Consider the following 144,179-nt stretch of genomic DNA (forward strand, 5'->3'; position numbering starts at 1 on the left):
AATATATAATAGAATGAGCATGAATTATCTTGCTTATCAAGAATTGTAGTAATAAATTGCAATTGGTAGCAGATTAGCCACAGTTTCTGATGGAAACATTTTCTTACAGCACAGCACATATCTAGCTTAGGGTTTTGTACTGCACAACTATTTGTTCTGATACTTGTGTGTTTCAAACTGCTTGAATATTTCAAGCTCTGTTTTGCTTTTTGGTTTTATAGCAAGGGCCTTGGAATGTTTGCATAAGATGCCTTATAAATTCTACCAAGAGACTTCAGATAGTACAGCTATTGCCTGCCATCAAACTTATTTCTTCTGGCACCACATAAGAAATTCTTGGTAGTGGGTGAGGACAGGTTGCTTTGCCTATTTGTTTGGGGACAAGAGCCTACATCACAACACAATATATACAGCATGCAAGATGTATCGTTCACATCAAATGGGTCTTGTCCCCCACATTTAGCTACTATCAGTTGAAAAACTGAATTTGTATGAATGGTTCATTAACCACTTTTAATTCATTAAAGCAATTGTTAGTTTTTAAATGCAAAACCTCCTTCCTACCACATCAAAAATTTATGGATCCAGTTTTTGCAATGAAGAAGTAATTGCTAGCTGGGCTGGTACTGTATAGGTAGTGTATCCATACAAAGTCAAATTGAAACTCAAAATCAACAATTCTCTTGCCATCTACAGCTATACACTTACTGAATGTATTCTTTTAAAAAATATAGCATTGCCATGCTGTCCATATTTGATGGAGAGATGGGTCTGAATCAAAATCCTTGTTTTAATATCTCCAAACTTTGGAGTAGTCTATTAATTTGGGAGAGAACTTTGGTTAGCCCCATCTCTATAATGAGAAAAGGAAACAATGTAAACATCCATGAACCTTCAGGTAGTTGGATCTGGAGCATAATTTTACTGTTTATGCCTTCTCTGTAGTTTAATGTAAAATATTAAATGTTTCCCTTTCTGATCAGGTTTCAGAAGTGAAGAAAATAGCCTCCAGTACCTAGGAAGTAGAGCTGTAGTTGGTATTTTACTCTCTGGGATCCAACCCTGCAATCCTTGTTCAGGCAAAGGTGCACTGGAAACAATGTCAAGACTATAAGATAAGGCTCCAAAATGAGTATTGCATCTGAGTCTTATTAATTCATGTTGTAGATCATTGTATTCCATAGGTCACGGAGTGCAGTACTACGCCTTCCAATTTGCACACGTGGATATAGTGTAAAGTTATCAAAAGAAATAAGCAGACTGGGAAGGACTTGAGGTTAGAAGAGGAGAAACGAACCTAGACAGGTGAGCAGAATACCAAAGAAGTCAAAACAGTCCTCATAACATTTGGAGTCTCTTGCAGTATGTATGTGTATGTGTGTGTACATACTACTGTTGGCATCTTTAAAACACGCATCCACCATATTTTTAAAATTCACTTTTCAATTCTTATTGTGTGAGTATATTCAAGTGCTGAGACTGAGGAGTATCATATGACTGCAGTAGTTTCAAGGTTTTGATAAAACATTGAGCAGTGAGGCCTGCCACAGCCTGTATATAATACATGTGCTGCATACATATTGGTCTAAATTCATCTCCAAGTGCAGGATAAAAGTTGCACCTCCCTGTGTCATCCTAAGAAGTGTGGAAATTGCCGTATTGGGAGTGCAGTCTATATTTCCTCTGTTGCCCTGGGAGCCTGTCACCTTTAATTTCCATCTAGAGCTCAGTAATGGCCCTGTTGATGGTGCCTGTAGTGAGGACAGGCTGAATCTGTGCAATCCCAGGTTACATTCCCTCACCGGCCACTATCCCCTCCCTACATGCTGTTTGGACTTGTTTGACTTTCTCCAATCCCCTGGCAGATGGGAGGTTGCCTGCACTGAGTGCCACTAAAAAACCTTCCTGATAGACTTGCCACACACCACTGAGGACCCTCCCTCAAGGTCAGCATTGGAGGAAGCCAGCACCCTACCCTGGAATGATTCTACCTCTGTACATGCTACAAATATAACAAGTGCAGGTGATGCTAATAGGTGAAAAGATTTCAATACTAAGCAAAAGCATTGCATCATCTTACACATAGTTGGGGTAGTGGGATGCCACAGGACCTGATCTTGCAAGTTGGGTGGCACTTCCTGAGAGTGCCCAGAATCCCTCAACTCCCACAGAGCTGAATGAGATTTAAGGCTACCCAGCACCTGTCATAAAGGTTCAGCATCTCAACCGATTGGGCCCAAAGGTATTAGATTGTAGTAACTAATTAGTAACTAAGAGAAGGAGCTGATTATAAAGAATGAAGTTTCTGTTTACTCAGAAATAGCTTGATAAGCAATTGTAGGAAAAAAGACATTCAGAAAATGAATGTAATAGGTCATCTCATATTTTAATAAGATTTTTGCCAAAACATGGAAGAGGGCTAAAATGTCTTTCATGTTTTCTTTTTTCATTTTAAAATACCTGATTTGTACATGCTGTGGTGCAAATGCCAAAAAAAAGAAAGGAAAACACACCCAGAAGGGAAAAACCGATATGAAACAAAGATATACAGGCACAAGATTCATAACTATATTACAGTGTAGGTTTGTAATTATGAAATACATATTGCCCTCATCCATTTCAGCTCCAAAAGTCATTCATGTGCCTCTATCTATATAGATGCTTTCAATCTATTATTTCTTGAAGCACAGTCCCTTTCAAAATGTAGATGACATGAGTACTGACTGTATCCAATGCCAGATATTTAGTTGGAAAGAATCCTTCCAGTACCACAGAATGATTTTTTTTTTTTTTTACAACAGCAGTGATCAAGAAGTCTGTGAGTCTGGACTAGGTCTGAAATACTTGTTGATCTCAACATTAATCAAGAGAAACTTGCAAACCTATAAAAACCTGTCTACTAAAGCTTTGGGGACCCGTAGCCCCAATTCCCTATGGCAACGTGGAGGTCCACCCTCTCCATGATCCCCTGTAGTGTTTCTCATCAGCCACAGCAGCATCACATGACCAGTATCTGTGCTGCCACTGGATGATGGTCCCTCACCAGATGCAGTGGGAGACAGTAGTAACTGCATGTTTTCCTACAAAGTGGCCTGCATTTGGGAGCATGCCACTTAGTACAGCTATTCTTTGCCTACTACTTCTACTTGTCACCCTCAATTATTTGGATATTTTGGAAAGGAGAAAATGGCTAAGTAAAGCAATAAAGTAAAGTAAAGCAGTCATCCTATTTAGCCACAAGATTATAAGGCATTCAGATATTCTAGTAATGGGGACGACATAAATCCCAGAGAGAGAAAGAAAGGGAAATACCTTGAGAATGTTTCAAAATAACAAACATAATACACATTTTTCCCTAGTCATTTCCAAATAGCAACCACACATATTAATAATCCATAAAACTTGGCTCTACAGAATCATTTTAAAAATAGCAAAGATAGTTTCCCATAAGTATTGTAACGCACCACTGCACCCAACTCCTAGATAGTCCATTTTCGTGCCTAAACTTAATTAAATGAAAACAAAATCATAACATTCTTGATTACTAATATTAAAAAGTCCTTCTATCCCAGCGGTTCTCAAGCTTTTGTATTGGTGACCCCTTACACATAGCAAGCCTCTGAGTGTGATCCCACCCTTATAAATTAAAAACACATATTTTATATTTAACACTATTATAAATGCTGGAGGTGAAGTGCGGTTTGGAGATGGAGGCTGACAGCTTGCGACACCCCACATAATACCCTTGGCAACCCGCTGAGGGGTCACAACCCCATTTGAGAACCCCTGTATCCCTTCTCCTGTTGTGCTCACATACTAAAGAGGAAACAATAAAACAACCTGGCATATTGTACTGATGGGGGAGAGCCCTGCAATATATATTCACTGACTGCCATATGCATTCATACATTTTTGATTTACTGTATTATTAGGCAATTTTATTGTCCTTTATGATGGAATATATATGAGAAAAATATTTTAAAATACATCTTTAATATACCTTGTGCTAGCACATACTAGAGAGATCCAACACACTTTAAATAAAACAAATTAAACCCAGGGACTTTTATGAGGCAGTAACTCATAGCAGTATGTCAAAACACACCACACACACACACACACACACACCCCTCTACCTTTATGGGGTATTAACCAACTTCAGGAACCTGTGAAATGAATGACTTACATGATATGAAATGAAGAGAATTACATGATTACTTGACCTCCTCTACACAGGTTAAAGACAAAAAACTATAAAAGTTAAGAACTAGAGATACAAAAGGAGACCTTTTGAGGTTATTAAGCTACACTGAAAAGATCAAGGAGGGCATGAATGTATTTTTATGGGGTAACTCAGAGAGGCATGAAATTTTTTTTAATAAGATTAAAAGGTCTTTCAGATGTTTCTAATGTACTCAAATAAAAAAAATCAAACAGTGTACAAGAATATTAATTGGCCTTTAAAAAGTGTTTGGGAGCAAAGTACATAGTTGTCTGACATATTAACTGAGTTTTAATTATAACAGTAAATTCATTTCCACCTCAAGTATTTTTGCATGGTTCTTGTTTTTAAAAGAAAACAACACAACAAAGAAAAACATGGAACTGGATCCCTCAGGGAATTCTTAATGGAATGGGTTAGAGCACATCAGAGATTAACAGGAATGTAGGGCTAGAAGGGACCTCAAGAGGTCATCAAGTTCAGCCCCCTGCATTGAGGGAGGACGAAGTAAACCTAGACCATCCCTAGCAGGTGTTCATCTAACCTGTTCTTAACAACCTCAAATGACAGCAGTTCCTAGCCAGTCATTCCCCATTTTGTAGTTGTGTATTTGACTTTTCCTTCCTAAATGTACTACTTTGTTCATCTGAATTGAATTTTATCTGGTTGATTTCAGACCAATTCTCAAATTTGTCAAGGTTGTTTTGAATTCTAATCCTTTCCTCCAAAATACTTGCAAACCCTCCCAGCTTGGTGTCATCTACAAATTTTAGAAGCATACTCTCTACTACGTTATGCAACTCATTAATGGAAATATTAAATAGTACCATAAACAGGAATGATTCCTGTGGGACCACACTAGATATCCCCTCTCAGTTTGACAGCAAACCATAACTAAGGCTCTGTGTTTGTCATGGAGGTCACGGAAGTCAAGAATCCATGACCTTCTGTGACCTCCATGACTTCTGCAGTGGCCCTGGAGGTTGGCCTGGGAGCTGCCTGAGCACCTCGGGCAGCCCCTGGGCCAGTCTCACCAGCTGCTTCTGGGGAAGTTTCAGCCCCCCCACCCCCTCCCCAGCACCAGGGTCGGGGGGAGCTCAGGGCTGGGGATTGGGGTGCAGGGCCGTGCTTACCTGGGGGTGCTCCCCAGAAGGGCGACAAGAATTCCCCTCCCTCAGCTCCTAGCTCCATGTGCTGTCTCTGCCCACAGGCACCGCCCCCACAGCTCCCATTGGCCATGGTTCCCAGCCAATGGGAGCTGCAGAACCACGGCTTGGGGCAGAATGGAGGCAACACATGGAGCTAGGAGCTGGAGGTCGCCACTTCCCAGGAGCCGGGTAGAGAACCTGCCTCAGTTCCGCCAACCCTCCCTCACCGTGCCACGCCCCCCCCGAAGCACCCCCAGTGCCCCCGGGCCTGCTCCTCAAGGGCCTCCCCCCAATTTTTACTCAGAGGTATATAGTAAAAATCAAGGACAGGTGACGGGCTGTGAATTTTTGTTTACTGCCTGTGACCAGTCTGAGTTTTAGTAAAACTACCCATGACTAAAACGTAGCCTTAACCATAACTAACCTCTGAGGATGGTCTTTCAACCAGTTGTGCACCCACCTTACAGTAATTTAATGAAGCCAATATTTCCCTAGTTTGCTTATGAGAATGTTTGGCACTAAAGTTGAATGGGATTCTGAAGGTAAAACCAAGAATAAGATGGTAATGACTAGAGCTGGTCAGAAAATATTTTCATCTTCCATTTTGTTGGTTTGAATTTGGCTCCAGTCCAAAATGTCATTATTAAGGCTGGTTGAAAATTTTCCATTGAAACCATTTTTCAACGGAAAAATGTTTTTTCAACTAAACAGTTTTTTTGTGAAATATATCTGCTTTGCATGGAAAAACAAAGGCCCAAGAACATAAATATTTTGATTCAGATATCCTGCCACAGTGCCTCTTAGGAGCTGGAGTTTGGTTGCCTCATTTCCCCATTTTCCTCTATTGGTCAGGCTACATCTTCCAGGATGCATCAAGGCAACAAACTCCCATGATGCACTGCTCTCCAAGAGCAGAGACCATGGTGCACCATGGGAGAAGCAGTCCTACTAGGGAACCAAGCCTATAGAGGAGAGTGGGATCATGAGGAACCAGAACTACAATTCCCATGAGCACTGCAGCAGCAGTGCCAAATAAAGAATTTTCCAACATTTTTCAGTATTCAATATTTCACTGAAAAAAAATCTAAATTTTCCATGGGAAAAAACAACAAAAACAAAACCTTCTGACCAGCTCTAGTCATTACCATGTTATGATGGCTTATGTGAAATAAGTTGATGGTCCTTCTACATCAGGGGTTCTCAAACTGGGGGTTGGGACCCCTCAGGGGGTCGTGAGCTGTCAGCATCCACCCCAAAACCTGTTTTGCCTCTAGTATTTATAATGGTGTTAAATATATTTAAAAGTGTTTTTAATTTTAAGGGGGGGAGGGTCCCACTCAGAGGCTTGGTATGTGAAAGGGGTCACCAGTACAAAAGTTTGAGAACGACTGTTCTACATAATCTAGCAGAAGACCTAATCAGAGTTCACAAAATCCCTCTCTCTTTGCCAGATGAATTCAGTTTATAAGACTATATCAGACCCAGAAAGGCGGAACCTGTCAAGGTGTGAGTCATGAGTCAGGATAGATCTGAAGCGTATGTAATCTATATAGTTGCAGAAAATCTTGTCTCGTCACATACTCACCCTACCTTGGTTTGTGCTATGCTTGGTTTTACCTTCACAATCCCATCCAACTTTAGTGCCAAGATAGGCAGAGAACAAGTTTCCTAAATCCTTTGCAGAAGGACCTGATCTCAGTGCTCTGGATATCTACATATGAAGCCACGACTTCACTACTCCACTACGTATTAAGTACAGAGAATACTGTGAGCACCACACTAACATTACTTAGGAAAATTTTATCACCATAGGCTTTCCTTCATAAAATGGCTTCTATTGCTAATTTTGAATAGTTGAAGGTGAAAAAAGTTCTTTCACCATTAACAGGGAGAAGTTAAATACAGGAGACACTAGAATGCTAGTTCCCCATGGGCTCATCCTCTTCTACCCTGGGCCTGGTGGTCACTTGTCTGGTTAGTTAAGGCTTACTAAATCCTATTAGATAACTAAGAAACTCCTAATAAAGAAATATCGCTTTAAAAGCATTCTGTAACACTCCATGAAGAGAGTTCATGAAACCATAATGCACAAAGTTATTGGAAATCTATGAGTTGCAGAAAAACTTTGGCTGTTTTATCAAATGCCCTCAATGCAATTAGATATCCATCAGCCTACTGATAGCAAACATTCAAAAAATATGTCTTACCGTAGCAGTATCATTCACACCTTTCCAGTAACATTTTGTCAGTACTTTCAATATGACCTTTTTCAGAGGTTTCCAAGCTGGACATTAAAGTCAGCCCAGGCCTGACTTGGCACATAATACTGTTGTGAATCCAGTAGTTATTTCCATAAGTCAAAGAAATAGCATATTTTGATTATCCAGGTGACTAGTACAGTAGCTAAAGGAAAGATACTGTCATGACCCACAGCTCTCAAATGCTCCAGCCCTCCACCTGGCAGCCTGCTGACAATTGCTTATCTGGGACCCACAAAGCCCATAACCTGGCCATGACAGGTACTGCTTTTTTATTGTTAATATCCGTAATGTTTAGTAATGGGTTTGACTTTCAGAGATGCAGAGCACCTGCAACACCCATCACCTTCAGCTAGAGATTTTGATGCTCAGCGCTGCTGAAAATCAGGCAGAGTACATCTAGCCATGTATTATGCAGATAAGCCAGAAAACGAAGTAACAGAAAAATGGCCGGTCTGTAAACACTCATTTCAAAAGGTCTACAAACCAGTTACTCAAACAGCTGTACTCAACTACCTGCGCTTTTTAGGTGAATATTGATAGTTACACTATTTTAAAATAATGCATAAAAATTGCTTAAAGATATATTAAACTCAGAGAGAATGGCATTAAAGTAAATATCTCCTCACCCATCATGAGCAGTAGTTTTAAATATAAATGAAAGCAAGGAAAATAAGTACCAGAACCCTACATTTTAATAAAAAGTAAGGCTGTGACAAACTACCACAAAGAAACTAGTGCAATTCACAAGTTCCTAGCTTATCTAAATTTGTGTAAGACACTTAGGGCAAAATTCTTCTCTCTGTTCAACACTACAGCTCACTATTGCATATTCTGCATGCAGAGCCTTCACTGATGTCAATGGAAACTCCACACACAAAACTAAAACAGAATACATAATAGCGATCCACACTACAGATAAGAAATCTGCAGTAAGAAAAAGGGGAGAATTTTGCTGTAAATATAAAATAGAATGTTAAGAGGTGGGAGATATTTGGTGGCCTTGGTATGCTCCACGAAAATATTCCATTGCTTTAGATCTAAATGAGTTTATAAACTGGAACTCAGAGCAAAGCTCACTGAAAACTGCCAGTTGTGTGTACTGAGGCAGAGGCCGGCATATAAAAACTGAACCCCAAAATTATGATTTTAGGAGGAAGAGACTCTCTTTACTCCGGCTGAGTTAAAGGCTAACCTCACACCCAGATTTTGTGTCAAATGTTGTTCAAAGGTGTAAAGGGGAAGTGTATAAGCATTTGTCTCCAGAACAGTAACCATCCCCTCTCTGGGCATACATGAGGAATGGTGTATTCCTAGAATTTCAGTTCTGACTTTTTGCTAGCTTCGCATTTCTTAAATTATTTTTGAGTTGTTTTTTTTAGGGTGGTTAAGATAATGCCTGTGGACTGACCCTTGACTTCAAATGTCTCAAAATACCTACAGACCTGCTGGTTGACTGGATATATTTTTGGATCTGTAGACTTTCCAAGCTCAATTTCTGGTAAGGTGACGTCGTCACATTCTGGGTATAATCCAGACCACTGAGGAGTTGTCATCAACTGCCCTGTAATGCTGGGTGCCTCAAATGCTCTACTGCTGTGGCCCACAGCCTGCACTCCAACAGCCAGCAGACAATCATGCAGTGTCCTGATGTCTGTGCACTATGTAGCCCTGGTTTGGCGTTCTGACCCCAGCAGCCTGCCTGTAACAGAACAGCCCCATCCTGGTTTCTACCAACTTTGGTTACTACTTGCAGAGGTGACCCGAACACACTCCCAGTCCTGAATTTCCCTAAAATTATCTGCCCTGAAGTGTCTAGCCTTCTCCTGGAATGCCCAGAAGCATTATGGTTCATTTGTTCATTTAAAGAGGCAAAAGCACATCACAGCTTATTAACTTAACTGAGTAAATACACCCTTCCCTTCAAGCACAGCACTGAGTTGGTTTATTGTAAAAATAAAAAGTTTATTAATAAGATTATGTAAGGTAAGTAATGCCAAGTGAAGGAATAAAGTTAGAAACTGTTACAAACAAAAGTAAAAATACACTTTTCTAGTAGGTAAGACTTAACTCAGCAAGCTACAGCCCTTTCTTAGAGGTAGATTTCTTACTAATCTTTTGTTCCAAGGACTTCAGCCACCTTGGTTGATGGACCCATCATTCTCAGCTTGCAAGACCTCCAGTCCCTTGTCTCTATCCAGTGATGGATGCCAAGATGGCTTCCCTTCTCCCCTTATAACTTCCCAAACTCACTGTTTTGTTCCCAGACTCAGGATGACCTTACGCTGCTCTTCCCTTCCTCCCTGCTGAGTCTCATGGAAAAGGAGTTCCCATTGTTTTTGGTCACACCTGGCTTAATTTCATTGAAGACAGGTAGATAATTTCTTTCCCTCGTGTCTGGGAGAAAACCTTTTTCTCCCTAAAAAAAACAGGAGTACTTGTGGCACCTGAGAGACTAACAAATGTATTTGAGCATAAGCTTATGTTCAAATACATTTGTTAGTCTCTAAGGTGCCACAAGTACTCCTGTTCTTTTTGCGGATACAGACTAACACGGCTGCTACTCTGAAACTTTTTCTCCCTGTGGTTGGTAACCAACTTTAAAGCATAAGATTATTAAATATGCATATTTTCCTCACAGCATTAATACATACATTTTACAATGATATCAATCACCAGTGTGTCATTAGCTTTCAGAAAAGACCTTAATTGTCACTTTTATAATACAGCAATATTGTACACAATCAGTTTTTTCAATTGCTTATCCTTTGATGTTCAGATCCCGTTTTTGTAGTTAAGAAGCTATCTCACCACTCGCCAGGCTGATGACTTTGTTTCCCTTTTATGTACATGTCTCTGCCTGATACATAGGCTGGTCAGAAAAACAAATTACACATTCCTTTGTCTCAGGCAAACTGGGGCTTATGCATTACTTGCCAAACACATTTTAAGAACATAATTCTAGCACATATCCATAACTCTTTGTATACACCCTTTACATACACCACACAAGAATATTAATGACCTGTGAGTTATTAGTTTTCCAATGATATCTTATCTGACACCTTTTAGGTACAGAATATAAAGGAACTCACTTTAAGTTGCCTGGGTTGACTCATCAGGCTGACCTGACTCATCCTCCATATCAGTAGCTCACCCTTTTAAAAATAAACAAAGTAAATATTAAGAGGTGAGTTTGAAAGGGTTAACCCTTATAACGGTCAGGGACTAATTTGTCCACATTAACTGCAAGCAACAATATGTTGCACTTGTGCAATATCTTCGATATGATGATCTTAATGCATTTTACAAACAAACAATTAAGCCTCAACACCCCCGTGAGGCAGAAAAACTGAGGCAGAGACAAGTTAGTTGCTTCATTTTCAAAGCTGCTGATACTTGCAACACCCATTGATTGCAATGGGAGCTGCAGGTGCTCCGTAACCTTGAAAAATCAGTCCAGAAGTAATTTGCTCAAGGGCCCACAATTGAATCAGATGCAGAGGGATTAGAACCATGAGGCATGACTTTCGGTTTTCTGTTCTAACCATTATACACAACACTGCCACTCATCATATACATGGACTTTTCCATGACAGGTGTTCAAAATTCTCCAGAACTTGGGATACCTTCAGATATTAGTGTTAGTTGGAAGAATCTCATTTCTTAACCTTTCCATGATAGATAATTAATTCCTCTTTTTTGCCTCCCTAATTTTCCATCAACACCCCCCCTTTAGTGATGGATAATTCTGTGTCTTTCTTCTTTTGACTGTATCAGTGCTGCCACTGTGTGCGAGGGAGAATGACTGAGTGAATAAGTGAGGTAGAAAAAGTGGGGGAGTGGAAGGGGAAGGTTGGAATGCAGGAGAAAGACGAAGAACAAACAAAGGTCAGAGCAACACAGAGTAACAAGAAAAGAGAAGCAAAGAAAAGTAAGAATAATGGGGAAAAAACAAGAGAAGCAGAGCAGAGGAATGGAGCAGGAAATCAGGTAGTATTTGGAGCAGCTAGAGATTAAAAAAATAATTAAATTATAAAGGAGCTGCTCATGCAGAAACTGCATAGAAAATAGTAAAGGGAATGGAGTTGGGAGAACATTGTAAAGGGGGACACACAGAGGGTTACTACCGTTAACTCTCAATGCCAGCACTCCATTGTAATATGTCCTGAATACCATGGTGGGGTGGAAGTGGAGAAGGATCAGATCTTTTAAATTATAAGCACTTTAGACTTATAGTCTACCTTTTATTACATGTTTGTACACAGCCTAGCACAATGGGCCACCATCCTAATTTGGGGCATTTAGGCACTACCAGAGTACAAATAAGTTTTAAAAAAATGTCCTCCCATAAGACAAGCGTCTCATGTTTTTGTTATGACAATCTAGCCACCCTAATGAGAACGTGAGTGCAATAGTGTCTCAAAGCTCTACAGTGCTGGCAGAGAAAAGGGGGGGAAGGCAGGGAGAGGGAAGGAAAGGTGAGCCCAACAAAGGATTATACAAAGGGACTTACATATAGATTGTTCATGGATCCTGACAATCATAGCAGCCATCTTGGACTCTACACTCTGAACTAGGCTAGAGGTGATGCTCCACAAAAGTGCCACTAGCATATTTTCTAACAAAACAAAGAACGTGATCAACGTAGACAAAAGAAGATACAATCCCAAGTCTGCTTCAGCATAAGGATCTGAAGTTCTCCTGCGTAAGCCACTGACTAGGCACTACCAGAGTACAAATAAGTAAAATAAAGAAGGGTTACCATTTACCAGAAGCTGAGATGGCTCACTTGATGATTACCTGTTCTGTTCATTCCCTCTGAAGCATCTGGCATTGGCCACTGTCGGAAGATTGGAACTGGGCTAGATGGACCAGTGTATGTTAGGTGTAGTGAGTACGTCAGGCCTGACAAGAGCTGCTGACACAGAGTAGTGAACCATCAATGGATCTCTGTGCGACAGAGGTTCTTCATTTACATGAAAGTGAGCTAACCAGACTCAACTGGGTGATGCCAGCAAGCTCAGAAAAGAAATGCCACAGTTTTATTTGCCAAGGGACTCCTGAGACAAAGTTTCAAGGAAAAGGAACGATCCAGGCCACTATCTTCAAAAACCAAAGAAAAGGAAGAAGCCTTCACTCATTGGAATTCTGGCTTCTTGGGCTTAACAAACCAGATGTAAGTTTGTTTTGCCTGCTTGCCTGCAATGGCTGCTGCTGTGGCTGTTAGCTTCTGGACTCTGGCCACATAATGCCACCATGCCTGACAAATAGGCATGTGCTTTTTCCATCTCCCTCTTCCCAAGCTGGTCACTGAGGTGTTGGAGTCCAGCAACATGCAAAATCTAAAATTCAGTATCTACAAGCAAGAAACTTTTAGTCTATCAGCAAGCCCATGGTTCCTCAAATATCTAAAACAGCCCACAGTTAAACAACTTAGCGGCCTAAAAGATCACAAATGTATATATATAACATGAGTTAGGAGTTGCATGCTTAATCATGAGAAATGTTATTTTCAGCTAAATGTCTCATTTGTAGTTCAAATTTAACAAGTTGGGCCATCTTGAATTGTATCGTGTAACCATATGCTGGAGGGAGGGGAAAAACAGATCGGTTATCATCTAACCACCACTGGGGTATGCTACCTTCATTAGCATCAGAGCTGTAGTCTCAACATTTGCTTCATTTGCTGGGAATGATTTGACCTTCCCTCTATCAGTCATCTGGCTGTAATCTAAAAATATCAGTTGGCATTGAGATTGATAATGCCCCATTGTTTTTTATGTTGATAGCTAACCAAGATGCTGCCTTCCCAAATTATGACATCGAGCTTATCATTTAATCATCCTGATAAGTAGATGAATTTGATATTAACTCACTTTATACTAATTTGATTTGTTTTTATGTATTTTGTGTCATGCTTTTTCTCAGTTATTTAATTTAATCAAATATATAAATTTGGGAACCTATGTCATTCAGATGTTTGTTTCCCAGATGTCAAGATTCCAAACCTGAGGAGCCCCCAGAGTAAATCTGATGCAATTCTGTGGCTGGCCTAGTGAGGGGCCATAGAAGTGCCCTATATGAACACTGGTGGGTTTTGAGGGAAAATTGACTTGTATATTGATCCCATTTCTTCCAATAAGCAATATGGGTTCCAGAACCTTTAAGGGCCTGGGGTAAAGGATACCAGTTGGTCAGCCTAAAGGCCAACCACATTCCATATAATACGCATATAATCCTTACACGGTCAAAACCATGAAAATGAATGTTTTGCAAGGTTCCAATATAAATAATCAATCTTGTCCTCCAGAAAGTTTTGAGTTACAGGGAACCTGTTGACAAATATGGATGAAGTCTAGCATTTGTGACAAACACATTGTGCCACTAAGGCACAACCCTGAGTAACTCATGGTGCTAAAACATACAACCAAGGAGGAATTCAGGAGGCACCATCACTCTCTGAGTTCCGAGGTGCACATCCAGCACTACTCTACAGGATGGTGCAGCATGCTTCTCTCTCAACGGTTAACTGGGGAGGGAGCCATGATCCCACCTGCTCCTTGTACCCCCCAAGACGTCAAAGTCTCTGCACTCCCTTGAAGACAGGCAGTGTGATTGTACTTGGCACCTGCGCAGCAGGTGCAAGAAAGTAGAAGGCCAGTTGTTCCCTCCCCTTCATACAAACCCATATGAATGCCAGGTGCATTCTGGCTCCCAAACCAAGAGACTTTCATGTGGCTTCAAAGTTTTGTTATCACTAACGTTTTCCACAGTTCTCAATTACTGCTATAGTGTTCATTATTTAAATCTTTGTTGTCTCACTGCACAACTTTACTTGCTTGAAAATTGATGTTATAAACAGTGTGAGTAAAGATCAGAATGCCACTAAGTAAAAACATTGGTACACTTGTTTATTGATGCGGTGAAACCATTATTCACGTTAGTGACTTCAGTACAAACCTGCTCATCTGACTCACATGAGTAGTCCCAATGATTCACTCCAAACTGTCACAGGAATAGAGCAAGAAGGGCAGAACTTATTTAATTTGAAGTCATTGCAAAACTGCCATTGACTTCACTGGAAGCAGGACTGAGTCCTTGACCCTAAATGGAATATAAGTTAAGACTCAGCTCTTATTTCTGCTCATACAAGTTTTCCTTACTCACACAAACATTATTTAAAAGTAAGCCTTTGCATATCAGTCTATATGTTGAAAGAATTAATCTTCAGGAAGAAAAATAGACTTATGGCCCCATTTTTGGAGAAATAAGGTTACATTAAAGGCCCAGCCAAATGTACCAGGACTCTGCATTCATGCATCTGTCCCAGTTCTGCAGCCTATTTTAAGTAACAACCTGTTCCAAAGAGTCCATGACTCATGTCAGGTTATTAAAGGAAGAAAGCTGGAGACAAAAGAAAATAGTAACATCCTAACTTCTGTTTTGCTTTTCAGTGACTTTTACTTTTGTTATATAAAGAGGAATAACCAAGAGTAATTATTTTTGAGTTTGTAAGGATTCTGAAAAGAGGATGATTCACACTTCAGTATTTATGCAAATTCAGGTAATTTAAATGTAGTATGATGATTAAGAAAGGATTTTCTATTTAATTCCCAAGTGTGTGCATGTCCTTTCTCTTTATGCAAATTACTGGGATAGTCTGTTCTGTTCTTTTCTTCATCATCAGTTTTTCTAAAATAAAACACTGTAAATATGCATAACCAAATCCAACTCTTTCCTACAGGTTCATATCATACTGGGTAAACATTTGGCAATAGTTGTATTTTATCGATGTTTTTGCAATGGCATATTCTTCATATAAAATGATGACGAAGAAAATAGAAATGTGAATACCTATGAAGTCATCCCGGTCAGTTTGTCAAGTCTGATAAATGTAGTGCTTGCATCCAAACTAAGCGCCTCACTGCTTTGTGCCCTTGCATCAATTAACATTTAATTTGACTTTTTACAACCTCACTTATCACCATTTTTCATTCCTGTGAAGCTAACAAATGTTAGTTTTTCAAAGCTGAGAGTTTATGATTACTTATAACCAACACAATTTCAGAAGAATGTAATAAGAGATTAATGTACCACAAGTATGATGCCACTACAGGATTTGCTAGAATAAAAAAACATCAAGATGAACTATGACTACACTGGCTGTCCCCTAACAAAACATGCATGTGGGGACAAACTAACCCTAAAGAACATACAGAAAAGGTGTTTTCTATATCAGTTTAATTCTGTAATCCATGAGATTGAAAAGGTTGAGTTTATTTAATTTATAGAGAAGACAAAGAACAGAGATAAGAGATGTGCAAAATAATTAGTTGTACAGAGAAAATAAATCAGGCTTTTTTACTTACACTCTCACAACCCAACATCAGAGGACAATCAAATTAAATTACGAGGCAACAAATTTAAAAGTGATATAAGGAAATGTTTACAAAATGTGTAATTGATCTGTGGATCATTTCCACCGATCACTCATTTCCACAATATACCACTGAGGCTAAGGCTTTAGTTGTACTAAAATAAAGGATTAAATATGGGATTATAAATTATGATGGGTGATCACTCATATGTGTATGATCATCTTCCATAGGAGTTATGGGTCTTCAGGTGGCTAATAAGGCCAATCCTTGAACCACACGTTCTATTGCAGATGAGGGCAGATGTTTTCAGACTCAGCAGGAGGCTGTTGACCATGACTGGAAGCCAGTCTCTCCTTCCTTCTGCACCTCTTGCCCTCTTCAGCTTGTCAGCGAGCAAGTTCAAAATGCAGGGGACCATCACATAGGACTTCACTCCATTTTAAGCGATCCTGGGCAAGTGTCCAGTATTAGACTTTTTAGGTAGTCCTTCAGTAAGTCCTTATAATGCTTCTGTTGTCCACCCCTGTTACAGTATCCTTCTTTCAGGTGAGAGAACAGGACCTGTTTTGGGAGGCGATGGTCTGGCAGCCGGACAACATGACCAGTCCAGCAGAATTGCTGACGGATGATCATTGCCTTGATACCGGTGGTCTTTGCCTCTTCCAGGACACTAATATTGGTGCTCCTGTCTTCCCATTTTATCTTCAGAATCTTACGAAGGCAGCATTGATTGTGCCTCTCAAGGACTTTCAAGTGGTGTCTATAGGTTATCCAAGTTTCGGACCGATACAAAACTGTTGGGAGAATAATGGCTTGATAAACAAGAAGCTTGATGTCTGTTCAAATGTCACGATCTTCAAAAACCCTGTGCCGTAAACGATAAAAAGCTACACTGGCACAGCTCAGGCGATGTTGAATTTCTGCATCATTATCTGTCTTGGATGAAAGATGACTTCCAAGGTAGAGGAAATGATCGAATTTATCCAGTGCCACTCCATTCATTTTGATAGATGGGGCATGTAGTACCTGATTTGGAAAGGGAAGAAAGAGCACTTTACTCTTCTTGATATTAACCGTAATTCTATGGTTGCAGATGAAGTCCTTGAGCAAATCCCTCAACAACCATTTAGGGATGAGCTCTGAGACCCTCCTAATTTGTAGGAGGTACACAATGCCACCAAGCAGATGAAGAACAACAAGGCAGCAGGTCTAGACAGGATCCCAACTGAAATCTTTAAAGATGGTGGACCAGAGCTAATTCCACAGCTTTACTTGCTTATCCTTAAAATCTGGATAAAGGAAGAGATACCCAGTGATGTGAGGGATGCCCTGATTGTCACCTGATTGTCAGGGTTTAGGGGGGGGGGCAGAAGGCTCTGCGTGCTGCTCTCACCCGCAGGAACCTCCCTTCCCCCAGCTCCCACTGGCCGCGGTTTCCAGTCAATGGGAGTGCAGAGCCAGTGCTTGGGGCGGGGACAGTGTGCTGAGCCCCGTGGCCCCCCCGCCAAGGAGCCGTACCTGCTGGCCGCTTCCAAGACACAGTGCAGTGCCAGGACAAGTAGGAACTACCCTGCCTTAGACCTGTAGCACCGCCGACCAGATTTTTAATGGCCTGGTTGGTGGTGCTGACCGGAGCCACCAGGGTCCCTTTTTGACTGGGCATTCCAGTCAAAAACTGGACACCTGGCAACCCTAGATGACTACATTTCACTGGGCTCAGCCTGCGGAGCTAAAAATTTCATTGGAGACATTCAAGCATGGGCTTGAGCCTGGCTTCCAAAACCCTGTGAGGTTTCCCAACTCCAGCTGAGGGAAGCTTTTTTTTTTTTTTTTGGAGACAAGTGACAAAAGTCTTCTTACTTAGAGGATTGGAGGTTCTTTCATATATGGTGTCTAAATGAAACACAAACAAACACTCACCCCTTCCAACTCTTTCACAGTCTTTTTGACTAACTTTCACCACAGTGGAAAGTCTGTCCATAGCCACATCTCTCTCCCCCCTCCAAAACCTTATCAGCTTCCACTTAATGTACGTAACTGTTCCATGCTCTCTTCTTGGATATTTGCCTTATGAGACACTCACTGTAGCATGAGGATACTGAAGTCTCTAACTACCTATTTTTGAGGAGCTGAAGTAAACTGATTTCAGTTCATAGCCAGTTATGAAATATAAAAATTATTTTTTTCCAGATATAGTACATAAGACCTCTCTTTTTCTCTCTCTCCTGGGGATCTACTGCATGTTAGTTCCCAGCTCCCTGAAAGACTATAATAAAGCAAAGAGAAGTGTCATAGAAGGCCAGTTCATCTGGGGTCCTTTCTAGTATAGCTGTAGTGTTCTAGGAAATTGACTGTCAATTAAAGCTTTATTTTGACCAGCTGGGGCCACACTCCTCCTCAAACATCTGCAAAGCAGTGTAGGGAAACCCCTCGCCTTCCTAGAGGGGACATGGCCCAAAAACTGCACAGGCCTGTATGCAAGCAAGCTGTTGTTTTCCATTGTTTCAGCTGTCAAGAAACAAGGGCATTTAATAGTTCCCTCATTTAACCTGAATGGAAGGCAGCTATCATACCCAACAGTTCCAGCAAGATAGTCAATTGCCTCACTCCCAGCATAATATCATCTTACTAGCAGTACCATGAACAGGTTTCTGTAACTAGCTAGATATGGGGAAATTTAGATAGGCAGCATTTGGGTTGGGTTTTTTCCCCTCATTTACTGCAGCTGTTATATAAAATACCATGTGTGTAAGAGTAATTTCTGTGTAGCCCTGGAAAAAAATGAAATGGGGGAAAAATATTATCCATGTTCAACAGTAAATCTCACTGAAAATGTTCCAAATGAATACAGGAAGTTCGAACAATGAAATCTAATGTGTTCAATGGCTTTTAATATAAAATAAAATTAATAATACATAGCAGAGAGTACCAGTAATTCAGGATAGCAGTTATGGTGTACATTCTGTGAGTAAAATCACTGGAAAGCCACATGATTTTTGGCCTTTACATATGGAAACTCAACTTGCATTAGGAACAAGCTATTGAAGAATTAGAACTGATCAAATGCCAAGTGGAGGACTTATGACTTTGCCAAAGGGCCTGATCTAACTCCACTGAGGTTACAGTCTTTTCATTTACTTAGCTGCTGTCCTGAAGAGGGATGCTTTCCTAAATTGGGGCTTATGGGTCTGATACATCATTAACGTAAGCACATGCTCACCTTTAACCGTGTGCCATAGTGCCATCCTCAATCAGTTTTGGCCATAATGATTAATGATACTAGTGAGTCACTGCTTTCCTGTTGCAAAGCATACGAATTAGTGTTAAGAAAAAGACATGTATTTGTGTAACTCAGTATAAAACATGTTCCTGTCTCATAATTAAGTGGAAACTAAGGTAATTCTAGAAATAAGTAACATTATGTTAAATTTCTTGGATTTTCCAGGAGAAAGATTAAATAAGTATTATAAAGCAATATCCCATTATGCTAGCAACAGAGCTCTCTCTTGTGCTGATGCTATTTTGAATGCTGCACAATTCAAGTACGCCTGCTCAGTAAAGGAGGAGTTTTTTCTTCTTTAAGTGAAACAGAAACAGATCCAGGCTCCATAGTCTATCACCCAGACCGTTTTGTTTTTATTTATTCATTTTAAAGTAAGCCATCTCATCAGACATGTTATTCTAAACCTGTCCAACTCAAGAATATTCAGATCCCTTCAGTAAAGAGACATTTTCATTTGTAGCTTTTCAGTAATATTACACTGAATACAGACATTTTACAAGTTAAAAATCAACACGTATATAACAAAAAACAGTGGATATGATCCATTCTCTCTGCACAAGGTACATTTCCCCATTCTCCTTCCATTGTTTATTAGTACTTCTTAACACACATCCTTGGTTGTTTAGAACCAAAGTTCTGTAGGGCAGAATCAGGTCTTCTTTAACAGTAAAGCCCAGTGCCCATCTAAAGCACTATAGAAATAAGCAACATATTAAGGCCAGTTTTCCAGGAAAACAAGGTATTTTTATTCATATAACCAGACAGTAATGGAAACCATTTACGAATATTCTTCAAAATGTAAAGCTGTAAGGAGGCTACTCTACTTTTCCAGGCTGCAAAACTCATAAAAATAATGCAAAAAAAGCAGTAAAGCTATGAAACCCATAAGAACAGCCATACTGGGACATACCATTGTAAGAAACCTTCCCACAGTTCTAATGAGTTAGTCCAATAGAATGGACTATCCCAAGCCTTATTGTAAGGTAAATCCATTACTTGAGGCCTCATCCAAAAATCCATTGCAGTAAATGGAAAGACTTCAATGGGCAAAAGATTAGCCTTATTTGTTTAGTGTCCTGAGTTCCATATGACGTAAATAAAGGGTGAACTTTGTCCCATATTTCTGTGAGAATCATGAAAAAATTCATACACTATACAAAAGCATGCATGTATCCTTATGAATAGAATATTGCTTCCCTTAATAAAGATTTGTCATTTACTTTATACACATTTGTCCATTATTTCCTTAAAATCCAAGTAATTGCTCAATAACCCAACACACAAGTGTGGAGTTTAGATAATAATGACCACATTGTCTCACTGCATTCTCCCAAGATAGGAGTCCCTTTCAGTTGTGTTAAAACACAGGTGCAGTTCCAGATCTATTAACTCCAAGTCCAGGTTGACTGCGTGATATGCACCACTTGGGTTGGCAGCTGAGAGGACTCTGAATGCAAGTTAGCAGATCTTGAAAAAGCACTCATACCACAGTGATAGGTGATTTTATAGGAACCTACTAGATATTTAGATTCTGACCTCACTTAACCAATGTTGCTATTCAGCTGAATCATCTGACTCATCACATCTGTATCAGTTCAATTCATTTTTCTTCCAATAAGAAAATAATCCACTATTTTGGCCATATTCTCAGCCCTGGTCTGCCACCTTTGTGCCATGGAAGAGTTGCCATAACAGGGCATCTGAAGATTTCCTTTGCATCGTTGGGTGTCTCAGGCAAGTGACCACAGCACCTGAACTATGGCAATCCTAGGCCAGTGAAATGTTCCCTAGGGAGCCATTAATGCTGTGTAAGTTATGACAGCCCTGCTATTGTTCTAATTTACATGCAGAGCCAAACAAGCCCCCAGAATCAAGGAAGCACAAAGAGGATTTTAAGCTTCTATTGCCCCTTCAACCCAGCCAAGCACAGATTGGCTGGACTTGAGAATCTTTCCCAGTTACAAACTTTCCTGAATGTAGGAAAAATATGTACTGTATATTCTGAGGATGCTGTATAACAACCAATACCAAGGTACCACTTTATCTTAACTAGAAAGGATCCTTTAAATTACCCTGTGAAAAAAAAGAATCTAACACCCTGTGTTGATTCTGTGTTGCCTTTGAGGGCACCAGTGCACTGTAGCATTCAGTCATGCTTCACATACCACAGTGGACATGCTTCGATGGATATTCATATCCAGAATAGAGAGGGAATAGATTTATTTACTTTATGTAGACAAGGTGCAGCTTGGCTCACAGCTGTCAGAAATGGTATTGCTTTACATGAAACTTATTAGCTCAGGGTCCCAAATGGCAATTTTATTGTTCAGAAATAGTATGGCACGGAAAGATAGACAGACACTTGGTGGAGGCTTATTAGAAGATTCTTATTTACATACGAACATTGTTATGTTTCAGCGTTCTTTAAAGCATAAGGGCCAATCCACCAGTTATATTTTTTCCTTTTATTTTTAATTAAAATGAATTAGTGCTTATAAAAGGTGCCAGAGAGGCAGTGGCATTGCAATGTTCTCCAAAATGCTTGCCAATGGCCTTTGGCCTGTGAACAATGCTGCTAATAAGAATGACATTTAGTGCCAGACTGCAATGAGCCAACACTTGTTGATTTTCTTGGAGGTTTGGGTGCTACAGAAGATGCACATCAGCCAAGGAATGGTGGTCCAGATCTCTGGGGCCAGTCCTAGACTGGAACAAACTCACACATGAACTAAAGACCATCACAAACCTCACTACCTTCTCCCATAAATGCAAGCTGCACATCTTTGACTTTGTCTCCTGTAACAAACACATAGCAGTGTGTACCAAGCCAACCCCCAAGCAAAACAAAACACTGCACACAGAGTTCTCCTCTTGGGCAGAGGATATGAGAAAGGATGAACCACATGTGACAGAGGATAGTCCATTGGTAATGTGCTACCAGAAGACACTATGGTGATGAGTGTAGTGTAAGACCCTGTGTAGAACAGGATGGATTGATACAAGATCAGTGTCCTTGGGCTGATGTTACTTTCTTCTTTCATGATACAACCCAGCTCATAAACAAAGGGTAGGGACATGGAATTGGGCCTGCCAGTTCTGCATGTGGAAGGAAAGCTCATAATGGCTATGTAAGCACAGTATGAAATGTTGTCCACTAACCACAATAAGAGACAATTGGACGTATGATAGCAGTTGAGCAGAGGTGTCAGCTTCTGCTAAACTCACTAACCTTTCACAAACGCAAACCAAATAAAGATTTTCAGGTGAAATAAATGCAGTGAATTTTGACTTGACGTTTTAAAAAGTGGTCAGTGGCCAGGGAGATGGGCATGGATCTTTGAGTGGTTATGCTGAAGAAGCTGCCAGCTTCATGAGATAGATGGGCAGAGAGAAACATTCTCCTGAGTTGGGGGAATCTTCTTTCATTGTCTATACGACAGGATGAGAAAGGGAGTAATGATGACATAGTGCTGCTTTTGAATAGAGGACAGAGAGATTATGAAAGGTGGTTGAATGGGATGCAGGCCGTGTGTTGGGAAATCTGGAGATAGGGCAGCTGAGGTGCCTAAGACAAGAACACATGCCTTTTCCCTTGGTGAAATTTACTGAGGACAAATATACTCAGTATTAGTCTTAAGGTTTAATTGTAGCAAGTCACATAAAAGCACTAACACAATTTTGTTGGTTTGATCAGCAAAAGTGGAAGAGGTTTTTTTCCCAAAACATTTTCACAAAAAAAATTAGTAGAGAAAAAATTAGCAAATTATTGGTTTCTTTTAACAAATAGCTTACATCATCTTCATACTCCATAAAATTCCCCTTAGCAAATATTTACTAAATATTCCTACATTAAAAAAAATTTTCCAAGCATACCAACTCTACAAAAAGCTATTAGACTTCTCTGACAAAATTATTCAACAAATTATCAGGTTAGTTTTTCAGACGAATTCCCATACCACTTGTATGTTATCAAAACAAAAAGTCAGAATATGAAGCTCTTAAATGTAACCCTTCCTGTGATTAAAATTCTCCTTAAGGAAATAATGCCCTAAACAAGAGGCTTAGTTTAAGATCCTTAAAAGTTCATGCATATGCTGTTGGAGCTATCAAAGGGCCCATAAAACAATTTTCAATAGGAACTCACCCGTACGCCTTATGCTGTTTTTCCAGGCAGTTAGTCTAATTAAGCCTCTTAGGCAGGTTACAGCTCCCCAGTGGGATCTGAACTCAGTTTACATTTAGAATAATTTCTCAAAATCTTTGAGCCTTTGACTGAGGTCCCAGTTATTTTGCGACCATTCAAGGGGATCTTTTGCTTGCCTTGATTTTAGCTAGATGATTAATTACTGAATGGGCCATACCAATTACACTTTGTCAGCAGTCAGGATTGTAAATGCTAACTATTTTGAAAAGCATTAGTGTTTGGGCTTATAACAGCCAAGTGGAAAAATAATAAGTTCCATGTTTCATAATGGAGGGCCAAATCCTGCTTTCCTAACTGACACAGGTCCCCCAGTGAGGAAAGCACTTAGTTACATGCTTAACTTTAAGCACGTGCTTATATCCCATTAAAGTTAAGCACATGCTTAAGATATGATTTCTTGAACTGAGATCACCTTAAGCACAAGTTGTCTGAATCAGAATCAGAGTCACAGCTAGAACCATTTATGTCATAGTGGTGCCACTCACATGAGTAAGGAAGACTGGATTTGGCCCATATGCTGCTTTCTGTTCCATATGAAAGTTCTGGCTCATGAATGACAATTGGCTGAGTATAGACATGATGAATCAACAGTTTCCATCATTCACATCTTCATCAAGGTTAACAATATTAATCAATTAGATTGAAAAATCTATTTTTCTCTTTATTAAACTATCGTTCCAAAGAAAGTTGAAAAGTTCAGAAAAAAAAGTTACATTTAAGAAATGTCTGGCCATAATGGAGCGACTTCACATTAAAACATCCAGAAATAGTGTAACAATACATATGCTTTTTTCCCTGCACATCATTTATATTTACAAGCTAAATACAACTTAGATTACGTCAGTAGTTACCTCTCAAGGAAATAAATCTCAATGCTCAACTCATCAGAAGCCAATGGGCCAAATTCACCACTGGTGTCATCTCTGAAGTCAATGTCCACTTGTGCCAACAGTAAGCTTGGTTCAATAGCTATTTATTGTTCACATATTTGATCAGATCTCTCTGTATGAAATATAAACATTTTAAAAAGCCTAGTTATTCATCTATATTTAATGCATTTCAATTAAATGGTTGCATTTATTTTAAGCATTATGCATATGGACAAAATAAATCACAAATACTTTAAACACAGCAGCAAGTATACAAATGTTTTCACACCTGGCTCTATGTTGAGTGTCAGTGATGACAAGTTATTCAGAGGAAACAAGACTCAGTTTTAGCAGGTAAGTGAAAGAATTATTTTTTAAACATTTAGGGTGGGACTTCCAAAAGCACTGAGCATCAACTAACTCTTCTCTCAAGTGAACCATTGCAGAGTTAAGCCAACACGGAGCACTTCTGAAAATCCCACATTATAATATTTTTATATGAGAATCATATCCTGCAAACTCTTAATGCTCAGCACAGTGCTAGCTATCATGCATAGTCCTATAGAGGCAACACTCAGAGGAACTATAGACAGTAACAGGCATTATGCTTGATTGAAAGGAAATGCAGGAACAGGCTCTAAGTCTACAAAAGTTGTTTACAGAGCTTTTTAAAATAGTTGGGCATCATAAACCAACGTTTGTTTGATTTCAAGGTCAAATAAATTGAAATTTACCTTTACTTGCATTTCATCATCTGGAACACATATAACATATGGAAACATTATTTTCCTGTAAGGGTTACTGAAAAACTACTGTTAAGAAGCAAAAAAAAAACTTCCTTTAGATTTAATTTTATAGCTTAAACTAACTTGAACACTAGTCCTGGAATTCAGAGTATTCCCAAGGTCAGTTCAACTTTTATTTCCCATATTTTATATCAAGAGATGCCGCCAAACTTTTCCCCTCAAAAAAGATGTTGAGTATAATTACATTGTCTAGATGTCAGGCTAGCAGTGCAATATGATATTCATAAAATTGGTGTCACCACCATGCTCTGAATACATTCATCTTTTTTTTGCAGATTGTGAAATACCATTAATGGGACTGAGGAAAAAAAAGGTTCTGCTGCTTAAAAGGAAAAAGTGAAAACATTTTCTACCTAACAGGGCCTGTAACAGGGAAATATATTGCTTCCATTAAGTTATTTGACAAAGTTAGAATATTGGCAAAAGGAAAGCAGACACTCCACATAGATTTCACAGGAGGTGCATCCGTATGTGTGCACATGTACACTTGAGCAACTTCATGTCCTCAGGTAAATATTTGACATTAAAATGACTCGTATTTATTATCTGTGTGACTTCTCTTTGGGTTTTTAAAGGTCTGGGTGATCTTTATTTTTATATGAAGAGTACACTGAACTGTTTCCCCTTGCCCTGACTGTCACCCTTCCCACCAGTGATCCAGTGAATTCTATGCACCTCACTGCACAGACTTTTCCCTCAGGGAAATGCTCATGTAAAGCTAGAAACTCATACCAAGAAGGCAAAGCATGAGTGCTATTATTAAAAATACAAGTTAAATTAGGGGGAAAGTATATAATTAAAACTAAGGCGGGGGAAAATAAAGCCAGGATCATATGGACACAAATCACATTTTCAAAGAATGACATGCAATTTAGCACAAGTATTCACACATGTGTTAATTGCCCATACAAATGGATGCACACACAAAATATGGCTCAATTTTGAGGCTCATTGTAGGTTGCCAGATATGTTCCCTGAAGCTCCATCAAAGAAGCTGACAAAAAAACAAAAATAGAGCACCAGATTCATCAGTACAATCCATTTACTTTGTGCCATTATTATGGTTCTCAGGCCAATGACACAACCTAGAACAGTCTCTCAGCTACTCTAACAAATGTCGGGGCAGGACTGGCACTGAATCAGGAAACCACAAGCAAGCAAATCATAGACACTGGGGAGAACGGCTAGCCTACAATTTGGAAGGACTAGAACATGGTATCCAACAGCCAGAATCAACTGCCATAAAAATGCTGTCATATCCACACCTGGGAATTTCAAAACTACTTTAAGGGCCAAATTCTACACTCCTTACTCAGACTAAAGCTCCCAGTGATAAAACCACTGGACATAGGCAACAAATGTAAACAGGTTGCAAATCAATATTATATACCACAGATATTATGCATCTGCTCCATGGAGCTGTGCTAGGAATTGGGGCTACAACAACAGCCCTGAGCCTATTTGGGAGGGCAGCATGTGGATACTGTGCAACATGAGCACCTGAGACAGGATAAATAGGTCAGGCACTGCAACATTGTAACTGGCATCAGTACTATTACATCAATATGCAGGTTGCAAAAGTGCACTTCTCGAAGGCAGCAAGTCTAATGTGAGCCAGCAGCCACACTGTATGTAATCTTTTACTAATCAAGCAACTAATGTTTACAATACAACACCTAAGTAACCTTATTTGTCTGCCACTCTGGAACGGCCTTTAAAAAAAACCTGTGTGCTGTCTGCAAAAGCATCACTTTTTGTGCATTATTTCCTCTTTTGTCAAATATAATTTGCAGCTGTGTGCACAAAAAAGGACAAAGCCACTTACCAATTGCTACAGCATGCTAGACATTTTTCATTTCCTTAACTAAAACCCATTCTGAGTAAAACTGCAGAAAGGAAATATGCAATTTTCTGTGTTATTCTAATAATTCTTCTTGTAAATGATGCATTATCTGAGAAACACAAAAGAGTGACCTTGGCATTTCTGATTAGCATGCCAACCACAGTGTTAGAGCTCTTGCTTTAAAAAAAAGTCGTCATTATTTAGCTTCATTGGTCAGTTAAACAATTGACCTAGTGAAGAAAAATAACTCATTAGCAAATCTACATCTCAGAAAAAAGTAGCAGCTGAAATTATAGAATTATAGAAAGCTAACAGGGATGCACAATAGATCATATTATGGGAGAAAAAATATTTTCCATTGTTAGCTGTCAAATAATGACCATATAATTATTTCTCATAGTTCTGTGTATTTTCTGAAATATTATCTTAGCTAGAAATGTAATCAGAATGACTCCCTGACACTTGGGCGCCATTAAATATTAATTCATGCTTTTACTAAAAAAAATCTGAAACATTAAAAAGTGTTAATATCAAAGAGCAGTAGAATGGTGATCTATAAAAACACAATCTATGAAGAAATATAGCAGAGAACACAGTTAAAGATAATTTAATTATTTCACATCAGTTGACCTATATTAATGATAGAGACTTAAAGTGATTGCTCCGGATACTGATATCCTTTATTTAACTTCCACCCTCCCTTTCCAGCTGTTCTGAAATATTGACTTTGTAACTACAACATCATCAAGTATTTCAAATTGAACTGATTGGACTTTAGGCCATATAAATAAAGCAACAGATATTAGAGCCACAGACCTTCCCAAGCAAATATCATCCATTTCCTTGAAAGAATGAACAGAAATGTGGTTATTATACCTAACTAGGGTGACCAGATGTCCCGTTTTTAAAGGGACAGTCCTGTTTTTTGGGACTTTTTCTTATATAGGTGCCTATTACCACCCACTCCCTGTCCCGTTTTTTCACAGTTGCTATCTGGTCACTCTATATCTAGCCAGAGATGGGCTCGAGCCAGAGCATTTCACATGTAACAAAACATGGCACAAAATTAAGATGCTTAGGTGCCAAATTTTATGTAACTTCTTGTGTGATTTTAACGCAAATTAAAGAGCTCATTTGTATATTTGCAAATAATTTTTATACAGCCATAAATTTAAGCTTACAGAAAACATACCCTGCCTGCCCCAATCAATTATATGAAACAGGGGATGTAGCAGCAAAAAAAACACAGTAGCTATGGCTGGGGTAGGCAAGTGGACACTAGAGGGTGTCTGTAGGTAACTGGGTGAGCTAGTGGCTGGGGAGTTGGAACCGGAGTTAGGGGGCTGCTGGGAGAACAGAAGTTGGGTGGGTGCCTCGGTTTGCTAGAAAGGTGCCTGGGAGGATAGGGAGGGGGCAGCAAGAAGCCTCGTGTAGCTCACTGAGGCCTGAGGCAAGCAGGGGCCAACCCTGGGCTCCTCATCTTCTGGTGTGGAGGGGGGTTGCTGCTGCCCATATCACTGCCGTCTCCTCCAGTTGCTGCCACTTCCATTGTCTGCTCCTGGCTGCTCCTTTCAGGCTGTGATCTAACAGGGCAAACAGTCAGAAGGGAAGCATCTGCTTGGCTTCGCAGTAGCCCCTTATGTCCAAAAGGCACAGCTGCAGTCAAATGCCTGCTGCCTTCCCACAGCTCAGTTGGATGCATGGCAATCTAACTGAGATACATACAGATGTGACAGCATCATGCCAGATGCAAGATACATGACAGCCACATTGAAAAAGTGTTACGCCAAGATTATCAAAATGCATGCCTAAAGCTAGATACTGAAATCCATATTGGGGCACCTAAATAATTTGATTTGCAAAGGTTCTGCGCACCCACTATTCCCCTTAACTTTAATGGCTCAGCACACACGATTTGTTGCATGGTAATTATGACATTTGTTGCTTTGATTTAAGCATCTAACTTTAGGCACCCAGGTTTGAAATTTTTGGTCTTTGCCTATAAAATGCCTGAGGAGGGAGGGAGAGAGAAAGTATTAGGAATAACTTGGTACTCCTCCTAAATCCAACTGAGCCCAACTCATGAAATCCAGAATGAGACCCTGGATTTATTATACAGACTAAAGAACTATAAGAAGTTTCCACATCACTATGACCTATGACAACAAGTGGCCAGCAACGAGGAAATAATAGCAGTACAGAAAAATATGGAGATTAATTTATCCTTGTTTGTTATCAGATGTCAAGGTGAAGGTGCGCGCACACACACGTACGTCAAAACAGCACTGAAACAATTATCCAAATTAATGGCATTGTGATGGGGTAGACTAAGCTTGGAGGCCCCCTGTTGGACACCTCAGTGTCCTGCCACACCCATCACAGGAAAGGAGCAACAGGGGAGTCCTCCAAACAGCCAATCAGAAAGGCAGCAGGGGAAGCTGCCAGTCAGGGTCCAGGAGGGCCATATAAAAGGATTTGCAGAGCCAGAGACAGTCAGTTCCTTGCTGGAGCAGTGGTTCTCAACCAGGGGTACATGTACCCCTGGGTGTACACAGAGGTACATCAACTCATCTAGATATTTGTCTAGTTTTACAACAGGCTACATAAAAACACTAGTTAAGTAAATACAAAGTAACATTTCATACAGACAACGATTTGTTTATACTCCTCTATGTACTTACATTTCAGTGTATAGTATAATATTAATATTCCAATTGATTTATTTTATAATTCTGTGGTAAAAATGAGAACGCAATTTTTCAGTAACAGTGTGCTGTGTTACTTTTGCATTTTGATGTCTGATTTTGTAAGCAAATAGTTTTTTAAGTGAGGTGTAACTTGGGGGTGCTCAGGACAAATCAGACTCCTGAAAGGGGTACAGTAGCCTGGAAAGGTTGGGAGCCACTGAGCTAGAGGATGCAGATGGTGTTCCTAACTGGCCAAAGGGAACTGCAGCATCACGGACAGCTCAGTGTGGGCAGGGATTGGGGAAGCGAGGAAGAGCTCCTGGCTGGCTCGCTGGCTGCTGGGTCTGAACTTAGGTGAGCCCTGCGGCAAGGGTGAAGGTTTGGCGAAGACTGGGGCCTGTGGGGAAGTGGCCCAGGGATTGAAAGCTGTGTAGTTAAAGGGACATGGTGGCACATGGTTGCTATTCTTAGAGTCCCTGGGCTGGGACCAGGAGTAGTGGGTGGACCCGGATCTCTCCCCCCCCATAGGCCACAGGCCTACACTCGGATAGCGATTAAACCTCCAGAAGGGGAACTGAACTACTTAGTGGCCCAGCAGAGTAGACCAAGAGGGCAAAACCATTGCCTTCAGGGAGGAAGCCCTGGGGGTATGGCCCAATACCAGGGCTAGGACTATTTAAAGACTTCAGACACACCAGAAGGGGTGCTTGCGAGAGATGGGTGCCATGCCATTACAGGCATCCTTAACATTTGAATGAGAAAGATTTACCATTTTGTGCTGCTAAAAGAAACTGTAGAGAGAGGTTCAAGTTGCAAAATTAGGACCTGAGTCAAGACCAGGATTTCAAATACACCATGGGTAGAAGTATTGTGTAGGCCTAAAACCTGATTAACCCCCTCCCCCCACACACATATTGGATTCAAGGATTTTAGTTCAGTCCAGTGTAACGTCTGCTAAAAGGGGCCATTAGATGTGTCTAATTTTGAACACCATCAAAGTTTTAAGATGCAGGTTTGGTCCCAACTCCACTCCTGTTCCTATTAAAGTAGTGCCCAGAGGCCCCACTAAGATTAAGCTTCCATTGTACTAGGAGCAGTACCAGCTTTTTGTAAGACACTCCTGGCCCCCTAGGAGCTTACTGGTCTAGGTTAAGAAAACTAAGTCAGTAGTTGTGTGTGTGGCTGTATGAACATACACTTTTTAGCAAAACTAGAGAGAAGTGGACGTTTCTAAAAAGCAAACAAATTACTTCCGCTGCAGCTGCAGAACGTTCAGGGTCAATACATCTCAGATCTTAGCTTGGCAGTGACCTGACAATTCAAAGGCTGAAATTTACAGTCTTCCTGAAAAAGTTCCATGAATTACTTTATGACTATAGCATTCTTCACATGAAACAAAAATGTCAAACACACACAAGGATTCAACAAGCTTTTTTGCACCAAATGCAAGTAAAACCCTCTCAGTTTTCACTTTCAGGGAGATCTACAACATAACTAGGAGCCAGAACCAGCAGAGGGAAAACATTCCTATTCAACAACACTTGTAAATTATGCTTATTTATTTTTTTAGGACAGCACAAAACAGGGAGGTTGCTTTTGCTGCAACATATTACAAGGGTATTTCAACATCGATTTGTTCTACTATTCAGCATATATATGCACACACACACGGAAACCTATATAGAAACAGACAAATATGTGACATATGATAATCTCCTGCCAAAAGCATCTTACCACAATATACTATGCTTACACTTTTAAAAAATACCAATATATTCCAGTCTGCCACAAAGACTTCTACATCGTTTTAAATGGAACAATGTGATACTGTAATCTGATATTTGAAGCCAGTCCTAGGGGAAGCCCAGTACAACACAGTGTAGGAGGCAGGTGGTGGCGGCAGGAGCTGGAGAACCGGGGAGACACCAGCAACTAAAGAGTAGGACTGCTGTGCTGCCAGAAGCAGGTACTAGAGAGTTGCAGGTGGAAAAGGACTCGAAGTCAGTAATGGCAAACATAGATGTGAGGGGAGATGGAAGTAGGCAACGGGATGGAGTAGCGAAGGAAATCCCAAGAAAGAGATGGGGAAAACAGAAGTCTAGAAATGAGTGAGGAGAGAAAGGGACTTGTCTACCAGACATTATCATGATAGTGCTGTGAACTGGCAGAGTATTTTGAACGTCGCCTCTGGGAGGCCAAAAGCAGATACCGATAATTCTGTGTGTAGAAAAAGGCAGTAGGCTATGATGTTACTGACCACACACACACACACACAAAACATAGGTAGCAGGAGGCTGGTAGTCTTCTTGGAGCCTTACCTGCTCTGATCCTATCTATCTTGCTGTTGGTACTTTAAGGAATTAAATACCTCCTATTAGGTACTTCTATGGCCCTCATCTCTTACTATCTGAGCATTTAGCATACAAGCCCTACTGGTCAAAACACTAAGCCAGCAAAGCTTTAACTGTTTGGAGACATGCTATCCCTTATTGTGCAATAAAAACCAAGCATTGGGCTAATCAAGTAGTGACGGTCTAACACCCACTCAGGCAAGTGGTCAGACTTCTCTTATACTGAGATACCAGTCCTTAGTGCTGGCAATAGGTTCTGTATGAATTCAATAGATGGATTAAATCAACACATTTAACTCCTAGGCCCCCAAAACCCAAACAATGATTTGGAGGCATGCCCTTCATTTCACTCCTAAGCCGCATCCATTATTTAGCAAGGAATATACAAAACAGGGAACAACGAGTGCCCTGCAGTAGAAAAAAATAACGCTTTCTTTAAACCTAGGACCAATTACATCCATAGCTGCCAAAGATCCAGTGCAGTCCCTGGCACAACTAGCTAGAGGTGGCTGATTGACCTACATGGACTGGTCAGTCTCTGCCCATTCCTTCACATGACCTTGTTGGCCAACCTGCCTGTGCCACTCAGTCTCAGACTGTGCAATCAGCTCCATGCCTGTAACCCCCCAAAGCAGCCAGTTCAAGTCCCATCCATGGGCAGAAAACCCTGGTGTTTAGTCTTTCTGAACAATTTGGTCTTTCCCTTGCTACTGTGAGAGTATACTGTGCAATAGTGATAGATATAATGAAGCCAAAAAAGTCATTCCTACTGTAAAATCCTCACTGGTTTGGCTCCCACCCACACCCCACAGTAAAACAACAAATACAGAACATCCCCTCTAGAGTTTTCTTTTATTCAGCAGAACTCCTAATTTGTCACTTTTTCTGAGAGGTAGCTGTGCTAACAATACATTAACAGGTCTTTTAAAAATGGCCATGAGTTTCCAAATATACTTGTAATTTCTCCCAGCCCACAGGGAGTGCCTGTATTTACTACCTTGTCTCACACGCACATTCTCTCAAGTCATTCTTTGTTTCTAGCAGCATCACTGTTGCTCCTGGGTACAAAATTGGTTACATGAATTGGTGCTCAAACAGTCTGAGTGTGATGTAAACACTTTTTTGTCTCTCAGTTCATTGGGCTATTGAATATGTCTCTTACTCTTGTCCCTCTACAAGAACGGTTTGCTTTGTTTATTTTTTTCATGGAGGAGTCTGACAAACCAAGCAGTAGCTACTGTTTCTATTACATCTAAAGCTAGTAGAAGTGTGAGGGATTGCACTGGAGGAACAGGGTAAAGCAATAAGCAGAGAGTTACATATAGGCAAGAAAGGTCTCATTATTGTGTCAACAAGATTTGTAAACAACTCTCCTTTCATTGCTGTGAGGATCTCTACTATTGTGTGGTTATTACAATAGCTGTGTAACAATGTGTTTTTTTCTGGGAAGGGCTTCTAGGACGCATTCTTGTCATTTCGTCTCTCATGTGAGACTACACATATAATAGGCTCAGCTGGAAAGACTGTAAATTCAATCTCATAGCCTCTAATGGGAGTGTCTACTGTTGATGCATATACTATCTAATTTCTTGGCTGAGTGACTGGAAGCATGAGTAAAGAATGGAAAGGAAAACATTTGACCCTACTTCCAGTTATACCTTCTGTCTAGTAGGGCTGGGCTAATAGATCCTGGATACCAGACTAGTGTCTGAATGCTTTTGTAGATTTTAAAATAATCTAAGGGCATTTCTAGCAAATTCTCCCATTGTAGACCATTAGCTTTCTGTGAAAGAAGCTGAAAAGTCAGCCCCCTAAATCCAGTAAACATACAAGACCTGTACAGATAGCTAATGATCCTCTGCAAGCCAGAGCCATCTCTGCAGAGACCCCGTTCTTCCATGCTACCTCATAGCCTGCAACTTTAGGTTGGCTCCCCCCGATAACCATTTCTCCTCAGCCTCACTTTAAAAAGTGTTGTTTATTGCAACCAGGGACCTTTGCTCAGAAGTTAATACATTTGAGCCTGCATTAACTTCTGATCAGATGCCCAACATACATGACTGGAAGTTGATGTATATCCCCTTCCTTGCCACACATCAATCCTGAATTTGTCATCCTTCTGCAGGATCCAGGGAATGAGGGAATCGCACTGTAGAAAGACAGCTGACACCTTACCTAGACACCCCACACACAGGCAGGGACAGATCTGTATGCAGATGGTGACTTCTACACACGTCCGGGGCTAGGGAGAGGAACGATTGAGACTCCTGTGAATATTTTCTGTTATACTTATAGGTCCCAAATTCTCAGCTACAACTGCAAGTAAGATGGAGGAGTATAAAGATACCTCTTAGCCTCCTTTGTGCTCACCTGAGCTTGGGCTGATCCAATACCTGGCCAGTCCTCTGGTATAGATTAGAATAGCCTGAGGGGTGATCTACATTGCACCAACTGACAACAGAAGCACCAGGAATGATCTCTATGCCAGTACCAATGGGGGGAGGGGTTTAGGCACCACTATGCGAACCCTACATCAGTGGTTTTCAAACCATGGGTCATGACTCAGAACTGGGTCACGGTGACTCTGGTCAGCACCACCAACCAGGCCGTTAAAAGTCCCATCAGCAGTGCTGCCCAGCTAAGGCAGGCTAGTCCCTACCTGTTCCAACATTGCACTGCACCCTGGAAGCAACCAGCAGCAGGTCTGGCTCCGAGGTAGGGGGGCCATGGGGCTCTGCACGCTCTCCCCACCCCGAGCACCGGCTCTGCACTTTTTTAACATGTCTCTAAGGTTGTATTTGGGTCATTTATCCTGCAGGATGCTTAACCCTTTCTGTCCATGCATCATATTTTGTATAAGATTTGTTGCAATTATATAACAGTGGTAGCAACAATGATTTGCATGGTCATATTCTAATCCGATACCATCACAGGAGGGGGTGATTTTTAAGAGCTTGCACTGTACAGATCTCTCTATACAGCATAAGACAATATAATTTTGAGTTTACACCTCAAAGGAGGGGTGCATGTGAGTGCTGGGTAAATCCCCAACTGAATCTTCCCACACAGAGCTGATTTCAGTCTGTGTCTGCAGCAGGGTGACCAGACAGCAAGTGTGAAAAATCAGGACAGGCGGTGCGGGGGTAATAGGAGCCTATATAAGAAAAAGACCCAAAAATCGGGACTGTCCCTATAAAATCAGGACATCTGGTCTGCAGCTGGGTGTGGCCTTACCTGTGTATGTGCTAGAGAAGGCTTGAGGGCCTGGCACAGCAAGGACAGGGTGAGGAAGCCCAGGCTGGTGGAACAGCCGGGCTCAGTGGGACCCCAGTACATCAGATGGCATCCCGGACTGAGGGGTCCAACCCATCACAATGGTATCAAATGAAATTAAATATCTGGAACCTTGCCATAAGTAATGGATGATGATCACTGTCGCTATTATCTCCATTTTACAAGTGGGGATACTGAGATAGAGACTGGCTTGCCCAAGAGCATGTGACAAGTAAACGGAAAAACTAGAAATAGAGCCAACAAAATGGAGCTTTCTGAAGCAATCGGAAAAAGAACAGAATGTGAAGGAGTTTAAATAACTTGAAACAAAGCAGAAAAAAATTTCTTGTAACTAACTGAATTTGCCATGGACCGTTCAACAGACTAAGCGGATTTATGTTTGAATCTCTTTGGACTATTTGGAACTGGCTGATCTGCAGAGACCATGGGTATGGCCTAGGAGGAAGCATGTTTATGTGCATGCATGCCCAGCTTAAATATCACCTTTGTATTCCCCTGGTCTTGTGGTGCTCCGTACCAGAGTGATGCCTCTGATGGCTGCTCTAGCTACCAACAGCTCAAGGGGGCCAAAAGTGCAGCCAGGGATCAGTGGTGTGTAGGTGTGTTTTGGCCACCCCTCCTTTTTCCTGCCACCAGCAAAGAGGAAGCGTGACATAAGAACCTCTACACTGGCTCTACATCACGGCAGGTTCACCTTTGCACCACACTAAAGAATCTGATCCCTTACATTGATAAAGTAGAGACACTAGGTTATATGGACAAAGCTTTACTTCATTCCTCAGAGATACAAGGGTTTGTGACTCATCTATGAGCTATAGACATAAATCGTAAATAAATTCTACAGCACTAAGTTTATCTGTAGTCTTAAAAATATAAAGTTTCTGAAAAGTGTTAGTTATGAATGTGCTCTCTACAAGCAGATTTCCTCCATGTGCCGTAACTACTTTATTGCTGTAGAGAACAATAGTTCCACCTAATCCAACCCACAGCTACAGCAGCTGTGCTCAGCAGATATATCCATTTGTATGAGATTTCCTTAAATGAATACCAAGTAGTAGTGTTCTGTTAGCAAGAGTGAAAACCCCGTTAGCAAATTTTAGAAGACATACTGGCTAACTGTTAAGCATGTATACAAGGCTCAGTGAAGCCATTAAGGGATAAGTATAGGAAGCTAAAGTCACTAATGCCAAGAATTTAGATTCACAATTCAAAAAGAGAGTGGATATTTATATCAATAGTTAATGTTATCAAAAGGGAATTGGAAGGGAGATAGGAAATGTTTCAAAGTTTGAACCAATCCTTAACTAGTAGGAATTAGGAAGAGACTTTCAAGGAGGGCAGATTACGCTTACTCTTTCTATTGTGGGGTTTCTTGCACTTTCCTCAGAAACATCTGGTCCTGGCCCCTGTCAGATAGGATACTGAACTGTAAGACCCATGGGTTGATTCAGTATGGTAATGGCCACGTTCCTATGAACGATGAGGTTGATAACTGCTTTGTCCCAGGACAGTGTCTATAAGAGTTACTTATTGATGACTTTCTAGTGAAGGGGAGGAAGCAAAATTACAGTGTTTTAAGAGCACAGCAGAGCAGGAACTATAAGTGAGAAATTTAGAGACTGGTCAAAAGTGAAGGCTAAGAAGAATTCACGTTTCCCAAATTATAGCCAGAAAGTGAGGAGATTGCTAGGGTAGACTTTTCATACTTGTTTCTGAATGTGAAAGAAGCATGGGGGCTTAACAGCAAATTATGTTTACATATTTAATTATAGATTGAGGAAGAATCCGAGTAACTGGAACCAACCTGGCAGGATGATCTTCTGCAAGCACCAGGAAGCCAATCCTCTCTCAGTCTCCCTCTCGCATCCCCCAAGATCCTCCTGTGGTGCAACCCACCCACCTTCTTCCTTCTCCCTGGACACTACAATCTAGCTGTATAGCTGCACAAGCAGCTTCTGCAATCACAGCATTTCTCAAACTCTACTTTTGTTTTGTTTTGTAACCTCATCCATCTCTACTACCCCATGGTTCTGACCGCACCTTTTTTCTCCATCACAGCGTCTATCCTGTTCCTCCTTCCCTCTCCTGGTGGCCATCACCCCTCTACAGTTCCCATCAGCTCTACCTCCTCTTCTTCATCCTGATCTCTCCCTTCCTCCCAGCAGCACAAATCCAGATCCCACAGCCACACCCTTCTCTGCCACTTCCTGCACCACCTCTGGTGACATATGCCTCAATCCTGGCTCTCCCTCCATCCTGGACCATCTCCAACACCCCTCCATCTCTCCCCTACCACCATTCCTAAACTCATGCCCATGCCCATGCCCATGCCCATCCCCTTCATGCTCCCTTACCCTTCCCTGCTGTCTCTGGAACACCCCTCCATCTCTAAAAAAAATCACAGCCACACACACACCCTCTTCATATCTGACTCCTCCAGCTCCTGGCTCTCACAGAGACTTGGATTCCTTTTTCAGACACCGCATCTGCAGTTGCCCTCTCTTATTCAGGCCTCTCCTCCTCTTCCAGCCCTGGATCAGACCACGAGGGTGGAGGGTGGTTAGGCTTCTCCTCTCCCATCCCTGCTGCTTCCTTCCCTTCCCCTTTCTCTCCTGTTTTAAATAACTCAGAACCCTAATCTTCGCTTGTCTCCATCTTCAAATTGCTGCCATTTACCAGCCACCCACTTACTCCCCATCAGCCTTCCTCTCTGATCTTGACTCCTGGCTCTCTCTTCTTCTTGTTACCAATTCAGGTTCAATCTTATTTCGTAATTAAAGAGACCTCAGGTACCCAAACTTGATTGGTATTTATGAATTAATTATTAGCACATAACAGGCATATATGTTATCAATGACAAGTATGACAGACTGATGACAGTGCTGTCTAGTTTGACTCATTGCCCACAACTGGACCTTATGACAGGTACCTTGTTTACAGATTCATTTTAGGTTGTTTCCTCTTCTCATATATAAACATATTTTTCCACACATTTCATAAACTTCCAACTGAAAGATCAGCATCTGGCATTTATTGTTTGTGCTATTTATATTTAGATGTACATTTCCAATAAATACATTAAATTTGTCAACTTAACATCCGTAAGTCTTGTGGTTAGTACATTCCTTGAAAAATCATGTACTAAGTGACACAGGGCAGTATGTTAAAGTTATTTTATATCTTTTTTCCCCTTCATACACTAGTCTAACAGCATTCTCAAAGCACCTTGGGATCTTGGTGTACTTAGTAGGTATTAGGCCTAAAAGAAGTTTGGCTCACCAGTCAATACTCTCCTCACATATCATCTGTGATCTCAGCTTCCATGTTGATGACCCATCCGAACCCTTCGCTGCATTTTTCCTCACCCACGTGTTTTATGATGACCTGCAGCCCTGGTTCAGCGCTCCCACTGTCCTTGGGCCCTCACCAAGCACTGCACTTTCTCTGATCTCTGTTGCCAAGTTCTTCCTCTCTGACCTTCACCAGGTATCTTTCACCACCACCCATGCACGCACGCACACATACACGCACTCTGTAACTCAGCCTGTGAATTTCAGTCCACCAACACAGATGGATTTGTCTGCTCTCAGCCCTCTCCTTCTTTCTTCCATTCACACAGATGTTGATTTTCTCCATGCTTCACTGTCCTACATCCTTGACACTTTTCCCCATCTTGCCCATTGTAAGGTCTGTTCTGCCAACCACCAGCCCTGGATCACTCCCTATATCCACTTCCTCCACTTTTGCCCTTACCCTGTGGAACATCTGCAGCAGAAATCCTGTGACCAGGCTGACTTCCTCCACTATAAATTTGCTCTCTCCTCTTTCACTTCTGCCATCTTCCTACCTGAAGTACTCTACTTCTGCAACTTAATTGAATCCCATACTCATAACATCAGCTGCCTTCTCACCAACTCCGAAGAGTGAGTCAAACCCTCCCCACCTCTTTTCTCCACTTCTCTCTCTGCACGGGACCTTGCCAAGAAAAAAAATGGCTAAGTACATTACCTTCCCTCTCCCCAAATTTTCTCCCCCGCCTTCTCCTCCTAAAATTCTTTCTTCCTTCTACTGTCACATAGACACAAGTTTCTCATCTGCTCTCCTCCTCTAACCCTTCCATATGCTCCAGTGATCCCATCCCATCTTCTCATCTCCCTCATGCCCATACTCATTCCCTTCCTTACTCTTCTCAACCTCTCATTCTCTTATGGCTCTTACAACTCACATTACAAGCATGCTTTAATCTTTCAATCTAAAACAAAAACCACCCTTCAGCCCACTTCACTCTCCAACTACTCCACCTTCCTACTCCCTTTCTCCTCTAAGCTCACTGAACACAGTCTACAATTGCTGTCTGAAGTTCCTCTCCTCCAGTTCCATCCTAGACCTTCTCTAATCTACCTTTTTCTCATTGCATGCTACTAAAACTACTTGGCCAAAGTCTCTAATGACCTCTTCACTAAAGCTTAATATAGCTCACAAAAGGTAATAAAGAGCCGGAGGTGCAGTCATTGGGTCTCATGGGAAAAGCTGCTGGGACGGATTAATGTTACTTTCAGAGGTAAAAAAATACAACAGAGTGATAAATGATAAAAATATTAATTGCAAATGGATTTAGCTGGATGCCTGGTCGCCCTGCACAACAGGATAAGGATACTGTCATGGCCGAAAGCAATCAATCTTAACTGCATCCTGACATGAACAGTGCTTTGCAAGAGAGTGAGAATTCAGGAAGTGAAAGAAGTAGTCACCTGTTTTTCAACAATGTCATCCTTTACATTTAAATACAGGAAGAGTCTGAGGGAAACAAAAAGAAAAAGAGGATGGAGTCTATTGCATGAAGGCACCACCGTTTATAGAAGCTTGAAATGTTGTCAGTGTTAGGAAGTAAAATAATCAGGAAGAGCATAACACAACTTTGTGGCAAGTTTCTTCTGTGAAACAATAAAAAGCCTGCACAATAGAAGGCAAAAGCCTTGGAAAGGAAGTTGAGAAATGTTTTGACATAAAGATAATACACAGATAAAAGGTAGGAATACTTGGGGAGAAGTAGCAATTGAAAGTAAAACAATTTATATGTAACAGAAGCTTCTGTTCACATTCAAAGCATGAAGTGGGCTAGGTAAACTCTTGTTGATACAGGAAGAGCAAAAATGCACTGAAATTTATCAACTTTAAGCATCAGGTCTGAATTATTCTTAAACTGTCCCAACTTTCATTTCAACTCTGTATGATTGTTCTTTTAAAAAGGGCTGTTTAATTTCTCTAAGAAAAAACACACTAAAAGCTAGAAATCACTCTATCATTAAAACTCCCCTACAATAATAGAAACTGCAGAAGAGCTCCCACAAAATGAAAGTAGTCCTGAAAATAATAATTTAAGCCCCTATCCTGCAAATAGGCAGAACTCAGTGTGATTACTCACACACTTATGTCAGTACTCCTATGAATAAAGGAACTCAAATGCATAAATGTTTGCAGGATTGGGGACCTTCACATACAAACAATACAGTCTAAATGAAGAGTGGAGTGTTGTTTGACAGAACATGAAATTCAGATTCATATAAAAATGATCAATTATGTCAAACTCAATTACTTAAAACATTAACAAAAATTAAATTAAGCCTCTTAAAAGCTTACTTGCAAATATATTTTAGTAGATTGCTAGGGGGTCTCTATATACAGGCCATTGCAAATGTGACTGAGAGCACAATCCTAGAATGGAGCTACTACATGAGTAAAATCTGCAGGAATGGGCCCAAATCCTCACCAGCTATTGCTTTGATCTAGCTCATTTATGTATCACCGTTGGATTTCCACTACTGGCTCAATCCAGTAGACGGTAGATATATCAGTACACAGCACTATTTTTTTGCATATCCCCTGAAATAAGCCACTTATGTACAAGTCAGATATCCAGTATAACAATGACTGCTGCTTCTCCCATTACACTGGGTTGCACAGAATTTGCTCTTACCTACTAAAACCCTGCACAGCCTGTGGCAGTTATAGTTTGGGTAGCAAGAAAAAGGGACATGTTAGGCCTTAAAGGGGCTGTCTCACGGCTCCATTATTTCACATCCTAGATTTTCAAAACAACTATGCAGAAGTTATGTGGGTATGTGGACTCATCTCTTGACTAAAACAAATGGAGTCCTGCCTCCCTATTTTGTGCAGAGGAACTAAGCCAGTGCTGCTGTGAAAAGGCCCTCAGCACCCTTAGGGGAATGGAGCTGGTTTTACCTCCAGCATCAAATTTAGCTCCCAGTTAGGTCGGACACAAAACCCGTTCAAATCAATGGAAAGACTTCCACATCCAACAGGCTTTGGATTAGGCCCTTACAATGATATAAATGTGGAGTAACTCCTATTAAATCATTTGAGCTACACCCAAGTAACTAGAGCCCTGCGCGGATACAAATTTTTATCCCCAGATGCAGATATCCGCAGACATAAATCGGTATCAGCGGAACCACAGGGCTCTCCCGGGAACCACAGTGGCGAAAGGAGGAGAACATGGGGCCTCAGCTCCCAGATTTATCACTGTGGATATCCACATCTGCAGATATAAATTTGTATCTGCACAGGGCTCTACAGGTAATAGAGCAGAATTTGAACATAAGAACGGCCATACTGGGTCAGACCTAAGGTCCATCTAGCCCAGTATCCTGTCTTCCAACAGTGGTTAATGCCAGGTGCTTCAGAGGGAATGAACAGAACAGGTAATCATTAAGTGATCCATCCCCTGTTGCCCATTTCCAGCTTCTGGCAAACAGGCTAGGGACACCATCCCTGCCCATCCTGACTAATAGCCATGGATGGACCTATCCTCCATGACTGTATCTAGTTCTTTTTTGAACCCTGTTACAGTCTTGGCCCTCACAACATCCTGTGGCAAGAAGTTCCACATGTTGACTGTGCATTGTTTGTTTTAAATCTGCTGCCTATTAATTTCATTTGGCTCTAAGTAACTCATTTCTAGGTACAGGACTGCAGTTTTTAGTTCTACTATGTTTTTCACCACATATTCCACAGAAGTTACAGAGATGCTTCTATACTTTCCTAACATAAAGAGAAAAGGTTTTATTTATTTTGAATAATAAAGACTTGCTTGGATAATGGTATCTGTAGCACTTGCAAATTTGAAACTATTGTAAATCTCCAAAGCTACCCTCCTTTAAATCTTTAAAAGCTCCAGGAGATTTTCAGTCACTTTAGATCTTGGGTAATGTGATTCGCCACAAATCCTAGTGCAGCTAGGAAGCATTAAACACATTTGGTGTGCTAAAAATTTCTCGTAAATGGACAGTGATCATGTTTTCCACTACAGAAACTCCACTCATATCTGTTGTCAACTTCATAGGAGGGGTTGGCCTTCATGATGTTATAAAGTGTTCTTGAAGCATGACAAAAGCAAAAATCATAATTTTCTGCAGGTAATTCTCTGCCCAACTAAGCTTTTAATGTTTTCAGTAATGCTGATTTATTGGGATTGCTTAGGGAGGCAGTGCTCAGAAGCATCTTTAGTCATAAAATCTCAGTGACAGAGAATAACTTTTACATCTTTCAAAAACTGTCCATTGTGAAAGATTTTTTTCATTACAATGACAGTGCTTAGAGATTTTCAGTGTAACATAGAATGATAACTCCCTCGAGACTCAGGCTGTGTCTGGTTAGGAACCAGTGAATTTGGCCATGTTCTTCAAGATTGATGAAATATTCTTGATCACATAGTACAGAAACTAAGTAACTTGCCTATTCGTCTGCTTGAATTTACACAGGGGTGGGCAAACTTTTTGGGCTGAGGGCCACATTTGGATACGGAAATTGTTTGGCGGGCCATGAATGCTCAGGAAATTGAGGGTAGGGGTGCAGTAGGGGGTGAGGGCTCTGGCTGAGGGTGTGGGCTCTGGGGTGGGGCTGGGATGAGGGGTTTGGGGTGCAGGAGGGTGCTCTGGGCTGGGTTCGGAGGGCAGGAGGGGAATTAGGGCTGAGGCAAGGGGTTGGGGCGTGAGAGGGAGTGAGGGCTCTGGCTGGGGGTGCAGGAGAGTACTCAAGGCTGGAATTTACGGGTTTGGAGGGTGGGAGGGGGATCAGGGATGGGGCAGGGGGTTGGGGCTCAGAGGTGCAGGCTCCAGGCAGCACTTTCCTCAAGCAGCTCCCCAAAGCAGCAGCATGTCCCCTGCTCCAGCTCGTACACAGAGGCACAGCCAGGCGGCTCTGCGCACTGCCCCGTCCAGACGTGCCGCCCCCGCAGCACCCATTGGATGCAGTTTCCAGCCAATGGGAGCTGCAGGGGCAGGGCTTGGGCAGCGTGCAGAGTCCCCTGGCTGCTCCTACACATAGGAGCCGGAGAGGGGACAAGCCAGCTGCTTCCCAGGAGCCGCGCAGGTTGGGGCAAGCCCCTGCCCTGACCCCACTCCCCGGAGGGAGCTCCAGGGCGAGATTAAAAGGTCTGACAGGCCAGATGCAGCCCATGGGCTGTAGTTTGCCCACTCCTGATTTAGAACCTATTGGTAGTGAAATCCTGGCCCCATTGCAGTCAAGGGCAAAACTGCTGTTAAAGTCAAAGAGTCCACTGTTTTATCCTAGAATTTTATCTGTACTGGGATATCTAAGAAAACTCTAGCTGCAACCACACCAGTAGTGAATGCTAGTAAGGATCATAAGTGTAATAAACAATTTTCAAACTAAAAGAATAGTATGGGCCGTATCATGCCATTACTTTATAGACAGATGTCCCAATGGATTTCATTGAGGACTTCTGCTTTAAAAAATTACACTTCAATATGGCTTTATATTTGGAAAAGGGGAGCACAATAGGGCAGTAGAATTTTAAGACATTTCCTCAACCAGTGTGACCTGCTGTCTAAGGGGTAAATTCATGATTTTCTACGGAAAGACTGCAGAGATAAGATAGCACCATTCCTTTCAGAATTCTTAGTCTTCACACTTAAGTACTATGTGGGACATCCTGTCTTCTGAGATGGTATAACCTTATGGAAAAAGCAGAGGTATAGAAGAATAAACCCATGCAAAGAGGGAAGGTCCTCTGGCTCCTGCCCTAGAGTATGTGCAAGTCAGATGACCATGAGCTTATTCAGGGTCCTTTCCCCTGTGCTCTGTATGGTTGCTAAATACGTTCATAGCACTCATTTCAGTATGTGTACATCCTAGAGCTTATGCCATTTGGAGCATAACACCTTGTTGAGCAATAAGAGGTGCCATTATCAAGGATGACCTCTGATATATCCATTACTACTGACAGAAAAGCAACAGTTAACATACCACAAAATGAGATTGTCTAATAGTCCCCTTTTAGTAGCCTGGCAGATCTCATGAACCACTTTAGACTTTGGATAGGACTTCTGATGCGACTATCAATTGCTTTCAAATCGGCTAATATAGGCATAAATGTACTCATCATGGTAACTCAAATCATCCTCCTGTTGACCTGTGAATCATGACCTAATCCTGGAGAGGATTTGAGACAAGCTTAATTCATATAGTGTGCATGAAATTGCTTTTAATAATTAAGAGCGATGCCAATATAGCAGAGCTGCAAATAGGAAAACATGCAGCCTAAACATTAACGTGAGGTAGGCTTGTCAATAAGCTATGGCTTAGTGAGACTTATAATAGCCTAACAGTTATAAGTTTTAGTATTAGTGATATAAGTTAGCATAAGCAGTTTGACCTACAGTTATAATATTTAGCATAAATGCTTTTTGTAATAAACAAGTTAATGATGAAAGAACAAAGCTAGTGGAAATTTTGGGGATCGTTAGTCTGTGTAACCCTGAGGTTAACCTCATTAAATATATTATATTAATTATATTTCTGTCTGGTGCATCTGTGCCCAGCCCTTGCCTGGTTTCTCATGCTCCATCCCATAAGGCAGCTATTGTTTTGCATGCTATGTTTTAGAATAGCCATGTCAAATTTCAACAATCAATATTTGAAAGGTCACTTCAAGCTCTCTCCTACCTCTGTTGTCCCAGACATATCCCCTCATTAGTGAATCTTTGCAGTTTTATTACACTTTTGTCAGTCAACCATGATGACTCCTTGAACTAACCATAGCTTTTTCAGAAAAAGTTTAAATTGTCAAGAACACTCCTACCAGGAAAAAAATTACTACTTGGTTTTTCTTCAAATGTTCTAGAGAAAAGCACTCGGGAAGATTATTAATTTCTGATGTTACAGATAACCAAATAAATGAATGTGCAGTGGTCACCATTGAAAAGTCAACATTTACTAGTGACTACCACCCCACAATACTTAAGATACCACAGTAATTCCCTTTTGAAGGAATAGGGAAATAACTGGCATCTCAGTTACTACAGCTTGGTAAATTAAATGTTGATTTGTTCAATGGCAACCACTGCACATACTTTGGGACTAGTCAGGAGCACTACTCTGAGCCTTTGCAGTGGAGTAGAGGGAGTAAAAAGCCCCCTTGCTTCACTGCACAGGCTACACACCACATAAGACCCTGCACAATAGGAGAGCAGATGCTGCTGTTCAGCTGTTCCACTTCCTTCTATGCAAGTGGATAAGGAGAGGGTGGAGCAAAGGCCTTGCTCCCCATTCGTCAGTCACTGCAACGGAGCTGCCATGGAGGGAGAAATAACCTGTGCCAGCAAAAGAACTGGAGCAGTTTGCTTCTTTCATTGGGCAAGGAGGACTGGATCATAAAGTTGCAAGCCAGCCCTTACAGCACTGGATCCAAAGTCCATTAAAGACCCTGGGAGAATCCATTCACTTCAAAAGGCTTTGGATCAAGTACTATAAGAATTAATGTACTGTCTGTCAGTAACACACATGGTTGAGAGGACACATCTAGTGGGGTTCCACGGGAGTCTGTCTTGCATCCAGTGCTATTCAATATTTTCATCAGCGACTTGGATAATGGAGTGAAGAGTATGCTTATAAAATTTGCAGATTATGCCAAATGGGGAAGCATTGCAAGCACGTTGAAGGACAGTATTACAATTCAAAATGACCTTGACAAACTGGAAAAGTGGTCTGAAATCAATAAGATGAAATTCAATAAAGATAAGAACACAGCACTACAATTAGGAAGGAAAACTCAAATGCACACAAAATACAAAAAAGGGGAATAACTGGGTGGGCAGCAGCACTTCACAAAAAGATCTGTGGGTTATAGTGGGTCACAAACTGAATATGAACTAAACAGTGTGATGTAGTTACAAAAAAAGGCTAATATAATTCTGAGGTGTATTAACAGAACTTCTTTATGTAAGTCAAGGGAGGTAATTGTCACACTCTATTTGGCACTGGTGAGGTCTCAGCCTACTGTGTGAAGTTCTGGTGCATGCTTTAAGAAAGATGTGGCTACATCAAAGAGTGAGAGCAGAGGAAAGCAACAAAAAAATGCTAAAAGGTTTAGAAAACCTGGGGTGACCAGACACCAAGTGGGAAAAACCGGGACAGGGGCTGGGAGGTAATAGGTGTCTATATCAGACAAAGCCCCAAATATCAGAACTGTTCCTATAAAATCAGAACATCTAGTCACCCTAAGAAAACCTGACCTATGAGGAAAGGTTAAACTGAACGTGTTTAGTCCTGAATGAAGAAGACTAAGCGGACACTTGATAGCATTCTTCAACTATGTTAAACACAGTGATCAAATGTTCTCCACATCCATTGGAGGTAGAACAAGAAGTAATGGGATTAATTTCCGGCAAGGAAGATTTGGGTTAGGGAAAACTTTATAACTATGGGGGTTGTTAAGCACTGGAATAGGCTTCCAAGGGAGACTGTGGAATCCCTGTCTGAGATTTTAAACAGGCTAGACAAACACCGATCAGGAATTGTCTAGGTATATTTGGTCCTGCCTCAGCACTGGGAGATGGACAAGATGGTCTCTTGAGGTCCCTTCCAACCCTACATTTCTAGGATTCTATGGCAACACTGCATATGTAGAATTAAATGTCCAAACTGTCTTCATTCCATACAACCTGCCTAAGAAAAATCCTCTGTATTTTTTGGCCCAGAACAATCTCAAACCAAGATCTATTGACACAGTGCAGCCAAGAGGATCTGAGCACCATCGTTACCAGGAGGCATAGGAGATGGATCGGTCATGTGCTTCGGATGGAAACTGATTCCATCACCAGAGTAGCAATAAGATGGACACCTGAAGGCACGCAAAAACAAGGCTACTCAAAAACAACATGGCAAAGAGCTGTGGAAGCTGAGCTGATAAACCTGGGGCACAGCTGGGGAACCATTGAAAGACTTGTCAGAAACAGACAGCAGGAGAGGAGCTTCGTCACTGACCTAAACACCAGAGGCATAATAGGAACATGATCATGATGATGATGAAGGCAAAGCATAAAAGCTACATTTTAAAAGCGCTAATAGAATCAAGAATCTGCTATAGGAAGTCCATTTTCTTGAGCAGACTGAACGAAATAAATCAATTTCAATTATACATTATGTTGTTCCAGGCCAATGGACAGCAGCCTGTAAAGGTTTCATTCCTGTCTTTGAGGCCACTCATGTAACACAAGAAATTAATAGAACTGTAGACTGTACTACCTTCTAACAATCTTACTCAAAAGACTTGGTCATATTTTCATTGGTGATTGAAATCCTAGATTAAATGCAGAGAATATATTCCTGAAACGTGACTGATAATAAATTAATGAAAAAGTCAAATTCAAAGCTCTGAGAGCACACAGGTCGGCAGCTGAGCAGGCACAGATCCCCACTGAAGTCCGTGAGGCTCCAGAAGGGTGCAGTAGTCGATCCACACAAAGTCAGTTGCAGGATTGGGGTTTAATATTGTAATACTGGTCTGTGGTCTGATCCAGCTCCTGTTGAATGGGGTCAATGGGGTCAAAAAATGTCCTACCTTTGAAATAGTTCATCCCCTCCCTGGATGCTGCTTTTAATCATCCCTGCCAATGCTCTCTTATTCCAGGGCTCATAATGCACCTGTCACAAAGTGGTTGTTGGTTTGTGTTTTTTTGGTTTTTTTGGTTTGTTTGTTTTTTTTTTTTTTTTTTTTGGGGGGGGGGGGGCGCGAGAATCTCAGGTAGGAAAGTGTCATTTTCCCTCCTTGCATTCTCACACACTGCTCATTGTGCTGCATTATCAACATATGCCATAGATTTTTGCAGGAATAAAGTATATCTATTTTCAACATTTAATATAAAGTTATCTTGCCAACTTCTCAGAGCCTCACCACCACTCTTTGGAAGCACACGAATCCTGAGTAGATGGTATTTATCACAGGCTAAGAGGGAAAGTTTTATGGCAGCCCCTTGTAAAAAAAGCTGGCAGCATATCAAAACACAAAAGTTCAAAGATCAAAACACAGAGTGCGGTTTTTCCAGAAAGTTAAAGATGGGGTACAGTTGCAGTGCCCTTGCATTCTTCCATTTCCTATGTTTGTTATATAGCGAATGACATCCAGCCCGCTTGTTTGGATTGTTCACAGTGTTGAATTGTTTCAGAGTAGCAGCTGTGTTAGTCTGTATCCGCAAAAAGAAAAGGAGGACTTGTGGCACATTAGAGACTAACAAATTTATTTGAGCATAAAGCTTTCATGAGCTACAGCTCACTTCATCGGATGCATGCAGTGGAAAATACAGTGGGGAGATTTATATCTGTATGAGTTTTTTCATGAAGTTGACAGATTTCCACTCCATACGGCTAAATTCAGTGCCTTGCATAATGAATTGAGAACACAGAGTCAGTAAACAGTGAAGACAGCATTTTTAAAAATACTCCGTGCAATGTTTTAAAACCACAGTGGAATGTTTATAACAGAAGAGACCACCAATAATAGAACTTATTTAAATTCATCTTACACATTTAGATAAATATTCCGAAGCTATACAATCTGTACAGCTATATTTAAACTCCTAATGTTGGGAGTTAAATTTACTAGGGATCGCTTCCTAAATCCCAATCTGTATACCGTAAAGACTCTTACTCAGATTCTTTAGTGCATTCTGACAATGGTTAAACTCTAAAGAAAAAGCCTTCAACCCTGAATATGTAGCACATTGAATATGACAAAGACCATTTTATCTTGGTGAGACATGTGGAACACTCCTGTGCACTGCTTTGAAAATGCACCCTTTGTTTTTCAAATAGTATTTGTTGCCCTTTTGGTTTTTTGTATTCAATAACTGAAGGTACAACTGATAGAGTATTTGACTACTTTTTAAGCAGAGCACAAACGAAATCCATGTGAATCAATCCCATTAAACTCAAGTGCAATAGCGCACTCGCCTTTATCTGATAGATTTATTATCCAAAACCTAGATGCCTAGGTTTTATATCTTGATGTAAAATTGAAGTAACAATTGAATTGTAACTATTGGTTACAGAGCACAGATAGCCTATGTTAAGAGAGCAGAAAGAATGCTATGCAAGTGCTATGAGACGTTTTGTTTGGTATTTAACAAGTTAAAATTGAACTCAGCCCGGAATGAGCTGCTTTACTAACAGAGCTGTGCAAGTAACTGGTTTTTTGGTTCAGCCTAAAATATACATATAGTGCGCACCCCATCTCAGGTCAACTCAAAATGAAATTTTTGGCAAAATGAAAAACCTGAAAAGTTTTCATTTCAGAAATGTTTCATTCAACCCATGTTTCATTTCATTTGAAGCTTTATTTAGAAAAAAAATAAAATTGAAGTAAAATTAAAAACAAACCCACAAGTCACAAGTTTAAATATTTTGTTTTGAAAATGTCAAAATGAAATATTTCTGCTATTTTGAAATTATTTTTCCCCAACCAAAATGACTCAGTAAACTCACCAAGTTTGTGAAGTGTTTTGGTTGATCCAAGATCTGAAAATAAAAGTTTTGGCCAGCTCCAGTCTCTACTGAAGTAATGGAGCTACACCCTTTACACCTACATTGAATTTCACCCTTACATCATATGGAAAACATGGATGAAATATCTTATTTTAATTCTAACGTCATCTTAACCGTCTTCCTATACACATTACAGCTTATACCTAGATTCGCTCATCAGTCATTTTCAGTTTGCAGGTTGTCACACTTCTGCATTCTCCATGCATTTTGATCTGTACATTAAATTCAAGCAACACACAAAACACTCAGATGAATCCTCCTAAGTGTCAAATGGTCTCCAGCAAAAGCTTAACTCACCTGGGGACAAAAGGTTCATGCAAAACATGGCTCATTATTTCCCCAGAAGATCAATGAAACATTATCTAGGTTAGTTTGTAGTAGTTTCAGTTTCCAAGAATTTTCATATATGATACACACCACCTCTCCCTCTCCAAATTGTTTGACATTTGAAAGTCAGTGATTAAGTACCGTAAAACCACTACAGAAGGGATGAACAAAACTCAGTCATGGTAGTAGAGGTGGTTTTTAGCTAAAGGTCAAATTAAATTGTACTGCAGATATTTTAAAATGCTGCTTATTGGAAGTAATCCTTAGATCTGTTTTCACTCTACTTTGCTTGATTTACTTTTATTGCTCACTGATGTTAATAATATTCTTATCTTTCCATATATGCTCACATTCTTTATTTCTCACTCTCTCATAACAGGACCTTTATTGCTCTTACTCAGTTATGTATTAGAATCTGTTTTCATTTTATAGATTATGAAAAAATAAAGAAAAATGCATATGTGGTTTTACAAGAAATTTTATTTGGAGTAGAAAACAAGATGCTCATCTCCTCACGCTATACTTTATTTTTCAGTACGTTTTAGAAATATGTATTAGAGTTTTCTAATACAGGAGTAATATCAATATTGTAGAATAATGGGCTATTAACTGTGCTTTTGATAGTGTTTAAGAATTCATTACACTTTAGTATTGAGGCATAATGAGAAAATTGTTCTGTAAGTATAAGTGAAGAGGTGCATTAGACTAAAGGACAGTATAACACTAGTATGAAAATAACGTGGTTCTGTGTACTAGGAACTAAGGGACAGTATCTTTTTTAAAGATACTTAGGCACCTAACTCCTGGTTACATATACTAATGCAGGGGTGGACAAACTACAGCCATTTTAATCCAGCCATTTTAATCCAGCCCTCGAGCTCCAGTCGGGGAGCAGGGTCAGGGGCTTGCCCTGCTCCGCATGGCTCCTGGAAGCAGCGACATGTCCCTCCACTGGCTCCTACATGTAGAGGCATCCAGGGGGCTCCACACGCTTCCCCTGCCCCAAGCACCACCCCCATGGCCAATGGGAGCTGCAGGGGCTGTGCCTGCAGATGGGGCAGTGTGCAGAGCTGCCTGGTCGCACCTCTGTGTAGGAGCTGGATGGCGGACATGCCGCTGCTTCTGGGAGCTGCTTGAGGTAAGCACTGCCCAGAGCCTGCACCCCTCACCCCCTCCCATACCCCAACCCTCTGCCCCAGCCTTGATCCCCTCCTGCCCTCAAACCCCTCAGTCCCAGCCCAGAGCACCCTCCTGCACCCCCAACCCCTCATCCTCAGCCCCACCCCAGAGCCCTCACCCCCAGCTGGAGCCCTCACCCCCTCCCACACCCCAACCCCCAATTTTGTGAGCATTCATGGCCCACCATACAATTTCCATACCCAGATGTGGCCCTCGGGCCAAAAAGTTTGCCAACCCTTTTACTAATGGCATATAAACAGGTTAGCACACAATTCTACTGGTTGAACTAGCTAGACTCATTACTGCTATAGGCCTGATTTTACCACTTTACTCACATTCAGTAATACCTTATTCTGGGAAGAATCCCATTGGTTTCTTGTGAAGCAAAATACTACTTTTATGTGGATTGGCTATATATTTGTTCTAAGTTTAGTCATAGGCTTGCCAGCTCTTCTGCTTCAGCTTCTGCACCTATGGGCCCCTGTTGCTGCTCCTGTGTGTGTGTTGGAGTGGGGAATTCCACTGTCATTAGAGGAAGGAGCTCTCTCAGAAGCTAGTGCTCAATCATTCCTTCCTCCCCAAACTGCATGCTGGTGCTGCAGTGAAGAACAAGAATCTGTCAGCCCCTTCTCTGAATTATCCCCTGTACTCATGCCATTGTGCTCCTTGAAACACAGCCAAAAAAGAGTTTGTATGCATCCAAAGAGGGATGTTATAGGTGGCATTCAGCCCATTAGCCCCTCATTTCTAGCCAACACTGGACGACAAATATATTTTTATACAAGAGACTCGGCTACCATTTTCACTAACCCAAATCAAAATTACTCTGCACCATCAAGCATTAGAACCAAGCTTGTAGAGCTTTCACAGCAATCATTCCAATGCACTGGTATACTAGACAGACAGACAGACATAGATGGTGTGGACAATTTATCTGCCTTTAGCATATGCATTTCTAGGCCAAATTGACAGCTTCAGGCAACAATCCATTCAGACTAATTAGACACTGAAATCACAAACAAGGCAAATGGAAAACTCTGTAATAATTTACCTAGATGCCTTTTTGGAAAAACATAAAGCAAGGAAGTTGTTGAAAGGCCATTTGGTGAGGTTGGCAAATAAGCTGAGGGCTCATTAGGTCTGCTAGAAGAAGAGAAAATTAGTTTTTCAAAATGGCTTCCAGAGATTTTTCAAATAAGTGTTTGAGGTTTCAGCATTTATGAAAAAAAAGAGACAATTTGAGACTCTGCACTTTGACTTACCACTAGATCTAACAGGTGGGATTTTATTGCCAGAGGACACTTTTTTTTTTTTTTTTTTTTTAAGAACAAAAAGTTGAGACTCTATTGCCCTTTAAAATAACAATAATACTGTTGAACACACACTCGGCCAAGTTTGCAGACAGTCTATGTTCTTACAAGACTTCCCAACACTAATATATCCAAGAGTCTCCTTAACTATGAAGTACATCCTCTGCCCCTCTCTCACCTCTAGTGAGCAGGGACTGGGCTTTGTATGTTTTAATGGGGTGGGGGGAAGGGGTTTGCATTTTTTTATGTATATATGGGATTATTTTGGGAAGGTTAGGCCAAAGTTTCCAGCACCAACTTCAACTCTGTTCCCACATCCTTACAGCTGAAGGCCCACACCGGAAGCTTAAGCTTGTCTTGCTGTGCAGATGAATCCCAACAATACTGTCTTCATCTGCAGGAGGTTAGAATCTGCACCCATCTTTCCTACCTTTATTCAAGATAAAGGGTTTCCACTACGTACTGGAGGGCATTATGGTGGATGAAGGCATGTAGCAATGCGATGCTCATTGGTGCGGCACCTCCTGCTGGTAGTCTTGGGAATTAGCTCTCCAGCCTTTGGAGCGCCTCCTCCTGGCCGGTGTCTCACCTGCTACAGGCCCCGTGTTCCTCCCGGACTCCAGTGCCCTTTACCCTGGGGTCCTGCCCCAGCAGTACCCCCACACTCTGGGTCTCCCCTCCCAGGCGAACCCCCAACCCTCCTAACCTACCTTGCCTCAGTGGCTACTGCCAGTCATCATCTAGCCCCCGCTCATTGGGGTAGACTGCAGTCTAATGGCCACTCATCATTGGCAAGGGGGTAGGACCAGCTGCCTCTGCCTATTCCCAGGCTGTATCTCTGCAGCCCCAGTACCTCTGTAGGCCTTCACCAAGGCCTGCAGCCTGGGGGATTACCAGGCTGGAGCTCTCCAGCTCTCTTTGCCCTTCCCCAGCACTGTACAGGTACCTTGCTCTCAGGCAGCTAGCCCTTCCCACTCTAGGGCTAGAGTGACACTCCTCCAGCTTCTGGCCCACAGCCCTCTTATAAGGGCCAGCTGGGCCCTGATTGAGTTGGCCACAGCAGTGGTCAGCTACACAGTCAGCTTCCCCCAGCTGTTCTCACTCCATTTCCCAGCTGCAGTCCTCTCCTGGGCTGCTTTTAATCCCCCATTCTGCAGGAGTAGAGCAATTGCCCCACTACAGGCAGATCCTTGGATCTCTTTGCCCCAAGTTTGTCAGGAGGCAATGCACAGCTGAATGCCTTTGCAAAGGGCAGTAGTCATAATGAGCAGTCAAAAAAGATGTGCTGGGTGCATCTTGATCCTCTCACATTGTCATATGATTTGGTGGTTGACTAGAGGGAAGACATAAGGCAGATTGAAGCAGGCAGTTGCTTGCTGCCTGAGTTGCAAGGAGGCTGTCAAGCAGCAGCTGCAAACTCACAGGCTCCCCCTCCCATCCACAAGGAGTAGGGGAGTATTAATGTGTAAGGGATACACTGGAACCTGATAACAGCTTGTGTAGAATGGATTGGGTATCAGTGGTTCTCTGGACACTACCTGGAAGGTCCCTCATTCATATCAAGAAGGCTGGAATAGGAAAAGTACAAGAAAGTTTCCAGTATATATAACAGACTGGACTAGGTAAATCGGGCATTCCCATCAGTCTTGGATACAGGCAAGTGTTGACCCTTTACTAAACACAGAATCATAGAAGTGGAAGGGACCTCAAGAGGTCATCTAGTCCAGTCTCCAGCACTCAAGGCAGGACTAAGTACTATCTAGACCATCCCTGACAGGTGTTTGTCCAACCTGCTCTTAAAAATTCCCAAGGTTGGAGATTCCACAACCTCCCTAGGCAATTTATTCCAGTGCTTAACCACTCTGACAGTTAGGAAGTTTTTCCTAATGTCCAACCTAAACCGCCCTTGCTGCAATTTAAGTCCATTGCTTCTTGTCCTATCCTCAGAGGTTAAGAAGAACAATTCTTCTCCCTCCTCCTTGTAACAACCTTTTATGTACGTAAAAGGTAAGATAGTGTAGTCTCTGGCCCATTTGTAGTATGTAGCTGAATGTTCCTCCAGTATGTAGTTTTGGTAGGAATAATATGGGTCTGTGCCCAATATCGAAAATGTGTTCCAGGGTGTGGAGGATGGATATTTAAAAACCCACTATTTTTCCTGTGAGTCAACATCAAAAACCTGAGATTTTTAGAAAAATCATCAGGACAAAATTTATAAGCCCAGGTTTACAACTGAAACAACACACACAAAAGAGGCATCTTAGCCAGATCCTGATTGCCCATCTCAGTCCACTTCCCACAGAATTAGAACCACCTTTCCTCCCCACTTTGGGTCCTGCACTAAGTGTAACTCAACTTATAATGATGTTAGTAGGAAAAGATCAATTATTATTCAACCCAACATGGAGACCAAAGGAGCTCATTTTATAATTACTCAAAACCCTTGCTCTCCAATTTGATGAAAATAGTCCTGTGCACCATTTCATATTGGGTATAATGATACAAATCAAGCTTGACATTTCTTACAGTAAACTCTGAATTATGAGTAGACAAAACTAGAACAATTTTCAAAAATTTTAAAAAAAAAAAAAAACCACTATTTTTTCCGAAATCTCAGAATGTGAAAATGGCTTTTTTGATTAACCTCACACTACCCAGGAAGAATTCTTTTTTTCATAGAAATACACCAGCCAGCAGAAACACTGTGTAAAAAAAAAAGATTTTTCAGCAAATGAGGGAGCTCAGAATTGGAGCTTTCAGTGGAAACTTGAGCCAACCCTAACAATGGAGACACTAGTTAAGCTTATGGGATGAAGACAGACTGAGTTTTTAATCGTGGCTCAGTCAAAAGTTGGCATATATTGTTCAAGACTTTTGCTTCCCAAAAGTAGGCTACAGCACACATAACAAACAAAGGTCTGGGTCTATCATTTTAAGAGATGTTCCAATAAAGGAAGAGGGGAGGGAAATCAAAGCAACAATGCTATACTCAGCACACTGTTTGATCTTGTCTGCAGAATATCTACACCACTCTATTAAAGTTTGGGAAGGGCAATTATTTTTAAAGGGCATCTATCTGACAAATACATCTGGTCAAACCTTTCATTTTAAATAATGTATTTATTGGTTTGAGACCTTTATTCTGTTTCAGAATTGGCCACAAATCAGTCATGTGATTATCAGTCAATGTGATATATTGTGTGAATATATTTGGTCCTATGGGCTATTCCAGACTGTTCTTAGCCAGGCTGATTTTCAATCCGTGTGATTGGTCACCTAACTCACCTGGCCTACTAATGCAGTTTATATACCCACAGAAATCAGACAACTTAAATGTGCTCGTGTACCAGTGTATTTCACTGGCAAACAGATTAACAAAAGTTTGGGGGATGGGGATGCAAAGCCTCCCATATATGTACAAGGGATGACAGTGTCATAAAATTTGTGCCCTTTTAGAAAACATTGGGGCTCCTTCAGAGCATGAGGTGTGAATAGGCTCAACTTTCTAAGCCTGCCTTAACCCACTGGTCAGAAAGAAAGCCGTAAGAAAGTCAAAGTCCATTCTGGAATGTCAGCTGCTTGGTGTATTGGAGTAGCCTCCCAACTAGTTATCAAGTATCAAAGACACAGATGGGTAACTAAGAGATTGGAAACAATCTCTCCTTTATTAACATGGATTCAGGGACATACAGAACAAACAGGCCTTTGTCAATGACTTCTTCAGTTTATGGGCCAGTTTTGGGCTTGAGTTGAACCCACTTACACCAGTGGTTGGCATTCAATTCACTTGCCCTAATTTTATTAGTCTGAAGCCACCAACTTGGCAGTTTCCCCCAAGAGAATTGCACTTTGTTTTAGAAAACAAGACCAAGGAGAGTAGGTTTCAAAACCCAGATGCAATAAAGGACAAAGGGGGGGAGCAGAAGTGGAGTAACTCACCAGCCTTTCAGATCATGAAGCAGCATTCCAGTACAATGAAATCATTGTTAAGGACAGTCTAATGAAACCACACAGAAAAGTAAAAGCACAGCATAAAAACCCTACTTCACAGATTAATCCAATGGAAACAGTAGTCAAAAGAACACCCAGACATACCCATATTCTAGTTCTGAACACCACCATTCCTTGCAGGAGGCATAGAAAAGCAAACATGCATGCTGAGCTCCAACAAACCTCATTCACACAGCCAGCACAGCTTCTGATCTTTACCCTAGAGCATAATGGAGAGCTGTACTTCAACACAAACCCCACACTGCTGCTAGAATGCCCTTTTTTCTTTCTGAAACCAGCTCAGATACAAAGAGTAGTAGCCACAGCAGCATCTGGCAAGAGCCTATTTCCCTGCTTCTCCTGCCAATAAGCAAAAATTGAAACATCCTTCAAATTGAAAACCCACTGCAATAATTTACATACCAGAGAGGCTAATGAACTAATTTTTTTAGACCGCCTCTAATTATGTACCAGCAATTTGCCAGCCAAAAATCAATTGCAGGTGCAGATAACAGCATTTAGATGTCTAACTGATCAGTCCCTCAAATAAACTAGATGTCCAAATGCTGTAATTTGCATACTACAATTTACTCTAATTTTGCAGAGTTGGGACCACCTTAAAAATGTGGACTATACATTTTCCATATAGTCTCACATTTAAAAGTAAGACTCTTTAATCTTGAATAAGCATATACATTTCTCAAAAATAGTTCTGGTATTATAATGGTTAAGGGCTGTATCCAGTGGTGCACTGGAGCCAGTTCGCACCGGTTCACTAGAACCGGTTGTTAAATTTAGAAGACCTTTTAGAACCGATTTTTCCATGAGGGACAACCGGTTCTAAAAGGGCTTCTAAATTAAGCAGCCAAAAGTGGCGCCTTAGGTGCCGACTCCACGGGTGCTCCAGCCGTGGAGCACCCAAGGGGAAAATTTGGTGGATACAGAGCACCCAGCAGCAGCTCCCCACCCCACCCCCAGGCCCAGCTCACCTCCGCTCCGCCTCCTCCCCTGAACACGCCGCCCCGCTCTGCTTCTCCACCCCCCACCCCAGGCTTCCCGCAAATCAGCTGTTCGCGCAGGAAGCTTGCGCAGGCTGAGAAGCAGGCCGCGGCTCCCCGCTCAGGCTCAGGGAGGTGGAGGTGAGCTGGAGCAAGGGGGCGCGAGGAGGGCCGCCCACACTGCAGCAGGTAACCTGGAGGAGGGCGTGCAGGGGAACCGCTCCCCACCCCAGCTCACCTCCACCACCCTCAGCCTGAGCAGGAAGCCGCTGTCTGCTTCTCAGCCCTCCCCAGCTTCCTGCCAAACAGCTGATTCGCGGGAAGCCAGGGGAGGGGGCGGAGAAGCAGAGCGGGGCAGTGCATTCAGGGGAGGAGGCGGCGGATCGGAGGCGAGGTGAGCTGGGGCCGGGGGTGGGGCGGGGAGCTGCCGGTGTGTGCTCTGCACCCACCAAATTTTCCCCATGGGTGCTCCAGCCCTGGAGCACCCAGGAAGTCAGCGCCTAAGGCGCCACTTTTGATGTGATCAGTAGGGGAGCAGCCACTCCCCCTGCTCCCCCCCAGTTATGCTCCCCCACCCCTAGGAGCAAGAGGGACCTGCCAAATGCTTTCTGGGAGCTGCCCCAAGTAAGCACTTCCAGGACTCCCCACCTCACCCCCTGGCAGGTGCCTCTGGCTCTTAGGAGTGGGGTGGGCACCCACTACGGTGGCCCATGAGACCCTCCTGCCCAGTTCTAGAGGCAGTCAGGGGACAGGGGAGGGCGTCAAGGAATGCGGGGGGGTTGGATGGGGCAGGAGTCCCGGGGGGCAAAGGGGGGGTAATGACCCCCTCGTGGGGTGAGGAGGGAACCCGTTGTTAAGATTTTGGCAGCTCATCACTGGCTGTATCTCATAGTAATCTGTGGAGATTTATATTCCAACACTATATTTTAAGTGTAGTTCAAAAGGCAAAAATACCCTGCGACACTTAATTCAGTTAAACCTACTTTTTTAATATCAATAGCGAAGTCACAGAGTTTAAGGCCAGGTGGGACCACCAGGTCATCTGGTCTGACCTCCTATATATAACAGGCCACCAACACCACCCAGAATCTGCTCACTAAACCCAACAACTGGAATGAGACCAAAGTATTAGAGCCCACAGAAGACTACTAGACAATTATGTGGCACAAGCAAATAGGAGGGACTGAGGTGCACCAATGTCAGGGAAATGATTAAGTCAGATATACCCAGTTAATCCTGACAAATCACACACATCCACACACTTCAAAGGAAGGTGAAAAAACCCCAAGGTCAAAAAACAAAATGAAGGTAATTTAATTGGTCTGATCATCAATTGGTCTATGCACAATGGCATATCTAATTTACATACATGCATAATGAGTATGCACCAATCTTCAATGTCCACCTACAAGATTTGATCGGTTCCTACCAAAAATCAGGGATTTGCACATTCATATCCACTAGTGTGTTCTCAAAGCAGTCCTGAAATTGAAAACCCCCAAATAGACACAGGCCCACTGATGGAACGGGAACTGCAGCACCTACTCACCCCAACTCTGGTGTATGCTCTAACTCTGAAAGCCAACTCTACTCATGTACTGGGGCCATAAACTCAGCTGAAATTGCAACCAAGAAATCTCCTCCTGACACAGAGGAGCTTCCCCCTGTTGGAAGTGTAAGGTGGGAGACTGAGTCAGAAGTCCACCCAATTTAGCCTTAATCAATTTTTGCCTTTATTTATAAGTTTTCAGACAGAACTATTGTCACGTAGAGTGTCTGGACATATACTTATGCTAGCCAATAAACAGAGAAGACAAAACTGGGCATCTGTTCTGGGGTACTGGGAAGCTCTTCTGCACTTCATAGCCTCTGATCCTTCAGTCTCATTCCCTCCGGTTTTGGTCTGGTATTTCTCCGATTTAGGCCTTGTTCACTTGGTTTCTTATAAAATTTGCATATTACATATTCATTACCTCTTCTCCAGTAAGTGTTAAGCATTGTCTTACATATCCCACACAATATATATGTGCAACCTTCAATTTACACAACTTTCACTATTTACATTATTTTCATGTCATTATGTTTTCAGGTCCCTTTGCTCTTTGTTTTTCCCAGTAAAGGGGACTATAATGGAGCTCGCTCACCACTCCAGCGCCTCCTTGTGGCCAATATGGAAATTAATTCTGGCAGCCAGTGTGGCCTGCACTGGTGGTGCTCCGCCTGTGACCTCTTCTGCTCCTGGACCCAGGTCCCTCCAAGGACTGTGGTGTCCTTTTCATTGACACAGCCCTCCGGCTGTGCCACACTCTCTGCTCACCACCTTCCACGGGACATCTCTGCAATCCCTATCCAGCCACTTCTCTCAGTCTACTATCTATCCACTTCCCCAGTGGCAAGTGGTGTGGGGGGCCTGTACTAGGCCGCTGCTTGCTACGCCTCCTGTGACTCCTCAGTAGATTTCCCTAGGACGCTTCCCTGAGGTCCCAGAACCCTCTTTGCCCTTGCCTCAGGGCCTCAGCCTGCAGATCCCTGCAGCCCACCAGGAGCTGCCTTTAGCTCCCCGGGTCTCTGCATGCATCACTGCTCTGCCCAGGGCGCTGGCTGCCTTCAGCCTGCAAGGCAGCCCATTCTCCTCCCTCCTCAAACTCCAGGGAGTGACTGAAGCTACTCTGCCCTGCACCTCTTCTTATAGGGGCCTGCTGGGCCCTGACTGACTGCTCCTCTCATCCCTTCTCTGATTGGCTGCCTCTTGCACAGCCTCCTTAGGGCTTATTAGCCCCTTAGAGCCAAGTGTGGGGCAGGTGCCCCATCACAGGAACTTTTAATATTACAGTTTTGTGTATCTATAATACTAATTAACTTTCCTTTTATCTAAAATCTTCCAACACAACATATGCCATGAACAAAATATCACCTTTGTCCTGTCAGCAGTGAGATTTACTTTCGCGAACATGCACATAAGAAACACTGGCAAAATACTCTTGCCAGGCAAAGTTAGGCAAAGGCCTTGGCACAAGTTACCTCATCCAAACTCATCCAGAATTAGACTATAAAAATAGCAAAACCCTTATTTTTACCATTTGGCAATCTTCATCTTTTATGTTCTTATGATATTGACATATAGACAGCCATACTGGGTCAGAACAATGGTCCATCTAGCCCAGTATCTGGTCTTCCGACAGCGGCCAGTGCCAGATGCTTCAAGCGGAGTGAACAGAACAGGGCAACTTATCACAGGATTCATCCCCTGTTGTCCAGTCCCAGCATTTAGCAGTCAGAGGTTTAGCGATACCCAGAGCAGGGGGTTGTGTCCCTGACTATCTTGGCTAATAGCCATTCATGGACTTATCCTTCAGGAATTTATCTAATTCTTTTTTTGAACCCTGTTACAGTTTTGGCAATCACAACATCCCCTGGCAATGATTTCCACAGGCTGACTTAGTATATGTGTATAATCATAACTAGTTTTTATTTAAGTGGGGAAGTTTTGGGAAGCACTGTGACTTTTAAATGTCAACATTTTTATCTTCTTCAAACATGGGTTTTCGGAAGACTTCCTACTCAAAGTCCATCATCATCTCTGCAGATTACTAAAAGGTCTTATCAGTAATTTTTCCCACTGAATTTTGAGGGGTGCTTTATTTTAGGGCCCTGATAATCATTGTTCCCCAACTCTCAGGTCATGTACAACCTATTTCGCTTCTTCTCCTGCAATAGACAAAAATTGAAATGGTCTACCTTCACAGCCTTCAGTGTAGAGGCATACCAGAATTGTGGCCGGAGACAAATGAGGCATGTCATGGACAGTGAGGGTGTGGCCAAAGCACACTGTGTTATGGGTATTCTGAGTTGCTGTAACAGCCCTTCGGGGGCTATGATAGACAGCTATAAGTAGACAGATTTATGCCAGAGATCAGAACAGTCAATAGCCACCTCCAAAATCTCAGGGACCACAAAGTTGGCATAAAGCCACGTAACAGCACCCAGTTCAGAATTGAGGCCACAATGTCTTATATGTTAGGATTCCTCTTGATTTTTCAACAGGGTTTACAGGTCTGTATTGGACTATCCATGAATGTGGTGTTATTCACCCAGTGTTTCCTGCACCCTTTTATAGTGCAACATTGCCATCTTCTGTCTATTCCTTCATCAACAAACTGACAAATAATTGGATGACATACAGTGTTACAGCTAGCTTGTTCCAAACAACGCTGTTCAAAATGCAAATAAGGTTGCAATTAATCAGTTTTAAATTAATTTTAACATTTAAAAAATATATAAGATATGATATGGCAGGAAAGTATTTGGAGGAAGGATTATGAAGAGTAACGAGAATATTTAATACCAGTGAAAGCATTAAATCCTGGTACACTGAAATGTTAGTACAGGTGTACAACTTTTGAAAAAGCAACTGTGAAAAAACGGGACAGGAGGTGGGGGGTAATAGGGACCTATATAAGGAAAAGTCCCAAAAAACAGGACTGTCCCTTTAAAGATGGGACATCTGGTCACCCTAGTACAACTCCAGGACGTTTTTCATACCCCTGCTATTCACTCATTCAAAAAAGAAATTGTACATCCTTCAAGCTGCAGTTAGTGTGTATTTGGATAATATAAACAGACAGTGCCAGGTTTTATCAGTTTGGGAAAGGATGTACCAGATTCCTTTTGCAGTACGTTCAGTCACCAGTTGAATCCTGTGTGCCTCATCTCAGACATAAACCCTGGGGGTTTGTGATCTCTGCTCATTTTTCTTTGTGGGGACTCCAGGAGGGGACTCGGTAACTACATTCCAATTTGCAACAGTGGATCCACAACAGAAACTTTCTGAATGGAATTCTAGATTTTGCTGCAGTTACCATAGTCACAAGATCCTGTGTCTTCAGAAGTATCCCAGGGTTGCTGGGAAAAGTCACCAGAGACTTTCTGAACCACTTAGAAACCAGAGGATTTGGGTCTGGCCTCCACTGTGGTTCTTGGATGCCAATGGAGCTGGTACAAAGGGGCCAAAATCTAGTGGAACTGAACCCCAGGTAATATCCCTGGTCCATGGGGAATCCCCAAGTGACTCAGAAACTATGTCATCTTGCAGCCCCTCTGTCAGAAGGGGAATGGTTGAGGGGAGGGAAAATAGCTAGAGAAAGTGTCTACCTATTCTTGGCTGCTGAAATGGCTTCTTGGATGCCATTGCAACCGGGAGTACAGTCACATGGAGACAGTACAGCTCCCCTTTTCTTCCCTCTTCTCAGCTTGGACGACTGTGGAGGGAGAGAAAGAATACTCCTCCACAACTCCCTGCCGTCCTCCTCGGCTGGCACAGTGAAAAGTCTCCTTCCCATGTTCATTTAGTCTCATCACTGATTGCAGCTGAGCATATAGAGGTACATGTACTGGGATCAGAGCGAGGGAGAGGGTTGTTTCTTTTTGTATCTAGCAGAAAGATACAGGGTGATCTGATGAAAGAGTAGACCCAAACCAAAAAGCTGGATAATGCCCCACACTTTGAATCTAGATCTGAGCTCATGGCTGGACTCTAGCAGTGTAATGGGCATAGCCAAACCAACCCCCAAAATCTATTCACCCCCAAACTTGGTTGAAGAGGAAGTTTTGAACTTTAGACTCAAAGGTCAATTGGTTTCCCTCTTGCTAGTGGTCTACACAAGAATCAAGAATTCAACCACTGAACTTTGGAGAAGTTTTTGTCTGGATACGTGTGATAGAAGAACCTAAATCGCTAGAGTCAGACTGGGGCCTCAGTTCCCTGTACCCTGAACTTTGGGGTGACAGGGCTCAAACTCCAGGCCCAAACCATATCAGAATAGCTTGGGCCAGGCCTCTGTCTATTTAGAGCTTTATTTTATTTTTTATGAAAAGGCTTAAAACTGAATCCACACCAAAAACCTGTGTCCAAATACCCCGGAGGTTTGAGACAATTCAGAATCCAAACTCAGAGCCAGATCCAAACTTCCTGAGTGGTCTCTCTCTTTCCCCATTAGGCCAAACCAAACCTAACCTCCAAATGCAGACACCACCAAATTTTGGGTAGGGGCAACTCAAACAGCATCTCTATTGGGTTGGTAGGTCACCTGTTACAGTCGTATTGTTGCCCCTTTGACAAGCATCAGCAGATTGTCCGGGCCTAACAGGTCAGTTTCCTATTTGGAGCAAAAATTGGTGACGTGAACTTAGGTATTTCCTTTGTGTAATATGTTTATTTACAAATTTACAAAAGTTCTGCTCCCTTCAACAGGGAGGTAACAAACACACAGACAACTGCCTCCTGTAGAAAGCTCATATCATGCATCTCTGTCCCATCCCCAGAAGTGACAGTCTTCTGACCCTCTCTCTCCAGGACCTTACACATCTGTAACTGTTAACAGTACCAGTCCCTTACTTTTAAACCTGGCCTGGTAACTCCTAGCCAAGGCTGCTCACCAAGACCACATGGCTCAGAAAGGTAGGCCTGCTTTACCTTCCTTTTTTAACCCTCCTTTTGAGGAGCTTCTTAACCTCAAAGCTTCAACTGCCAGACAAAGGAAAGCATTTTAACCCACACTATAACATTAATGAAGCTCTGTGCGTAGTTACTACATGGCCCCTATGGGAAGCTTGTACATCAGTGACCCCAACATGCAAGCCATTAGCACCTTTTGCCCTTGTAGTTCATTTCATGTCAAGAGACCTCAAAACATTTCAATAAATGCAAACAAACAGCAGCATTGAAATGCAGCACCTCTGGGTTGGAGTGCAGCGGCCAGTTAGCTTACAGTTCACTGCATAACAATGGCTGGGGGCAGAAGGGAATTCTGGCAGAGACAATCCTTACAAAGTGAATAGCACCATAGTATCCTTAATGAACATGCAGAGCCAACAGGACCTCTGTATGCAAAGCCCAGTCTGAAGCATGTTTCTCTCTTGTGTAGCAATTAGGTTTACCTACTCTGAAATACTGTCTTCCAAGTGGCTTGTTTAAGAGCATTTTTGAAAGAACAGTCTAGACTTTCATTTGAGAGACACCTACAGAAGTCTCTTCATTGCATCTTTCAAGCTATGATCAAACCTGATGCAGTTCCCCCCCGTTCTCAAATATTTATTTTCTACTGCCACTGTGAAGATTTTTATTGTTATTATTCAAAAGAAAAATATTTAGTAGTTCAGAATCAAAAATATTCCCTTTTTTTAAATCAAAGTTCACATTGAATTACTGCAAAACATTTGGAATTTTTGGAGCCTGCATATAAGAGTGAAAGTTTATATTATTCCTCTGTGTACAATCATGATTGGAGCTACTACATTTGGTTCTTTGCCTTCTCCCATTTCCATCACCACGGTGTCTGACACCACTCGACACAGTTGACTAGATTTTCAGATCTGAGAACACAGATAAGAATTGTTACCTGATTTGCCCTTACAATCATGTTGTGTCCACAGCTTAGACAGTCACTGATAATTAGGCCCAGTGTATCATACCAGTAGCCCTAAGATAATTCAAAGTGATCAAGTTGTTGCAAGAGAAATCTTTGGGAGTAAATAGCTGGCTGAAATATTTCTAACAAAATAGGGTTTTTTTCCTGTTTCCAGCTTAATAAAACTTTAGATGAAATGTGGCATCTTATGCACATTTTTTCCATTTGCGTTGTCCCCCCCCCCCCCCCCCCCGCCAAGAGGCAACACACCAAAGCTGACAGAGCACAGGTCTGGGAGCCAGGAAGACCTGGATTCTATTCCTGCTTCTCACACCAACTGGGTTAGTACTTTGCACATTTTGAGCACTTTACAAACATTAGCCTCCCCATATCCTTGTGAACTAACCTCCATTTTACAGATGGGGGAACGGAGGTTGACAAATGACTTGCTCCGGGTGGTGTCAGAGCCAGGTTTCAAATGCAGACCTGATGCCCCCCAGGCCCATGCTCAGTCCATTAGAACAGCACACACAGGCAAGTAATTTAACTTCACTGCACTCTCAATTTCCCCCATGGAATAACAACTCCTTACATTCCTACCTGACAGGGTGTTCTGGGTTTAATAAGTTAACACTTGGGCAGGGCTTTGAAAATATAAAATACTAGATAATAATTAAGTGTCCTTGCAGCCTGGACAAGTAGAGAGCAGCAATGCACCAGGGAGAATAAACATCACTCATTGCCTTCCATGGAGCCCCAGTGCTAAAGACCCAGGCCAGACAAAGGGAGCATGTCTTGACAGAGTATTGACAGGGTACTGAATAATGAAAGGAGCTGGAGCAGAGCAAGAGATGAAGCAGTTTCTATGTCTGACTAGCCAGAATGTGGTAGTCTTACAGCACATGTACATGGCATTGGTCCCATTGTCTGGCTGAGATCACAAGCCCAGGGGAGAGAAAACAGATGGTCAGCCTCTCATCTAGGGAGAGATTAGCATCTTGGACAGTGTCATAAATATAAAGGGAAGGGTAACCACCTTTCTGTATACAGTGCTATAAAATCCCTCCTGGCCAGAGGCAAAACCCTTTCACCTGTAAAAGGTTAAGAAGCTAAGGTAACCTAGCTGGCACCTGACCCAAAATGACCAATTAGAGGACGAGATACTTTTAAATCTGGAGTGGGGGGAACAAAGGGTTCGTCTGTCTGTGTAATGCTTTTGCCGGGAACAGATCAGGAATGCAGCCTCACAACTCCTGTTAAGTTAGTAAGTAATCTAGCTAGAAATGAGTTAGATTTCCTTTTGTTTAATGGCTGGTAAAATAAACTGTGCTGGATGGAATGTATATTCTGGTTTTTGTGTCTTTTTGTAACTTAAGGTTTTGCCTAGAGGGATTCTCTATGTTTTGAATCTGATTACCCTGTAAGGTATTTACCATCCTGATTTTACAGAGGTGATTGTTTTACCTTTTCTTTAATTAAAATTCTTCTTTTAAGAACCTGATTGCTTTTTCATTGTTCTTAAGATCCATGGGTTTGGGTCTGTGTTCACCTGTACCAATTTGTGAGGATTCTTATCAAGTCTTCCCCAGGAAAGGGGGTGTAGGGCTTTGGGGGGATATTTGGGGGGAAAGACGTCTCCAAGTGGGCTCTTTCCCTGTTCTTTGTTTAACACACTTGGTGATTGCAGCATACTGTTCAAGGACAAGGCAAAGTTTGTACCTTGGGGAAGTTTTTAACCTAAGCTGGTAAGAATAAGCTTAGCGGGTCTTTCATGCAGGTCCCCACATCTGTACCCTAGAGTTCAGCGTGGGGAAGGAACCTTGACAGACAGAAAACAACAAAAATGGGATTCTGTATGGAAAAAGCAGGCTAATCATCCGAAACTACAGATATTCAGTGGGAGAGAAACATGGGCTGCAATAGTACTAAAACAAATCTAGGACTGATAGTGGAAGTACGTTTGCAAGACTGAGGGTGAATGTTTGCAATGTGATGAGGATGTAAAAAGAGACTAAAGCAGTTTTGGCCAGCATACAGAAAGGCAGCACACAACAGGGCAGTACTGGGGTCTCTACACACAGCTCTGGTGTAACCCTGCTTGTGACACCCAGAATTCAGTTTAGTAACACTTGAGGGCTGATGAATGATTAAGACAGCAGCTGAAAATGCAGAGCTTTGCTATGTGCCAAGTCAAATATCTGACAGGTAGTAAGACTCAGGGGAAAAGGATCTAGCAAGGTACCAGTAACTGGGAGTAATGAGATAAATGAAGAAATAGAAAAGACGACTGAACATCAAGAAGATCTTCCAGACCAGGAGATCTCTTAAGCAACAGAATAATTTCCTAAGGGAAACGATAGAAGTCCCCTCATCACATGACTAGTCTGGACACAACAGCAGAAGTACCACAGAGGGAGCAATCCTGCTTTGGCAGAAAAATGAACTGGATGAACTAAACAGACCATTTTTCATCTCTGACTTCTGTTATATATCATCTCCTTCATTTTGTGCTACAGAATACATTGTAGTATAGGATTTCTGGAATTAGCACATGCACCGCTTGCTATCCTAGTGGATTCTGTTGCTTTTCCCTGTCTGAATTTCCTCCCCCCTTAAGCTGACACCGTGGGTGCTGTCACCCATATAATGACTAAGGTCTGACAGTTGACTGGCGACATGTCTTCTGTTAGGGAAATTGTTTTTCCCTTACCCTTCACCACATCAACAAATGCAAATAGCAGATAGGCAAACACCATCATTGCATTTAGTGAGAGGGCACTGAGTGGGACAACCTCTGAGGTATTGTACTATTATCCACATTTTACAAAAGGGAAAATTAGACACAAAGTCATAAGATGATTTGCCTAAGTGGCATTAAATTCAAGAATTGCATATGGCACTGAGAGGCAGGATATCTGGGTTCTGGTTTGGACACTGACATGTTAAATAACCATGGGCAAGTTACTTATTAACCTCTTGCTGTTTTTACTGGTTTTGGCCTCTGTGATACATTTCCATGAACAAATGCTCCGGCAATGAATTAAAATTGGAGATGGGCTAAAACTGAAACCCACATCCAAACAAAGGAAAAGTTTGGATCTAAGCTTCACGGCTTCAGCCTATTTACAGATTTAACAAGAGCTGGTCAAAAGCTTGTAAGATTTAAGATTTCGATTAAAAAAATCAACAAAGTTTAGATTGTTTTGAAGAAATTATTGGTTGAAATTTGTGATTTTTTTTTTTAAAACAAAAAATACATCCTGTTTTTTGACCAGCTCTAATTGAAATGCAGTTTCTCTATCCACAGCTGTCATTCATAGATGCATGGATTGTGATTATCTAGTCTGACCGCCTTTATAACACAAGCCATAAAACATCCCCAAAGTAATTCCTAGAGCATCTTTTAGAAAAGCAACCAGTCTTGATTTATCCAATCTTGAATCATTGTTTCCCCTAAATCATTTTAAGAGTTCACAGATTTAGGGAATCAAAACTTGGGCTAAGCAAACCAGTTCAAATAAAATAAGAATCCCCTGAATCTGTCCCCAAATTTCAGAGGGTCACATTCTGATATCCTCTCTCACATTCATTAGCTCCTTACTACACAGGTAGTCCTGTTGATACCAGTGGGACTACCAACAGCATAAGGAGCTACTCAATTGGAGCAGGGGTATCAGAATCAGGCTCACAAAAGTGCCAAAACAGTAGAAGAAAGATGCTTTTGTGATATCTCCAGTCTGAATGACAAAAAAAACCAGAAAACTTATTTGGGTTTGAGGAGAAACATCTTTCTGCAAGATTTAAAATCTACTTTTGCAGACAGACTAAGCGATAGTTAAGTTTTGAATAAGCATCCAAAGTTTTCCCATTAATTAGAACCTAGAAAAATGTTCCCCCGTTTCAGACACTCAGTTATATTCACCAGTAATGTAAATGGCATTTTGTTGTACAGGAAACCAGCACTGTTAGCATTTTCTAAGTTTACCTAAGCAAAGAAGTTTCCTTTTGGATCTTTGAAATTATCAGGCTTAACTCTTAGATCCTGTATAGGAAACATTTTCCACCAGAACACCCTGATATACTATAGCTCAGCCTTCCACATTAGTGTCAGGCGTTTAGCTTGTTCAAGAATTACCTTATTTTGGACAGAAAATTGGGGTTTGACTAAATGAAATTTTTCCCAAGATGTATCTGCTTTTCTTGAAGATGTTCAGTTGTTGATGGGAAAACCAAAAGCTGAAGTTTTCATTTTTCAGCGACTGAAAAAAAATTTGCCCCCTCTCCACCCCAAAATTCTGACCAACTCCTATAATGAAATTAGTTGTGCCTGTGCAATCTAGGAAATAGACTTGCTATAGTTTTCCCAGAGGAGCTAAAGTAGGACAGTCAGATCAGCAAAATAGTCCAGAATACTGGACTATTTTTAGATATGGCTTGCTATTACATACAGCACACTCCTTTCCTTTAGAGTGCCATTTGAGAGCCTATCCCTCCCTCATTGCCAATTGTTGTGTCTGTCAGTGGGTGACCAGAAACACGGTGTGCTAAGCCATTTAACAGAGTAATTTTTTGTAAGGAGGAGGCAGCTATGAGCTGTATAAGGCTCACACTAGAGAATCAGAGTACTGGCGTTCAGTTAGAAGCCTGCTGCTGGACTGCCGAGAGCTCTTGTTCTCGTTCTTTAGATAAGGATCCAGATGAACTGCTTGAAAACTATATCTATGGAATTTATTGGGGGAGTGGGGGTTTTATATTGTGCTGGTTTTTGGATGTGGTTAATACAGCACAGTTTGCGTTAAGCTATCTTTTCATCTGACCAGCAGGTCTTTCAAAGAGCAGTTACTCAAGGAATGAGGTCACACAGACATGCAGCTGAGTTGTCCGAAAGAAGTTATGCATAGGCCCCCATTCTTCCATCCACTTTTTATAAGAATAGGCACACTGATTAAAAAATCTCCAGCTGCCAGCAACATTTCTCAGTTCATTATCCAGGAGCAGCACAGAGCAGCGGAGCTGACCAAGAACTGTCAGCATATTCAGTTCTACTTATGGTCATCTTCTGAAGAACTTCAGTGGCTATTATTGAGATATCCCAGCCCACCTTTGGAATGCATTAGCACACTGCAGAAAGCAAAGAAGCAGAGGCCCCCACATATTACCAGATATTCTCCTATAGGTCAGCAGTGACAAAACTGGGAACCAACAGTCCCTAACTTTTTCCTTCCAATCACTGTTATAGGCAGAAGTTCACATGTGCATCCAGCCACCTTTTCCCATTTATTATCCAAGAGAAGCCAAACTAATTAAGTAATCAGCCTCCAACAATCTATTCTTTCAGCATGAGAGAATCATAGCCTCCCATTAACTTTCCATGAAGTACCAGAAAAGCTAAGTGAGAAACCACCAGCCTGAAGACATTTTCTCCTCCAATTTACATTTTAATGAAAGAGAAGAGAACTTATTGCAAAGTGCTAGGAGTTGATAGGGTTGTGTAGACTCTAAGGGTCTGACAAATATATGCACTGACCCACATTTTTACATTTGATAGGACAACGGGGGAAACTGTTGAAGAGCTCATTTGGAGCTGCATTAATTACACTTTCTGTTTGAAAATAGCAAAACATGCCACCAAGAGCTAGCTTGCAGGCTGCATTTGTGGGACAGTTTAGACTAGTGTTTAGAACCGATAACTGGGTGCCAGAAAGGTCCAAAGCTCCAATGGTGGCTGAGCCACTGATTGTGTGATCATCATGGTCAAGGCACTTGACTTTCTTGTGCCTTACTCACCTCAGTTGTAAAAGCTATAAAAGCAGCACGACTTCACTGAAAGACAGATGCTGTGTCTGGGTAGAGCCTTCCTGGGTAATTAGATTTCCCCAAGTCATTGTCACTGAAAAACAGAGGAGTTAGTGACAGGTTTTTGGCTGTGGCATTTACTTTCTCTGATTTAGCACAGGCATTAATTAAGGCTACGATTTGGGATTTCCTATTCTCTTATCACAGCTGGAGAACACAGCAGAAGTGAAAAAGTCCTGCACTGCCATTCAGCTGTTTATCTCGTCCACTTTTCTAATAGGACAGTGGCAAAACTATCTGAGAAATTCCAGCTTGTATCCTAGGCATTAGAGCACTTTAAATCACTTGCTATAGCAGAGGACTGGCGGAGACATTGATCCCAAGCCCCATAGTTCTGCCTACTTAATATGTAACTGCTGGGGAGTTGCAGCCTCTTATGTTTGGGTTTTATTACAGATCATAACAGTAGATTAAAGAGGAGTCAAGTTTGTCCTTGCTTACACTTACTATGCATGCGTAAGTGGTTGACCCTAACAAAGCTCTTCAAATATCATTGAACAGAATGATCAAAAAGTGCCAAAACTCTGTTCCTCCGTAGGAATTGCACACAGCAGCCTAGGCCTGGATTTATGGTCTCTTTCCTCCCCTCCCAGTATGGGAGCTTCAAACATTTTCTTAAAAAAAAAAAAATCTCACCTTCCCTAGATCTATCTAGATATACAGATGGCCCCCTCCACTGTAGCATCTGTGCAGCACCTCCCACGTTTGCATGGATTTAGTATCACAATACCCCTGTGAGGTAGGGAAATGTTATTGCCATTTGCAGATGGAGGCACAAAGAGACTAAAACATCTGGCAGAGGTCACACAAGAAATCTGTGGCAGAACCAGTAGCTAAATCCACATCTTCTGAATCCCAATTCAGCACCTTTACTGCGTTCAATGGCAGAGCAGAAAAGCAATTGAAACACACGAGCCTGCTACAGGGCTCTTTTAAATGAGAGAACAATGGACTTGACTATGGTTGGCAGATGGGTAGCCATATTCTCCTGCTTACCTTCTATGGAGTACAAAGTTGAAAAGAAGAGGTAGCCAGCAAATGAATCCACCATTGAGCACTGAATAAGGAAAGCAGCATTGTTTAAGAGAGAGAAATACTTCCTGGATAAGTCATCATTTTACCCTCCAGGGAGTAAGTGGCAAAGGCAGTTGTGAAGTGCCTGGCCATTCACAAAAAAGAGATGGTGTTCAGCAAAGTAAGCTCAAGACACTGACAGCTATCACCGGCCAGTGATAAAGCAGCCTTGGGTGAATGAATAGCATTTCCCTCTCACTGTCACTGTGAGAACAACAGAGCATTTAAGACATACAGACATTTTTTTCCCTGCTCATTTTTTAAAATGTGGAACCAGTGGGTCTCCTAAGCAGGCTCCCATCTCAGCAAGGCAGCACAAATTGTACTAGCATTAGAGCAGGGCACACCCTGCCTCGACCTCAAGGATATGCCTCCCCTACCTCATCTTGCAGAACCTGATGGATCAGAGCAAGAGAGTAATCCCTGAGCAGGAAGGGAAACTTGGGTAGCAGTAGAGCGCTTTAAGGGCTTTCATGGGAGTCTCTCAGTGTTATCAGGATATGTAGAATCTCGATAGTGTAGGTCTTAACCCCAGCACATCACACAGATGAACTAAAGCCACAACTTATCCAAAGTTGAGGGGAAAGTATTCTAAAAGATACAAACAAGCAAAAACAAAAACCAGAACTCACGAAGCATGCGGCTATCACCACCACAAGTACCTGGCTCGTTGATTGGTCCCTTTGCCCACATCCTTCACTTGTTTTTTGTCTATTCCATTTTCACCAGGACAAGGACCTATCTTCATACACACCTGTAAAGTACCTGTGGGCATGCTCAAACAGTAAATAATAAAGTGGAGAACTTTCCACAGGCTGCCTTCTAGCCACATGGTTCATTATTCTCCTGCACAGCAAACAGACTAGAATTACAACACTCAAATTTCAATCTACCAAAACCAATCCCAAACCGCATTAATTTTAAGACATCAGAGTTGTTTCCTTTTTGCAGGGTGGGGGCGGGAGACACAAGAAACCACCAATAAATATTTTGTATAGAGCTTTACATTTTTAAGAATGAGTTCTACAACTTTCCTCTAGTCTTTCCTATTATCCTAGAATTTCCTAATTTACAAATAATTATGTATGTGCTAGTAACAGTCTGTAGAAATAGTCTGTATGTAATTCCATTAATTAATCCTATATACCATATCTGAATTGTAAGGGATGAGTTAGAAAAGAATTCTGCCAAGATCATAGGATGTACTGCCCTGAACTTATGGAATAGGTGTTTGTTTCAGGACCAGACGGTGAAGTCTTCCAGTTCAGACATTTCATCTCAGCTGGCTATGGCAGGGATCCAGATGCCTAGAAAGGAGAGCAGCAAGCAGCGTCTGACGCCACAAGGGATCATATTCAAAAAGCTCAAACTGATCTGAAGTTGTGACTTATCCATTGCCAAGAAGATCTTGGCCTTGGATGTGCTAATAAATAGTGTTTGTTGGATTCTCATTGCAGATGTTTACTTTTTAAAAAAGTTCATTCTCTGTATGGTTTCTGCAAGTGTTAGATAAAGTTACCTTTGAAAATTTGGGCTAAGGTGTTTGAAATCTTTATTCATGTTGGTAAGGACTTGTCAGAGTGTTTTTAAAGGGACTTATTGTCTACATATGCCTCATTATGAACAAAGTTGCGCAATGAGGCTGTAGGGAAAGAAGCATGCCTGAAAGCTCTGATTATTCTATTGTTACCATTCTGTTGTTGCTTGGGCACTTGGAATGAAATCCCGGCCCCTATGAAGTCAATGGGGTGGGAATTTTACATTTATTTTTTGCTCAGTTGCAAGCACAGGTTTACAAGGGCATTCCAGTTCATCCAAACATTGGCCCCAATGATACCATAATGGAGGTGAGGCTGATTCCAGTTTGTGTAAAAGTCAGTTGGATCAAGCTAATATTTTGTCATTACAGAGATGATACCACTCATTTGACTCAATTACAAATTTCCCATTGACTTTAATGAGAGCAGGATCAGTCCTTTTCTTACTGATAAAATTAGTCACTGTAAGACTGACTGACTATATGTCCTGGTTTTCTGCAAAACGTACATTGCATTATCTTGCTAGTACATGCGACAGGGCCTCTGAAAACTTGCGGGAAACCACGGACTACATTTTAGCCTATACTTTGCTTTGTTTCTAGTAACGAACTGTTGAAATTCTTGAAGGACAATTCCAATGTATTGGGAGACTTTAATTATTTTAATTTTTTACCCGAACCTCAGGAAAATAACACCTGTAAAGGTCTAGTATACTAGCAATGGAGTTGATTCTACAAAAGTAAAAACACCTAAAAACTGAAATTTCAGAGTGGGGGTAGTAAATTGGCATATCTGGAAAAAACCATTTTCTGTCGATACTAAAATGTGAGTGGCTTTCAGGAGATGTACTCATGCTTCTTAGAAACATATGATTAGTTTAACAGTATTGTCCAACAACTTACATTTCCACTCATATTATAATACATCAAGATGGATACAGAGCTTTGATATTGTATCTGTAATTATTAGACGTGTACTTCCTTATTTCACCCCATTCTTCATTTACTAAAAAACATTTTAAGAACAGTAAAAAGAAACCTTGAAAATGGACTCTGATCATTTGTTCACCAGAAATTGCTCTCTGTGGACACAACTTTCATGTTTAGATTTATCAGACTAATTCTATATAACCCCAAATTCACACACATAAAACCAATTTACAGGTTTGTGATATATAGCTAAATACCAACAGAAAGAGGCTGAGAGTCAGAATGGATAAAACAACAATTTCATTTATATAAGTAACGTGATTATATTATTCTAACATTTTATTGACTCTTTAAAATGAAATAAACTCTGAGATTAAGAGGGCCATAGACAGACATTTTTATTGACTAGTCTGGTGTCCTTTCAATACCAAATTGATGAGCAATCATGGCAAACAATCTTATTAAGCTAGTTTGCAGATTTATGAAGACCCTGTAGTTTAATAAACTGTTATGGGGCAATGAAAGTTTATGTAGATCACTAGAAATATCAGAAGAGTACTCCAAAAGGCACCATAAAATGGCGCATTACTCGTTTAATTCACGACCTAACTAAAATAAAATCAGTAGTTGTTTTATTAGTTTGTCCTCATCATAGCAAAATCCAGTTTTCCTGCCTAGAGTATCTATTACTTGGTGAACAGACTGGAGCCCTAGTCTGGAGAACAATAAGTTCAAGAGACCTGAATTTCACTTAATGAAAACTGTCTTCTCTTTGGGGGGTGATAGGACACACTTAAAGTAAGGACAACAGAAAGAAAGATAAAGGTGGATGGGACGCAAGTACAGAGAAAGTAAATGTCAACAAAAATTAAGCCGATGATCCCTTCCTCAGTCAGAGAGAAAAGGTACAATGGTTACATCCCCACTGTCTCTTCGGTGCCTTTAAGGAGAGAAGCTAGAGTTATATCCTGCCACCCAATTTTCCACCATCTGAGAGGAAACACATTTACACCTCCCCTTTTTCTACGCCCACCAAACTACATGGAAAGAAAAACAGCTCCTTGCAGTTCTCTCTTCTCCCACATACCCACTCTGCTTCCTTAAAGAGAAATGGGGAACCAGGCACACCTTTTGTACAATCCCATTTCACCCCCCCCTTTTCTCTTCAAATGCTTAAACTGAAAGCTCTTTGGGGCAATGACTGTTTAAAAGACGTGTAAATAAAGTGCCAAGCATGATGGAGACCTGGTCCCTGATTGGGACCTTTAGGTACTGCCACAATACAAATAATATTGTAAAAGTTTAGATTATATTTATGAGTAACAGGAGCTAAGAATAATTCTTTCAAGCTACACAGTATACCAGCTCTTACTTGTTACTCCACCTCCATCTGCTCTGGAATGACATTAACACACAGCTACTCCCCTGTTCCACACCTGACTTGGAAAATGCAAGTCACTTTATCCTCTGGACAGCACAAAACACATGCAAACTCAACTGGAAAATGAGACTAAAGGCTACGGTGAAGGCAGTTACGGCTACCAGAGAGAGAGAGAAAATGATTCTGTAGTCCAGTGGTTAAGGGCTCCAGTCCCCCTACTCCCACCACTCTTTCATTATTTATCCACAGTGGAACAGCTTCAACGGGAGAGACTGAGGAACCCCACATAGGAATTATCTGATAGCAGGGGTGGGCAAACTTTTTGGCCTGAAGGCCACATCTGGGTATGGAAATTTTATGGCAGGCCATGAATGCTCATGAAATTGGGGGTAGGGATGTGGGAGCAGGTGAGGGCTCCAGCTGGAGGTGCAGGCTCTGGGATGGGGCTGCGGATAAGGGGTTTGAGGTGCAGGAGGGTGCTCCAGTCTGGGACCAAGAGGTTCAGAGAGTGGGAGGAGGATCAGGGCTGGGGCAGGGGGTTGGGGCACGGGGGGGACTGAGGGCTCCGACTGGGGCTGTGGGCTCTGGGGTGGGGCTTACCTGAGGCAGCTCCCTGAAGCAGTGGCATATTCCCCTTCCATCTCCTATGCAGAGGCACAGCCAGACGGCTCTGCATGCTGCCCCATCCGCAGGCGCCACCCCCGCAGCTCACTTTGGCTGCGGTTCTGAGCCAATGGGAGCTGCAGGAGCAGATCCTGGGGCTGAAGCAGTGTGTGGAGCCCCCTGGCTGCCCCTACACGTGGGAGCCGGAGGGGGGACATGCTATCTGCTTCCCAGGAGCCACACAGAGTGGGACAAGCCCCTGAACCTGCTCCCAGGCTAGAGCGCTGGAGCGGAGCAAGGCCCCGACCCCGCTCCCAGGAGGAGCTCCAGGACTGCATTAAAAGGCCTGACGGGCTATAATATCCCCACCCCTGTCCTATAGCTCAATGGTTAGAGTACACAGAGTTGGGAGACCCCTGTTCAAGTCCTGTCTCCTCTTCTGGCAGAGAGAGGGAAATCAAACCTGAGTCTCCCACATCTCAGGTGATTGCTCTAACCACTCATCTAAAAGTTATAAGGTGGTCTTTGGGTTCCTATGGGTATGGTACTTGGAGGTAGGTTTAAGGTAGTGTGGGGAGCTATGGGTAGGGCTCCCCACACTAGGGTTAGTGTTCTTATGGGTAGGGTACCTGGAACTAGCCTTAGCGTCCCTATGGGTAGGGTTTCTATGGGTAAGGCTCCCCAAACTAGGATTAGGGTTCATATGGGTAGCTTACTTCCAGCTACAGTTAGGATTCCTATGAGTAGGGCACCTGGAGCTAGAGTTAGTGTTCCCATGGGTATGGTATTTGGAATTTGGGTTAGGGTTCCTATGGGTAGGGCTCCCTGACATATTGTTCCTGTGGGTAGGGTACCTGGATCTAGCGTTCGGGTTTGTATGGGTAGGACTCAACGCCATAAGGTTAGAGTTCTTATGGGTAGGGCACTTAGAGCTAAATTCAGGGTTCCTATGGGTAGAGCTCCCCGCCCTAGGGTTATGGTTCCTGTGGGTAGGGATCCCTGCCCTAGAGATAGGATTCCTATGGATACGTTACTTGGAGGTAGGGTTTGGATTTTTATGGTTAGGGCTCCCATCCCTAGGGTTACGGTTCCTATGGGTAGGGCTCCCCGCCTTAGCATTAGGATTCCTATGGTTAGTGTACTTGAAGCTAGAGTTAGGTTTCCTGTGGGTAAGGTTCTTGAAGCTAGGGTTAGGGTTCTGATGGTTAGGTTACTTGGAGCTAGGGTTAGGGTTCTTATGGGTAGGGCTCCCCACCCTCAGGTTGGGGTTCTTATGGGTAGGGTACCTGGAGCAAGAGTTAGGGTTCCTATGAGTAGGGATCCCAACCCTAAGGTTAGGGTTCCTATGGCTAGCATAGTGGGAGCTGGGGTTAGGGTTCCTTTGGGTAGGGTACTTGGAGCTAGGGTTAGGGTTCCTTCCTATGGGTAGGGCTCTCTCCATCCGTTGTATAGGGATCCTAGCCCCTAATTCAGCTGTATGGATCATAGTGTCGTTCCTCGACTTTCTAGGTGCTGTGACACTCAGCGTTGCAACACCAGTGCCTTTGTGGGTCCCACCTCTTCCTATATTTCTCATTAAATTGTCTACTCCTTAAGTGCTATGTACATTACCTAGAAACAATGTGGATAGAGAGATAACTCAGCACCATGTTGTGGCTATGTATTAGAGGGTGTTTGGAGGATATGATTCTTAACTGTGAATTTTCATCCATTTGTTAATACAAGATGAACTTTCTTTTAAACAATAGCTTATCTCACAAACTCTTCTTTTGTAAAAATGTCCTGGTATTGCTTTTTGCTAGGACACAACCCCAATCTAAAGGTATGAAGAAAACAGATCAGTTAGCAATGCTCTCTTAAATTCAATGTACTGTGGCTTACAACAGGATTCATTAAAATCAGCTTACTGATTTCAAGCTGAAGCAAACTGTAGGTTCCTTTAAAAACTGAAATGCTCCCTGAATTTCAATAGTTCTGTGCTGCATATTTCCTAAAATCATAGGAACAGACCTTCAGCTGGTGTAAACCACGATAGCACCATTGGCTTCAATGGAGCTATGACAATTTCCACCAGCTGAGGATCTGATCTGTAATTTTGTTAGAACCCAGAGAGAGACATAAGAATGAATTAGGTCATTTTAAAATAAGTCATTCAGTCTTTATTCCCTGTTTCTGTTCTCCTAGATAGGAAAAAGCAACAATTTGTATCTCCAAGATAATACCTATGTTTGTATAGAAATGTTGATTATTGCACTGCTCACAGTGAGCAACTGAGTTAGTTTAGCTGTCTGACAGGCCATAAGATCCTGGTGATCAAAAAAATATGTGCCTAAGTGTGTGTGCACCAAAGTTAGACATATTAATCATGCCTTCCCTCATGACCACCATGGCACACACATAATTGCATGTGTATATTTAGGGCCTGATATAAACCCACTGAAATCAATAGAAGATTCCCATGCACTTCTTTGAAAACGTGGGGTTCATTTTGCGGGAGAGACTGGATCCCTCCCCCCACTCCTTAGTTGGTTTTAAGCAATTAGGGGTGGGAATTTCAGAAGTGCTCAGCAATGACCTATATCTGCTCTCATTGGCAATAATTTCAGCACGAACAGAGTGAGCCCATTGCTGAACACTGAGGTTAGGGATTTGGGAATTTCTATTTGCTGTCATTTTTCATGCAAATGTTTTTTTTTAAAATTAGTTGGCCTGATGTAAATAACTTTATATGGAAAGCTACTCTCTTGCTGAATACCAGATGCATTTCATTTTGGTAAACAGGAATGTTTTCTCATTATTTTGCTTCATTGTGGTTTTTAATGTTATTGAAAGTGTTCAACAGCTTGCTTTTAAATAATGTTCACCCAGCTTGTCAAAACATAGAATAAGTAGTTCAAATACCATTACATGCAAGGAATGATATTATAATGCATGAGGTAGGGGAGGGAAGAAATCATTAAAAGAAGATATTTGGACCAAACATTGTTTCTGTCCAACACTATGTTCTAGCATGTGGCTTTATTGGTCCAGTGGTATATTTAAATATGAAGATTTATCATTTGAATTCCAGCTAATCACTTTCTAATTACCCAATTAAGACCATACTGTAATACAAGACCTACTGCATTAGATCAGCCAGTCAATCCCCTACCTGCAAATGAAAGATATAGTCTCCAACAGAAGACTTACTCAATATTAAATTGATACTACACTTGAATTTTGCTAAAGGCTAAGATGTAACCAAATAATAAGTGCTTCTCATGCAACAGCTCACAGGTATTTTAGGGTTTGATATCTTTATATATCCCTTCCATCAGTCCAGACATAGAAAAAACTGTAGTTACCATAGCAGCACTACTAGCTGAATTGGCAGGAAAGGTCTTACTATCTGGATTAACACACCATCTCCCACAGGACAATGCCAGGAGAAAGAGAGTTTCAGTAGAGCCTTGCACAAACTGGTGCGTACAGTTCCCCCACCTGCCACTGTCAATAATATAGGGCTATTTGCCCAACAGCAACAGCCCTGAGTAATGGATGGTCAATAGTCACATGCAGGGAGATATTCTCATAATTTATATCTAGTCCAAACCACTAGAAATGGAAAGTCCTGAGTATCATGAAGAACAATGAAGTGGGTCCTGTGGAACCTGAGACTTTAAACCAGAGACCCCATCAGAAAAGTTTCCCCATCAAAATGATAAGATACTATTTTAACCTTTGGGTCAATGTTTTATAGCCTTCCATGCTTGATCTGACTGCCTCATCTCCACAAGCCAGTATCAAGGGCTATGATTCTTTAGCCACCACTGTCTCTCACTTTCCTGTGTACAAATATGCTTATTTATAGAAAGAAAACCCTAGAAGTGCCAGCATTAGGACTATTAAGCCATTTTCTCTGCATCTTCACATGCTGGGAATTGAGCTAGGTGGGGACAAATTTAAACTGACCCTGATTTTGGTTTTGCAAAACTCAACCAAATGACAAGGATTAGCTAAGAGAAGACAAATTCAGTGTCTGCTCATCTCCAGTTTTATGTGTAATTAATTTGTATGTGAAAACAGTGAGCAATACACATTGCTGAATAACGTGAGTAGGGCTTTAAGAACTTCTGCAGCAAGACTGGCTGCAACAGTATATTCAGCCTAGTTCTCCTCTCACACTAACAAAAAAATAAATAAAAAAACCCCACCAAGCTAACGTCACTTTCCCTATTTACATGCATTCCATTTTTTCAGACTGCTTGACTTCAAGTTTAATATTGCATTAACATTCCTATTTTGCAGAGTAGAGATGTAGACACATTGTAAAAGTATTTTGTATGTCCTCTGGAGGAAAGGTGATAGATATGTGTATGTGTATATTCACCACCAGAGGGCTGTTGTGTAGTAACAACCTTCAATACCAGCCTTCATTGCAGTGTTTGAACCAGTGATCTAGAAGGAAACATATTATGCCCTATTACCAATAACCTCAGCCATCCTCCTCCCAGCTTCATCTGTACAGCTCCTATTTCAGTAAAAAAATATCATTGAAATTGTTAAAGTATGTTGTTGGTGAATCAAAACATTTACTGTGCAAGGTCTCAATTCTGCAAACACTTATGTATGTGCCAACTTTCAAGCTTGTGAGCAGTCCCGCCGAGGTTCCATTTTGATAAGTAATATTGAGCATTATGAACTTTGGCATTTTGCCAAAGAAAGCAACAGATCTCAGTGAGACCCACAAAATAAAATGTATTTCTAGCTCACACGCAAGTCATGTTTGCACAAACTTTCCAATCACAATGTATAAAATGAACTAATTTTTTTTCCTCCAGGAATAAATGACGAGAGAGCCACTTACGCAGGGATGAATTTTTCCCAGTTTTACCTATGAGCTGAAACCAAGAATGGAAAATTTCAGCCCAAAAGGAATCAGTTGAATGAAGTTAGGAGCAACTCAAAAAGGAGATTAGAATGGAAACAGTTTTCTAGCTTACCGAGAGTGGCCACTGCCACACCTACTATAAACATACAATGCAGGCACCTCTGGATAAAGGACACAGCAGTTGTTAAACTGAATCCAGCTATACTATACACCAATATGCACATGAGTATTCTGAAATGAAATCATTGCACTGTGGCATGCGTTACCATTCCAAAAAGACTGCTTCGAGTAGTACTTCTGGTGCTCTAGTCTCATGCTCAGAGGTACAGCTCTCTGGAAAAAGCACATAAGATTATGGCAGTGCTCTGACCATGAACAAATAATAGTGAATATAGCAAAACAACAGTGCCAACCTCCCCACCATTTGATAAATATTCCCTATTAAGAATCTTCCCCATTTTACAGACACTTCTGTTTAACTGAATGTGATAGCCCTTGAATACATTTTAATTTACATTGAAAGATTCCCCCCCGAAAAAAAAAGATTTTTTTGGTCCACACAATTGACATTATAGCAAAGCTACAAATCTTTATGACACGTATCAGTCCTTAAAGTGAGATCATTTTATGGTGTCTTTGAAACCATTATGCATTTATTTCATGAAATCACTGTGCTTTCACTGAAACACATTCATTTTTGTTCAAACTGGTCTACAGCACTTGAGCTGCTTGCTTACCTGGCTGCTTCCTATGCACTTGCTGATTAGTCATGTCCTCCCTGATATACGTAGAAGAAAGGATGAAAAAAAGGCCCCACTGAGCATGAATGTCTTGCTGATTTGCAGCTTAATGACAATAACAAATGGTATTTCCCAAAGGAGCGTGTGATTGGTGAGAGATTACATCAGCCAGTACATTAAGGAAACACCAGCAGTCAAAGGATGCAGCTTTGCAGGTGGCCTTGGTCCCAGTGCAAACCAACTGATCAGGCTAGTGGGATGACATGTCTGAATGCAAACCGAACTACCCACAAATACAATCCCCTTGAAGAGAGGATAAATGAGCAGCAAGGAACATTAGCAGAACCAAATTATTCCGTGTCACCTGTGAAGCCTCCCCCAGTGTGCAGAACAGAAATTACAATATTGCAGACAGGATATGGTATAACCTGCATATGGGAAAGCTGCATAGGAGCTGGGGTCAAATTCACCCCTCATATAACCCCACTGAAGCTAAAGGGGTCAAACTAGGGGTAAATTTAGCTCTTTGTATGGTGACAAGATTAGTATTGTAATATGCATCATAATATTCATATTACCATTAAGTCATTAGGATGATAACTGATGGGGGGGGAGGGGAGACTGAGAAGCATAAGCAAGTTAGAAGTAAAACATTTTCAAGTAAAAACTGAAAGAGTTTGGTAATCTCAGCATAGTGGATTGCAACGTGACTCATCAGCATCAAGGGGTGGCATAATCAGGCCCTAACCTGTACACCATTGTAGTTTGTTTAGTTTGTGCTGATGTGAAAGACATTGTATAAAATGAAACTGTTGCACAGAGGCCTGATTCCACAGACACATGAATAAATACAGTAAACGGAAAACTGGACAGTGACATGGACAAGGTTCCTGGAGCACACATTCATTTCAAATGATTTAGGGCATTATTAATAGAAGAGCACAGAAATACAACTTGATTTCCATTTATTTTTATAAGTTTATCTTTTTTAAATGATCTAGATGTGCCCCCGCTGTGGTGATGGGGACTACATGAGAACCCAGTTTAGTTAGTTTAATGGGTATGAATTGTACCTAGCAGGTCCTACAAAACACGTTATGCCTGAGTCTCCACTTCCTTTTATTTTGTGTAATTATTCGCATTAACACAAAGTGAGTGCGGAACACTCCCATTCGGCTTTACAAGCACTTGGCACTAGTGTAAATGACTGCACAAGGAGAATCAAGCCCACTGATTTTTTTCCCCTCCTACTGCAGCTTGTTGTAAAAGGCACAGTCATTTAAAAATAGAGACTGAGACATTAAGGATGATTTTCTTTCAGGAGAACTTGCGTTATACTATGGGATGGTAGCAAGTCTTTGTGGTAAAGAGCCAGGAGTTGGGGTCAGGGTAGTATTCCTTGCTTGTCCTGTCTGCCCTGGGGTGAGACATTTCACCTCTCTCCGTCTGAGTTTACCTCCATTAAAATAGAGAGGATAATGATACCCACTTCACAGAAGTGGCTTGAGGTCACGTTCACTACTGTCTCTAGAGAACATTGAGGTTCTCAGATGGAGGGCACTACAGAAATGAAAACTATCATCACTAGAGGTCGTGATAGCCCAGAATCATTTTTCTAGGCTATTGAAAACAACTGCTCCTACATTAGTATACTGAGTACCCATCTTATTTTCTAGGTCAAAGAGTCAAACAGGAACATTTTGACTTAGAAAATAAGATAAGATGTTTCAGTCTGACTAAGTAGCAGCTGCCTTTACTATTTAAAAAAATATAGAGAATAGAATATTTCACTATGATATGACTGAACTTGATACGCCAAGATGCAATACTACTGACATGTCATGACATAATAAATGAAAAATTTAATTAACGTTTTGAAATGAAATTTTATTTTCCTAAATGAAATTTCAAAATAAAGAAAAATTCATTTCAAGATGTATGCCCCCATGGGAATCCTTGTCAGTCTACTGATTTGGTTAAAAAAAAAAAATCTGAAATGGTATTTTCCAATGGAAAACTGTTTCAGCAAAAAAACTTTTCTAAGCAGCTCTAATTATTATATATCCAGCCAAAATTCAGCTCTTCATAGAACTCCTCGCTCACCTTATCACAGAAGCAACAGATGTGAATGGGATTTATTTAAGAAAAAGGCAACAAAAGGATAAAGCCTTGCTCTGCAGCAGGTGTAAATAGACCTGCCAAGTGTCACTGATTTGCAGTGTGCAACACACAGCAAGACAGCAAATCTGCATATTTCTTTCCATTTCAGTCCCCCTTCCACTTTGCTTGGTTTAAAGAAATTAAGCCTTTTGATCAGGAAAGTTTTGCACAGCCTCTCAGAGAGAGGAAAATTCTAACAGGGCAAGAGCTCTGTGAATCTCTGCTTACAAAGGGGTAGGGAAGGGGTTAATGTGTGTATTTGTTTGTGTGGAAAATGAAAACTAGTTTGGGGCTATGTATAAGCCCAGCTGTAAGCTGATCTGATCAAAGGCACTTGGACTAATAAACAAACACTTGGTATGACTGAAATAAGAAAGATACTAAACATAGAACAATACTTTTCAGCACATTGTTGTTAATGTTATTTTATATTAGACAAGATCATTCCTTTTCTCTTTGAAAACAGGTTTATTTTTCTCATGGGCCCCAGCTCTGATGAACCCTGACTAAAATCTATCAAGAATCCAGTTAGTTTATCTGAATTAAATCAAGTTTATACAAGGAAAAATAGAACACACACAAACATGCCTCACACTCCCTTTTTAAAAGATCACCAAGCAGGCCAGAAGTTCTAAGTTACTTACAAGTATGAAATAGTATCTACCACCTGGCTGTAACTGATACCCAGCCTTTGGGAAAGCAGCTTGCCTTATCAGTGACCCATCCAGTGTTACTCTCTCCCTTTCCAGGAAGTGGTTCATTACAAAATTCATTCCACCTGCATAAAACCTGAGGCTAAAGACTCTAACCAGGTGGAATGCAGAGGGAGTGGAGAGGTGAGATCCACTATCCCATCCCCAGGTCAGCGAGCCAGGCTGCTGCACTGCCCCTGCCAATAACAGTAGCTACTATTGCCTACAAGCTGCAGTACCAATCACAATCCCTTTATCCCATTTGCACAGGGGTTTTGAGGGCCACTGGATTTGTGTTAATGTGCACCCTGCAGGCCCTCCCTTGGCCTGGCCCAGCCCTCCCACGTATGGCCTTCTGTGCTAGCCCAGACCCATTCCATAGCATGTACGGGTGCACAACACTCCTGCACAAATGCTCTGCTTGCAGTATCCCCACATAGTGCCTTCTGCAGGGTTTAAATGCATTGAGGACTTGTGCTGCCCCTCTGCACCATAGGTAAATTCCACCCACAGAGTTTTGTAAGGAAGCAGGGGCTTTGTATCTTCCAAACCATTCACAGGCAACACTTGGCCTGCATGAACAATGAGTCATTTACCATTGCATCCCTGCTCTCTTCAAAACTTGCATATAGAATTACTGGCTGCTGTTCTCCCAGAGAGCCAACCAATTTCTAGCGAGGACTATGTGGACAGTTTCTGCAGAGCCCCCAAACCCTGATGAGCTGTTTTCCCCGGAAAATGACATATAGTTTATTCATACATGAAGTTCACAATTCAGAAGGAGAACAGAAAAGGGTTGGGTTTCAGAGTAACAGCCGTGTTAGTCTGTATTCGCAAAAAGAAAAGGAGTACTTGTGGCACCTTAGAGACTAACCAATTTATTTGAGCATGAGCTTTCGTGAGCTACAGCTCACTTCATCGGATGCATACTGTGGAAATTGCAGAGGACATTATATACACAGACACCATGAAACAATACCTCCTCCCACCCCACTCTCCTGCTGGTAATAGCTTATCTAAAGTGATCATCAAGTTGGGCCATTTCCAGCACAAATCCAGGTTTTCTCACCCTCCGCCCCCCCACAGACAAACTCACTCTCCTGCTGGTAATAGCCCATCCAAAGTGACCACTCTCTTCACAATGTGTATGATAATCAAGGTGGGCCATTTCCTGCACAAATCCAGGTTCTGGATGTCCAGTTACAGCCATCTGTTACATGGACTGCGTGTGTTGCCGTGGGCATACACAAGTAACTAAGTAGTACTGTGACCAGGGCCGGCTCTAGGTTTTTTGCTGCCCCAAGCAAAAAATTTGCCACCACAAGCTCCGAGAGCGCAACTGCCCAAGTAAAAAAAAAAGGTGGCCGGAATGCCGCTGCTGGAATTGTGCCGCCCCGAGCATGTGCTTGCTTTGCTGGTGCCTAGAGTCAGTCCTGACTGTGACAGCAGAACTCCAAACTTATAATATTTTTTCCACATATTTAACAGTTGTCAAAGAATGTATAGACCATACCCTGCATCCTTTATGTGGTTAGCACTCTGAATTCAAACCACACACTAAAATACTCAGAATAAGTACCAAATTAAGTCGCAACTACTTGAAAGCTGGTACATGTTATATTTGAATTACCAGTGTTTAAACTGAGCTGTGAGGCTGATGAGTTGACAGACATTTTTAATTTTGCAGATAGATAGAATCAGTCTTTTAAAATTAGCTTGTCTTTTATCTTAGAATTTAACAGAAGTTCTCTGAAGTTAATTTTCTCAGTGAACATAAGAAGCCTTGCTATGCCTTAATCTTGATACAATATTAAAAAAGTAGAAATGAAGTACATGATTTATGGTGGTATTTAAAGAAGATATTGAAGTCATGATGACAATTTAAGTGAGAGAACCGAGTATGAAAAGACCACTTAACCTCTCCAATTCACTGTATTTCTTTAAAGTCTGATCCAGCATCCATTGAAATCAATGAAAAGACTGCCATTGACTTCAATTTACATTGGATCAGGACTTTGTAATATATAATAATACCACAAGAAAACTTTAACCAACCACAGCAAGTGTCCTTTGCTGAGAGGGAGCACAATCCAGCAGATAGAGCACTGAACTGGGAGTCAGGAGACCTGGGTTCTATTCCTTGCTTTGCAACTGACAGGCTGCTTGGTGAATTCACTTCAACTCTCTGTGGATGTTTCCTTCCTATCCTTTGTTGGTTTTGTCTATTTAGATTGTAAGGGGCAGGGACTGTCTCACTATATGTTTGTGCAGTACCTAGCACCAGGGGTCCCTATCGTGGTAGGGCCTTTAAGTGCTACAGTATTACAAATAATAACAGTGTTAAAAATATATACAAAGTAAAGTCATAACTCAAAACTGGTTGGTACGTTACCAACTCCGAACATTGAAATAGATCCCCTTTTGGAGGATCGTAGTTGAACTGTTCGGGCCAAAAAAGTGACCTACCTGGAAATGATTGTAAATGGAGTCAGCAAAAAGTGTGTGCAACATTCCATCTATTTAAAAGATAGTCATCTGCTCCACAGACAAGAAACAGTGTTGCTGATTCAAAATGTAGCAGACTTCCTTCTGAGTCACTATTGAAACAAATCTCCATTTAGAGGGCTTTGAGGTGTCACCATCCAGATTATATGTGCACCAAGGTCTTGACCACTGGCAAAAATGCAAGAGTACAGCTGTGAAACCCTTGTTGTCCTGGCTACATTCCATCTTCAGTAGCAACACTACACTGCATTTCTTCCTCTTTTGGTCTAAAATGGGGTGTTGTGTTGCTATGCAGTGTTAAATAAAATGTTGCCATGTTGCACCCCAGAGGTGGCCATATTTTAATTATGGGTGAAGTGGTTCCTATGTATATAATTTGTATATCTGTATATAAGACACTTTGGACTATGAGGATGTACGTGACTAGTGGAGTTGCACATCTCTCCCAGAAACATTGCCTATACAATTCTATTGGAAAGCTGACTGGGCCTGTTGCTTTCTCTTGGTGAAATGCCATTATGGCAGTGTTAATGTTGTTGGATGTGATTTCATGCTCCAGAGAATGCCTGCCTTGAGCAGAGAGTGAAGCTAAATTAATGTTTTGAAATTCTGTTTAATTTCATTAAAGCTGTTAGTTTTAGTGGATCTTTGTATTATTCATACAGGATCTGTCCTGAAACCCATAAAATTAGTTTTCCATTCACTTCCATGGGTTTTGGAATCAGGCTTTCTATCAAGGTTGATCTCTGGGGGATTTTATGTGGTTGACGTAATATAGCAAGTACAGTTTTTACTACCACTTCTTCTCTAAGAAGCCATGTGGGAATTCCCCTTTTTGATCATTGAAATAGTCATACTAAATCAGACCCAAGCTCCCTCTAAGTCCATGTCCTATCTCTGATAGTGGCCAAAACCAGATGCTTCAGAGGAAGGTGAAAGAAACCCAGATACAAGCTGCCCCTTACTTTGGTCTCTCCCTAGACTCTCACTCCCCCATCTACATATCCACTGATCTGGTGCCCTGGAAAATATTTTCCACAGGTTTGTTTTTGATGTTTTCCAGCTTTAGGAGGTCAAATCATTTTGTTGAATCTCTAATTCTATATCCTTTCTAGATTTGTGGTCTGTGTGTCCATAAAACATTTGCTGAAAAGTTCATAAGGCCCTGATCTGAGACCCCGGCTTCTAGCCTCCTAAACAGAGTCAGCAAAACAAAGTCTATACCTTAGTCCAGCTAGTTACCAGGAGCCTAAAACAGACCTTCACTAATGACTACCCCCTTCCTAACTAATCTGCTCTCTCCCTTCTGCATGTTCCTCTTTCTGATTATATAGGCCAACCCCAGGCCAGAGCAGGGAGCCTCCTTAATTACACACAGACTGTTTTGGTTGTTTCAGAGTAACAGCCGTGTTAGTCTCTATTCACAAAAAGAAAAGGAGTACTTGTGGCACCTTAGAGACTAACCAATTTATTTGAGCATAAGCTTCCGTGAGCTACAGCTCACTTCATCGGATGCATACTGTGGAAAGTGTAGAAAATCTTTTTATACACACAAAGCATGAAAAAATACCTCCCCCCACCCCACTCTCCACTAACCCAGGAACCTATCCTTGCAACAAAGGATTGTTGCCAACTGTGCCCACATATCTATTCAGGGGACACCATCACAGGGCCTAATAACATCAGCCACACTATCAGAGGCTCTATAACCTGCACATCCACCAATGTGATATATGCCATCATGTGCCAGCAATGCCCCTCTGCCATGTACATTGGTCAAACTGGACAGTCTCTACGTAAAAGAATAAATGGACACAAATCAGAAGTCAAGAATTATAACATTCATAAACCAGTCGGAGAACACTTCAATCTCTCTGGTCACGCGATTACAGACATGAAAGTTGCGATATTACAACAAAAAAACTTCAACTCCAGACTCCAGCGAGAAACTGTTGAATTGGAATTCATTTGCAAATTGGATACAATTAACTTAGGCTTGAATAGAGACTGGGAGTGGCTAAGTCATCATGCAAGGTAACCTATTTCCCCTTGTTTTTTCCTACCCCCCCCTCCTCAGACGTTCTTGTTAAACTCTGGATTTGTGCTGGAAATGGCCCACCTTGATTATCATACACATTGTAAGGAGAGTGGTCACTTTAGATAAGCTATTACCAGCAGGAAAGTGGGGTGGGAGGAGGTATTTTTTCATGCTTTGTGTGTATATAAAAAGATCTTCTACACTTTCCACAGTATGCATCCGATGAAGTGAGCTGTAGCTCACGAAAGCTTATGCTCAAATAAATTGGTTAGTCTCTAAGGTGCCACAAGTACTCCTTTTCTTTTTGTTTTGGTTGTGAGCTCCTAGCTGTGCCTTAAAGGGGTAGTGAGATTCACAGTGATATTATGGCCCTCTGAATGGTTGCCTTAGAATCCTACCACCCACGAACAAGAATGCTATCTTGGTCATTCTTTTTGAAGTATAATTTTGTCTGTGAGTGCAGGTAGCTGTTGAACTGTGATTTCCTAACAAGTGATGGTTCCAGTACCAAGAATCGGGAGAGAGGAATATGTGATGTGACTTTCATTGTAGCAAGAGAGTGATCAGAACCATTCCATTTATCATACTGAATATGCCCAATGTTGTTCTAAAGTTCTAAAAGGAATTATGAAGTTAATCAATGTGAGAGAAGGCATTGAATGGCCTCTGATCCAGTACTTTCTTAAGCTAATAAGGACCTGGATCAATTCTGGTATCCCAAGATTACTTCATTTCTTATTTTTACTTCCCTAAATTCACGTTGTCTTTGGCAAAGGAATTCTTAAAAAGTTGTCCATGTGTTCATTAAACATTCACTGAGTTATAGGACCTTTCTGATCATACGATGATATGCTACAGCCAAACACCATTTACAGAAGTACTTTTCCTCTAAATCATTTGAACTAATCGTTCCATCAGCTGCAATGTTGTCAACCAACACATTAATGTATTTTTCTCTGTGTATCATAGGAAAAAATAAATTAGATTAGGCAATCATCTTATTTTATTCTTTACTGTTCCAAAGATATTCAGTTCTTGTAAATACAACAATAATTTGATGAACAAAGAAGTTTGCACTGATTGAGTGATTATAATACAATTGCTAAGTCAACCTTTTATTCCATGCATTACTATGTATAAAGTAACACATAATACTGATTTGATAGCAAACATTTTTAAATCTATTAACATGATTTGAAGAAACAGACTACTTGCAATTGTATCTGATTAATCTCCGAGTCAAATCCTGCAATCCTTAGCTAAAACTTGAAACTCCAACTAACTTCAATACTGACTCCCATGGACATTTTGACTTGTAATTACTGCAAGATTTAGCCTTATCTGAATTAAACTAATATACTGACTTTGTGTAATTTTAACAATTTGATGATCTAGCATGGGTCTGAAGTATAAATAAAATCTCTTTGGGATCTATATCTTCCTGAATGCATTTGTGTAATATTTCCTTATATGATCATGACAATTAGGCCTCATCATAGAGGGTGGCTGTATCTTTTGGGGGTCCTTAGTTAAAATTAATCAGTTTATTACAAATATAAATATTTGTATAGAAAGATTATGACATCTATTTCACTAAAGTGACACTTTCTTTCTCCTTCACCCTTCTCCCTCCACCTCCTACTAACAATCAGAGTGAAATAAATGTTATGTTTCTTAGTCATGTGTTTATCATCATATATTTATGCGAGGGTCTCAAAAATATCATCTGGATACAAAAGAAACCCTGTAAATATGCTGTCATCTTCAGCACTGACATAGATCCCATTCCAATCCCGTCCAACCTCCAACCAAACCTGATCTCCTGCATTTAATTTCAAAATGATCAGGAAAGATGCCTGGTCTATCTCTTGACCATAAAGTGTTTCACGGGTTTTGACTATCTTCTTGTTTTGTGCCACAATGCTGATTCGAGCAGGCCGCCCTCTGATCGTCATGTGATAAGCAAAGACATACGCTCCAGGAATGCTACAATTGAACTTGCCTGTAGAAGGATTATAATCTTCCTGGTCATTGTACAAAATCTTGTCAAATTTAATAGGGACATTTGGTGGAGGGAAAGACTTTGACAAGCCAGCACTGAAAGCTGATCTTCGGACTTTTGAGTTATCACCCTTGGAGCCTTTGATACCTCTGGAGCCTTTCTTTCCACTAGCTCCTCGTGCCCCTTTACTACCAGGATTTCCCTTTGGTCCAAGAGGTCCCATCACACCAGCTGGTCCCAAGTCCCCTTTTTCACCCTTACTACCTGGCTCACCCTTTTCTCCCTGTTGTCCATTCATCCCAGGAATACCCTCAACTCCAGTGTCTCCTTTGCTGCCTTTTTCCCCTTTTATTCCAGCTTCCCCTTTCCCTCCCCTCTCTCCTCTCTCCCCTGGCTCCCCACAATCCCCCTTTTTGCCCAGGTCTCCCTTTTCCCCTTTATCTCCATTTTCCCCATCTAGCCCCTGTAAGCCCAGCTCTCCCTTTTCTCCCTTCTCTCCTTTGGTCCCATTCTCACAAGTGTCCCCCTTCACTCCCTTCTGTCCCTTCATTCCAGGAAGGCCAGAGTTTCCTTTATCTCCTTTAACTCCAGCTTCACCTGTTAAAAAAAAGATCGAAATAAAGAGTCACAAGAAAGAATAAATACCTCAAACCATGCAGCACTACTAGCCTTGGGCTGGTCACTGTGCTAAGTAGGGGCTATCAGAAGCAGATGTAAATGCCATGTGCTTGTGGTTAAAAAGTAGACTGTATGTTCCATTCTCAATGTTTTCTTTCTGTTTTCCTCTGGAGTGGGTTGAGTGAGTGGAGGGAGTAATTTGTGTGTTGAGTGAGGGTGGCAGTGGATTTGAGGGAGGGGAGTCATCGTGGGCTGAGTGGATTTGATAGGAACAAGTGGAACTGAGGCAAGAGGAGGAAGATGTTGAGAGAAGAGGTTAGAAAAGGGAAGAGGGAGGAGTAAGAGGCTAAGGAGGCTTTGGAAGGCAATTAGAAAACAAAAGAGAATAGGAATAAAAGATGAGGGCAGAGAAAGAGACTGAGAACATGGAGAAGACCAAAGAGAATGCAACACTGAGTATGTGGGAAGGAAGCCAACTTGATGGAAAAGAGAGAAGTGATGACTTTAAAAACATTGCCAAGGTATTGGCAAGAAAAAGAAAGTGGAATCAAAGAAGAAAAAAAGGCAGAAATAGTAAGTCCATTTTTTAAATGCATTTACCATAAATTTGAGGGGCGACATACAATTGAAAACACTAAATCCACAATATTAAAAGCAATTGATAAAATACCTGTATTCTATACAGGGCAAGACTCTCCAGTGCCATCTATCTGCTGGTGTGATCTGGCTTTAAAGCCATCTTAACCAAAGGAAGATTGCCCCAGTGTGAGGGTCATCCTCTGGTGCCATAGAGCCAGTGTAGCAACTCCTACACCACACACTCTCCTGACTGTCAAGGCAGCAGAGAAAAAAGGTTGTGGCTTCAGGAAAGCAGGTGGTCAGGACAACTTTACACTGTGCTGATCCTTGGATTGCACCCTAAGACTCCTCTAATGCAGCCCAGGGATGACAGGCCTGCACAGAGCAGCAGAGAGCAGAGTTTTAAACCACATTTGCACACACATCCCTGTTCATTCTGTGCCATTAGGCTGCACCAGAGGATCTGATCTGTCTCTGGTGGGGTCTTTCACACTACCTAAATATGGCTGAAAGTATCACTGCCAGGTGTGAATTTTATCTCTGGCTCATAAAGTTACTTTTCACTGAAGAATAACTTTTCTTGCCTTCAGAATGCTCCAGATTGCAACAAATCCCATCTCCAATACATTTTCCAGGTGGAACATACTCCCCTACAGGAACACTCTCTCTCTCTCTCTCTCTCACACACACACACACACACACACACACACACACACACAGAGTCTCTTCCTCCCGCCACCCCTCACTCCAAAAATTATTAGTTTGGTTGGTTGCTCAAAGATATTGCCTGGGTGGTTTCAGTTTCAGTTGGATGGTTTCCGTTGGGCCCTGTTTCTATCATACACTAGGACAGGCTATAGTTTATCGTATCTACACACTTAACAAAATGAAATGATTCAAACTGCACCATAGGTAGACAGGAAGGTGACAGATAAACAACATAATTTAGAATGTAGACTATGATCTAAATACTGAAGTCCACATTCAGTTCTTACTCACACATAGCTCCCACTCACTGTAGTGAGTTGTTCCTGAATGTGGACTGAATAAAAACTAAGTAGTGAATTCCAGATTGGGAAAAAACAGATTAAATATTAGAAAACCAGATTAAGAGGAAGATAGATCAATGTTCTTGAGTACTCTGGTGTAGCCTTACATACCTTGTTCTCCAGGTTTGCCTGGATACCCTGGAATTCCATTTGTTCCTTGGTCACCATGTTCTCCTTTATCTCCTAAGACATTGTTACCATTAATATGCTGCTATGTATATTATTTGTAGCAAAACATTCTTTATGTGGCATGGGGCTTACACCATTTGTATGTGTGTGTCACTTTCTCTTTCCTGTAGTAAAAATGAACTTAAAAAATGACAGTTCTAAGAAAGTTTCTTGGGACCCCTTAACTGAAAACTCCAAAACACCAGCACCCATCAAACTACCCATCGTGTTGTACTTCTGTAGTTATCTGGTTCATCTTAATGCCTAAGAAATAAGTAACTGTATGCAATCAGTAATGTCGGATGGGGAGGGCATTTACTGTCATTTAATGGCCCGAAAGAGAGGCTGACAGCCACTAGACTCAGTATTGTCATTTTAGTTTGACAGACCTAAAAAGCATTAATCAAGAGGGGACATTGTAGCAGAGGACATTGATTGAATCACACTCTGATGTCATCTTTTTTTTTTTTTTGCCTGAAAAAATGTTCAAGTGCATTCAGTACTTATTGAAAAGAGAGATTAACTGCATTGGCTTTAGCAAAGTATGATCCATGCAAATGCTGTGCAAGCAACCACTTATAGCTCTGCCAATAGAATTCAGTCATCCTGCACTCTTCTAGTTTCTTTGGACAGAAACAGGCAATTGAGCTAAATTGTGTCCAGTGTGTGGTAGTTTAGTGACATGCAAAATGAGAACACTGCAATGACCATCAAACTCATTTTCACTTGAGATTTGAACACAGGTTTCCATGGCAAATGATTAATAGAACCAATAACCACACAGACAAACCTCTTAATCAGAGGATGGTTTAGAAGAGGATGCACAACCTGATTGGGTACCTATGGTTAATGCATATATTCCGAATGGGACTTTTTCCTCTCTTTTGTATTGCACACAACTCTCTAAGTGGAGGTCAAGGATAATCTAGGCATGGCCCAATATCTAAACAAATACTTTGCCTCAGTCTTTAATAAGGCTAAAGAGGATCTTAGGGATAATGGTAGCATGACAAATGGGAATGAGGATATGGAGGTAGATATTACCATATCTGAGGTAGAAGCGAAACTCAAACAGCTTAATGGGACTAAATCGGGGGGCCCAGATAATCTTCATCCAAGAATATTAAAGGAATTGGCACATGAAATTGCAAGCCCATTAGCAAGAATTTTTAATGAATCTGTAAACTCAGGGGTTGTACCGTATGATTAGAGAATTGCTAACATAGTTCCTATTTTTAAGACAGGAAAAAAAACATGATCCAGGTAACTACAGGCCTATTAGTTTCACATCTGTAGTATGCAAGGTCTTGGAAAAAATTTTGAAGGAGAAAGTAGTTAAGGACATTGAGGTCAATGGTAAATGGGACAAAATACAACATGGTTTTACAACAGGTAGATCATGCCAGACCAACGTGATCTCCTTCTTTGAGAAAGTAACAGATTTTTTAGACAAAGGAAATGCAGTGGATCTAATTTACCTAGATTTCAGTAAGGCATTTGATACCGTGCCACATGGGGAATTATTAGTGAAAGTGGAAAAGGTGGGGATCAATATGAAAATTGGAAGGTGGATAAGGAATTGGTTAACAGGGAGACTACAGCGGGTCCTACTGAAAGGTGAACTGCCAGGCTGGAGGGAGGTTACCAGTGGAGTTCCTCAGGGATCAGTTTTGGGACCAATCTTATTTAATCTTTTTATTACTGACCTCGGCACAAAAAGTGGGAGTGCGCTAATAAAGTTTGCAGATGATACAAAGCTGGGAGGTATTGCCAATTTAGAGAGAGACAGGGATATCATACAGGAAGATTTGGATGATCTTGTAAACTGGAGTAATAGTAATAGGATGAAATTTAATAGTGAGAAGTGTAAGGTTATGCATTTAGGGATTAATAACAAGAATTTTAGTTATAAGCTGGGGACGCATCAATTAGAAGTAACGGAGGAGGAGAAAGACCTTGGAGTATTGGTTGATCATAGGATGACTATGAGCCGCCAATGTGATGTGGCCGTGAAAAAAGCTAATGCGGTCTTGGGATGCATCAGGAGAGGTACTTCCAGTAGAGATAAGGAGGTTTTAGTACCATTATACAAGGCACTGGTGAGACCTCACCTGGAATACTGTGAGCAGTTCTAGTCTCCCATGTTTAAGAAGGATGAATTCAAACTGGAACAAGTACAGAGAAGGGCTATTAGGATGATCCGAGGAATGGAGACTCAAGGAGCTTGGCTTGTTTAGCCTAACTAAAAGAAGGTTGAGGGGAGATATGATTGCTCTCTATAAATATATCAGAGGGATAAATACCGGAGAGGGAGAGGAATTATTTAAGCTCAGTACCAATGTGGACACAAGAACAAATGGAAATAAACTGGTCATTGGGAAGTTTAGACTTGAAATTAGACAAAGGTTTCTAACCATCAGAGGAGTGAAGTTTTGGAATAGCCTTCCAAGGGAAGCAGTGGGGGCAAAAGACCTATGTGGCTTTAAGATTAGACTTGATAAGTTTATGGAGGAGATGGTATGATGGGATAACATGATTTTGGTAATTAATTGATCTTTAACTATTCATGGTAAATAGGCCCAATGGCCTGTGATGGGATGCTAGATGGGGTGGGATCTGAGTTACTACAGAAAATTCTTTCCTGGGTATCTGGCTGGTGAATCTTGCCCATATGCTCAGGGTTTAGCTGATTGCCATATTTGGGGTCGGGAAGGAATTTTCCTCCAGGGCAGATTGGAAGAGGCCCTGGAGGTTTTCCTCTGTAGCATGGGGCACGGGTCACTTGCTGGTGGATTCTCTGCTCCTTGAAGTCATAAACCACGATTTGAGGACTTCAATAGCTCAGACATAAGTGAGAGGTTTATTGCAGGAGTGGGTGGGTGAGATTCTGTGGCCTGCCTTGTGCAGGAGGTCAGACTGGATGATCATAATGGTCCCTTCCGACCTCAATATCTATGAATAAGTTTGTTTCATCTACAGCACCCATCGTCAGGACAAGTGATTATTCAAGCGTAGGTGCTAAGTGTTTAGGGATACCAAAAATCACACTGTTGCAAACAGAGAAGCATTGCTCCAAATAACAGTTAGTTTAGTGAACCAACTTTTTAAACATGTTTTTAAAAATATGTTTTCTCCATGAGCAAGAAACTGCTGGGCCATACTTAGAGTGATACATGATAGTAGAGTGACCACTGAGGGCCTGGTCCAAAGAATATTAAAGTGAATGGGAGTCTTTGCATGAAGTTACAGCTAATGAACTAAATTCCACTCTCTTGTTGTGTGCAGTCAATTTGGTCTGAGAGATTTAACTTTTAAAAACTGCTTTTATGCCTGCCTGTTGCTTTCTTTACTACACATGGGCCTGATCCAAAGCCCATTGAGGGAGAACTTCAATGAGCTTTGCATCAGGCTTTTGTGAATATCCATTTTTATTTTGTGCTGTTATAAGTTATTGGTTTACGGTATTACAGGCTATGGGAATTACAAGGTATTAATTTGTATCAAGACATTTCAATTGCTTTAGAAAATATATGAGCAAAAAAAATCTCATGTGCTTTTGAAATGAGCAGCTACTGTTCCTCACCCTTGTCTCCTTTGAAGCCCTTTGGACCTTGAAGTCCAGGAATTCCTGGTAGGCCCTGAGGGCCAGTGTCTCCCATCTCTCCTTTAGGACCTGGAAAATGAGCATTTGAAAATTCATTAGGCAATGGAATTCTATCTTCACAGTGACTGAAAAGGATGAACTTTATAAAGTGACATATGAATGTTAGTTAGGTAATAAACCACAAATGATGGGGGTTGCCACATACTGATGGGTGCTTTGTGGAAACAGAGAAGAACTGAGTATTTTCCTTTGCATCATAGGAGTGATACAAAAGAAGCAGAGCAGGACTCAGGACTGAGTCATATTTCCTTCACAGATGAAAAACAATGTAATTGTTCGTAGGCAATTAGGGGGGTTAGCCATACAGCTGGCATTGACATTAATGGGAACTGTGTGGCTAAACTCTCTCGTCAGCTATGAAAATCCCAGTTTATATTTCATGATACATCTATTGACTGGTTCATGGACCTTTGTCTTTCACATAGTGTACAAATCCCCATGCCATCTTTAAGACCTTGATTTTTGAGTTTGGAGGTCTCTTAGCTTGAAAAACAGCTTTCAACTGCTATACAGCTATAGAAGCCCAAACACACAGATTACATCAGAATTTGTGTATCCAGTATTTAAATGCATCTGAAGACAGCCTATATCTAATTAACTCCGCCCCCTTTCTTTCTTTTTTTTAATCTGCAAATGCAAGTATGGTAATCGGGCAGATCAGATCCACATATTGTGAGAAACGTCAGAAAGACAAGCAAGCAAGATACTCGGTGGTTTAATTTACATTAAGCTTTAAAAAATAGGGATAGCTAGTGCACATCTGGCCCTGTTCATTGTCACAATACAAACAACTTGACATGAGCTCTTCTTCCATCAGTGCTCAGGAGATGTATGCATAGAACTCCCTCTATAGCTAATACAATGTTGTCCCTTATTAACAATGGGAGACTAGAGTCCCTTGAATACAGTATATTTAAAAGCTCTAGGTGTGATTCTACCACCTTTACTCCGATGAAAAGTATCTCTCTCCAAAAGTAGTGCCATTAAAATAAACATGAATACTTGCAGATTAAGGTCCTGCTCAATGTAAAGGTGTCAGAATCAGGCCCTATCTGGGTGTGTATTTTAATAATAAAAAGTAACGTTACATAATATACAATATATTAGGTTACAAAATATATAGCTCTTATACAAATATTTATAGGGTATTTATAGAGACTCTGTTGAGCAAATTAATCATATTTAAAATTTGGAGCCTTTATTGTCTTTAGCATTGAACTTCCCTGTTTCCAAGAAAGGGTCAGGGATTTTAATTAATTAATTAATTATTATCTAACCCTGTAGAAAAACACAGAACTACTTTCAGGTAGCATGAAGGGTCACAAAACCATGCTAAAGGGAATATGAAAAACAATCTGCAACTATTAGAAGACAGTAAACACAAAAGTGCAGGGAGAGGAAATGTCTGTGGGGTTCCAAGAGGATATGACAAGGACTAAAGGGATCAACATGAGCAAAGGGAAATTCAGACTGAATATTGGGAACATTTTCCTAGCTACTAAATCATATTTCTCTGTTGAGTAGTCTCCTAAGAGAGGTAGTAAAAGTCTCACTGCTTGGAAGACATAAAAGCAGACTGCAGACACCATGGAAAAAAATATTGCATTGGCTGGTGGAGGGATTGGGTAGACTATCAGGTTTTCTCTATTTTTAATTTCTATGCTTTAAGTGTCTGGCAAACCAGGGAAATAAGGAAAATTAAAACTGGGGGGAAGGTTAAGGCTTTTTGGGGTGATCTGTCCTTCTCCGAATGGCCACTCTTTCTCTTTTCAAATCCCAGGTATAACTCAATTATAAAGCAATAAGGATGATGTAAGTACAACAGTCCTTTGTCTTAGTGGACTTTTTGTATAGTCTGTCTGTTACAGATTGTAAGATACCCTCAGTGCAAGGACATTGTTTTCTTCTGTGGGTTGCCTGGTGCCAGCTGATCTATTAACACTCAGTTAAAAAAAATAATAGAACACAATAATCATACCCTTCTCTCTGTAACAACAACATGAATGAAATGTAATATTGCACAGTTTTCTGGGATTTCTACAATACAAAGGGAGAGAGAGGCAGAGGAAGATGGAGTATTGTCCAGGAGTTTGTGTGTAACAGTAACTCTGATTCTCCTTAGTTTTGTGTGTAAATCTGAGTCCTGTAAGACCTCTCCATGCAGAACACTGATTTTAATTGGTGTTCCACATGTGAGGGACTTACAGATTTGGGCCCTAAGTTAGCATTGTTTTAATGTAGCATTTAAGAATAATTAGATTTTTATCTGATATTATATGTAATATGAATCCATTATACCCAATCCTCAGCTGGTGTAAATCACCATAGCATGATGATCTGTCCTGCAAGAGAATTTATTCAAGACTTAATAAAATTGGAGAATCATTGCCACTTTTGTCTTAGTTCATATGCTACAGCTGATACTGCCTCTTGAGAAATGAATAATGATAATAATTGCTTTCCCCTACCTGGCAGTCCATGCTCTCCTGGTTCCCCTTTCTCACCTGACACAGGGGTACAGCAATCACAGCAATTAAAAAAGAAATCGGCTGTGTCAAGAGTAAAGTTTTCAAAGGGAAACAGAGTGGTGGCCGTTCTGAAGGCTGAGTTCAGCGTGGATAACTCCACCGGCATTTCGCTTGTTTCCGATATTTCTGTGAACGGACTTTCTTCAGTGGGTGGCACAATGGATGTGTCAAAGCCATCAGTGACCTCTATCTCTGGAGACTTTATCTTAGTAAACTTTTCAGCCAGGGTAGCTTTCGCCTCTGTGCGAACAGCAGCAGCAGCAATCAGTATAATGAAGGTGGCACTGTGCCCAGGTAAACGCCACATTTTTGTTGCTGTAAGAAAAGATTAATGCAATTATAAAGCATTGCAGCAGGTTTCTGGTAGTAGCAATTTCCCTGTAAGGTTCATTTGTTTTGCATTCGTTATTGCTTTTCCTGCACTTCTCCCTGTGAGCCTTTTCTTTTTAAATCCGAGAGAAGAAGCTTGACATATAAACAGCAAAGAGTAAAAGAGCAAAAGTAAAATTTTTGTCAGATAGGCAGGTTTCTTCTTAATTAAAAACAGCTCACGGCCCTGATCTTGTCAGTTGATCTATGAGGAGAGACCCCTGTATCTGTACAGAGCCCCATTGATTTCAGCGTGGGCCCTATGCAGCTACAGAGGCCCTCTACCTAGGCCAATTTATCAGATTGGCATTAAGTGATGTGGAAAGTAAAAGAAGTTAAGAGTTCCTGCTGTGCGACCCTGCATTTTATAATGAGTAGATACATTCCTGTTGTAAAGAGACACAAAAAGACAGTACTGCTAAGTGCCCAGCTCTCAGCAATAGTTCCAGAAATCTCAGAGGTTTCAAGTGGGACACACTGGGAGGATGTAGGCTTTGTCCTAATGCAAAACTTATCTTTGTAACAGATGAAGAAAGCATAAATGCCACAAACAAAGTTAGAGGGGGAAATATTTGACATCCTGTTAGATACTTTCTATGCCATCTCTAATTTGAAAAGAAAGTTTATTGAAGGTTTTTACATCTCACTATTCTTCTGCTTAGCAACCTAACTGAAGCAATTAGAACACAGTGAAGAATCAGTAATTTGAAACTAGCAAAACCAGTCCTTTCTGCTTGAAATCTAGAGTGATCACACTAACAGAGCTAATGCTGTTTCAAAAGATTCAACCAGAATGAGACATTCTATATTTAAAACAAGAAATATTGTCTCTGGCTAGCACGTTCCAGTAGCAAACTTGACATCCCCCGAGATGTCAAGTGGCATAAAACTGGCATAATGTGGTACAGAACCAGGCCCTCTAAGTGTGACCATGGCTACCAGTGTTGCCAACTCTGCCAACATTTGGTGTCTGTCATAGAATCCCAGTTCCTGGTATCAAGAGATGGCATGAGAATTTTGGCTTTTTAAGTATGTTTTCTAGCCCTCGTTGTGGAGAAAACCTTGGAGGCAAGAAGGAGTTGGTAGTAGTGGTTTCAGAGCAAGAAGCTGAAGCCTGACAGATATTTCATCACAGCTGGAGGTAGCTGCGCCCCAGCTCCCTGTAAAGGAAAAGGAGAGATGCTAGCAAGCAGTAGCTAGGAAGCTGCAAGAGGAGAGGAGGAAATATATGCAAAAGCTCAGGTGGATCTGAAATTGTGACTTACCCCTGAAATGCTGACTCTCCTAGATGAATAAATACATTTTACTCTTTTAACTCGAATGGCAAATGGTTTTTGTTTTGAATAAGTGTACTAAAGCCATTGCATTCAGAGGGGCTTCTGTATCTCTGCAGGTTGCTGGATAAAACAGCCTCCTTCAGATAACCAAGATGGGAAAGGCAAATGGAGAAGGAAGCAGACACCCAAGAACTCTGCTTTTGTGTTATCTGAGCACTTGGGACCAATTCTCTTCTCAGTTACACTAGTGCCCCAGTGACTTCAATGTGGGGTGTATGAGTATACATGACAGCAGAAATTGCCCCTTGGCTTTTTGTCTGTAGAAGATAAATCCACATATTTACAAAGGACTCATGGGTACTCCCTTCCTCCAAACATCGAGTCAGAGTCTGCAAAACACAATCGTTTGAGTAGTCCCTCTGATTTCAGCTGGGATTTTCCTGGGATTCCAATGGGACTGTTCTTGTCATTGGGGTTTTTCAAGATCTAACCCATAAACCCCTTCCCAAGTGGAGAGAAAAAATGGGCTTAAGCCCCATTTCTCTCTGCAGCTTTTACTCGACCTAATAACACTGCAATATTTCTTATAAAGCTTGAGAAACGTCTGGTGCAAGGGATGAATGATCAAGACCATGCAGGGTGGCTCCAAAAATACAGAAAAGCCAAATTCTGAAGTGTGTGATGTACTGAAATGATTAGAGAGAATTCTATAATGACTTCAGAGTCAAGCACAATTACCTGCTTTGAAAGGCTTTGCTTTAAAGGAATAAGTGGAAACAAAATTACACCCTAAGTATTCCAAGCGGTCTGAAGTAAATGTTTCAAAGAAGGTAAGATTTTCCAATTACGTACTCAATCTTGGTCTAAATTTTCATCTCGGTTTCCTTATCTTTCATATGGCTAATTGCTTAAGCAAAGAAGGGGAGCCTAAATAGGGGGGTTGCAAACATTTTCATAGTGTGGACCACATTTCAAAAGAGGGATGGTCTTGGGGACTCCCTCTTTCCTTCCTTTCAACGATTGTGTTGACTACCTCACATCCAGCTGGTTAATATGAAGACTATCTCCCCTCTTGCTAACTAATTTCATAACATTGCAGTGGCAACTACAGCAGTTCCTTACATTGAAAGCTAACACTAGGAAAGCATTGACGTATTTTTTGCTGTCCTCAGTCGAATGAGTTCTGTCTACAGAAAATTCTGATGAAAACAAAAACAAAATTCATTTTCATCTAAATTTTCCATGGAAAATTATAATTTTCAGCAGATATTTGAACATTGAATACTTCAGCTGAAAACCAAAATATTTCAATATAAAATGCTGTATGGTACTTTACCCATTCTCTTCTAGAGGCTGGGCTCCCCCGTCAGACTACAATGACCATGATTCACACCAACAGCCCCCTCTGGGGCGGGGATGCACTGCATCATGGGAGTACCTGTCCACAGTGCATCACAGGGCCTGCAGTTCAACTGAAGAATCTGGCCCATACCGAACAATGGAGACAGGAAGCAACTGAACTGCAATTGCCATAAAGCATGGCAGCAGCATCTCTAAATCTTGGTTTTCAGACAGACTCTTTCCATTTTTAGGTGTTTGTTTTCTGACAAAAAAAAAATCCGTAGAAAGCAGACACTTTTTATGAAAAAAAATCATTTCATCCAAAAACCCAATTTTCCATCAAAAAATAGTTTAGACCGAACGTTTTCAACCAGCCTTACTGTCTAGGCTGACAGGCTGTCTCACCATTCCATTTGTTCTGTGTCTCTAGCTGCAAACCAGGAGAAGAGCCAGCATCACGTACGCAGTTAGCACCTCCCAGACCACCAGGCGTCCGCCAACAACAGTTTAGGAGCTTCTGGCCTACGTGATGCAATTCATGCAGAAACCCTAAGCCAATTACATTTCAATATTATATTAAGGGCAAGAAAGAGATTTTGGGTCTCACTCTAAGGACTAGTGTGTAGCTGTACTGCCCCAGGAGCAGCCAAGGAAGGAATTGTGAATCAGACTCTGTAGCCCACGAAAGCTTATGCTCAAATAAATTTGTTAGTCTCTAAGGTGCCACAAGTACTCCTTTTCTTTTTGTTCCTTCCTTGGTTCCCATTTGTTCCAGAAGGGCAGTAATCTGTTGCTGGTTTAGGTATGCTGGCTGGCGTGTGGGCAGGTGGATATCAGAGCCAAAGCTCCACCCATGCCCACTCTGCCTGTCCACCTGATCAGGTGAAGGATTAATAAACACACAGTACCCACTTCGTCCTATGTGTCACCCTCAGAGGTTTAGTAGGGAAGGATTTTTACTCCACCCTTACTTCCCTGAGTGTTGTCTAAAAAGAGAAAACAGATTAGATAATGAAATGCTCAGAATGTTTATTTGGTGCAGTGAGTAAATTTCATATTGTCTGATCATGCAACCAAGGCTAGCATGCATACCTCAAGGGGCAGTCACTGTCTAATGTGCGAGTATGACCTGATCTGACAAGGTACCCTAAAACTGACATAACTTCAGCACAACTTGGGACCACTCTTCACCTTACAGAAGGCACTCTGCAGCTCCCGTCCCATAGTCACTGTTTCAAAACTTGCTCTGATCATCCCAGGGGAAATAACCTAGAACTGCAGAGCATAAGTACCTCTTAGTGCCCATCTAGTCACAATGCGGTGAGCGGCTTTTGAGCCAAGAAGCTGATAATAATACATCTACCTCAAAGCAGCAGGTTCAGCACCAGCCAAGAACAGAACAGAGGGCGACTGTTTCTAAGATGTTAGCAACAGATTAATGCAAGATGTGAAAGGTCATCAGCCACTTCCTTTTTCAGGATATCCTTGCTCCTTTATACGCCAAATGTCTAAGAACAATCCATGGCTTTGTACAGAGCACTGTAACTCAGGCAATTAGCAAAGTAAGGGCTTGTGTGGTTCATTAGAGCAGAACGTCAATTTAAACACCTGGCAGGATGCTTTGGAAAACCCATAACTTACAATTGCTACAAACCTGCAACCAGAACAGCAGAACAATAGCATTTGCACTGTCAGGTTACTCCTAGGAGCTAGCAAGCAGAACAATACAGCAGTATCTGAATTGTCAGTTCATTTCTGTGCACATTATAGGATCATAAATAAAATATGCAAAATAATATTTGCAGGGCCTATCTTCATCCCACAAAAGTGAAGAAATACCATGTCACTTGCTGACTGTCTGTCTCTTAGGCATGAGTTTGGGAACACAAAGGCTACAATGTGCATAAAGCATAAAGTATTTATTTTAATTTTTAATTCCATGACTTTTTTTCAAGTTAGACATTGGACGACTTTTAATGTAGTTATTATAACACGAAGAGCAAGAGCTATTATAATAAAGATTAAAAACACCTAGCATGAAATCCTGGCCCCCTGAAACCAATGGCAAAACTCCCATTGATTTCAATGAGGGCAGATTTTTACCCCGTAGAGTGTCAGAAGGTATATAAACCTTCATGTTTCAGCACAAAGCCAACTTCTAGCTATTGGACATTAGGAGGAAACTTTAACTTAGATGGGGGGGTTTCCATAATTGCTTAAAGCAGAATTTCCTGCACCTTCCTCTGAAGCAGCTGGTTCTGTCCACTGTCGGAGCCAGGATACGGGGCTAGCTGGACCATGAGGCTGATCCACTATGGCAATTTCTGCTTTCCTATTAAATGTCAGAAGTAGTTGTGTTTTATTTTTATTTCTTATTTAAAAATCTGAATGGCATGAAATATATTTAATTCATTGCCAAAATAGCTTAATTATGCCAAGTTGCCAAATTGTAGCCTAATTATCTTTAGAAAAAAAATGAAATTTTTCAAATCAAAATCATTTGAGAGTTTGACAGGCACAAAGAGTTTCTGTGACTATTTCTAAAAACAGAGATACTGTACATTTAAGTGGCCAAATTCAAATGAATGGATTTACATGATAATCTATCATAAAATGAATACAAATAAAATAAATTGCCTAGATGCTCTGAGCTTGTATATGTTTCAGCTAGTGGTGAATTTTAAAGTCCGAGTTTTATACCCTTGAAAATAGGGCTGATAATTAGACTGCTGAACCCTTTATTACAGTGGGCAAAGGTGTTACTAAAATAAAGATGTTAATATATGTAAATACATTTTAATAAATGGGAAATTGTTTGTTTTTCATTATATTAGATTTCTTTCCAATTGCTCTAAAATAATTCACTCTAATATACTCACTTGACGTTTATATTTCACAATAGACCCAAACTGAGAGCAATTATTCTGCGCTGTAATGATGTCAAGTTTAGCACATCTATCCTTTATTGGGTCTAAATGTCCACGAAATGTTAGCATATATCTCACAGCTGTATACTCGTAATGCAACTGTACTTTTGTTTTTGTCCCTGAATAACTGAATTCAGATATTCTAGTTCACAACAGAAGTTTATCCACAACCAAAAGACTTTAAATAATGGGCAGATGGCTGTGTTTCTTTGTTGTTTGAATAACATTTTGCGCTTTTATTCTGGGGTGGGGGAATAGAACAGTCTTCTTACAATTACACATTCATTAAATACACTCGGATTTTTTGAGGTTAAATTATACTAATAGCACCTTTTAAACTCCATAATTTCATTGCAAAAGCCATACTGAAGATAAAGTGAAGCAATGTTTGTTATCTCCTACCTTATGAATGTTCCCTTTATCAGGAATACCCGCCCAGGATGGCACATTGGAAAACCAATCTTATTCTCAATCAGGCAGTAATCTGTTTTATTTCTTTAATTACTTTTATTGTAACCAATGAGATGGGCCACTGGGACAGAGAGAAAGTGAGATTGGTGAATTCTCCTCAAAGTAACTAGAATGACACTGAAATTTGAGGAAATGCAAATGTTGCCCGCAGGCTGGGACGCTGCTCTTCACCTGGCCCTTTCCTGGCTACTCTCCAGGCCCCTACTACCAGCCTGCCAAGCATAAAGGACTCTCCTTGCAAAGCAATGCTTTTCAGAAGATGCTTACACAATCCTTTATGCTGCTCCAGACAGATAGGAATTTATGGCATGCTATTTGCTGCACCCCAGGGTCAGATGAGAAGAGCAGAAGGGAAGAAACACTTGGAGATTGTTCATGATGAGCAGTGTGAGAGATGCATGCCGCTCCTCACTCAAGTCCCAGGCTGCATTGAAGTCAATGTGAATTTTATCATTCACTTCAGTGGAACCGGGATTTCACCCCCAGGATTTAACAGTCACTGAGATTTTCTACTTAGGTATGTGTAGGGTTTTGCAAAGTAAGGGAAGGGTCTTGTTTATCTTAACCCCACAATCTTTCAGTGTCTACAGGAAAGGTGAAGAAATAAACTGTAGCGAGTGTGCGTAAGTGTAAGAAAGCCAGTGAGAATAAGGCAAAAATCTCACATTTCCTAATGTGTTGGCAAGTCTGGGCTGGTGAAATGTGTCAGATTGACAGCTCTAGAGTATGAAGTACGCACCACAAAACAGGCGGGGTCTAAGCAAGCCCCTTTCCTAGTGTCTAGTGGCTAAACCAGGGGCTACTGAAATCATGAAACCTGGGTTCTATTCCTGACATTCCCACAGACTTGTTGTATGACCTTAAGCATGTCACTTCACCTCTTTGAGGCTCAGTGTCCATAGACAGTAATTATACTTACCCTACTTTGTAAAGTGCTCTGAGATTTAGAGAGGAGAAGTACTCTATAAATGCTAACCAAGTTAAGTGCTTTTGCCCTTAGCAAGAGGGATCACCTCTAGGGATGGAATGGTAGTATAGTTTTCACACCTTGACCCTTTCCTGTACATATCCAAGCCAGAAATATATTTCCAACATCCAAATTGTGTAGAAGATCCATAGATAACTGTCATAAACAGGGCCTCTCACTCTATTGTAATATTTGGAAAGTGTCATTTACAGCAGAAGCCACTTAAATGTTAATATTTGCCAATTGTCATCATGTAGTAACTGCAGATATATTGTTAAGTATATAGCAAAACTATGTATCTCAGCTACCGCTGTATACTCCCATTAACAAATGGCGACTACTATAAATGCATTCACTTGAATACTTTTATATTTGATTTTGGATCAATTCCAATTCCTGAAACCATTTGTTTTAGTGGAATTAGTTTGGATTTCTCATAGAGTACTATCCTCAAAGAGGTTTTTTAGATGGGGAGTTGTGAGTTGTTTTTGTTTCTTTGGTTTGTTTTGTTTTTTTGCCTTTAATCCCCTGAGCCTTCTGACTTTCATTCTGATAGAAGAAATTTCATTTGTTTCTTGGTATATGTTATGTTCCATCAGAATCATTTTACTTTGGAGCAGTCTGGAAAAATTTAACTTGTGTTTCTGTACTGGGATAAATTATGAGATATTTTTGGTCTAACAAAGTATGGAAAATGTAATATACAATATATTCACTTTGGATTCCTTCTTGTACCCTCCTCAGCTTCCTCAATTCTTATATTCACATATATTTCCACTTTCTCTCTATAACCACAGGTTTCAGAGTAGCAGCCATGTTAGTCTGTATCCGCAAAAAGAAAAGGAGTACTTGTGGCACCTTAGAGACTAACACATTTATGAACATAAGCTTTTGTGAGCATCCAATGAAGTGAGCTGTAGCTCACGAAAGCTTATGCTCAAATAAATTTGTTAGTCTCTAAGGTGCCACAAGTAATCCTTTTCTCTCTATAACCAGCTTTCATCTATTTTTAGCAAAGTGCATGATTCTAATATAATCATTTTCCTGCTTTAGACTCTTTCATGATTTTCCCCAATAACACTTGGCAAGCTGCCAAATAAGAATACCAATTATAATAGCAATATATTTCATTGATTTAGGACCAAATTCCTCTGTTGCAATAGGAGCGGGATTGAATGTCAAGTCAAACTGAGTGAAGTGTGTAGACAATATTTGATTGTAAAAAATATGTATTTTTGGTCATGTCAGAACTCACATTTTTCCTTTATCATCAACCTTCAGGGCTCAATCCTGCTCCCATTGTATGAGCTGAACATTTTGGCATTCACCTGGAATATTTGCAGAGAAAATTAGTTTTGAACTGGTTTAAAGATGTTTAATTCCTTTTTGTTTTTCCTTCTCCACACCCAGAACTGTCTTTATAAAGAGTGGTTTCCCTTTCCCTTAACACAAGGTCCATTTTGGTGCTCTCATTGTTTTAAATTTTGGAAACTGCATAGTTCACGATCATGTTTGTTCATTTTAAAAGGGAAGCTAAAGGTGGTGTCTCAGTGATATTATACAGCACTGTGCCTTTAAGTAAAGACAGGACAGACTTAGCACAATGGAAGGTTCAATGTGACTAGGCCAGGAGACTCGAAGTTGGAAACAAACTCTGGCAGCAAGAATTTTTAGTTTCTCAGCAATGCTTTTCAACTGGAAAAGTCCGACTGATAAGAGATGTAATTTACAGCCAGGATCCCAAAGGTTATTGCTTGTCTCATGACATTTAGATTGCATGTGATTCACTGTCTTCCATAAATACACAACTAAAGTTCATATAATTTTACATGCTAATTTTCGTATTTTATTTGAATGTTCTCACTTACCCTCATTGCCAAAGCCAAAAAGTGAGCTACTGATCAGGCACCTGTTCTGGAAATAAAATGGTGACAGTGAGGAAAACGTCACCAGCATACATCAAATACAGGGCATGGAACACTCGATAATTGCACTGTTCTGTTCAGTCCCTCAGAAGCATCTGGTACTGGCCACAATCAGAAGACAGGATACTGGGCTAGATGGACCATTGATCTGACCAGTATAGCATTCTTATGTTCTTTTTACCCCTTTATCATTGCTTCTAGCAAAGGAAATTAAACAGCCAGAACAACACACACTTTCACAATTATTGTGCAAACCATGGGTCTAATTCTGTTATGCTTATTCACTCTGAGCAATACCAATCACTGGGGCAAATTGACTCTTCCCACATTAAAAATTGTAGGATAGTACTTTTTTACAAGTAAATTCTCATGTGAATTCCCAAGTGAAGATTACTCCCCATTGTCCCATCAGACAGATCCCATGGGATCCATGCAGAAGCCTTCATCCCCTGCTTCTGCACCACCTGTCCACTCCACAAACTTTCTGGCTGCATGGTTTCTATTGGAGTCACTCTACACCAGGGAATAGTGGCTCCTGGGGATCCTCAGTGGGGCCATAGCCTTGAAATGTATTACCATAATCAGGTAAAGATCTGCAGTACTGGCAGAGATGGCATGAGGATGTTCTGCCTACTCTCCAAGCCTGTGTGGTGTATTGAAAATTGTGTTAAAATTACATTGAGAAGAGGTTTCCTGTCCTGCTTGCAGGCTAGGGAGCTCAGTATGGAAGTGTGCAACCTGGGTTTTGTATAGTCAGTCTGCAAAGAGTCAGCCTAGAGCAAGGCCAGTTTTGTTATGGAAGCTGAGTTAGGGAGCAGCCTGTTTTGTCTCAATGTGTTGATGGTGTTTTTTTCTTGTGTGGTAAGGTTCTGGATTCTAAGAAATAAATTAGTGTTATATTGCAACCTTCCAGAAAGTGTATTTTATGTTTTACCGTGTGTGTGTGTGAGAGAGAGAGAGAGAGAGAGAGAGAGCTGTGAAAATACCAGCCTGCACCCTCCTTTCCCCAGTCCACATGAATAGGTCTCCAGCAGGTCTAGATGGTATGTGCCAAAAAAGGTGGCTGAGATCCACAGTAGCGTGGAATGAGGTGACCTGCAATCTGGCCCACTGGTGCTGCCCTGGAATACAAAACTACTCAATGTGAGTATGGGTGACAGGATATTGTGTCTAAATTTTTATCTACAGCAATAGCTCTTTGGATTTTTGTCCAGAGAGCATAGCAGGTGAACAGAGGGTATGTCTACATGGCAAAGAAAATCCTGCAGCTGGCCCATGCCAGCCGACTCAAGCTCACGGGGATCAGGCTAGTGGGATGTTTCATTGCTGTGTAGACTTCTGGGCTTGGGCTGGAGCCCAGGCTCTAGGACCCTGCAGGGGTCCTCATCCTGGTGAAAATAAAACCAGAAATTAATTTCATTTGATGATTCAGCATTTACCGTGTTACAGTACATTCAAAATTCAGTTTGGCCATTGGACAAGAAAGAATTAGTTTGTTTCAGACCTTCTTAAAGTTAACAATCAATTCTCCTTTGATAAAAGGTGCTGGAACGGTAATCTTCCTCTATCTATTTGTAATTTAAACATTACCTTTTCTCTCCCCAACACTCACACTCTATGACTTTCAGAAATAAAAAAAGCTCAGCACGTTATTAAACATACCAGGCCATATTGATTCATCAGTTTTTCAGAACACCCAGTTGATTTCAAAGAGGAGTTTTGATGTAAAATCCATTATAGCCCACTCTTAGCCCACACATCCTGATAATATCATGGAATAATAACCACTCAGAGCGACACTAAAAGTTAATGCTTACTAAGCTGAAAATAGGACTAAGATCCTCAACCCAACAAGGTCAGTTCATTTTTAATAATATTGGTTTGTGTATCCGTTAATCAGTCCCAATTCTGCATATTTTAAATTGAAATTCAAAATATTTAAAACCTGACGAGACAAAGGAAGGGTGTATGTGAACTGCAGACAAGCTGCATCGTTTCACAGGGGATTAGGCCTTTGTAAAGGGATATATTCTGTTCTCAGTAACACTGATGTAAATCCAGAATGACTCTGCTTAAGTGCTTTTGAAGGCAATTGATTTACACCAGTATAATAGAGCAAAATTTGGCCCAGAGTCTGCAACAATTTGTGATCTTTACATTCTACTTTTTTTGCTATTCAGTTTTTAGACTCTTGTTCTGCTTACGTACAGCAGTGAACAAGAAGAGGATTGACAACATACTATGGGCCCAATCCTGCCAACTCCCACATGCCTTCTGAGAGATGTTGAGCATTCTCAACTTTCATGGAAGCCAACGGGCAGGAAGACCTCAGCCCCTGACAGAATGAGATGCAATGACACCTGGCAAGTTTTTAATTTCTTTTTAATGTGTTGTTTGTTTTAACATTTTTTAATTGCACTCTATTGTATTCTTCTGTATGGAAGGACCAAAAATAACAGGGAACCAACAAAATGAGACTGTTTTGCAAAGTATTCTCATTAACCACAATGATAAATTTCCAGGATTAAGGAAGAAAATTACTGGTGTTAATGGAATTCCATTCTACAACTGGAAGCCAAATAAAATATGATAAAAGATACAAAAAATATATAGTGTTGGTACAAAAAGGGTAATTTGCACTTGTAATTTGAAATGAAATTGTGTGCATTAGTTTAATCAACTGCATTACAATTACAATGAGTATTTGGGTCAAAATATGTAATTGTTTCTTGAATGCTACCAAAGTTGCTCATGTATTTTAAATGTCTTGGAAAAGGCTAGGTTCAGCTGATGACTCATTTCTTTCTGCTTCCTTTAAAAAAAAAAGCTACTTAGTTCAAATAACCTTACGGTGTCAGTGTCTAAAGGAAGGCAGGAGTTATAATTGTTTCCATTGTTTAACGACTCAGCATTGTAATATCACATGTATAATAGTGGGACAGCAAACCCTTTCAGAGCCTTTTACATATTATTATGAACAGGCTGCACAGTACAATGGTCATAAGAGGTTGCTTGGTCTATTGCAGCCTGAGCTGCACCAGTTGATCTCTATTCTGTGAATTATCATGGACCAGCTCTTCCAATCCTTATTCTTGCAAGTAGTCCCACTAATATCAATGGCTCAGATCAACCACCAACACCTGGATTTTGGATGGCCCTGATCCTCTAGATGTGGTCAGAGCATGCCCGACCAGCTCAGACCCAAAAGGCAAGATATCTTTCCCTGGTTTGATGATCACGCTGGGGCTTACGGCTCTGGAGATAGGCATCCAGTGAGGCATTGTGTTCGTGCCCAGAGGCAGAAACATAGGTGCTTAGGGAACTTTTACCACAAAAACGTAGGTACCAAGTGAGTTCAGGCACCTACAGGATTATGCAGCGGCCAAGCATGGGTTTTGCAGATCTCAGCAGTGCCTAAATCCAGGGTTTAGGCACCTAAATTCCTTTGTGGATGTGGGTCAATGCGTATATGAGTAGTAGATAGCAGCATCATGCCTACACCGGAGAACTTGTCACATCTGTTCAGTCAGGAGCTACACATCATGAAACGGCTATCAAATTGGTTGTACTGTAATAAAATCCTGATGTTGGTTTCAAATCAGAACCCTTCAGAAGCAAAATAACTTATTCAACAGTGCAACTTTTTAAATCAAGATTATTGCCATTTACAATGCTACCTGTGTATTCACCAAAGCTACTCTTTCCCGGCTTCCAGTTTAATGCCATATTTGTGCATGTTAAGGTTAGAGCATTATCTTTGCTACAAAGACAGCTTCAATCTCTTGTTGGTATTTGCGTAAATGACTTGAATGCTGTCTGTGTGGGAGTTGAAAGACTATTACTTGGTTCTGTGAGAACTTCAGGTGGGTCAGTGAATGGGAGATTTTATCTGTAAATCGACTGCACATGATGCAAAACGCAGAATGTGTCTTTGTTTTCACGCTAAGCAGTAATTATTGAATTTTAGGCACAGTTTGGAGCGCCCAAAGGCTGAGCATGTAAATGAATGTTTATCTTCACTTACATCACTTTCTTTATTAATATAATTTAGAATTCACATTTAACTGATATAAATGATGCATGCAGGCCATGAAATGCCTTAAAGTATATACCCACAGACATTGCTAGCATCATGCATTTCCACAGGGAAAAGCTGAGATTTGTAAAGCTGACTAGGAGATTTAGGAACACAATTCCCATTTAAATGAGTAGGAGTTTTGTGGCTAAATCACCTATTCATCTTTGAAAAATCTCAACCTATACCTCTGTTTAATCACAAACATCCCAATAAAGAGCCCTTTGTGAAGAAAACTAAGGCTACCGCAAAACAAGAAAAAATAACTTTTTCTTATTTTACCTAGTATGAAAAGAAATGTTTCTCTTTTTTAGCTAGTTGCGTGGCTCAGTAAGAATCCAAGGCGGAAGAAAATAACTCAAACTATTGTTTATTTGCCCAGCTAAATAAAGATCAAATAATGTACACAAGGTTATGCCAAAGTAACATTAAGGGCCACTCTGCATTCCTTCCAGACCCTAAGAGTTTTTGGTGCATCACGAAATCAGGGTCAGGTTAAAAGATTGTGACAGACCAATAAAAGCAAGGAAACACAAACCTAAAGGCAAAATCAGCTCTTTGTGAGCCCTAAATATGCAAGTTGTCCACCCCCCTTGACTTTCAGACAGGAAGAGAGAAAAAGGGACACCCCTAGCAATTCCCAATTCTCCCTCTTCCTCCACGGGTAGATTTTTTTTTCAGAGGTGTTTGGGATTGGTTGAACTTGAACAAGGTTTTCTGGATGCTCTTTCTTCCACTACAACCTCACACCTAACTCCTGTTAGGAGACTTGTGGGGGTAATTTATGCCTTTAGGGCTGAGAGGAAAGGGCAGGATGTATGTTGCTGCCTGAGGCAGGGAACATAACTATCAGGGCTATTCACAGTACTAACTACTATGCCAAAGAGCAGCTGTTTGCAAGAGCAGGCCTATGGGTGGCATTTTGGAAACATATTTGAACAGTTTGAATATATTTGGTGTAATGCCAGCAGCCAGTTCAATAAAGGAGACACAGAAAGTTCCTCTAGAGGTGGTTTCACTTCCACTTGTTACCTAAATGTAAAAAATGAAATTGGAAATTTGCATTTACAGGCACAAAGACAGACCCAAAAAAATAGCACAAAAAATAGAAAAAAAGGTGAATAACTGAACATTGTAGAAAATAGGCCAGGATTTTGTTAAAAAGAATTAAACAAAATGGATGCTAAATGGACAAACGGCAAGAAACAAGTAAATCCATCAGGATAAAAAATTCAAAGGAAAATAAGCAATGAGATGAAATAACAAAGAAAACAAAAAAAAATGTTTAAGGTAGAGCTGGGTGGTTAATTGTTTTCTGCAGAAAACTTTGAAATATTTTCATTTATTTTTTTCAAAATTTCCCACAAAAATGTATTAAATTTTTGACAGAAAACCCAATTTCAGTTTTCACAAACTGAAACATTTTCTGTTTTTTCTGCCTTCCCCACACACATGCTTTTTCCTTTTACACACCCTTTTGCAGAGGCAATGTCACAAAAATGTTTTCTTTTTTACATTGAAAAACTAAAACATTTTGATGGAAATAAAAATTTTCTGCTAAAATGTTTGATTAGAAAAAATACTCATTTGGACCAGCTCTCATTGTGCCCTTTCTCCCACTGCTGCCCATATTATAGTATAGTATCTTTTAAGAATCTGATCCTAGATTCTCTGATTGTAAACGTCTTGGGGCAGGGACCAGTGCTTTTAAATTTCTGTAAAATGCACAGGACACACTTTGGTGCTACATAAACAATTCACAACAGTGATAATAATGCCCTTGCTGAGGCAGAAGAAAAAGAAATTACACACATTCATAGATTCCATAAACAGAATTTGAAGTTAAATGAAATAGAGTGAAATGTACAAATATGTAACATATTACAAACAAGAGCAATTTGTCTTTGTGATCTGAGTTGAAACTGTCAATAATTGGCAGTTTAAAATCACAGCATATGTGCCTTATCCTGCAGAGTGCTGGATGTCCCCAGCTCCTATGTTTAAGTACTGCAGGAACTACATCTACAGAATTTTATATGATTTTGAAATTTTCTAGTCAGGGAATACCAGAAAACCTGAAAATACAGAATCAGTGGTTTCATCAGCTATCAGGCCATTTTGAGATGTGTTCAAAATCTGGAGCCAAACTTTATCATCTTCATTAAGATGAATCAATATAGATCCAGAAACCTGACACACATTATATGCAGCTTGTTTGACAGGTCTTACACTGGACATTTGTAGAATTCTTTTACCATTGTGGAAAAGTGCACCCCTCAGTGATTTGCTGGAAACACTCACGTGGTAACTGAAAGAGTAGATGCCTCCAGTGCTGGCTACAAACACACCTGACTCCACATTATATGCTTCGTTTTCATTAAGGAAAATTTTATCAAATCTCACTGGAGACCCTGGTGGTGGGAAGCTGTTTCTTTTTTGAAGACCAACGGAGAAAGCTGTGATGTCACTTTCTTTGCAGTCTCCTTTCTGTCCTTTTTCTCCTTTCCGTCCTGGAAGTCCAGATGGTCCATGTTTTCCAGGATAACCCATTTTTCCATAAACCCCAGCATCCCCTTTAAGACCAGGAGTCCCCCGGACTCCTGGTGGCCCTGCATATCCCTTTGGTCCCCTCATACCTGTTTGCCCTCTTTCTCCTCCATGTCCCTTTTCTCCAGGACTCCCACGCAGTCCAACATCACCTTTTGGACCCGATTTTCCACACTCGCCTTTGTCTCCCTTAAGTCCTTGAGGACCTCTAGAACCAGTGCTTCCAGCATCACCTTTATTGCTGTTTGGACAGGAAGAAAACCGACCTTGTTCTCCTTTCTGACCAGGAGGCCCCGGTTTACCTAGATCACCTTTGGATCCTTGATTACCCTTTTCTCCCTTTCGTCCTTGTTGTCCAGTTTCTCCCAAGGGCCCTTGTAGTCCTTTTTTCCCTGGGTTACCTACAAAGAAAACAGTTGTATTTCAGACATTACCATCCTATATATGCTCTTTGTCAAGTGTGGAATGTCCCAAACAAACATAAAATTCCATATCAGAATGTTCACTTGACATTTTCATTTTATAATGGTCATTCTATACTGTGTGATTATAGAAAGCTAAGCTGTAAGTTTTCTATGTGAAAAATTACCCATTTGATATATTTTACAATAGACAAATATTTAAAAGAATGAAAAGTCTTATCACCTCATGCTATTTGTCATTTATACATTACCCTGCCTTTAAAAAAAATACAAAAAAAATTGTTAAATTAAGGACATATATTTTTTAAATTATGTGTTTATGTTTTTAAAGGTTCTGAAGATGAAATTTAAATTATGTAATTTAGAGATGGGTCAACGTTTAAATCTGGATCTAAACTTCTCCAAAATTTAAGTGTGCCAGATCCAGAGGTGTGGTTTGGAGCCATCTCTAGTCTGATATGCTAATGTTTCATGCGAAATAGTGAACTACAGTGTTTAGGAGTGCCATCATGCCATCTCAAAAGAACACATAATTGTGGTGCTACTGGAAGAGCTATACAATTCAAGATGGTCAGCCGTTCCATTCTGCAATCATTTGCAGGCTTTAATGACCTATATAGGATTTCAATCAAGGCTAAGGGGCCTGATCCTCTCGAGGCTTACACACATTAGTAGTTTTATACATTTACCTACTCATGGGATGACACATATGAGTAAGTGTTTGTAAATTTTTTGAGCCTGGTCTTGCAAACATAGGGTCATCCTTGATTTTTCTTTTGAATACAACATTAGAAAAAATTGGTATATTGGGGTGACAAAAAAGTTACATTAACTTTACCAGTTTACAAGTTTTACAAGTTTTTTTAGAAACATTTTTTATTTAGAAAAGAAATTACTGTTCATGTGGAGTAATCTTTAAAAACAATTCCAAAGGGTTTCTTGTTGGCTGCAATAAGGATAAATCCTTTTATTTTTTATGCTATCGTAATTGATATATCAAGGGGAGAATAGAACCAGTACAAAAACTGCACTGATACAAAAGAATATGCCCAGATATTATCCTGTATTATGCCGAAAATTTTCTAAATTTGCTTAATGGCACCTTAGTTGCTCCTAAATGTGGATTTATTACACATGTTAAAGTGTAATAGCTAGGAAGGTCCAAAAGCTACAATCAAGTAACTCCCTAAAGGCTTGTTTACATGAAAGACTATAAACACTTCATGATAGCCATTTCAGTCTATTGAATCAATAGCTCTTGTCTTGAAGAATCCTTAAATACATATTTAAAGTATCAGTAAAGTGTGTTTATTTACATACCAGATAGCAATGATTCCAAATGAGCCATTATGACTCATCACGCTGAATCTCATATACTTCTAGAAAGGTTTGCACTTTTCTTAGCTACCATTAACAATCCTAGGTGTGCTATAAACTAACACGTGCACATACATGTGATCAATAACATCATGAGTTGTGACACAAAAAAGCCAGTGCAATCAGGATGGTCCTCAGCTTGTCCGAAGTTGTCTATTGCAGGTACAGCAAGAATACCAAATTAGCACACAACACTTTGTGTGACATTTGTTACAGTGGCTAGGCACAATCGGACAAGGCGGGTTTTGTTTTGTTTACATTCTGTAGTCAGGGGTGAAAGTAAGTTAGAGGACTTACCGGTACACTGGAGTCCTGAGCAGGGGGCATGGGAGCAGGACAACAGGAAGAGGCATGGCCTTAAATCCCCTGGCCCTTTACATCTTGATTTAAAGGGCCCAGGGCTCCAGCTGCTGTAGTGGCAGCTGAGAGCCCAGGGCTCTTTAAATCACCCCCGAGCTACCAGCTGCAGAGGCGGCTGGGAACCCCAGGGCTCGGGCGCGATTTAAAGGGCCCAGGGCTCCAGCTGCTGCTACCGCAGCGGAGCCCTGGGCCCTTTAAATCACTGAGGAGCCCTGGGGGCTCCTGGCTGCTATCGCTACCCCGGGGCTCTGGGAGAGCTTTAAAGGGCCTGGGGCTCTGCTGTGGTAGCAGCTGCCGGAGCCCCAAGCCCTTTAAATCCCCGCCTGAGCCCTGCTGCCCGAGCCCTGGGGTAGTGGCAGCCAAGCTCCCTCGGGAATTTAAAGGGCCCCGGGGCTCCAGCCGTCGCTAGCACCCCAGCCCTTTAAATCCACTCCAGAGCCCACCGCCGCTACCCCAGGGCTTGGGCAGCAGGGCTCAGGCGGGGATTTAAAGGGCCCTGGGGCGGTAGTGGCGGCTGGAGCTCTGGGGCCCTTTAAATCCCCACCAGAGCCCCGCTGCCACTACCCCAGGACTCGGGCAGCAGGGTTCAGGTGGGGATTTAAAGGGCTGGAACAGTAGCAGCAGCTGGAGCTCTGGGGCCCTTTAAATCCCCACCAGAGCCCCGCCCCCGCTACTCCAGGGCTCGGGCAGCAGGGCTCAGGTGGAGATTTAAAGGGCTTAGGGCTCCAGAAGCCACTACCGCCCCGGCCCTTTAAATCCCCTCTGGAGCCCCACCGCCGCTACCCTAGGGCTTCGGCAGCAGGGCTCAGACAGGGATTTAAAGGGCCATGGGGGGTAGCGGTGGCTGGAGCTCCAGGGCCCTTTAAATGCCCACCAGAGCCCCGCCGCCACTACCCCAGGGCTTCGGCAGCAGGGCTCAGGTGGAAATTTAAAGGGCCGGGGTGGTAGCAGCAGCTGGAGCTCTGGGGCCTTTTAAATCCCCGCTGCAGCCCCGCCGCCGCTACCCCAGGGCTTTAACTTGCCGTCTGGGAAAGCTGGTCCCGGTACAGCTTACATCTAGCTTTCTTACAGCTTACTTACTGGGGTGTACCGGCTTACTTTCACCTCTGTCTGTAGTTTCATGCACAGGCAGTGCATAAGCAACATGTCCAACTTAGAATTGCACATAGAATCCAGAGTTGTGGTTGCTCAGCATGATACTGATGCATCTGCTTTTACCTAGGAAATAACTGAGCTCATTTGAAAAATGTAGCTGACCAAAGGCATTAAGTGATAAAATTACCTGGATCCCCTTTTTCACCCCGTTCTCCCTTTTGTCCTTCAGGCACAGGACTGTCACAGAAGCACTGTTTTTCTGTTGCACTTCTGTTTTCCTTTGGTGTATTAATGGAGAAAGAAGCAAAGTGATCATCAAATACAATGCTTTCATTAGCACCAAGTAATGGGATTAATATGGTATCATTTTCCTCCTCTCCTCTAGGATCAATTGTTACTGAAAAAGTGTTCTCAGTCTTTGTGTTGGTTAATACTTCTGAAATGACTGGTTGTATAGGGCCAGTAGAAGTGGGCTTCAGCTCTTGAAGGTTAATGTTATTTTCCACTCCACCTGCCTCATTGTTAAAGAGAGAGGTTGCTGGGGGTGTTACAGCATGCTGGGAACTTACTTGAGTTCCAACATCTGCGACTGGATCAGTTTCATTTCTCCCCAGGTCTGGACCAGGGGGAACAGTAGATGCTTGTTTAGGATCTTCAGTTTCAGCAGCACCATTGAGGGCATCCATTGTGAATAACTGGTTGGGAGCTAGACTGAAGATAGTTGTAGATGCCACAGGACACCAGACACTGCACAGCAGAGCCTGTGTCAGGAGCGTAGAAATCATTCCAGCAACAGTCAGAAAGCGCACTGTAAAATAAAAGTGACCAAACTATAGCTTTGCTCTTATGAAAGACAGAGGTCTGAATGGATAACCACGCACATTTATAGGAACATAAAGTAATTAAAATGAGTCTATATGATATCTGAGTGTATTTCAGTGAAGTAACTTGCACTCTTAAGTCCTGCCACAGGGCCCAGTTATCTAGGACTTCATTTGGGGGCATAAAGGCCAAAATTTACATGTTTCTTGTGTATTATAAGGAGGCAAAAAGAGGGGGGACTTCTCTCTCTCTCTCACACACACATGTGAAATGTGAAGGGAACAGCTCAGAGAGGAAGAGGGGAGGGAAAGTGCCAGTGTAGTGTAATGCTATATGTAGTGGTCTTCACACAGCACTGATCTACATGGCTAACACCCACAAAGGAAGGAAAGAGTGGCTTGAGATCACTGCCCCCTCCCCCAATCCAGAAGCAGTGAATATGTCCAGGTAACATAAAGTATCTTCGAGCTTCTTTCCAATTTGGGAGTTAGAATCTCTTCAGCTTCCTGGGAGCATTTGTGGGTAGATTCAGAATGGGGCCCATAGACCGCAACAGGTAACTAAGTCTCAAAATAAAAAATACTTAGTGTTTATAAAGCATTTCCACTCAAAGATCTCAAAGTACTTCACAGACATTAATAAATTAAGCTTCACAACCCCTCCTGTAAGGTAGGTGTGGCAATTTTTATTAGCCCCATTTTACAGATGGGGATACTAAGACAAGTAAAGCACAGAGAGGCAAAGCAACATGTCCCAGGTCACACAGCAAGCCATTGTCAGAACCATGATTAGAACCCAGGTCTCTGGAGACTCAGTCCCATGCTCTAACTGCTAGACCTGGCTGCCTCCAGCTATTAATCCAATTTGCCTCCCCAAATTTCTATCTTCTTCTCTTCCCAGTGCTAAATGCAAGAGAAAACTATCTGGCAGATTTCACCAAGTAACAGAGAGATAAACTTGAAAAAACACAGACTTAATGAACTTCCAAGTGTCTTTCTACAGTATGTAAATTGAACACACTGAAGAAACTATGATGAAATTAAGGTTTTGGTTTAACCATCAGTACAAAAGCAAAGGAAATTTTGCATTAGTTAAGCATTGAACAGCACTCTCAAATGAGCCTGTAGGTATTATTATGTAAATCATTTATATCTAGACTTAGGTATATTTTTAAAACATTTTAGTTAACATACTGGTATATTTTAAAACCCTGGTGTAGACACGGGACAAGCTGTATTTTAACATGTGTTAGCTGGCAGAGATGAACCCTAGCAGTTGCGTTGCCTACACTATGGTGTTAAACATGTTTTCTAACATGTTTTTAAAAGACACCTTTCGGTCTAGCCCAGACACACCCTCGGGGGTTAACAAGCCCAAGGCTTGAAAAATTCACTTGCCACTGAAGATGGGGAAGCTCTCCTGGGTGAATATCAGCATCTCTGCAGCATCTAAGCTCACACATAGAAAAATTATATTTCTAGCACTTATGGCTGTGATTAAAGCCTTTTAAACATAAGTCATATGCACTAATCAGTCCATATGCAGTGAAAATTCCCACTGCAGCTAAGAGGATTAAGACAGACAGGATGAGTCTTTTCCTCGTGCACACATAGTTTCCCCCCATTGATATTAATGGGAGCTCTTCACATGGATGAAGAGGAAATACAGATCGCATAACATGCTGAATTGTAGAAAAAGAGTGGTAAAGATACACAGTCAAATTCGTTGCAAGCTTCTTACCTGAAAGAAAATCTGCAGATATATAGGCTTTTTCAGCATCCACAAAACTGAAAACCCAAACTGAATTCACAGACTTAAATACCAAAATGAAGAACAAAGACCATGTACACTGTACAATAATTAAAGACACACATACAGGAAGATCAGTATTTCTCCATAATAAATAAGCATCTGCAGGAAAGGCTGCTGAAGGTAATGGTTTGTTCATCCGTGTGCCCTCATAATTAAATTTTTTTCTTCACAATTTCTTTTTTGATGTATAAAATAATACCTCAGAACTCAAAACCTATTATTACATCCAATACCTGTTATTTATGGGGATAATAGACAACCAGCCTCTACACAAAAGCATATGGAAAATGCATTTAACGGTTGAAAGGAACAAAGGCCAAATCCTGAATCAGGCATAGGTCCCACAGAAGACTGAGTAATTTTGCCTGAATAAGGACTTCAATCATTTGGACCAATGTTAGAAAGTAATTTATAAGAAAACTCTAGAGCTTAAAGAGCCAGTTAGGTCAAATTTGGACAAGATGCAGCTGTTATAAAAATAAGGTTTTAGATCAACAGAAATATTTCAATGACCTCAGAGTTTTATAATTTCAGTAGAGACAGACACTGGGACAGATTGATTGTCAGCTGGTTAAACCAGCATGGCACTATAATTATGCTGATTTATGCCAGCTAAGAATCTGACCGCGGTTTAAAAACATATTATTATTCATACCTATGTCTCTTAGCATGCCCCAAGAGCAAACAGTTCTTTTCACCCCCTGGGTAATACTATTAGGTGTAGGAGAAACTGAGGCACACATAGGGTTCATAAAAATATTACAAAAATGCCTACTTCAACTCACCTCTATGATACAGACCTCCCCACTTCAGGCCCTATGGAGGACTCGCACAGTTCAGGCTGAGTGCTAGGGAAGGGAATGAGACTAGGTGAGCAGGGAAGGGAGTCATGGGATGGGGCAGGGATGCACATCATTTCCCATCAGATTGCAGAAATTAGACAAAAATGAACATAGAGCTGAGGCCATATTATCTTTTACCCTTTCAAGGGTCTCGGGGACAACTAGGACAACAAAGGGGTGCTCCGGGCAGCCTGGCTCCCATGCTGGCAGGGGGGGTCTGTTGGAACTAGAGCCATTGAGGAAGAACCAGGGATTCCACCAGGTTTGGGATCAAGCCCTACAGCCTTTTCCATGTGATGCCAATCTGCCCCTGACTCCCTGAAAGGGGACACTGGGGGAGAGAGGGATCTCTGTTAGGAGATCTTCACAGAGGTTTAGTCCTTGTAGGAGGTGTTGTCCTGGCCCTTTACTCTTTAGTAGCAGCTTCCATCCTGATACCATTTTAGACCATTGCAGACATTATCTATTCCACTAGAGAGCAACGTTAGACCACCTAGTTTTCCTTTGTTCCACACTGTTGAAGGAAGTACCTGTGCATTAGCACAGACAACTATGCTGCAATCGTTTGCTGTTAGCAACACTGAAGATATTTGCAACCAAGGTAAACAGTAACCAACAGCCTGTTCACCACTTGATTATATAGGGAATAAAAACAGCATGAAAGGTTTTTTCCTATCAAATAATAACAATTCAGTGACAACTTATATTAACAAGCATTTGGTGTCCATTTGTGTTATATTACAGCACTGCATTTGAAAAGAAAAGAAAAGAAAAGAAAAGAAAAGAAAAGAAAAGAAAAAGCCTAGCAGAAAACTTGTATTATTACCCCTAATTTTCTGGAGATGATGGAGTCTTTAACAAGCCGTGCATTATGAAGTTTTTAATAGTCTTTAATTTTTGTTTTTACTCCAAACTATCAGAACTTTTCTCTCCTGACTGGTCTGTCTGTTGACTCACTGATTCTCACACGCAGTTTGCTTTAGGGGCACACGCCAGCATGGATGTGCACTACTATCTCCTCCCAGATTTGTTGTCAGCTTCACAGATGCAGGTATTAGTGAATAGCTCCACCGGCTCCCCACCTACCAAGGTAGCCCCCTGGACTGTGGATATTTCCAGGGGCAGGAGAAGGGTTAAGACTGAATACATTCCCCACCCTCATGTTCTGATGTGAGATTCATTAGATGGTGAAATAGTTCCAGTCCATTTCCTACATATCCCTATGACAACGGGCACCCTTGTTACAGTCTCCACACAGAGGCCATGCAGTTTTGTTTTTGAAAGAAACTTATTCTACAAACTTAAAAATTCCTAAAATTAAAGGTTGATTTGACTTATGTCACCCATAGTTCATGCTGTCATCAAACTCCTCGTTGAAATTAGAGACATAATTTACAGCTACTTCATTATTACTATGTCCCTCAGGAGACTATTTTTAGTAGGATCCCAGTCATATTATTGCACGAGGTTTGTTTGAATAATAAATAAGAATAAGAATAATACAAACAAACAAGGGAATATGATTCAAATGTCTCATCCCTTCACAGATATAAAAATAAGTATCCATTTCCTCTACACTAAATTCTGAAATCACAGACAAGTTCTGTAAAGATTACACCTTAATCAAGACCACCACATGGTCCTGGGATGGATCATACAATACTTGTTTTTTAAATAGCAGTTAGTGTAATTCACAAATTTGTACATACGCCTATATCCTTTGCAATTCAGATCACTTTACAGGAAAAGGTGGAGCTATTTTCTATATCTTTATTTAGATCCATGATTATAAACCAATGCACTTATGTGACCAAATTATCAAATCTGAGTGAAGTCTCTATCAAGTACATTTAGAACAAGAAAGAAAGAAAGAATGAACAAATGAACCCAGATAGGTTAAAATGGGAAGACATTCATGAAGGCAGCTATAATATTGTATTTCTCAGGAATCAGGAAAAGGATAGATTAAAACTTTAATGACCCTGAAAAAGAAGATCAAAAAATAAAATATCTTGAGAAAGTGATTTAATATAGTATAGTCTAAATCGATTCAATACAAGCTATAATTTAGTGAGGAATGGGTAAGACTAGAAACACAGAGAGCTAACATATCTCTGTTTATCATTGGACATAGGTTACGTATGGTGTAATGAGCCAGTTGCAAGGGATGGAGTCAATTCACTTCAGTAGGAGAGTGAAGACAGTAAATAGGAACAAGTTTGAATTCTCCCTTCTTACCTCTCCCATCTCAAACCTCACCCCAAACTTTAAAGCATGGGTTTGTTTAGTTTCAGATTTCTGCTAAATTAAGGAACGTATCTACATACAACTGTCATTGTACTTAGGTTATGTAAAGTTATTTTCATATATTTGGTTCATAGAAAATCCCACAGGTGTGGATGGCTGCCAAGTTTTAAGAGGTTTTGGATTTAAAATAGGCAATATTTACAAAAGGTAAGCACCAGGATTACTTACACAGCAGTGCCCTATTAATCAGTACAGGGCAGGTGTTGTTATTTAAGACTCTTTATTCCAATTTTGTTGACTAAGCCAAATATGATCAGTTTTCACCTAATTATTACACACACCAAAGAAGGTCTCTCTATCTCCATATCCCTGCCACTTTCTGTTAGGAAAGCCGGATTTTAATTAAAATTAGGAGCCTATATCTTTACTAAGAAAGATACAGTGTCAAGGACTCAGTGCAGACATCAGTGCTGCCAACTTCCATGGTTTTATCATGAGTTTTGGGATATCTGGTGTTTTTCAGGAAACCACACCTCCTGGAGTCCTGTGACTCTCAGCTTTCATTGAAAAGGTAAGTTTCTAATCATCATATTGTAGAAAAAGCTTAAAAAGTGAGCCCTAAAGGCTCAACCACAAGAAGGTAAATAAAATATCTCTAAATTTATTATTTTTTAAAATCTCATTATTTTTATGCTAAACTAATGATTTGGGGGGCCTGATTCATGATCTTTGAACCCCTAGAGTTGGCAATACTTAGACATCTAGAATTTTGATGTGAAGAGATAATAAAGAATGTTTGTGGGTTTGATTACAGCAAGCTGTTTCCCCAGCCAGAGAAAGGAAGGAAAGCTCACAACATGATCAAGCCCTTTTTAAGTTTACTGACTACCACAAAGGTCACAAACACCACAAAATAGACAACTTAGCTGAAAGCACTGCTCATATTCTACAGAGATTCTACCAGGTTGGGGGGAGAAGGGATAAAGAAGGAGGGCAAACCCTTCCACTGACGCCTCCTCATACCCAACTTCCTCTTCCTTAAAATACCCCATTCAGCCATACCAGGAGGCAGGGGATCCCTTAACTCTTTCCTGGCTGTTGTGTCTACCTACCATATACGAAAATTGGAACGATACAGAGAAGATTAGCATGGCCCCTGCGCAAGTATGACACGCAAATTCATGAAGCGTTCCATTTAAAAAAAAAAATAAGCACTACGGCTCCATACTGTAACTTCAGATCTGAACCACCACTAGAGTTTGGGGATGTTCAAATTCAGACCCCTGGACCAGACCTACCCCTGTAGTTTTTGAAGCTGGATCAGGCCTGATTTCTGGATGTGGAACCCTAGATTACAGAAGCCTCTTGAATGATGTCTCAGGAGATTTCAACCCATGATCAAATTGTAGGCTGAAATCTTACCAGTAGAATGAAAACATGAATTATCAGTCACAAAATCTTTGACTGTTTGGTATGACAAAGCTATTTTTCTCTGTTCAGCTAATGAACACATATGTGTTTCTATATTCCTTCCTTGAGATACAGAAATAACTCTCCTCTACCCATTGGAAAAGTGGCAGTGCATTCACACAGATGAACTTGTGATGACATGAAATAATAAATACAAGCTGAATTAATGCATAGTAACTAGAAATATGTCCAAACATATTCAGTGTTCTCCCACTATTAAAAAACAAAATCTATGAAAAGGCACTGTCTTGACATCAGTTTTCATGTCCAGTCTGTTTTGCCTCTGTGGACAACTTCCTTTAGTCCACACACACTTCGCTAGGTGTTATCTGTCCAATAGGTGGCAATGTTCGACTGTCAGACATTGCCTCGTTGTTCAAGTCAGCCTTGCCCTTCACTAGCAAAAGCTATAGTGCTACACTTATTCCATATTAAAGGGTATGTCTACACTACGAAATTAGGTCGAATTTATAGAAGTCGGTTTTTAGAAATCGGTTTTATATATTCAAGTGTGTGTGTCCCCACAGAAAATGCTCTAAGTGCATTAACTCGGCGGAGTGCTTCCACAGTATCGAGGCTAGAGTTGACTTCTGGAGTGTTGCACTGTGGGTAGCTATCCCACAGTTCCCGCAGTCTCCGCTGCCCATTGGAATTCTGGGTTGAGATCCCAATGCCTGATGGGGCTAAAACATTGTCGCAGGTGGTTCTGGGTACATATCGTCAGGCCCCTGTTCCCTCCCTCCCTCCGTGAAAGCAAGGGCAAACAATCGTTTCGCGCCTTTTTTCCTGAGTTACCTGTGCAGACGCCATACCACGGCAAGCATGGAGCCCGCTCAGCTCACTGTCACCGTATGTCTCCTGGGTGCTGGCAGACGCGGTACTGCATTGCTACACAGCAGCAGCAACCCATTGCCTTGTGGCAGCAGATGGTGCAATAGGACTGGTAGCCGTCATCGTCATGTCCGAGGTGCTCCTGGTCGCCTCTGTGAGGTCGATCAGGAGTGCCTGGGCAGACATGGGAGCAGGGACTAAATTTGGAGTGACTTGACCAGGTCATTCTCTTTAGTCCTGCATTCAGTCCTATTGAACCATCTTATGGTGAGCAGGCAGGTGATACGGATTGCTAGCAGTCCTATTGCATCATCTTCTGCCGGGCAGGCAAGAGATGAGGATTGCTAGCAGTCCTATTGTACCATCTTCTGCTGAGCAGCCTTGAGATGTGGATGGCATGCACTCCTTCTGCACCATCTGCTGCCAGCCAAAGATGTAAAAGATAGATGGAGTGGATCAAAACAAGAAATAGACCAGATTTGTTTTGTACTCATTTGCTTCCCCCGCTCCCCCGTCTAGGGGACTCATGCCGCTAGGTCACACCGCAGTCACTCACAGAGAAGGTGCAGCGAGGTAAATCTAGCCATGTATCAATCAGAGGCCAGACTAACCTCCTTGTTCCAATAAGAACAATAACTTAGGTGCACCATTTCTTATTGGAACCTCCGTGAAGTCCTGCCTGAAATACTCCTTGATGTAAAGCCACCCCCTTTGTTGATTTTAACTCCCTGTAAGCCAACCCTGTAAGCCGTGTCATCAGTCGCCCCTCCCTGCGTCAGAGCAACGGCAAACAATCGTGCATCTGAGTTGAGAGTGCTGTCCAGAGCAGTCACAATGGAGCACTCTGGGATAGCTCCCGGAGGCCAATACCGTCGAATTGTGTCCACAGTACCCCAAATTTGACCCGGCAAGGCCAATTTAAGCGCTAATCCACTTGTCAGGGGTGGAGTAAGGAAATCGATTTTAAGAGCCCTTTAAGTCGAAATAAAGGGCTTCATCGTGTGGACGGGTGCAGGTTTACATCGATTTAACGCTGCTAAATTCGACCTAAAGTCCTAGTGTAGACCACGGCAAAATGCTGTAATCATTATGTTTTTTAATACTGTGAAATCCGGGCTACCAACTGTTTTATGAGACAATGGCTTTATAGATCTATACAAGACCAAATTTCATTCAATGTGGATTCTTGTCCTGCTCCTTCCCAGAACCCTGTTGATAGGCAGTGATATGGTTTCCCTTGTAGTTCATTTTTTTTACAGCATAATGATAGATATGCCAACCTTGAAATGAAATAAGGAAATGGGAATATTTTCCTTTCTCTATGCCACCCACTTTGGAGGAAAAACAAGAGTCTGACTCGTTACAAAGCAATTTTGTTTTAAAGCTATGACTTTCAAATAGAAAAACACCCTAATGAGAATTTTATTTTTTAAGTTTACAAGACAGTTTCATGTGATTTATAATAATAATGTTGTCTGCTCCACAGTACGGTCAAAACATGAGAGATCCTTAGACCAGAGGGTAAACAAGCTCAAAAGAAAAAGGAAAGAAGCAGCTGAAAAGGAAAATTCACCAGCATCAATGGCTGATGGATGGATGAAGCCCAGTAAATATATTTTGCTTATTGGTTTGGTTATTTTATGAAGTTTTGTATTTTAACCAAATACATAAGGGTAGGTGAGAAAGATGGTAAAGTTAAATTTTGTAAAATGTTTATTTGATGGTAAATTGGAACATCTCTGTTTTTCTTAATCAGACATGGACAGTTCTCCTGATAATGCTGTACTCGGAGCTACAGGGACACCTCCACCAGAACCACCAAAGAACCAGGAATCTGCTCTGAGACCTTTAACAACAACAACGCCAACGCAAAATAGCAAAAGAGCGCAGACGAAGCATCAGTGCAGTTCAAAGCTCATATACGTCAAACCCAAAGACAAAACAAAAGACTCTGGTAAAAAAACAACCACACAAACACAACTCCAGTTCCTCAGTGGTCAACACCACAGCAAACCATGAGAAAACTGTGAGTGAAAACGCACACATTCACAAACCCGGAGCACACTCTTTAGGGGTAAAGAACATAAGAACGGCCATACTGGGTCAGACCAAAGGTCCATCTAGCCCAGTATCCTGTCTTCCGACAGTGGCCAGTGCCAGGTGCCCCGGAGGGAATGAACAGAACAGGTAATCATCAAGTGAATCCATCCCTTGTCACTCATTCCCAGCTTCTGGCAAACAGAGGGTAGGGACACCATTCCTGCCCATCCTGGCTAATAGCCATTGATGGACCTATCCTCCATGAATTTATCTAGTTCTTTTTTGAACTCTGTTATGGTCTTGGCCTTCACAACATCCTCTGGCAAGGAGTTCCACAGGTTGACTGTGCGTTGTGTGAAGAAATACTTCCTTTTGTTTTAAACCTGCTGCCTATTAATTTCATTTGGTGACCCCCAGTTCTTGTGTTATGAGAAGGAGTAAACAACATTTCCTTATCTACTTTCTCTACACCAGTCATGATTTTATAGACTTCAATCAGATCTCCCCTTAGCCATCTCTTTTCCAAGCTGAAAAGTCCCAGTCTTATTAATCTCTCCTCATATGGCAGCCGTTCCATACCCCTAATCATTTTTTTTGCATTTTTCTGAACCTTTTCCAATTCCAGTATATCTTTTTTGAGATGGGACAACCACATTTGCACACAGTATTCAAGATGTGGGGATACCATGGATTTATATAGAGGCAACATGATATTTTCTGTCCTATTATCTATCCCTTTCTTAATTATTCCCAGCATTCTGTTCGCTTTTTTTGACTGCCGCTGCACATTGAGTGGATGTTTTCAGAGAACTATCCACAATGACTCCAAGATCTCTTTCTTGAGTGGTAACAGATAATTTAGACCCCATCATTTTATATGTATAGTTGGGATTATGCTTTCCAATGTGCATTACATTGCCCTTGTCAACATTAAATTTCATCTGCCATTTTATTGCCCCATCACCCAGTTTTGAGAGATCCTTTTGTAGCTCTTCGCAGTCTGCCTGGGTCTTAACTATCTTTAGTAATTTTGTATCAGCTGAAAATTTTGCCACCTCACTATTCACCCCTCTTTCCATATCATTTATGGTTGTGAATAAAAAAACCAAGGACTGAAAGCTCCTGCGATGCTGGGGTATCTCCTATGAAGTATCTGAAAATTATTATGAACCATTCTCCCAACACAATAAGCTCAGCACAGCTCTTTGGTATTCTAAAAGGATTTGGGGAAAATATGACACTTCGTAAAGGGGGGACAGCATTTGGGGGATAAACGGATGGCTGCCCAAAAGTTACAGGCCAGGGTCACTGTAAAAAAATTTTAAAAGGCTAAAGATGTGATAAGGAGAAAAAAAACAAAAGAGATGCCCCCTATTGGAGGCTCTCAAACTGATGTGTCTGAGAATGGGGAGGTGGACTCTGACCTGCGGGGTGATGGTGACTCTCACACAGAGTCTGATTTAGAAAATTCCCCAGAAAGCTCTCTAGACGGGTCCCTGTCTATTCCTGATGATCCTCACCGTGGCCCCTCAAAGTCTGACTCTCAAATAGCATCTCACGTAGAAGACGTAGAGGAACCTCCAAATAACCCTGAAAATGCAGATGCAGACCCCCAAACAGATGTGTATATGGGCGAGTGAGAAGCTGGCAACAGGAATTACCTAGACTTGGGGGTTCGGTGTATTATGAGGAATTTCGTTTTGTCAATCTTGAGCGAATGAATTCAGCTCAGCAGGTCATTGAAGCCATACACAGGGGAATACAGTTAGTTCTCGATGACCTTAACAAGAGGGTAGCCCCTGACGATTACGTTCAGTTACGTTTAGAGAGTCGTAATTTAACCAACCTTTGTTTTCAGTAAGAACTAGAGATGAGCTGTCTGCTGAAAACTTCTTAAATCAGAACTCAAAGCTGTTACAGAATAATGGGGAGATGCATGTCGATGGGACATTGCACCTCGTTGTGACATGGTAAAAACCATGGGCGGGGGTGGCCATAGAGTTTTAAATTCTATCCTCAGTAATCAAACCATCCATAAAAAGAGACAGTGCTTAGTAGACCTGACTTACACCGGTACCAATCTGTGTTTTGCGGGCGGTTCTTGGCTGTCATGTCCGACTGTAAACCCACAGACGGGGAGTTCTTAGACGGGGCGAGAAAGTTGCATGAGAAACTGGAGTGGGCAGATAAAAAAAAGATTATGCTCAGCAACCTAGCGGCGTTTTAACAGCATTTAGGAGTCAACATACAGGTGGTGCTTTATGCGGCAAAAGGCAGGTGGGTTTTTTTTTTTTAAACAGGAGGCCCAGTGTACCCCAATACTATTTTCATCCTGTTGCACGATGAGCATTATTATGGGGTTCTTGATGTGAAAAAGTTGTTCAGTGCGAAAAATTATTGTGACATTTGCCACATGGTGTACAGTCACGACCACTCTTGCAGGTATCGTTGCCACCTCTGCTTGAGTGCGACGCGCTCAGACAGTGTGGGCGTGCAGCTGAGGTGTCCTAGCTGTAGACTGTATTGTCACTCCAAAGAGTGTTTAGACAGACACGTTGACTGCACATCAAAAAAACAAGTCGAATGCCTGTCTAAAACGTTGTGTGATAAGTGTCAGTCTTACGTGGACGAGGGGCACAGGTGTAAAAGGAGGCATTGTAAGCACTGTCAGGGTTTGATCATCGATGATGTAGACAGCCACCTGTGTTTTATGGATAGCATTAGAAAGCCTGAATCATCGAAAAAGTATATTTTTTACGATTTTGAATGAATGCAGGAGATGGGGTTGCATGTGCCCAATTACATTTTTGCTATGTCCCTAAAGCCATAAAAATCCTGGGAATTTATGGGCCGTGAGTGTCTTTCTACCTTTGTTAAGACCTTCATTGGCAAAAAGTTCCAGGACTACGTGTTCCTAGCACACAATTCCAAAGGTTACGATGCGTACTTCGTTGTTAGACAGTTACTGAAGGAAAAGATGGGCATAGAACTGATAACTCAGGGTAGTAAACTAATGTGTATGGAAGTTAAGGCCCTGGGCATTCATTTTATAGACTCTTTAATCTTCTTGCCCATGAAACTTAGCAAGCTCCCGTAGGCGATGGGGTTTGAAGGTTGCAAAGGGTATTTCGCACATTTTTTTAACTCTTTAGAAAACCAAAATTACATGGGGCCTATGCCCAGGGTGAAGCACTATGGCGTAGACAGCATGATGCCCAGGGAGAAAGCAGAATTTCTTGACTGGTCTCGGGACAACAGATATGAGACGTTTGACTTGCAGAAAGAGCTCGCATATTATTGTCAGCAGGATGTCCACATTTTGAGACGGGCCTGTATCCTGTACAGAGAAGAGATCATGAAAAGGACAGAGGTGGGAGTTATTGTAGAGAGAGGCCCTGGTAAATTCACAGAGGTAAACTTGTGTATATAATGCTGGCATCTGTCTGCATGGCTATGTATGGGTTTATGTTTTTGCAGCCTAACACAGTAGCTCTTCTCCCACCAGACAACTATCACAGGCAGAAAAAGAGATATTTGACCCCCTCTATTCAGTGGCTGTTGTATACCGCTTACAAAGAAAATATATAGATACGGCATGCTTTACAGAGTGGGGAATTACAGGTAGGTGCCCTACTTTCTAGACCATTACACCATCGTTAATGGGGTATGCACAGCCTTTGAGTTTAATGGGTGGTTTTTCCACAGCTGTGTCACCTGTTATTGTGGAAAAGCACAGAACCCTATGATGGGGACAACTTTTGGGTTTCTTTATTACAAGACGCAGCTCAAGACCGACTATCTGAAAAGACTTGGTTATGTAGTGAGGACCCTCTGGTAGCATGAGCGGGAGGTGATGATAGAAACAGAGAGGGAGCCTGCAGATTTCTTAAACAAAGCCCAGCTGCCTCAGCCTCTCATGCCTACGGATGCTCTTTTTTGGGAGAGGACTAATGCTATCCGCCTATATTACAAACCTAACCCCGGTGAAGAAATCCACTACTATGATTTTACCAGCCTGTACCCTTTCATAACAAAAACCAAAGAATACCCTATCAGAAACCCCCATTTTGTTCATGACAAATTTGGACCCTTTGCAATTTTGGAATTGCAAAAGTTAAAGTGTACCGCCGCAAGGCCTCTTTTTCACTGTCAGAGTGGGTGGCAAACTTATGTTTCCGCTATGCCGAACCTGTGCAGAAACTGAGCAACAGGAGACATGCACCCATAGTACGAGGAGAGGGCCATTCTGGGGACTTGGTGCACGGTGGAATTGAACGTGGCCATAACGAAGGAGTACGCGGTGGCTAAAATCTATTAAATCTGGCATTTTGAAGAAAAATCTAACAAACTCTTTTCAGAGTACATAAAATTACACCTCCACCAGAAACAAGAGGCTTCAGGGTATCCCAGCTGGATTTTCCTCTTGAGATCTGTGTCTCAGACACGAGCAAAAACAGCTGATGCATGATAAATTTACTCCCACAGGGCTATCGATGTGTGAGTTCTCAAAAGCCTCTAGAAAGACATTGTCGAGCTGAGAGATTTTCAGAAAAGAAACACTGTAAGCCCCCCTACTGCTTGTTTTTAGATTTACACAACCCTGGGTCAGTTCCTAACCCCATTACACCCCATCCTCGACCATCACTTCTTAATGGTTCATTTACCTAAGTGATGTCTTTTCCATTCACCTTGCCACCAGTGACTCCATTGAGCTGTGGTCACCTTCCTCCATAGGGGTGGACAACGAGAGGCCGTCACGCTCGTCGGGCTGCCTCACAAGTGCTTGGGTTTCAGGATCAGGTTACAGCGTATCCATCAATGCGATACAAAGGGCTCCCCGTGGCCACTCCCTCCTCCTCTTCAGAACTGTCGCTGATGTAGTGCTTCCTCCACGGGTGGCCTAAGGTCCTCAGAGCTAAAACAAAGTCTGAAGTTCTCATGGGGTGGTGAAGGAGTCCATGTTTCCTCTCAGTATTTCCATGATTTCTAAAACACACTTTTTAGAACAAAATGGCCTCTTCTGCACAGCACTGGGACTTCTGGGGGCGGTGCTGTGCTCTTATTGGTATAGGGCGGTTGGGGGGAATTCTTAGAGGGTTCACATGACACCCTTTGCTTCCGGTCATGTGTCCATCTTGACCCTGGAATTAATATCCCCAGGGGGTGGGTCTTTGGGCGACAGGTGGGTGTGGCCTGAGGGGTCAGGGGGCAGGGCCTACATGTGATTGACTGTAGGTCACTCAAGTAAGTGAAGGACTGATCAATATCGCTTTGAAGATAATGGAAAGACTCCATTGACTTCAGCAGGCTTTGGATCAGGCTCCAAGAATCTAATTTTTAAAAGCATTTAACTGCTTAATGATGCAGATAGCCACTTAGTGGGATTTTCAAAAGGGGCCAAGTACCTACTTGCATCTTTAGATTCCACTGTCACCACCACCACTGTTGCTTTTACCATCAACCTCCCTTTTCTTCACCCCCTATCCACCTGTTTTTCACTGGTCTGTCTGTTTGCCAGGTTTGGTTTTGGTAGGATGTGAAAACCAAACACATTTTTATGTATAACAATTTTGCATTACATTTTCTATTAGAAAATCATTTAAAATATTAATGTACTGCATCATACTTGCTACTATTCTTCCTTCTCTCACTTTCCTCCAGTTTCTCTCCACTTCTTTTTTTCTCCTCCTCTCCCCTTCATTATCACTCCCTATGGCAGATCAGCACTGCAGAGGCCTATGCTATTTCCTTCTCCCCCTCCCAGGGGGAGTGAGAACAGCACCTGGAATACCTTTCTTTCCACAAGCCCACACAGTTAGGAGAAGGGGTCACCAGCCGCTATTTTCTCTTCCTCCTCCCGCATGGACAAGAGGCTGGACTGTGGATCTTCAGCTCTTGACCACTGGGGAGAAAAACCCTCCATGCTGCCACCCAACAATAGCTGTAACCAGCTTGTACTCCCCTTCCCATGACTCAGAAAAGTGCAATGCCAACAATTTAAGGATCATGAGGAAAAGGAGAGGACATGGAGGGAAGCCAGGACTTTTGGCCAAGTGCAGAACAGGTGAGCATGATCTATGCCAGGGGTCTCAAACTCACATCACCAGGAGGGCCACATGAGGACTTGTACGTTGGCCCGAGGGCCGCATCACCCCCGCCCCACGCTGCCCCGCCCCTCACTCCACCCCTGCCCACAGGGTGCAACAGGGGGCTCAGGGCAGGGGTGCAGGAGGGAGTGCGGGGTGTGGCAGGGGGTTGGGGTGCGGCAGGGGCTCAGAGCAGGGAGTTGGGGTGCGGGGTGTGGCAGAGGGCTCAGGGCAGGGGGTTGGGGTGCAGGAGGGAATGTGGGGTGGGGCAGGGGGCTCGGGTGCAGGCAGGGGGCACAGGGCAGGGAGTTGGGGTGCGGGGTGCAGGAGGGGTTTGGGTTCCGGCCCGACGCCGCTTACCTTGGGCGGCTCCGGGGTGGCAGGGGCGTGCACCAGGGCCAGGGTAGGCTCCCTCCCTGCCTGCCCTGGCCCTGGCCCCGGCCCCGTGCCGCTCCACTCTGGGAAGTGGCGGGCACCGCTTCCCTGCGGCCCCGGGGGAGCAGAGAACTCCATGAGCTGTTCTTGCCTGTGGGTACCTCCCCCTAAGCTCCCATTGGCCGCGCTTCCCCATTCCCGGCCAATGGGAGCTTCAGGGGAGGTAACTACAGGCAAGAACAGCTCACGGAGTTCTCTGCTCCCCCAGGGCCACAGGGAAGCGGTACCTGCCGCTTCCCGGAGTGGCACGGGGCCCTCAGCACCACGGGGTTGGCAAATGCCTGGGCCGGAACCAAAGCCCTGAGGGGATCCGGATCCGGCCCGGGGCTGTAGTTTGCCCACCCTTGGCCTGGAGGTAGGCTGGGGACACAGCGCGCTGGGGAGGGGATGGCGGGGGCCGTGGGGAGCTTGGCGGGCAGCAGGGAAGAACAGGCCGCGTGTTTGAGACCCCTGATCTATTCCCTGGCTCCTTCCTTACTCCCTGTAGATTCCTAGGAGGCGCCACTCCCCAGGTCATTACATTCCAGCTCCAACTCTGCAGCTGGTCTGCAGAGAATGGTGAGAGCAGTTGATATGCCTCCAACGAGAATACCATGGTGGCTGTGCTCTGTACCACCATCCCTTTTGAGGATCCCAATCAGGCTGGGCTCAGGATAATTGTCCTCCCTTGGATAGCAGCTGCTGAGAGGGGACAAATGGAGAAAGTGGGCCTTTGTGAAAAGGATTTCGGAGGTAGTAGCCATTATTGTGGACCCCAAAAGAATGGTGGCAGCAATCCATTTTTTTATTAAAAAATAGCAGCAATATGCCTACCACATGATAAACCTGCAGAGTGTGTGTGTGTGTGTGTGTGTGTCTGTGTGTTTGTTGACAGAGCAGAGAAGTCGATTGCCACACTGGAAGATGGCGGCTGTGGAAGAATCAGATTCAGAGACTCCAGAAGCTAAAGTGGAACCTTGTGGAGCTGCTGCAAGAAAGATCAAACAATGCAGAAAGCCAGTCCAAGAAAGAGTCTTCATGTAACAGATCTCTGAGAAACCACTGAAGGGCCCCATGCCAATATATTCTTCTAATGCTGGCCCCAAGTGTGAGATGCATACTGCCAGTAAAACCTATAACAAATTCTAAGCACAAATGGCTAGCCACTTTCCATCCCTGCCAACCACAGTCACCCACATAGTTGCTGAACATGTTAGGCAGGGAACAGAAACACTACCATGTGACTTAGATTTCCCATCACACAACACCAATCGCATAGACCATTGGAAGGAACAATTCGCAAATAACTTGTAGACTAAAAATTATTTGGCTGAACAACACTGGATTAACAAATATCTTCTTAAAAATCAGGATTCTCTCAAGAACATTTCACTAAACAAAAACAGACTATGCCTTTCAAACCATCTTATTCAACTGAAAGTAGAAATACAGGCTTATCCTGCCATGGGAATGACAGAAAGTAGAGGGGGGGGGAGCTAAGAAAGAAGAATAGAAAATTGCTACATCTGACAAGGACAATTACCAAACATGTCATGGAAAAACACCCAAATCAGAATGAGTAGGATTAACTAGTCCATACTATGGCTGAAGAGACGTGATTGTATACATCTGATTGTGAAAGAGCACACACAAAAATGGAACAGATATGGAATGGAAAACACCTGACATTATAATGAAGGCTCAGACCTTCCCCAGGCAATGGATGCACTTCATAGGAGCTGTAGAATTAAAAGTCATTGTTGTTTGATGCATGACTGTTTCCAAATTATTGCAAAACACAAGCTGCTTCTTATTTCTAAATAAAGCTTCATTGTTCAAAATATATATCTAAAGAGAGATGTGACAGGGTGCTATCAGCAGCACCCTGATTGCTGACATTGCTGCCGTCTGGAGAAGGCTGTAGGCCCAGCAGAGGGCAATTATACACTTTCTGGTGGGGGATTGTGAGCACCTGGGTGACAATCACTGGGTTAATAAGGTAATTGTGGAGAATATAAGGAGAGGAAAGAGGAAGCAAGGGGACCTCAAGAGGAGTTCAGATAGGGTTGCCAGAAGGTCTGGTTGAAAAGGGGACCTGGCAGCATCCAGTCAGATGTACTGACCAGACACCAAAAGACCAGTTACAGGAAGGTGCCAGGTCATCAACCTGCACCAGAGCACGCAGGCAGCTCACTCTGTGTCCCAGCCCTGGAGCAGGAGAAGCCCAGCTGGGAGGGAAGGGAGGTGGAGAGGATCGAGCGACAAGGAAGGGGGTGGCAGAAAGAGGGCAGGGGTGGGGCCTGTGGGAAGAGGCAGGGCAGGGAAGGGGTATTCACACCAGAGGTCTGTGGGTGTTGTGTGTGCTCAGCACCACCTAGTGGCTTCTCCCCTTAGGCTAAGGGAAAGGGCCTTCATCTGTGGGTGGACTGGCACCCGGGATTTCAAGAGGTGTTGGTTCCCAGCACTGTGTCGCACACATACCACTCACCATACAAAGATAATAGTAACTAGAGAATCGCACGCTTTGTTGCTTATGTAGGCCAAGCTGTATACCCAATGAGAATGTTAAGCTGCTGGCCAGTGCTATATGCAGGCATGCAGCAGGGGGCACCAGAGAGATACTTCTTCCTGCAGCAATTTGGTGGTAAGGAAGGGATGTGTAGGCAGCTGGGGAGGAGTAATGGAGACAGAGAGGAGGGTTTTTTCCACTCCCCCTGAACTCAGCCAATGTCTACCCTTAAAACACGACAGCTGCACTGCTGTAGCACTTCAGTGTAGACACTAACTAAAGCGTCAGGAGGGGTTCTCCCATTGCTGTAGTTAATCCCTGCTCCCCTTCCCCACACTCTGGCTCCCTACTTTACCCAGTGCTTTTGCAGATGTACCTGCATTTACATTAGGGGGTCTTACTAGTGCAGCTATATTGGTCAGAAGTCACACTGTATCACACCGCTGATGGACAAAGCTATGCCAGCAAAAGTCTGTAGTGCCAACCTGGCCTAATTTGGGGGCTGTTTTTGTTATTTTCACTGGGTAATTCACAGGGCTACTCACATACCACAAGAAAAAATACCTCTACTACCTGGCAAATAAGTAAAGGAAATCATGCCAGTCACGGTAGGCAGAACCCCTGGAGTAAACATGAAACGCAGGTGGAGAATATATAATGCTGCCAGTAACGTCAGCCCACCACTGTGATATCACTTTGTAAATATTTGCAAATTCAAAGCTTTCAAATATCAAATGCACATACTGGTTATGAAACACATATATTCAGCTAACAAACCATAGTCTTTATTCTTAGCACTGACATCTGTTTTGTGCTCTCAGAGAGCTGTTCATTAAGCCATAACAGTCAGCCGCATAGTCATGGTGCTTTAAATTCCAGGAAGCACAGAACTTGTATAGGTGATAGAGAGACAACTAAATGAAAACAAGGAAGATAACATTACAAACCTGTGGCAGCAGGCACAGCAATAGCCAAACTACACACTGCCATGCTAGAGTTCTGAAGATATACTACACAGAACTTAGAACTGAGTTTAGTTGTGGGTCCCAGACTCCTAGGAACCAATCCAACTCCTAATAATGTCAATAGCAGTCTTTCCACTGACTTCACTGATAGCTGGATCAGATACTATTATTATTACATGTAAATTTCTGCATAACAACTAGGCCAAAGAGCAGTAACCACATGCATGATAAGGATTGCAGAAAACTGGGCTAGAAACCTCTCAAAAACAGGCTGTATCATGAGATTTCTTGTTTATCTTCCTTCCGTATGAACCTGACATGCCATGAGAACCGCCTTTTTCACAATATTTCTGATTGCAGCCATAACTGCAGCCAGATTGTGCTGAGCTGTGTGAAAATGGAAGATAATGAAGAAAAACAGTTAGCCAAATTCTGGTCATTTGTAAGCTTCCAAGACGTTCCATTTCATTTGTGTTCTAGAAATGAGCAAATGCTGAAGAGGCTGCTTCTTGTCAAATGCCTATCACCCATCCCTAGCAGTTGCATTTTTTGTTGTTAAATACTGGAAGTCAAACTCAGAGGGGATGTGAAAAGTACAGCCACATAAAAATGTTGAGGGGGAGGGGAAGAAGGCATGAGAATGCTTGAGGTTTTCTTATGTAGTGCATAATTAGTCTGTAGGACCCACTGACACAACAGTGAAGCCAACAGCTTAGCAGAATTTTAAAGAAAGATTAGACATTTATATGATTAAGGTTATCCACACTTCCATAAAATATATGGAATGTATATATAAATATACAATGTATAAGGACTACAAACCTTCATTCTTTCAGGCACAAGTCAACCACTTACTGCCTGGAATTAAGAAAAAACTTCCCCTAAAGACAAGTTTTTCCATAATTGTCCTTTATAGCATTTCTTGGAACCAGGCAGTGCAAGATAAATGATACCAGAGTGACCACACATCTGAGCTGGAATGGGAACCTGTATCTATCTATGAGAACTGCAGCCATGTTGAAAATATAAAGAAAAAAAATTGTTGCTCATACTCATACAGCACCCCCCCACAACTGTGTCTCTGATTATGAAGTCTAAGCAAGTCTAAGCTGGTGTAAACTATACACTAATAGACTCAACATGAAACACAACTCATTGGAGGTTATAAGAAACCACAAGGTAAAGCAGGTGTGGGGCACAGTCTCGGCTTTCCTTCCATGTACACTTCAATCTACACCTGCTTCTAGCCTCTCAAGCAGAGCCGGATTTAGGGGGAGGAGACCCAGGTGACCACTTGGGGTGCCAGGCTTAGGGGGCGCCACGCACAGGGTGCTGTTTTTGATGTTAGCGACAAAAGGGAAATAGAATGTTTGAAGTAACATGTTTCAGGTATTCTGTATGTGGATTCATTTTTCACTAACCTCCTAGAATGTTCTGGATCTTTATAGAATCTCATGGAACCTTCCAGACTTTCTGAGAACTACATTTTCCTGGAACCTCCTAGAATGTTGTCAGCCATGCCTTCCTAGGTGTATAAGAGGCAGGGCGTCGCCAGTCAGTCAGTGAGATATAAGAACGAACTGAAGTGAAGTGAGAGCTCAGCTGCGATACTGTGAACCTTGTTTTATTGTGTAACTGTGAAAGTGTACTTACGTTTTAAGACTTGAAGGGTGTAAATAGTGACTAATGAAGGAAATATTTAATGAGATATCAGAGATATCTATTGAACCCCTATCTATGCAACAATATAAAAGAAATATTGTTACTTCTTTTGCCATGCTTAACACATAATGTTTGATGACTTTCTGAGACTGTGGAACACAGACTGTTGCTCTCCCTAATACTGTTTTCCCTACTGTAACACTATTTAATACTAGTCCATGCAATGCACAGTTCAATCTCTTGATGTTAGTACATCTCAGTTATTCTTAAAATTAAAAAGTTTCTATAAGCTGAGAAGAAATGAAATTTGTATTTGCTTATATATGGTATGAATAAATATAGATTTACAGATCCTAGCATTCAAATTTATTGTCTTATATGAGTGGGATAAATCATGGATGTAGATGGTGCATCAAAGTTGTGAAATGGGGTACAAATGCAATAAAAAAATAAGGTATTCAAAAGTTTAACAAATGGAGGGGGGCATCGAAGACACTCCTTGCCTGAGGCACCACTTGGTCGAGAGCTGGCCCTGCTCTCAGGACCTGACCTTCTGCTGCCTTGCACCTTGTGTGGTCATTTATGCCTGTACAGTACAAACAAAGTGCAGAGTGGGCATACAATGCTACCTAATCAGAATGGTAGCATTCTATACCTAATTTACCCCAGTTTAGATTGCTGCACACACTTACCAGGCATTGGAAAATCAGGCTCAAGCATGTAAATTACACCAGTTTAAGTTTCCTTACTCTCACTTACTAACATGTAATTTATGCCATTTTATTCACCATGTCCGAATTTGGCCATAGGGAAAAGTGTATTCCAAGACAAAAATGAAAAAGAGTGTTTCATCATCAAAAAAAGAAGTGCAGAATGAAAATAAATACAAGTAGATAAGCAACAAATCCACAACATGAGGTAGTAAGGTATATCAACAGCAGCCAGGGAGTGAAGAGCTGTGGCTTAGAGATGGTCCTGAGCTCAGAGATTAGAGCTCCATCTAGAGCTGCATTTTTCCAAAATTTTGGAGGAAGCTAGAGCAGAAGGTTTAATGTGGGCCCATCTTTAGTTGTGGCCCAAAGCTTCAATCTATGGAACCAACATACCAATGACATTTAGCCAATTCTGTACTCCACTGCTTCCCAGTTTTCACGTATGCACCTAGTTTAGGGAAATAAGCCCATCTCACTCTCTAAACAAAGAGGACCAAACCCTTTCATGTTTACAATCCCTCTAAAAAAAAATACATTTGGCAAAATATCTAGAATTATCAGGAAGTGGAATGTTTCAAAATAGAGAGCTACCATGCCAAGCAGCAGGAATGGTCTGTAATTGCAGCTCCGAGCGATCAGGGGCCTTGATGGTGCCACCTACTGGATTCAGTGGCGAAGACAGAGATAAGAGCCCGGTACTTGCCTTGGATTCCCACAGATACCAGCATTCCCAGACACCCTCCATTGCCAAGTTTGTTCATCTCCACTGCTCAGAGCAGGCTGTGCTCACCATACACTGAAGTTTATGTTTCTACGCAAATTAGCTCACTGATTAATTTACTAGACCACCACAAACAGAGTGGCCAAAACTTGGTATCTGTGTGGCATGGGGAAGAGAGCCTGACTTCACCCTGGAGTTCCTTGCTTCTCCTCCAACCCATGACCTTCCTTCATTTCTACCCATGTGCCCTGCTGAATTCCCCAAATTAAAGGGGATGGGGCTAAATCCCCTTTGGACTTGTTAGTGTCCTGAAGGTTAAATAAACTAAAGATCTAGTAAGGAGAAAAACAAAAAAATGGCCATACTGGGTCAGTCCAAAGGTCCAACTAGCCCAGTATCCTGTCTTCCGACAGTGGCAAATGCCACATGCCCCAGAGAGAATGAACAGAGCAGGTAATCATCAAGTGATCCATCCCATCGCCCATTCCCAGCTTCTTGCAAACAGAGGTTATGGAGACCATCCCTGCCCATTCTGGCTAACAGCCATTGATGGACCTATCCTCCATGAATTTATCTAGTTCTTTTTTGAACTCTGTTATAGTCTTGGCCTTCACAACATCCTTTCGCAAGGAATTCCACAGGTTGACTGTGCGTTGTGTGAAAAAATACTTCCTTTTGTTTGTTTTAAACCTGCTGCCTATTAATTTTATTTGGTGACCCCTAGTTCTTGTGTTATGAGGAGTAAATAACAGTTCCTTATTTATTTTCCCCACACCAGTCATGATTTTATAGACCACAAGCATATCCCCTCCCTTAGTTGTCTCTTTTCCAAGCTGAAAAGTCCCCGTCTTATTAATCTCTCATCATACAGAAACCGCTCCATAACCCTAATTATTTTTGTTGCCCTTTTCTGAACCTTTTCCGATTCCAATATATATTTTTGAGATGGGGCAACCACATCTGTACTCAGTATTCAAGATTTATATAGAGGCAATATGATATTTTCTGCCTTATTATCTATCCCTTTCTTAATGATGCCCAACACTCTGTTTTCTTTTTTGACTGCCACTGCACACCGAGTGGATGTTTTCAGAGAACTATCCACAATGACTCCAAGATCTCTTTCTTGAGTGGTAACAACTAATTTAGACCCCATCATTTTATATGTATAGCTGGAATTATGTTTTCCATTGTGCATTACTTTGCATTTATCAACACTGAATTTCATCTGTCATTTTGTTGCCCAGTCACCCAGTTTTGTGAGATCCTTTTGTAGCTCTTCACAGTCTGCTTGAGACTTAACTATCTTGAGTAGTTTTGTATCATCTGCAAATTTTGCTATCTCACTGTTTACCTCTTTCTCCAGATCATTTATAAATATGTTGAATAGGACTGGGCCCAGGACAGACCCCTGGGGGATACCACTATGTACCTCTCTCCATTCTGATTAATTTACATAGACCACCACAAACAGAGTGGC

At 41.6% G+C, this 144,179-nt stretch overlaps 1 protein-coding gene, 1 long non-coding RNA gene and 1 other non-coding gene across 3 annotated transcripts; 1 reads left to right on the plus strand and 2 right to left on the minus strand.

The window, feature by feature from the left end:
- Positions 1-19,247: 19,247 nt before the first annotated feature.
- Positions 19,248-81,972, minus strand: LOC141993392 (uncharacterized). The gene is made up of 3 exons (XR_012640841.1): positions 81,936-81,972; positions 24,348-24,498; positions 19,248-19,307 (listed from the first exon to the last, which is right to left on the minus strand). It is a non-coding gene; the product is annotated as an uncharacterized LOC141993392 (long non-coding RNA).
- Positions 81,973-91,203: 9,231 nt separating this feature from the next.
- Positions 91,204-127,123, minus strand: OTOL1 (otolin 1). The gene is made up of 8 exons (XM_074963241.1): positions 127,073-127,123; positions 122,128-122,236; positions 119,753-120,373; positions 116,578-116,712; positions 100,353-100,727; positions 97,804-97,893; positions 94,164-94,235; positions 91,204-92,403 (listed from the first exon to the last, which is right to left on the minus strand). The coding sequence occupies exons 1-8, from the start codon at positions 127,121-127,123 to the stop codon at positions 91,505-91,507; spliced, it is 2,352 nt and encodes a 783-aa protein (XP_074819342.1). The 3' UTR covers positions 91,204-91,504.
- LOC141994275 (U6 spliceosomal RNA) lies at positions 126,385-126,489 on the plus strand. The gene has a single exon (XR_012641065.1). It is a non-coding gene; the product is annotated as a U6 spliceosomal RNA (small nuclear RNA).
- Positions 127,124-144,179: the final 17,056 nt, after the last annotated feature.

Source organism: Natator depressus, chromosome 9 (assembly GCF_965152275.1).
Source record: "Natator depressus isolate rNatDep1 chromosome 9, rNatDep2.hap1, whole genome shotgun sequence".
Classification (NCBI taxonomy): domain Eukaryota; kingdom Metazoa; phylum Chordata; order Testudines; family Cheloniidae; genus Natator; species Natator depressus.

Excerpts from the sequence above, each read along its gene's own strand:
- OTOL1 (XM_074963241.1), bottom strand. The coding sequence starts at position 127,123 with ATGTCTGACAGTCGAACATTGCCACCTATTGGACAGATAACACCTAGC. Across the intron at positions 120,374-122,127 it reads ATCTGCAGATTTTCTTTCAG|TGCGCTTTCTGACTGTTGCT; the intron begins GTAAGAAGCTTG and ends TTTATTTTACAG. Across the intron at positions 100,728-116,577 it reads TGGTCAGAAAGGAGAACAAG|CAACAAAAATGTGGCGTTTA; the intron begins GTCGGTTTTCTT and ends CTTTTCTTACAG.